This window comes from Rhopalosiphum maidis, chromosome 3 (assembly GCF_003676215.2).
Source record: "Rhopalosiphum maidis isolate BTI-1 chromosome 3, ASM367621v3, whole genome shotgun sequence".
In the NCBI taxonomy this organism is placed as follows: domain Eukaryota; kingdom Metazoa; phylum Arthropoda; class Insecta; order Hemiptera; family Aphididae; genus Rhopalosiphum; species Rhopalosiphum maidis.
The window spans coordinates 64732100-64876278 of record NC_040879.1 but is presented as its reverse complement, the minus strand read 5'-3'; positions in this window follow the sequence as shown (position 1 = coordinate 64876278).

The following is a 144179-nucleotide window of genomic DNA, read 5'->3' as shown; positions in this document are numbered from 1 at the left end:
TATATTATATTATTAAAAAATTAATTGAGTTATTCAGAATCAGCAGATAAAATCTTTAAAACTCAATAACTTCAAAATATCCATTATCTATTAATTAATGCTAAATTTAAAAAATTGGTCGAGCATATGTTTTTTTAGAAGTGTAGCATTGGAGATTTATTTTATTTTTATTAACTATTTTGCCATGACATATTTATGATATGATATTATATAAAAAATATTGGTTAAATAAATTAATGATAAAAAATGATGATTTATCTTTTAATAATTTAAACCCATAAAAATGTCTGCGTTCTTAAATTACCTTAGTATACACACATCTACCAATATCATAACCAATTTAGTATTTAATAGGTAACTATTATAATATAAACTACATGTTATTCATATTGAAATAGAAAAAAAATATTATAATTATTCAAGAAACATATTATTATACTTGCCATATATGCGTAGTATATTGTGTATATATATCTACATAATATACACTCATATTATGTCAATTCCAGTCAATTTTTTTTTAGTACACAAAATAATTTATGCTGAAGATTGAAAAATGTGTATAATTATAACCTATAATTTATAAGCCACAAGCATCATTATATTATTACATTGATATTCGATATTCATCAATAATGTACATGATATACATAATATAATAAAAAGGTATAGGTTTATATGTAATAATAGTTTCGTATTTTTCTATTAAAACCATTTCACCTCAATACTTCAGTATTTTAACAATCTAGTCAATTTTCTAAATACCTGATAAAAAATATTTTAAAACTTTTAAACAAAACATCAATGATTATTTTTATAATTTAAAAATGTATAATTATACTTGTATAAAAGAAGTAAATTATATAATTTCCAAAGTTTTCAACACACTATTAGTTAAAATATATTTGTTCGCAAAAGAAAGTACTGTACCGAGTATAATGGAAATGTATTAAAAAAGTATTTTACTTTATTTAACTGTTATTATTACGATGATATTTTTTACTATTTCGATTATTGTACTTAATTATATAAAATGTATATTAACTATCCTAACACTCATGTCATAGATACATCTGGTATTATATAAAAAACTAAATATTCATAAATAAGCATTATAATTTAAAACAAAACATAATATATGTGAACCCGATTATAAGCGCTAAACAACCCGTGAAAAATTACATTTAAATTGTTATGTAGAATATTAATTTACTATAAAAGTTTCGGTAATTTATAAATTATTGTCAAATATGTTAACAACAGCGTGCGATTTGCGGTCTTATAGTTTTGACTGTGTTTGTAATATTGATAGCATTTTGAAATTGTTTTGAACAAACATACACATTAATGGTAGTTGTTAATAGTTACGTTTTAACATTGGTAGTGAGAGGTTCAATGCCACGCTGGATATACGAGAGTTTCGTATTATTGACAGACAGTGCAATGACGTGAATCAAAATCTGTCTCAGAATACTATACATGTGTACAGTGTATTACATTATTATTGTAAACTCTTAAGGATATGATTTTTTCAATCATTGTGTATACTTACATAGAACCAGTAATTTATTTTTTTAAATACCCGTCATACAATCTGTATCAAAATAACACAATAAATATATGTGATAAGTAAATTAAAAAAATGCGTTGAAAAGAGTGAATGAACTCCTCGTTTATGGCATTTATAATATTATGTAAGTTAATTAATCATGATCGTAAAATACAGAGTCCATTTACACTGAACGAGTCTAAAAGTAACATCATGAGATGATAAATAAGATGAGCTTTTAATTAGAGTATTTAGATACGATTATATAAATCAGGAAATCTTTTAAAGATGAATTTGACTTCTCTATATTATACAGTATTTTAATTTTAGATATATTTGTAATGTTAAGTTTGATAAGTAAAGATACTAAATTTAAGTACTAAGAAATACGATTCTATAATAACGATTATTACGAATAAATGGAGGTTATTTTAATTTAAAAACTATAATCGTTGTTATTTATTTACTAAAGTTTTAATATTTTTAAGATACATTCTATTACTATAATAACTAGAATAAAAAATTTAACGTCGTTTTTTGAGAACGATCAGTTGAATGGTTGGATAACATATCCTCTCAATTTTGGTTTGAGATTTTAACTTCTAGAAAGTTACCCAAAGATATAGCTTTTGTATATAAGTGAATTAGTAGTAAATCATTCTATCCAGAATTCATGAAGAGTATACACTTTTAAATTATATCTTTTAATTAAAAAAACAATCGTATTTTTTACTACAGTAGAACTTCGATTATCCGAACGCCTATTAACCGGACGACAAAAAAGATTAACGGCTTAAAAATGTCTTTTTTTTTTCTTTTAAAAAATTATGTTATTGTATTAATAGCTTATTATTTTTCATTTGAATATTATAATATCAAAATTATTTGTTTATTGTTACACATTTAAAATTATATTACATATATGTTAATAATAAATACATACATCAATATATTCATACAATTATATAGTTTTTGATATGTCATATGTTAATCATCCGGATATTTTCTTATCCGAACCACTCTTGACATTAATTAGTCCGGATAATCGGAGTTATACTGTACTAGATTTTTCAGCTAGATTTAAGATGAACATATAATAATGTACCAATTATTTTTTTTTTTTTTTTTGTATTGAATCACATATTGAATTTAAAAGATTAGTAATGAATATTAATTCAATTATAATTATTTTAATATTATTTTGTAGTAAATCATAATTGTATTATACATGTGATTTAATTCTATATATATAAAATTGTATTAAACTATACTCATTATATCTTTCAAGTGTTATTAATATATATAATATAAATTAAACGGACTACATTTTACATAAATTTGATATTTTACTTGAAATTATCATTACGGATTATAGAATTATTAATATTGTCCTTAGTATCTAAATAAAGTATTATAACTTAAGGTATTATATATTTTTTTAATTTTAATGGGAATGCATCATTTTTATTTTTTTTTTATTTTTGTATTATTAATTTATTATGTTTAAGATGACGCCATACCTCCATGTGTTGTCTCTGTCTTACTAACGTACATCATAACAAATTTTCGTTCAGTAGAATACATTTTGTGACGTTAGCTTTAATATTAGAGTAAATTTACCTATTATAAAATTAAAGGTAAGAATATTATCTAGACAATGACATATGCTTTTAATGATATTATCATTTTATAGTGAGTTATGAACATTTAAAAGTTGTTATATTTTACATAGCTTCAATTCACTTTAAAATAATAATATCATTAAAAACATATGTCATTGTCTAGATAATATTCTTACCTTTAAATTTGATAATAGGAAATTTACTCTAATATTAAAGATAACGTCACAAAATGTATTCAACTATACGAAAATTTGTTACGATGTACGTTAGTAAGATAACGACAACACATGGAGGTATGGCGTCCTCTTAAGGGTGGTTCTCATTAAAAATAAAAATATATAAATGTGTAAAAATATGTATTATTTAAAATATGGAATGTATTATAGCTATACTTAAGAATAACAGTTATTTGTAGAACTTAATTATTAGAGAATTAAATTTAGGTGAGCATACTTGATAAATTCCCGTCTATATAATATAGTTATTTATTTATATAATATTATTGGCGCTGCTGATATATTCATTCTAATATTTTCAATCCCTATTTTTGATTAGTAGAATAAATATAAATACTAATTACACATAATTGGTATACAAATTCTGAAGTTATGATTTTATTTTTTTAAAACATATTTGACCATAACATTTTCTACAGATTTAAATTTTTGTAGTGTACATAAAACTCAGAAAGCTACGTTGTATAATATATTCGTATGTGATAATGTACGAACTTGACGATGGATATTGATTATTAATTATCCCCGAGACCACACGTACGATTTGAGACGAATTATTTGATAGTTTTTATTTCATAACATGTATACTAAAATCATATGATGTGCTCATACAGCGTCTATTTGTACACGCCGACACGCAGTTATTGTTTTTTGACGTTCACTAGACGCCCTTGCAGCGAGTGAAAACAATACGTTTAGTACTTGATGTTTGAGAATTACTCTCATTACTACAACAACAACAACAATAATCATAATAAAATAGGTTATTAATAATATTCTACTTAGACATACGACAAAAGTGCACTTTGTATATTGTATAGGTATAATATTTGAGAAATATATCTCTTGTGTCTTGCATTACTTTGCCGTACAAACTATATCGTACATTTAGATACGTGTATGAATATAATAATATTATGGTCGGTAAATTGAGTTATATTGTGTGCATAATAATATTATACCAAATACTCTTGTTGTGAATTATTTAGAATTTAAAAAAATAAAAATCCCTTGCAGTTATATTTGTCGAGGTTTTTGATGTCTGCGTTCGGGTAATTCAAGGTAAAGTTTGAGTTTAATATTCACAAGTATAATAATTGATAATAGTATTGAAATACGTTGAAAAATGGTCTAAATTATGTACTTATATTTGAATTTGATTTAAAAAAAAATGCATTACACGTTCAATACTTCAAATGGCATTTTTTTTTTTTTTGAATTTCAAACACTACCAAAGTTTTTATATTCACAAGAATCATTTTTATCCCAACCCAAACGGTTATGTTTTATATTTATAATTAGAATGAGTGGCACAGATATACTAAAAATAGACACACTTTTTCATACTGGAGCTCTTATATTAAACAAAATAACAATAATAATAATGTGGAAAATATAATTTTTTATATTATGGACTGTACCACATTTGCATAAAAAAAAAATAATAAATATATATTTTTCTGATAGAATAAATGGTACACAAATGTTTGAGTGAGTCACTCACATCTAATCTAATAGTACACTAATTATTTGTAACAAAAAATTTCAAAAAACAACAGTTGAGGGGGATAATTGAATAAATTATTTTTTTTTCTAGAAGAATACGTTATATGGAGCCACCTTTTCTGATTTGGGTGGTTTCCAGTTTACCCCTTATAATCCCAAATCATATAGAGCAATAGAAGAGGGGGCAGCGTTTTTTTTTCTCTGAGCGCAAAATGGCTTAACACAGCTTAATACTGCGTCTATATGCTATTACTTACATTTATAACGTTAATAGTTAGGTATAAATGTAAAGCATCCACCCAGTGAGTTGTATTAGGTGGATGTAGGATGCAGAGGAAAAGGACAAATGGCTTGACATTTTTTTCTATTCTATAGAACTAATTATAATCCCTTTACATTTATTACTTCAGTAGACATGCATAGATTTATAAAAAAAGTTGTTTTTAAACATAAATTCATCTTTTTAAACGATAAAATAGTAAAGTAATGCAAATATTATAAACTCAATCCTTGGATTTATACCTATTTCGTAGATTGAAAAAAAGTGTAATTTTGAATAACGCAATAAACATACATCATCTGTACAAATCAGAAAAAATATTTACCTAAAGTATCGATACTTAGATTATTAAAGAAAAAACAAATATAAGAAAAAAAAAAATAGAAAAATTTGATTTAATTACGAATTTGTCTTTGAAATGAATTGAAATATATCATTTATAACCAATTTACTGTAAATATTGATTTTAATATATATTTTATTTTTATTTAATATATAAAATAAAATTTGTGTATCTTACATTGAAAAATTGGTCAATATTTCTAAGTCTCAGCTAGCGTATACACAAATTGTACAATGAAAAAATACAAATCTGCAGAACCAAAGTACTAATATTAATGCATTAAAATATCTCAATACGGTCAAAAACAGTATTTTATTTTTTATGTTTTACATCTTATATATCGTACATGTATCGCATATTTACACAATATTGTAATATTTGTCACATGTTTTAATTTATTTTAATAATCATGTCTAGTTAATGGAAAATAATTTTCAAAGTTTCAAATTATTAATATGTTAATTTTAGGAACTCAATTTTCGAGAAGTTTCAAATATCGTGTATTATATATGATAATCGTAGCATTATAAGGGATAATAACACAAGCTAATATAATTTCACCCTGGTGGCGAAATTAGACTGTTCTTATGCATTTGGAGGGACTGACTAAGAAATTCCTTATTTTCAGGTAAGGTGTATGTAAATATCGTCTACCCTATGGTTGATCCTTTCTGTGTATCGTCAATATGATTTGTGCAATAATGAATACGGGCAAAAAAACTAACTCAGGAAAATGCTAAATTATTCACACAGATATAATGTATTCAAGTATTAAAATTGTATATTTTATACATTTTTTATCACGCGAGACGAAAGGAAAAAAAATAAATAGTAAATACGTATGTCTGAAATAACTCGGGTGCTTAAATTGGAGTTCAATTTCACTTAAAAACACGCGCGTATAATATACATATAAACACGATAAAGTGTCTCTCGTTGAGCATACGATCGTATAAACGAAACAAATCTACAATAACTTAATAAGCACGCGAATACGCGCTGCAGTTCTACACACGTCGTGTATGTTATGTTATCTCTGATGCCACGCACATTCGGATAGACATAAATTATCATTATGCACATCTAATCCAATATTATAACATGATTATATTACGAGTATGTGCGCCGTATTAATAGCTTAAGACACGCGCTCTAGAGGTGTATGGCTACAATAGTACGTTTCAGAAAAACAGCTTTTGATTTAAACATTCGGTGGTTTGATGTTGAAAAAAATGTCCGTTATTATTATAATAGTAGTATACTATAATATGAAATGTAAAAATGTGCAGTTGAGAGAAAATTCAACAAGAATTATTTGAATTTTTATTTAATTATTTGTAAACAGTTTCAAAAATTATTATAACTTGACTTGTTTTAAAATTTTGTTTTGTATGCATATTATAGTTCGTTGATGTTTAACAACTTTTAATTTTTAAACTGAAACGTAATTAGGTATTTTTTTTATTTTTATTTAAGTTAAAGGAAAATTAAGAGTTCTCAAAGTTACAATAAAAACAGTCGTTTAATATATTTATGATTTTTAGAAAACCGTAATATTTTATAAATATTAGTTTTAAAAAATCTATCTTGTTGAGGGAAGAGGAGGGAGGTGGTAAAAATACTATAAGGCTATGTTTAATTTTATATGGGTTACATTTATTATGCTAAGCACATTGTAAACCTGTGATTATTGTACACGAAATAAGTATTTTATTAATATATATATATATATATATTATATTATTGAATAGTCATGCGTTACTGTAATAATTTTGGTATACCTCCATAGTACGTCTAATTATTAATGAACACGTTGCATTGTGATCCATTAGATTAAACTTTCAAAGATTTGCTTTAACATTACATGTGTAGTTTACGTGGACAATGGGTACAACAATGGTGGTGACGATGTTAATTTCACCACATTAAGTATTTACATTTTAATAGTAATGTAATGTAATACTTTTTTCAGTGATAAATATATTTGTGGTTTGGTAATTGTATACAAGCATTAAAAATATATTTCACTTGTATACTATGATTAATTATATCAAAAATCGACCAAAAATGCTGGTATAAAGAAAAAAAAATGTCTGTCTGATGAATTGATATCATTAAATTATAATATTATAATTATGTTATTTATTGTTATTATTTTTTTTTTTATAACTAAATTATAAAGAATATTTCAATTTTAGTATAAAAAAAATATATTTTAACATTAAAATTATACAATTTTCATCCAGACTTTGAAAGCATAATTACACACCTAATCGTTTTTCGATATATTAACTACTCTGAATTTATATCTGTGCAAGAAAATTTCACACAAATCACAATATTATTTATTATTATTTATAAGAATTTTAAATTATTTAGAGTTTAAGAGTTTCAAGAGCCAATCTGAGGCACAAATATTTTCTATAATATTACAATGAGACTTAATGCAGAACACCATATTTTTTAAATAGTAATGGTAATAATTACGATCAGAATGTAAATACTGAATTATCACGATTATACTACACATATAAAACGAATCTAAAAATTATAAGTTCTTACTAATATTTTTGTATATTGAGTTGAATTTAAGAACGGTTTATCAATTTCAAGCAATTTTTACTGCCCCGTATAAATATAAAATAATTACAAACATGACTAGGCTTTGCTGTTTCTGTGAATAGTTAAAAAATTAAACTTATATTATCCAAGACTTAAAAATGATTAGGATTCCATCCCGCTATCTAAAAATTAAAAAAAATATTGACAAATTGCGGATTTCCTAACTTTACAACTGATGACGTTAAATCACTTTAACTAGAACATGAATCGAATATTAATCCATGATTTTCTAATTGGTAGTGAAGATCCATGCGATGTGCACCAATTAAATGCTTTGTTGACTCAACTATTTAACATAGGTATTATCATTGCCAAAGAATACCCAAATTATTCTAAGATACACCATATACAATAGTATACAATAGTATACAATAGTATACAATAGTATATCTATTAATCGATAGGTACCAAAGAACACAGAAACAATTTATATTATCAGCGTAACTTTTTTTCATAAAATATATTATGCGTTAATAATATAAGTCTATTAACCTCAGATGTTGAAGCAAAATTTAATATTAACATAACAAAAAATTAATCGCCATAATATTATTATATTGCCACTTATTATTAAATGCGAATTTTAAGATATCGGTATAATAGTAATATTGGGGTTAACGTTACCAAGAATTCTGATGTTTAATATACACATATAAATATATAAATTTATTGTAATGATAACGAGCTTAAAAAATGCACACATCTTGTTCATTTTATCCAAACTAACATCTAATGTAATCCCAACGTTTTCGAGTAGACACAATGCGTGGAATAATCTGTACAAATATTGTTTCATTTTACACACAGTTCATAAATGTTCTTGTATAAATGAGCATAATAAACATATTATAATACATCACGTGTACGTAGTGTACATAATAAACATTTGTTATGTGCACTTATTAAAAACTATATGTTTAAATTTCCATCAAAGTAACAACACAATATAACAAAAGTGATAAAAGTTTATAATTTTCGAAAGTATTATTATACTATTATAATCTAGTATAATGATTATTATGGGTTTTAAAATATTCAACAAATATAATAAGCTTACGTATTATAGTTTTAAATTCTAAGAAAAGAGATGAACATATTGATTTTACAATGATGTGTGTTTCTTTGGGGGAGCGAGGGATTATATAGATATATAGGTAATACCTATTAGGTATATACGATAAGTAATTGATAAAATGATTCAACTTTCAACATTGACGGTGGTTTTAGATTTAAAATTAGATCTAATTTGCATGTTGGTTAAATTTCCAGTGGTTCTTTTATAATTAGGGAAAATAAAATTATGGAAAACGAAACTTTTTAACCAAATATTTTTTTTTTTTGGTATAATTCAAAAAACGAATGATCGTAGATACTTAATATTTTCACCAAATGTTTATATTATCATTTTCATTATATGATATAACATTCAAAATTTTTAAATTTTTTTAAAATAATAATATGCAAGACGACGAATACTTAATTTTTTTTTAAATTGTCAATAAAAAAATATTCACTAGCTCAACATTTTTGAAAATGTAATAAAAGATTCCACATAAGTTTTTATTACATTTGTCTAAAAATATTAATAATAGATAGACAAAATGTTTTTTATATGAATTTTAATGTAATTTGTGAAATAAGTACTTAATAACAAAAAATTGCGAACTTTTTTGTAGTTAGAAATTCATAAAAACTTTCATTTTTTATCTAACATTTAAAAATCTAATGTAAGATTCTTCATAAGTAGCTTATACTGAAAACATAAAATCTAAAAATATATAAAACAATTATTTTTATATACTTTTAGTTCATATTTGGATGCAATTACGTATTTAAACGATAAATAACAATGTTATTTTTTTTTATTATTATTTAAAAACATCATTCGTGGGAAATTTTTACGTATATTATAGTATTATGAATTTTAATATACGCAATGAAATTTTTTATTTACTTTAAGATATTATGAATTGTATTTAGTATGAACCTTTTTATGGTATTTATAGAATTTTTTTTAAAATTGTTATTTATAGAAATTGATATAATGTATTATTATTATAATCAAATATTAATAATATAATAAAAGCAATATTTTTTGAAAATTTTCATCTACCTACGGTAATACTAAAAGTAAAATAAATAACTTTAAATAAATTTAAATCCAAAATAACAGAGCACAAGATATACTGGATGGAATAGGCTGACAGACTAACTTTATATTGATAACTAACTTTTGGAGTTTTCACTCAAAATCGGTTTTTTTTATATACGATCGTATAACGATGATTACAATAAAATAAATAATGATATATCATATTATCATAAAATTAAAATTTGCAAACCTATAATAGTGATCCAGTAAACATCCAATGCACCACAATACGGTACCCACTTACCTAACTTTTATTTTTATTTTTTATTGTAAATATATTTTGTAATCGTGTATTAAACTATCTATAATAACTAGTATATATGTTACGTGGATAATACATTGTTATGTGTAAAGCAGCACATATTTAACGCAGTTGGTAAACGAAGGTGGAATAACATACACTTTCGCGTACACCGAGAGTCCATTTAATTGCTCCGTGTAATGTTTCAGTCAATCGTTTCAAGGTTGTAATGACGGTTGTAATGGTTCACGGTTATATTCTTTGTTTCAAAGCATCCGCAGTAATAAGAATACGCGAGTTCGTATCATTATCGATTTTTTCTCTTGAATTCGAACAAAAACAGTGTACAACACAATATCGTCATACAGTATCACCTAACCCACTATTATATATACCCTCTATAATACCTAAACATATTATAATGCAATCGTGTAGTTCGGTATTATACATCCGGAATTTACTTTGTCGTTATCGGGACGTGTGGAACATAATATCGGAATATCGAAATTCTCGGTAATTTTGTACCACCTGACCTATATCGGGAGGAGGCCTGTATACTAAAAAATATATACATATATATGTCCCTGAATACATCCACTTGGGTACTTCGCCCATATAAACAGGAATAAGTGAATATTAAAACAACAGACGCAGCGAAACGATGCAGATATGTTTAAAATTCTGAGCACTTAACGGCATCTGTGTACCAAACTAACAACATAACAACAGAGTATTTTATAACCACTAATTTATAGACACGTTGGTACAATTTTGATTATGAACTTATATTGTAGTTATCTTATATGTAGTAAAATAGAACAAAAAGTATTGTAACTGAATAATAGAATGTTCACCTATATAGACCTATAAATGCGCATCGGTGTTTAGGAAACGTATTGCTAGCCATTTCTTCGCTTAAAATGATATATACATAAAGATAAATTGTATTAATGCAATGATCGATTTTACTATTGTAGTATTCTGTCAAGTCGCATGATTTCGTGCAGGAAAACTATGATGGTGTGATACCCACTAGACTAGTAATAATGTTAAAAGTTTTATAATATAAAGATGAAAACACATAAAATAGTATTGGATGAAGTGGTGAAACAGTTTTTCAGGGGAGATTGAGCTTGGGCGTGTGTGATGTTGGTACGAACATGTGCCAAATTTAAAAAAAAATTGTTGACAAGTTTAGACTTGCAATCTCACACACCATACCGGAGTCTGTTGAGTGGACCGTATATATATATAATGTGTATGCTGTAAAATATATTATAGAAGAACGGGTGCGCCACCGTGAAAACGGAAAATTTGAAAACTTTCGATCGTTCGATAGTTGTATAGGTAGTGCTATACGGACCACTCAAAGTTTTACTACTACCGTTATAAATTTAGTCTTTTTTTTTTTTTTGGCCGCAAATTATACTCATTTTTTCAGTTATATAATGGAATATACCGGTCCACTTTGACTCAACATCAACACCAATTGAGACACGAGCGTTTGCCCTGTTCCTCTGCGCCGAAAACCGTTTTATAATGGTTATAATTATCGCTTTATTACCACCGAATAACCGGCAAGTTATAATGAGTGGACGCGTCTCGTATATTGTTATATTGTATTAAATTCGTATATAGTTAACAGTATCCGTTTTATTCATAAACAAAGCGCGATTTCTGTGAGCAGAACGCGTACAACTGTTATAAGGACACACTCCACAGCACGCGCACACTCGTATATCATTACATTAAGTTTGGCGACGTCGCGCACACACATTTGCGGTACCTAAAACCTAAGTAAGCACTCTATTATACCGAAGAGAATAACACTTATTTAATCTCATACACGTACATTGCGTACGATAATAATAATATTCTATACATTAAATCGACGAAAAATGTACGTCTCGTTGATTCTTGCGTAGTAATCTGTACGACTGTATTATTATAATAATATATCATAGTCGTAGTATACACTACACGTAGACAGATATTTAATTTCGTTTTTCAAAATTACGAACGAGCTTACCCGTCTGATGATTGTATCGACATTCCACGGTGTAAATCAAAAATTTAGACCTGTAGTTTCCGCCTTTCTTCTAAAGATTACAGGTATACCTTATAATATAATAATATTGCTTATAGGTTTTAAACACCTGATTTTTAGATTACAATAATAATTTTGAAGTCGATCGCTCGTATTTACTTATATCGTTCAAACGGTAATCGAAGCATAGGGTGGAGAATAATAACATTATAGTACGTCGCGAAACACTGTATTTGCACACGCGCGAGAGTTCGCAGTGCGTATGTATGCGCGTAGGTATGCCAATAATAAATTCATTTAAGTCTTTGTCATGGCATGGCCACGATCTACATGCACCGATGCATTTACTAACTCTTGTACTGTTGAAGGGTATACGTATACATAGGGCGTAAGTGGCGATGTCGTAGCAATCGAACGTTTTCTCAGAACGGTTCCGTTTTCGTAATAATTGATCGTCGTCATTACAATTTTCTATTGTAATATTGTTACCGGCTCGATTTTTTTATTTATTTATTTTTTATTTTCTTGCATTTCTCGACGAGCGACTTGACCCGGTGACAAAACGTCGTCGGCGTTTCCCTACCCCCCCCCACCATCACTCATCGCAATCTCTTTTGCAGCTCTCTAGATGCGAGTGTGAGTACCGGGAGGGCGGCGATCACTCGTGCTTTATCGTCGTGGACGCAGCCGGCGTATATACCCTTCCAAAGATATTGTATATTATTATATAACGTATATATATATATATATATTATATGGCCTTTAACAGAATTCCGTGCGAGTACATCGAAAACGCATTAGACTACAATATAATATACAGTCGCGTATATTTTTCGTCATTGAAGACTACGCGTCTACTTTTCCATTTTCCTTTTTCAGTTTTTTTCTTCCTTTTTTTTTTTTCGTACTTTTTGTATAGCATATAATCGTGTGCGTGTGTATTTATTTTTCATATATATTATTATCATTTTTTATAATATTTTTGTGGCGCGTTTGTATATTGTAGTCTAATGCCCGTACCGGCTCGGACCGTATGCTTGCACGTGTGCCAGTTCAACAATATGGTCTAAAGTAATAATAATAATAAAAATAATAATAATAATACTATATTTTTCACGAATATTAAAAAAAAAGTTGTGGACGAGATATAAAAAAATATTCAAAAGATTATTTCGTATAAAATTATTTTGTTCAGCTTAAATACAAAATGTATGTAAAAAAACGTTAAATATACAGTGAAAATAAATTATGTGTATTTTATAAAATATTCCATCTCATTCGTATACTTAACATAAATATGTTATATATTAAAATACTTAAAATATTATTATATAATAATAAAATATATACATTTATTTTTTATTTTTTATTTTTAAGTAAGTATCTTATTTTAAAATATGTTTCTTAGATATGTCTATAGTAAATTTATGTTATTATTTATATTTTTAAAAATTGTAATATGAAATACTGTTTCTGAATTTAAGATAACTAAGATTACTCATTTTATATTTTACTGTCTCGAATAAATGTATATATTAGGTTATTAAATGTTACAACTTTAAAAATATGAAACTCCTTTTTAGTTTAGAATTCTTACCAGTGTATATATTATGAAATATTTTATATGAGAATATCATACGATGAAAGAAATTAAATATAGTAAGTAACCAATGGTTAAATGTATTCTATCGACGAATTCATTTTTAAGTTATGAAAAAAACAATCAATTATACATCTAAATGCTAAAACACAATTTTCTGTACCTGTTGCTAATTCTGAAAACCTAACCGAGGCGCGGTTTACAATTGAACATATAATTCTTTTAAGTTAACAGTATCATAAAATAACATGCAAGTATACAGAACACCTAAAATACGATGAAGCGTCTTACATAATTATAATCACATTTGTTTGTTAGATTACAGTTTTTATTATGATACTTCCATGATATTAACATATATAAAAATACGCTCATAAGGAATAGTCCATAATTACAAAAATGAATAGTTTACAATTCAATAATCTGTGTATAATATATATAATACCATATACCGATTAGCCATCAATAATTATTAGTAGCTATTACAAGCATTTTGATCGGTCCATAATATGTTAAGTAAACATAGCGTTTACATACAACAGTATAATTTATTATATATATTAATAATTCATGTACACTTCAACTGGATACAGTAAACATATTTCGGAATTAAACCTCAGACGATAATAATTATGTAATTATTAAATCATTACGATGATGAATTGTGAACTATACGTATTAATGATATTATATAAGTAAATATGAACACACGAACGAGTTTCTGTTACATAAAATGACCTCAGCACCAGCAACATATTTTGATTGTTAAAATTTGTTGGTTCTTTTTTGTATAATCTATCTTCATTTTTAACGAGTATACTATAGTACCATCATATACTTTTTCAATTTAGAAAACAAACTTACAGAACCTTAAAAAGTGCACAGTCGAGTTTTTACCATTATTATTACTATTATTACTATTATGATATTTTAAGGACAGTAATTCAACTTGTGTTTATACATCGTGTAAGAGTAAAAAAAATAAAATCTCTTTGACTGTCTGACATTTGATATTAATTCGTAGAAATTTCACAAAGTATTTGTATTCACTTATTTTCTCCTTTTTCGCAGTTCCATATAACTTTTCCGCGAATTTAAGTTGAATACATTCTATATTTCTCGATTATTATTTTCTCTTATTTTATTATTAAAACTGAGTTTTTTTTTTTACTTAGCAGTATATAGAAAATCGAATTAGTTAAATAACGTAAGAATTAAATTGTTATACGCTGAACGAAACGACAAACGGTGTTTGTTGAGTAGGTACATAAATATATAAAACATACAAACACTTCGTATTTTATAGAATCGTTTAAAATATTTAATTCGGTTTTTACTTGTTTTTGGAATTCATAGATTTAAATTATCATTGAAATGCACATAGAGTTTTTATTATATTATTCAATGTCATATATAATACACGTTTCTTGTTTAAATACAATTTATTATCATGATTATTTACTAGTAAAATTGCACCGCTTTACAGATTAGTCAAGTATTCAGTGTTTAATAAAAATAAAAATATTTAATTTACCCATTGTGGTCGGAATAAATTTCAAGTTGGACTTTTTTCAATCAAGTTAAATAACCACAAAACGCAACTAACTGTTAAAGTGCGAATGACACTGAATATTTTTCCTGATCCCTATAATTATTGACCGATATTAAAATCACAACATAAGTTACGAAGTATAATTGTTTTTATGATCTTAAATGTAGATTCTTATTAATCATAATGTCCACGAACATAATTTTAACTTTATAATTTTACTTCGGTACAAGATTAGCATAATATGCTGACAATTAGTTTATGTGTTTGTTGTAAAACAAACTATTTGCATACAGTCCAGTTATAGTAACACAAAAGTTCATTATTCGTAATACATATAAACTTAAATAATATGTAAAAGTATAAGAATTTAATATTTATTACTAATTGCATTGTGTATTTATGTTATTATTATAAGCCTTTTACATATAATGATTGCTCAAATATATATATATATATGTAAGTCAAAATTTACTTTAGCTATATATATATATATATATACACAAGGTGTAATAGATAGAAATTACTTTTGGAATAACTTTTGTTCTAATTCATATTTTCAATTTTTTTTTTATTTATCATTAAGAGGGCGTCACACCCGCATGTGTTGTCTCTGTCTTACAAATACGTAACATAGAAAATTGACATTCAATAGATCACGTTTAGCTTCGTTAGATTAAAAATTACAGTGAATTGACCTATTACGAAACTTGATGGCCAGAAAATTATCTGTGTTTGTATGTTGATTTTTTACAAAGTTTCAATTTTTTAGCAAGTTAGGCGTGTATAACATAGCGTAAATTAAAAATGCTCATAACTCATTCAAAAACTTAATAATGTAAAAAACCCACATTCAAACACAGATAATGATGTTACCATCACGTTTCATAATAGGTCGATTCACTCTAATTTTTAAACTAACGGAGCTAAACGATCTGCTGTGCATGCATTTACTATGTTACGTACTTGTAAGACAGAGACAACACATGCGGGTGTTAGGGGCTCTTAAGAGACCCTAGCGTTACATGCATAATTTAATTTCTTTTTATGTTTATTTCTTAGTACTGAAAATAAAAAAATTAAAATTTGACTGAATTTTTTTCGGATAAATTTAAAACAGCAAATTTGTGAATCTGATTATAAGAACAATTTGTATTATAAAATGATTCATCTAAGCCAAGTACTTAATTTTTTAGAATTTTTTTAAAATATCAATATTTTTTTATTAAATTAATTTGGAACATAATACATTTTTAAAAAATATGATTTTTGAGAATTTGCTGACATATATTTTTTAAATTATTTAGTCATAATATAATATTAACAATTTTTGTCATACGTTTAAGTAGCATATTTTTTTTTTTTTGTGAAGTCTACCTGTTAAACTCAGTATATAAATATATATATACTATAGTAAAAATATTTTAGCTATTATTATTTTAAAATATAAACATACATTTTTGTAATTTTAGTTATTTAATAAGAAAAGAATAAAATAGCTTATAATCGATAATAATAATTTTAAATAATAAATCATAAGTTTTAACATATAAAACACATTACCCTCATCAAAATAGCTAGTCGTCTATTGGAAGACACATATAAATGTATATAATAATTGTATAATATGATTAATACGAAATTCGCAAATAAAATAATAAACACATAATATAAAATGAATGCAATGTGAGTATACTGATTATTTTGATTAAAAATAATATAAATATGTTATTTCGTGTGACGTCTATGTATTGAATCAAGGAATGAAAAATTTATGATTTAATCTGTTTCGATTATCAAAAAAATACAATTTTGATTTTATTTTATATTTGATTAATTCTAATTTGATTCCTATCCAATAGACTACAAAATAGACTTATTAAAAGACAAGTACTTTAAGCGTATAATAGATTACTAGGAAATTAGAATTTATATTCGTTTTAAGAAAAGTCTATAGAAGTGTAAGACTCTTAATAGTTTATTAATACGATAATAATAGCCAATATAAGAAATCAATAATACAAATATTTCTATTATTGATATACTTTTACAGATTTTATATTATTTATTAGAATCTATTGTATTTTGGAACTCAGAACAACTTTAAAACACTGATAAATTGTTTTCATAAAAACATAAGTTTTAATTAAGTTCATGTTCTTAAAATAAAAATATATTACAGGTTTCGGTCCTAAAATGTTATGGCTTAAGTCTATGAATTCAATAGTTGATTTAGATATTTATTGACTAAATAGAATAAAGTGATTTCGGAATTTCAACTATGCCTGCATTTATTAAACAAAAATAATAATTAATATTGATAATTTTGCGTCTATGAAAGTATTAATACAGTCATTACAATAAAATTAATAATTAGAATATTCTATAGTCGACCATCAATTATTTAGTTATTTTATGATATTTTCATTTTTTTTCTTATCCAGTTAGTTAATTTTGAATTTTTTTATTTTTATAAATTGTATTTAACATCTAAACATACAACAGCTAGTCTTAAAAAATAATAAAAAAAAGTATTAACTAACAAATAATATTATTCATTGTATAATATACTATTTGCATATATTTTTTATATACTGGTATTATACTATGTTTTAGTGGATATTTGTGAGATGATTAAATTATTTTAAATAAACATCAATAGAAATTCAAAAATATTTTTGCCGGTTTGTGTTGTAATTTATTTTGTATCATAGTGGCAATAATAATAAAGCTGTTGTGCTTATTTTTCTGTTTATTATTTCTCGTTGGAATTTTTATTGCCTCCCATTTTTACTTAAGTATTCCTATTTTCAATGACACCGTTTTTTCTTCAGTTTACTTTTTCAAATGGGATTTAGTTTTCATTGGCAACATTAATTTAGTGAAAAAATGTATTTTTTTTATTAGATCTGCTAGAAAAATATGTTGAAATTTGTAACTGAAAACAGTATAATGTATATAAGATACGTAATTACCTTTATTTTTATTTATTTATTATTGTTGTCTTTTTATATTTAGTGGAGTGGAACGTTTGAACAATACACTAAGTTATCTATACAGGGTATAACTGTAAAAATAAATGTTCTTCATTATAAAAAATGTATTAATTATAAAAATCAGGTATATATATATATATATATATATATATATATTATTTCGTGTGAATATTAGACTTTTTAAACTCTCATAAGAAAAGTTTAAATTAATATTGTATTGTATATATTTGCGAAACTTTAAAACTTAATATAATCGTTATTTTTCTTGAAATCCAATATTTATATTTTAATGTATCCAATTATATTATTTAATTGTAAATTAGTGTTTTTATCTCCTTTAATAATAAATATTAATTTATCATAATATATGAAAATATATCAATCTGATTAAAATATTATTGAAGAATGTATTATTTGTGGCATAATAGTTTTGTAACGTTGAATTAAAAACCAAGAGAGGGGTGTTATAAAATTGTACGTTGTACATTTTCTTCGCACTGAAATTAAAAAAAAAACAAATTCTACAAACCCCAAACTAATATCATACAAATACTTATGTTTAACTATTACAAAAAGTGAGTGTCACAAGAATTCATTAATGAATTACAATCGGAAAGATAGTGTTTTCTGTATTCAGTTCGTTTAAAAGAAGGTACTTACTTATATACATATTTAACCTAACATATTTTTTGGGTAAGCACAAATGTGGGATTGGTAATCTAACATCTGTCAACCTAACATTGATAAATTGTGTACGAACTTTATTTTACAACTATAACCCATACACAAATATTGATTATAAGGCAGTTAAAGAGCGAATTTTTTAACAGAAAATCCAATAGTTTTTTAAAAAAATCTTTTATTTTTTAATGTATACAAATTCAATTCTAGTATTTTCAAATATCCTAGTTTTATTCAATTTAATAACTTATAGCGAATCCACTGTTAATTTGTATTGAAATCATTCGACTTTAATTTCATAATCTGTAGAAGCTATTCTTCTAAACATGTATAAACGTCAAGCATTGAACAAATGTTTTGTTTTTATCAGAACCGTTTACAATTTAAATTTCCTACAAATTGTATATAATATAACAAATTTTTGGAGGAATAACTACTTATTAATACTGTAATACTTTTATATATATATATATATAACTACTTTGTTGAAGCATCATGTGTTAGTTAGTTAAAAAGTCTTAACCGTAGTTTACTTACATAAGGATTTTATCGTTTACGCTAAACCGATCAATAGCCACATTTTTATAACTTACACATATATCAATATACAAGTAGGACGGGTAGGTATAATAAGTATATATATTATTACCGTGTGTTTATATGACAATTTTCTACATAAAAAGGCTTGTGATTACAATTATACACGAATAAGCAACAGCATTTCTCACGCGCGCTTGTGGTACACGGTACGAGTCAAAGGCGTGCCCTCTGGAAAAGCTGTTTCGTTAGAAAATAATAAATAAAAAATAGTTACATAAATATTATTATATTTGGGTTTATATGCAACTGTTTCACGTACATTATACATGCATGTTATACATGGTAAATAATATATTTATATATAACTAAAATAATTACTATTATTGTTCTCCTTGTTGTTTAAAATGTTAGTGGTGGCCAGTCGAATATATTAATTAATGTTTAAATTTTTAATTTGAGTCTAGTAAAACGTTACACATGTATATTGTTGTAATAATAATAACCTCTAGGAAACAAAAACATAAAAGATAACTTTTTGCCAGATTTGTACGTGTAGGCTCTTATAATAATAATTATTTAATTATATTAATAGAATAACTAAATATTATGTTATGAACTTCTTTATGTTTGAGTTTTAATTATATTTTAATTGACAAGTCAGAAGTATTAATGCCTACTTATACTTATTGTTTGTATTATTTTCTACTTAAAATCTGTTAATGCTAATATCATGCTAATTTTTTCCATATTTTTTTACCAAAAATTCCAAAATGTATCAGCATAAAAAAATATTCAAAATGGTATGAAAATACAATATAAAATATAATATTGAAAACTTGTTTAAAAAATATTCATAATAATACGATTAGTTAAATATTCGCAATACTTAATTTTATATGTATTCTTTGTTTGCTAAAAGGATTATTATAGTTTTAAATACATTTAAATATTAATCTAACAAGAATTTACGATTAAAAATATTTGTAGTCTACTACAGAAAGATAATAGATTATTATATCAATATCATGATAACATACAGGCATAGAGTATTTAATATAAAGTCTATATTATCGACATTTTTAAGAAATACGGACTGGGTGTCTACTGATATATTTAGAATCTTTGAAACACAAGTGTCACGAAGAACCATGTGTACTTATATTTATATATACTTTTACACTTTACAGAAGTACAAGGATTAGAATGGACCGTTTTTGAATGGTAGTGAAAAAAGGGAGCTGAAAAATATAAAAATAAATACATGGTTGGTAGCCATTTTAAATCCGGATCGATTACGACGGCCGATTTTCCGCTCGAAAGCAACGATATTAATATCGCTCCAAAAAATATATTACCCGGTCCACCGCGTCATTCAACGTTTGATATTATTATTACGGATGGGCACGAGTTTAAGTAAAGTATCGGCCATGTATTCGATGGAATCTTCAATATTGTAAGTATTTTGACAACGATGGATGTTCTTTGTATATATTTAAAACATATTCTAGATCATAACTTGAAGAATTCCTCGAGAAGTCTAAGTCTATACTCTATACCTTAGTCATATTAAAACACTTATTTATCTGTGTTGTTTGACTATTCCCCGATACTCATGGTTATGGGCATGAATAAATATTTTTTAAACGTCATATTTTACAAACATATGAAATAAACAGATACATTATAAAATAAATTGTATCATTTCAAAATCGGTAACTGAGGAATTCACAGTGGAAAGCTTTATCCGGAAAATAAATAAAAAAGTATATTATTGTATTGTTGTAGTACATCATTTTCCTGTCGATCATATATTCTTAAGGCATAATATAATAACAAAATCTTTACGCTTAGTAGGTACTACAATAGTAGTCAATACATGTCAGCGATAATTTATTTGACTTTGAAAATCTATCGGATTGGATTTGTGACAAGTTTAGAGATTTCAAAAGACTGCATGATTGTACATTTCCGATAAATAAAAACCAAAAACCATTGATTTATAATAAGTATTATAATATACATAGGTACACCTATTTAGTTTTTAAATAATAATAAAATAAATATAAATTCGATAGGAGTGGAGGAAATTGTATTACTATCCTGCTGAATTGATTTCATCTCTTGATACGTCTGCTCTGGATGTATAGCATATTATTTTTAATTGTTGTTTTTGTCGCTGTGTCTTTTGAATGGTTTAATATAACACCAAACAGATTTCTATACTCCTTTCTAACGTCTATGTATATATATATATATATGTATATATCGTATAATATAGGCGTTACAATAATTATGTATGCTGTGTATATTATACTTCCTGACAGTATTTTTTTTTCTTTTGCGAGCATTTTTGGAACGGCCAAAACTTAAATGCACTGCGCGCCAGTCCGTTCCGGTTGTACGGTGTAATTTATTGAATTCTGTGTACAGTCAGTGGCGGCGTTCTTTGAACGATATCCGCCGTCGTATATCAATCTTGGAGCACCCTCGTGCACACGACGCTCGCCAAAAAGTATATATTGCAGACAGCTCGATGAGATGAGTCATTCCTTCGCTTTGTCCCACATTGAGTGGATACGTATATACATACTTTGCATTTAAATGTACTGTACGCATAGCGTGATTTCCCCTTTTTAAAATATTGTTGATTTCGTTATGAAGAGCCGTCATCCGCTGCTCGTACAGTGCGTGTAATAATATTATTGTCGACTGTACATATCGTTTTTTTAAGTTATATATTTATATATACTTTAAAAAGATCTGATGCAGATCGGTTTTTTTTTCACTTTTACCAAATTTAAAGACATCTAGATTTTTTTATTGAAAAGCGGAAATAAAATGTTCGTCTTTCACAATTATAAAGTTTGAATTTATAGTGACCTCCACCGAAACTTATATTGATTCCGTACAAATTAATTTACTAATAGTGTATTAGAATCATTAGCAATTTTTACTTTATAAAGTAAGAAATTATGTTAAATTGTGAAATTAATTGAGTACATAATTTTTGATTAGACATAAAATAATGTTGTGCACTTTTATTAGCAAAAATAAAATCATCACTTTTTCATGTACAATATAACATTTATCTGGCGTGTATTAGAACATGAACATATTAGATTTTCTATTAAAGTTTAATGAATAAGAACTCAATGCATTTGACAAATTATAATTATAACAAATGTAATTTGGAGAATAGCAATTAAAAAAAAAAAAAAATTAAACTTTTTTATTAATATGAAATGTCACATCATAGTAAAAATATTATCGTTTGCAAATTAAAAAAAAGCTTAACTAGGTATGTAAATATAAAGCAGTATATTATTATTATTTTTTTAATATTATTTTATAAAATAAACGAGTATCACAATAATTATAATGTTGTTTTCGAATTATTGTATCCAAACTATTTGCCCAAATATTATACACATTGTTGAATAAAGATTACAGTGTGGATCGACAAAAGATTGAATAAACAACACTAGGAACGTACTGGGTAGCCAAGTCTGCAATTTTAAGACTTAAAGTTATCTTTTACCGTAAACTAATAAAATATATAATAAAATCAATTTTTTTATAAAAATACTATTTTATACAACAGTAATTTTTGACTTTTTATTTCTTTACACATGTTTGATAATACTAAAATACCGTATACAAATGTTAGTGTATAATAAAAATACGGCTGAGGTAATCAACCACTTACAGACTAAAAATCAGATAATTTGGGTACCTGGTATTTAGTCACTAGAATTTTAAATTTATAGTTTGTATTTTACACAATTAAGAACATCGCAATTGTTTTTTATTCAATTTTTAATATATAAAATAATTATATTATATTATAAATTACAAATTAAAAATTAAATTGTAATTCCGGTTTTAAAATGTTTGATATTATGTAACAAAATCTTGTAATGACTATAATTCAAATTAATTAAGCAAAGGAAAATCTATGTTTTTTAGAGTGCGGAGTGGATATAGATACTATGTTTACAAATCATCATAATTTTATAAGATGTATTTTTGTCTGTTTTAATTTTATTCTTAAAAGCAATGTTGAGCTAAATTATATGATACGAGTGACGGGGCCAATCCGCCCTTATTACAACATAATAAATTAATTACAGACGTTGCAGTATAATAATAATTAATAAGTAATATTTCACTTTAACTAAAATACATGGGCAATATCTAAGTATGAAAGGTAAATTGCCTTTTAACAACGCAAGACTATGCTTATGAGATAGGCATATATGCTATAGACAATACTTACTAGAATACGGTAAAAACAAAATGTATTTGTTTGGCTTTATATAAAAGTGACCTTACGACCCTGTTATAGAAATACACGATTGCGTGATTTACATTATTGCATTAGTAATATTATGATGCAAGAAATTTTATATGAGGTGTAATCCTACATAAAATATTAACTAAATCTTCATTACAAATGTTTTAAGTTTTTAACAAAATATTAAAAACTTCATTTTGATTTTATGATAAATGCTCATAAATTATTAAATAATTTGATTTTATCTTGATATTAGTTACCTATTAACTAACATATTTTGTTATATTTCATAGCGTCATATTATAATGATAAATATAAATTTTATCTAATATTTCACAGCGCTGTTGTACAAAATTATCATAGGCGCAATTCAGGGATGAGGGAATAGGGCTTGGGCGTGCTTAGCACCCCTTAATTGTTTATGTTAATTTAGATTTTAATAATAATAGGTACTCGTAACCATAAGATAACATGAAAAAAATGGAAGGGCTCCAGCACCCTCAGTTTTTTATTGAAATATGCCCCTATTGTATATAATTTATTTAGTCAGTTTTTTTACTGCACTGTTAAATTTTAACTAGAAAATAGCATGCACTAATAATATAGCATTCAAATTAAAGTAAAAAAATAAATAATAAAATGTATTTTTAGATATCTCAAAGGAGATTCAAATCAACTCACGACAGTATGTTGAAAACCACAAATCAGCGCTTCTCCATCCATACTTAGACGATGGTTGATTCTGTTCAACCCCACAAAAATAACGATATTTCAAGTAAACTGTTTGGATGATAAACGACAATTACGTATTTGTTATTGCAATAATAATGTGTTGTTTTTTTTTGTACATAAATAGTTTAAGTTCTTTGTAGTTTGATATACATTTTACTTATAATAGTTTCCATAAAATATTTATATTTAAAAAGTTTTCATATGGTTAATGTCACTTATATTCAATTTAGATCTCTCAAAAAACAACTGCAGTATAATTACAATTTATACTATTTATAAACTTCATTTGACAAAAATGATATATTAACATGCTAGAAAGTAACTAATACGTTTTTTTACGTATAAAATATTTATTTCCACAAGTGGTTTTTGAAGTTATACTGATACTCTTAAAAATAAATTACTAAATAAATAATTATACATAACAATTTAAAAAAAAAAACGCAATTCGCAATTTTATAAAGTGCAAACATTAATATTTAAATGAAAATTCAAGTCTCTTTTGTCATAAACTAGTTCAAATATTTATCCAGACTCCATTTTACAGGATTGCAAATTTAAAACATATTCTGTTGTGAAATATAAAAATGTACCTATTTTTACTTATAATAATGTATTATTATATTCATTCATCATTGTATTTTATTTTACCATTTTACTATTATGTCGCACTAGGTTTTTTTATTTTCTCAAGCCTCTTCAATAATAGTATGATTTTTGTTTTGGCTAAAATAGCAGTACCATCTATATGGGTTTGAATTATATTGTTTTTATTTAAAAAACGATTTGTACAACCAATTATGTGTATAAATAATATCAAATTCTCAATGTTTATTGATATTCTATTGCTAATAATGTCTTGGATTAGAACATAAAGTTGCCTGGGTCAAGTTGAAAATATGTAATCGCACTTAATTTACATGGCAACCCTGACAGCAGCCTATCCACTGTAGGTATCAATAATTTTGCGTCAATATAAAACGACACACTCTATTTTACAAGTATTAATATTGATAAAATAATAATAAATAATGTTTAAGAGGACGCCGAACCCACATGTGCTGTCTTCGTCTAACGTACACTCTAGCAAATAATATGCGTTCAGCAGAATCCATTTTATGCTGTTTGTTTTAATAGTATAGTACATTTACTTATTATTCAACATAAAAGTAAGAATATTATCTATGGGTTTGATGGATATTTTAATTTTAAACTGAGTTATAGGTATGTAAAATATTAAATCTTTATAACGCTCATAACTTACTATATAATAATTAAAATATCAATAAAAGCCTACGTTATGACCGTAGATAATATTCTTTACTTTAAGTTTGATAATTTGTTAATTATAGCAAACAGCGTAGATGGATTCTGCTCAACAAAAATGTTAAACAAAACTACAAAACAATGGTAGATCAAATCTGCAGTATTCAAAAACATCGTCTTAATAAGTAGGTTGGTATATTTAACAATTCATAAATTCATATGTTGAATAACTGCATAATTAGAGAGAAAAAGCGGGCTGCACGGTGAATCGCTCTACATGACTATTATTACTCGACCAAGGTAACAGGGAAATTACGGTCGTCCACTCCGTCAGTATTTATATCAATAATAATATAATAAAATATCAAATCTGAAGGGGGAGTGGGGTAGAATACTCACATCACACAAATGTATACGGAGTTTATTTCGGTGGCGTGGTTGTGCTAATAACAATTTCCCCAACACGACATGATATTATTTTTACCGCAGATGAGAGAGGTAAATTTCGTAGAAATTTATTTTCACGGAGAAAAACAATTCGAGGTAAGGGATCGTGATCTCTTAATCAACCACCGTCTGCGCACCAATAATGTAATGATAAATATATAAAACAAAATATTTAATTTAGGTGTATGGCTGCTGAACTCGAATATTAGCTGGCATCTGCTATTATACTATAACAATTTTATTATTACATACACGCGGATATCGGGGAGGGTGCTCAGCCTCCCCACAAAGTATTTAAATAGACTCCCTAAAAATCCAAGGAAATATGACACATACTTGTGTGTATAAAAAGGAGTACGGGGAGAGCGGATAATACAATTTACATTGGATTATTATAGCCCCCCCCCTAAAAATTCAACAAAATGTCCGCCTATGTAATACTCGCGTATTATAATACAATATTCTATTTTTTAACGAAAAAAAAAAATGCGTCCTGCGCGTGTGCGTTTCGTATACAATAATATCGTAATAGCTGCATGTACCGCGGTATCAGCATAATATATTAATATAATAATAATATTATAGTCCTTCGTAGTAAGTACGCGCGCATTATGTTTTAATATACCCGTGCGGCGAAGTCTGCGGGTGTACTAGTCCCGTGCGTGGCTTACACACGCCGCCGTCGAGTTCCGAAAATCGTGTGCGTGCGACGTGCGCGCGTGCTAGGATCTCGGCGTTCGCGGGGCGTGAGGGGAGGTGTACACGGGTGGGCAGACGCACGTCGGGTTTCCATTGAAGTCGGATAAATCGCGTGCGGCAGGTATAATAACAACAATATATATATATATATATATATAATATATACCAACATAATAATATAATGGTACACTGCGGCGTATACTTTCAGCGCGCGAACACAGTGTAGGTACGCGTAACGTTGTATAAATATTATAATAATATTACGCGCAGTATCGTATGCACGTTATGATATCATATATATGTATACACGCGCCGTGTATACGTATTTTGTTTGTTTGTAACACACGTGTTTATCCGCACAGCGGGTAGATAATATTAAATATATATATATATATACATAGATGCTGCAGAGTATTGTGTGTAGACGTGTTCTACTACCGTATTAACACGACACATGCACATAACCGTCGTGTAAAGTCTCACTTGTTGTATATTATGTATAATATAATATATATATACATAGAGATAGAGATAGTTAAAGAGAGAGAGAGGAGAGATAGAGAGTAGAGAGAGAGAGAGAGAGAGAGAGATGTTTTGCGATATTGTTCAAGCAATTTTATATTGTCTATATAATATATTATACTTTATTATTAGTGTTGTGCGTGTGTGGAAGTGTACATTTTATCGCACGTCTTCGTTCGCATGTATATTATGATATTATTATACTCGAGGCCCTATTATAATGGACAGATTTAGAGATGTATTAGGTACACGGATAAGAACGGCTCAAACATGAACACGTCTTGTTGATATTTATCGTATGATCGGTAATGATCGCAAATAATTGTATTCATATCATCATAATATATTATTATTAATTAACAATTTATAACCAATAATATATAATCCCTTATTACTATTAGGTGTTTACAATTCAAAAGGGCGTGTCACGATTATACTCTTTGTGTTTGGAGATTCTACCGATTCCAAGTAACATATTGGGTAATCTAAAAAATACAAATTCAAATATTCCAGTTTTTGAAAAATCTTCATTAAAAAATAATATAATATATCATATTGTTTAAGAATATAAAAAATAAAACAAAAGCTTTAATTGTAATATTATGTTTATGTATATTATGTACCAGTACATAATATGTACCAGTAGGCACCTATAGTCGGAATTGATGCAACATTACAATTTTGTATTTTTTTTTTTTACATTTAAATACACGAAAATATAAATAAATGAACAAATAACTTTGTAATATAATAAATAAAAATTTAATCCAACAGTTTTTTTACAATTGTTAATGATAATTAAACCAATATTGAATACGATTCATAAAATAAATTATTCTTTTTTTATTTCCTCAATATTAAAAAAATTTTAATGATTAAAAATCTTACTATTATGGAAAAATAGTTGCAGATTTGATAATTATGGAGATACCATAGAAATGACAAATGTAATGTATATTATAAAGCCATGCAATAAGCATTTATAGCAACAAATTATATTTTTCAACATATTATTGAAATTCTAATAAAAATTTTGGAACAAACTAAGTACTGATCCTTGTCCATATTATAGCTTTTAATAAGCAAGTAAAGAAAATAAATGAGTAGCTTTATTTATGTCATATAATCTTATAATAATATAATGGTAGTTTATTTTTTATTTTTATTTATTATGCATTAAAAATTAAAATATTATTTCACAATATAATATACGATACGACACGGAAATGATTGCAAACCTCCTTACGATTTATTAGAATTTACTATGATATAATAATTAGTATATAACAAAAACACAATAATAATGTATTCCTTTTTGTTTTGTCAAATAGAAAGATGTTACATTATGCTTTATTTAAATTTAAATGAAAAAAAAAAACGATTGCAAATCATAAAATATTACCTAAATATCTAAATTATGTGTATAAGCCATTCTAAGTTCAAAATTAAAAACATGCAGATATTTATGGAATAATAAAAATTATTAGGTTCTTAAATTATATTATAATTTTAACCTTAATAATCAAAGTATACAATACCTGTGTTACACGGATGTACGCGTATTTTCACGCTAATGCAGACGTCTAAAATCCTTTAGAACATTTTAGTTTAAGTTTTAATCATATATTTTTCTTTAACGCACGATTTGACGTATGCGACAAATGAGTTGGTGTACATACACAAATTTACCTAAGTATATATTATACTGTTCACACGTTTTTACTATCAGTAGAACGACGACAATATTATAAGCGAACATTATTGGTATCACTATTTACATTCACCAGCGTTCGTGGCGGCCAATACAACTTCCTATCCGAACGTGGTAGTTTGTGTAGAGACAAGTGGTATAGCCAATAAATTGTCATCGTGTGATGGTGAATTTATTTTACTATACAGGTATTTGTGAATAATATCGGAAAACAAGTGGATACGTAGTGAGGATAAATTTGAGAAGTATTGTGAATTCGGTCCATTATGTGAATTTCACGTTGTTGTTGGAATAATACTATATAGCGAGTGTACAAAGTATAGGATGTTTTATGCACCACGACGAGCAGTTACGGCCTCAGAATAAATATTAATTTAAAAAACGAAAAAGTGTCTATGGTAGATTGTATTATTATTATTATTATTTTTAATATTTGTCATCGACGTATTAAAATGCGCTAGTGAGTATTCGTCGAGTCAATAACGTGTTCGACTAGCTATTACTCATATTATACTTATAGAGAACGAGTCGTTTCGCCGACGAAAACGTTACGTTTCGCACGTCAATCACACTACACTGTTATATTTTATACTTTATCGGTTGATATAGTTTTTATAGTATGAACTATAAAAAATAAATAAAAATAAACTTCTAATCAATTAGAGTCTTCGTTTTGGGACATTAGGGAATAAATTATTTATAATATAACAATAATAATAATAATGATAATAATAAAAAAATAATTTTCAACATTCTGTATTCGCCGCATTTCACCATACTACTCGCCATCGCATTCGTTCAACTGGGTTCGTATTAATCGTATGCAAACTTTATAAGACATTATACATTATGATATTCTGTTTGTTTCTCAAAACAGAAATCGTCTGTCCAAGATATTATTTAATAATTAATAATAACAGATAAACTTAAATATTATAATACTATATAGTAGACACCTAATGTTGATGCCGCTTTATATGATATAAAATATTATAATAATATTTTATGTGGTTTTCCTTGCCCGAATGAAGCAGTTCTGAATTTGATCATAGGAGAGTTTAGATACAACCTTTATGATATAATGTATTATAATTTATGCATAAGCGTGAAGATAATATAACTATATTATGAATAAGTATAGTCTGTTAATCTTAGTTAACATGGATCCACAGGACGGTGAGGTAATAATAATGACTATAAGTAACAATGGAGAAAAGAGCACTCCTCTCTGTCAATTAAGAATTTTTAAACACACATTTTTTTCTTAAACATATTTGAATTTTGTTTGCAATAATACACGTTAGCGAGCTGGGGTGTATACACGTAGTTGTCACTATCGCTCATCATCACTTACAATACTAATAAGTAATAATTGAATATTATTACAATTATCACTATACAAACCTATATATATATATATATATAGTTATTGAAGCTATACATGTTTGATAATAAAATTATGATTGAATACACAAACTAAAATAACACAACACTATCAGACATCATATCGACAGATCTGTATCAGAAATAATTGATATTTATTGATATATAGTTACAGAAATTAGTTATTGACCGTACTGACTCCAATCGGATTCTGCATTTTACTAATTATAGATATCTATATAAGAGTATCCAGTGATTCACAGTTTGCTAAATACTCATCGCTATTTTTGTCATTTAATCATGTGTTAATTCAAACATTTTTTTTTTTTTTTGATGTTTAGATATATACCTACTTGAATCCATATTTTGTTATTTAACATCATATTGAAAAAAAGGGAGAGAATCTGTTTAAAAATTTGTAACGAAAATGGGTATTTTGTGTTTAAAAAAAGAATACATTTTTTGTACCGACCAATCACTCTCCTTAAAATAATCCTAAGTGTTTGAAAATGTATAGTGTAGCCCGTGTAATACGTAGCGTATCAAAGAATTCCAAAAACCATTATTTTAAAGGATTTAATGAAGGTGAACATACCTGGTGACCTGAATCACATTGAATATATTATAAAATGTGTTTGAACAAAAGTTAAGAACTCGAAAGTTTCGTTGTCGCTGTTCTTTTTTTGTCGGAGAAAACGACGTGATAGTGGCGTACTGCCGCACAAGTGTTGCGGTCACCACGTGTGACCCGGACGGTCGTAGCGAAGTCGTCTGCAATACCTCAAACATCAGAGTTATTCCCCAGCAGAGTAGACATTTCTGTTTTACAGGAAAACGCGGCGTTTATACGGGTTTATGGGGGGGAGAAGGGAACAGAGTGAGCAAAGTTTACAGTACTGGTGTAATATGTACTCTCTAAACGGCCACCGCGTTACCCATTAATTTGATTTATGAGTCAGCAGACACTGCTGCACCAACGGTATTGTTATTATTATACTAACGGCGGCTGTGCTCAAAATTGGTACTATATTTCAAATTTAGTACGCCGAAACTATTGGTGTTCAGTGCATGCATGAAACTTATTTAGTTACACTTCCACGAGCGCATGCGATTTATATAAGAATATCATCGTATATAATATTATTATTATTAGTGTAGTATAGCTATAGGTAGGTAGGTAAACGATTTTTATTAGTGGTCGGGAGGCCGCATAGCAGCTATATATCTTTCGGCAATAGATGACGTAGAGTATCATAATAATATGCCGGCTATTTATATTGTAAGTATGCAACACAAATACTCGCCTATATGTTATCTCCAGTCATTCGACCATCATGACGATCGCGATGATGTATAATGACTGTAAACCGTTAGTTGTTGTTTTATTCGATATACACAAATCTCTACATTATTATAAAGTACTAAAAATAGGCAAGGCCTGAGAAACAGAATATATACGATATTATGGGATATACGGATAAAATTTTATGTTTAGAATAGGCCGAGAAAAGCTTTAGAGTATAGCGTTTTCATTCTTGGAAATATCGTGGTGCTAAGGCGCAATACAAAAATAGGGGATGCCGTCTACAAACGACGTACTACACACAGTATAGGTACGATAACGTATTATACAACTCCAATTGACGTATAAGGTTCAAATATTGAGACCCCTATAGCTGTTTCAATATTCATCGAAACTGTCTGAGAATAAAATATAAATGTTTCACTCATAATCAATAAGTAAAAATATATGGTTTAAAGCGAAAAATATAGGGCCAAAAAAAAAAAAAAAAAAACTAAGTAAAAATTTGATTATCATCACTCTCCATACACACATCACAACATATTATATTATAAAATGATATAATATACATAAAAGAAAAAAAAAATGAAAAATGTATTACCCTAACACATATTTTATTATTATCATATTATCATAAACATATATCCCGGTAATACTTATCAATGTGTATTTTCGTTATTTGTAACAATTAATATATTATTTCAACAACTACAATATACTTTCATAAAATTTTCTTGTAATATTATATTAACAATAAATCATTTTAAATGTGTCAATGAACGAAAAATAAAAACATCTAATTATACAAATTATACTGTTAATTATTACACATTACGGAACAACAGACCGTTCTATTTTCTCTAAAACGTCGAATATTAAGATTCACCGTACAATTACGTTTATTAACTGCAAATTTAATTTATAAAAACAAAATAAAGTTGAATATTGAAATAATGAAAATATGCCTACTATATTATAGGTGGTTATTATTATTATTATAGGTGATAAACGATTACTCACAGATAACATATTGTGTATATGCATACAGATATCGAAAAAAGGTTGTAACTCCTAAATCTGTAGTGATAATAAATTATTACATTATTTTATATGAGTATACAACGTATTTAATATAATATTTAACGATTTAAGACAGTTATCATAATTTTATTAACATTTTAAAGTGATTTTAATCAAATGCTTGTTTTGATATTTGATCCTTACTGCAGATTCAGTGTTTTTAAACCTTCTAGATATATATTTAATACTTACCACACATAAATGTTATAATAACATATTATAATTAAGTAAGTAGGTACGTTTTATAAATCATGATAAATGTATACAATTTAAAGATGATTGTCGATAGCCTGTAATACGGCGAAATGGTTTTCTTAATATTCTATATTATGCGCTATAACCACATATAATAATATTTTCCATATCATTAATTTAATTTATATTCAATTGCCATGTTAATTCGATTTTTTTTTTATATAAACATATTTTCCTTTTTGAAATTGTTTCTATTTTATCAATTAGATTGTAATTTATACTTAATCGTTATTAAAATAACATATAGTATAATAAAAGTTAGACGTTTTTAGATCAATAAAACTCTAAACTTAAAAAAAAAACACAAAAAATTCTAAAATAAAAAACTATAAGCTCTTTTAAAAATCCTGATTACACCATTTTTAGACTTATTCATTGTTTGATATTCCGAATTTAATATACATATATTACAGAAGTCTAAATTTTTAATTTTAAGATCCGTTTGTAATTTATAAAAATAACACGAAACAATGTTTAAAAAAAATCTATTTTGTTGTAAACTGCAGTGTTGTTTATTTTTTGCCGTTTACCAGTTGTTTTACATTTTTTTTCTAAGTCATTAAAAGCTATTAGTAAGAATACATTTCCTTAAAGAAGTTTTTCAATACTTTTTACCCTTGAAATGTATCAACTAAATCAAATTTTCTATCAAACACCGTAATCAACTGTTAAACATTTAAGCGAATTTTTTTAACAAGAAAAAAAAAAGAATCCAATTAATCAAAAAAAAATATAACATTTGCGGTGTTTAAATCAAATACCACAGGATAATAATAAATATTGACATAAATAATAATTCAACTACGTGTTTTTAATGAACAAAACAATTGTTCTTGATTATCATATATTATGAGTAATAAAATAAATAAAAATATATACACTATAGAGGTCGTCGTGACAATAAATGTTTAAATGTTGATATGGAATTAAATTAAAAATAATAACAAATAATAAATAATAATAATTATGATTAAGGTCGACCATTTTCCGAAACAAAAAAAAAAAAAAAAAAACTCAGGCGTAAATCCAGCGGCTGCTGCTTCTGTTGGTACCGTACAAACGTCAGTCGTGCGCGATAGTAACAGCTTTCGCGACGAACGAACCGAATGATTAACAGTGGATTCTCTCCCGGATTTTGTTATAGATCTCTCGCAAATGATTTATTATTATTATTATTATTATTTTTTGTGCAACGTCGTGATAACGATAATCTATGCAATACATTATTATGTTCTTTATTCACTGGATATATTATGTAGGTACCTCTATACTATTATTACACGTACAATAATGTTATCATACAGGGTTATATTATGTTCAATTGTACCGGTACGCCCATTTGATCAGTCTAACAAGCTCACATATTTTATTCTACATTTTGACAGATATATATATAAAGTTTTTATTTTTAAAAAAAAAATTTCTATTATCTCTTATTATTCATTATTATTTTTTTTTTTATATAATTTTGAACTTCCACAATTATTAATATAATGTTTAGTGTTATATTAGTTATACCAAAGTATTTTAATGAAAATAAAACAATTTATGCGTGACTCTTAGCACCAAGTTATTTTACATTAAAATGCATACAAGTAAAAATAATTCAATTTACTTTTTTTGATAAATTTCAGTTATAGGTTATATAATATTATATGGTATAATAAAAATATGGCATACATAGTACTATCACTGTTACAATTATGCTTGTAAGGTAATTCAAACTCTATAAAATGTTTTTGCTCCGAATCACAAGTGTTTACTTAGGCAAGTGTATTATTGTGTATACATAGCACGTCGAATAGGTAATCCTGAACACTGAGTTATATAGGAACAATAGGAATTCACAAAATACGATGGGATATCATATGACAGTTACAGACGACCAGACAGCCATACTCCATTTAATTATATATCTAATGATAAAATTGCCGTAATATTATGTAAAGACGATTAGATGAAAATATGTGCCAAGTCGCCACAATATCGATGGACATTTTCAACACGAGCTGATGTCGACTCATTGTTATTAAATTATTTACAATAAATATAAATACGTGTTTACGAATACGATATCGAAACTCAGTATTTACAGCAGTATGTCGTGTCTTAATAATAATGTTGCAGTGAATTGCGTCCGCCATTTTGTGATAATCAAATTCTTCAAATTGTATTTTATTATGAACAACCGTCGTTGTTATTTTTCGCATACGAAATGGCTTATTTTGCATTCGCCCCGAACGGCGATTGTGCAAAATTTAATTTTAATAAATAATCTACTTATACCCACGTTTAATAAAATACACAAACGTTCCGTGAACCCTTGTGTGTTTTTCTTTTTTTTTTTTCGATATCTCTCTCATTCGCTGTCTTTCTCCTACTCTTGCATTCTCGTCGCGTATTTGAAATGACGAGCAAACAACGATATCGAGTGGAAGTTTTATAATAATAATAATAATATATTATGTACACAGAACTTTTGTTGAATAATAATATTGTTCGCGTCATGCAGCAGTTTTCTTAGTCAAAAATGCGTTGTTATTATATTATCACAAATCGACATCCATTTAAAATTGATACAATATTTTCGTACCGTTGATATAACTGGCAGTTTTATTGTTGCATCTTACAATTGGCGTATTAACATACCACGTGTTATACAAATATTTAAAAATTTGGTAGAAAAAAATAAAAGTAAAATCTTATTTAACGACCTCGGTAAAATGTGTATCTGGTTACTTCCGAATGACATAAATAGTTTTTTTTAATGCTAATCAATATACAATTAGTTTAGAATTTAGGTAAACAACTTAGATTGCTGTATGAATTATGTATGATTTGATAATGTATTATAAAAAAATTAACTCCATTTTTTACGAAAACAATTGCCAAGCCGATATTAGTGCTTTATTAGCATAGTTATTATAATAACGTGACCGTGTTTACGGCTCGCGATAAAAAATAGTGTTTGGCGCATGCGAGTTGATAGCAAAATATTTACGAGCGAAAACAACGTCCTGGGATATCGGGAAATGCCATGGGTCTCATTAATCATTTCTCGTACTTATGTAAGAAAAAAAAATTGTAAATTTAAAAACGCTAATACATGCAAACGCGAATATCGGTTATAGACGTAAAAAAAAAAATGCACAAAAAATACGAGCAATAAATTACGAGTGGCACGCAAAATTACGTAAGTGCCATCTCGAGCCAAAAACTTACGATGAGTGATTTATCCACCATTCTGGAAATCGATTAGTAGCCCACACGCGCTTGCTCATAATAGATTTATCACGTCATTTGCAATTTATTTAACCATTTGCGCTTTTTATAATCCAATCTATTATAGATTATATAAATAATACGACGTTACATAAAATTACACAATTTAAGAATAAAATCATTGTATTATAATATTAATAATATTAATACCGACATAGAATGTTATTTTTTATATAAATCGCCATCAAACGAATACGCTGTTTATAAATATTTTAACGTTTTAACCATAATTATCAAAATTTATATTTTTTATTAAGTTTTAGTAAATTACTTGCTCGTATAAACATTCAACACAATATCTACAGTTACAATAATAATATTCTACTGAACATTGGTAATGAAGATCCAAAATAATGTAACGTATAGACAAAGTGATTAAGTCAAAACAACTGAAACGTATATTTCCATCACCCGCCAATCAAAAATAAAACATTTCTTCCGAATTAAAATAAAATATAATTTTATTTAAATATTGAAAGGATACCATGTAAGCATACCTACGACGTATAATTATACACATATTTTTATCGGATATTAATCACAGAGTGAAATTCATAAAAGTCATATTTTGTATTAGAAATACAATTGGACTAAAGTACCAGCTATTACTGATGAAGAGCATAATACTTTACGGTTAATTCACGGAGTCTTCTGCATTATGAACCATCCGGTAGGTACTATGTGTGTGGACAAACGTTGGTGCCTGATAATCCTGCAGCTTAACAATACACTGCTCGACAAGACAGTGCTTCATTTACATGACAGGGACAGCTATATATATATATATATATAATGATTAATTTGGCTAAAATTCATAGTATGATTATATGATATGATATATTTTATTATCAAACACAGTCGAGCTCCAAAAATTTAACAAATTAAATATCTAATCAGAAAAAAAATACAATGACCTCTCAGTTAAGAAGAGAAAGAATATAATATTCACATTAAGTTTTTCTGCAGGATATTTGCTATTACTATTATAGCTTAGAACGATTGTTTTGTTTTAAACCACACGTCATACCAATGTCCATTAAGTTTTGTTATGAAAATGTTTGGATCAATATAATCATAACACTTTGTTTTTGACCGTTTAATAATATTTGCTACTGCAGGTTTGTACTTTTAGAAATTTATTTTTCATTTTAAAATTATTTTTTTTTGTTTTTCACGTTTCCGGTTTTTAATTGTTTTCATGACGTTGAAATTTCGTTTCGTGGCAGACAGCAATAATGATTAATTACAATCAACAGTACTCGTATACTCATCAGATGAGGATATTGTAAATACGGGACGTTATATAGTTGACTTAATAACGATTGTGGTAATTTATAATCTTGATAGTTGTAACTTTTAAATATGCTATTAATTATGTATCCATTCAATACGTTACTGAACGCGGAAGTCGTAATTAAAAACTATCGATATCCCCGATGTCAGTATCAACTTAATAAACTCTGTAAAACGTTTCTCTGTAATTTATAATATATAGTCCGGTAAAATTAAGGAAAAGTTGTCTAACTAATTCTCCAAAAGCTTATCTTAAGAACACTTAACAGACACTTATTACAAATACCAAAAGTCCTCTTGTCTGAAACTCTCCATCAAATCATAGGATCGTTTTTGCTTGTAACTCATGAATTATGCTGAAAATTATTCTGGCAAGCGCAAAACGTTTATTGTTTTTATCTTCGTTTCTTAATTATGATGATATTACATTTTTATTTTTATTTTCAAATAAATAGAACAAAAATCAATGAAAATCACTCAATTGTAATAGGTGTCAATAGGTGTCATGTATATACTCTTAAGTATATTACGCATTTGTTTGTACGTCAATATACATCTTGTCAAGAACGTAGAAATGTGAGATATGGTATCCCTATAAGTAACAGCAAATTGTCATAAAATTTAAAATTGTTTTCAACGTTTAAGTTTAATGTTAAATAAATTTCAAAAATATATTGTAAATTTAAATTAAATAACTATTTACTCTTACCTGGTACATCATTTTTATTTTATTTTACATTAAATAAGACAATTTTCATTTTGCGTACCAGATATGAAATTTTTGCATGTGATAATTCTAAAATGAGTAGGTATAGCCCGGTATAGGTTAGTAACTAGTTAAATAAATATTATGGAATTATTTTATGGAGAAATATCTTCTGTACGTATTATGTTTAATAGCGAACAAGTATTCATTAATGTATTTTAAATACCATTAAACTATTTGAACATAATACATTTTAGTATTATTATTATTATTAATAAACAAATCTACCAATTACCATATTGTATTATATTTCTTAAATGCATTTATGGATCATTTAATTTGTTTTTATTTATAAGAAGTTGAGGCTAAGTTTTTTCCAAATGCGTATTTCATCAAAACAGGAATAAAAATTAAATTTGTTTATGATGGAATAATATTTGTGTTTTTCGTTTTACACAGTTAGTGCAATTTTATGTAAATCTTGTGCTTACAATTATTTTAATGAGAATAAATTAAATATGAATAATGTGTTGAACGTGTTGGTAATCCGCAAGAATATTTTTCTTGTCACTTAGTTTTTATTTTTTGGTCTGAAAAATGTATTGCTTTATTATTTGTTTTCCAACGATAAATATTCAAATTTCAATTTATGTGTATTTTAGGACCGCTTTGAATATTCAAATATTATGTAAAAGGAAAACCGAGAATATTTTTTAACGTTAATGTTATAATGTTTTTAGCGCAATAACCACGTCTCGAGTCGAGTCGTAACTCATAATAGTAGTATACACTGCATCGACTAGGCGTATCTAACAAAAACAAAGGTAGCAGGTGCAGTATGAAAAGAATCGTTAATTCACATTATATGCGCGTAATATGTACAACAACTATTATACAAGTCGTCGTTATAGTCAGTATACACTTAATATCCGCGCTGCAGTATAAACGCACGGACTGTGGGTATAGATATTTTCTACACGTCGTCACTAGGTCAAAGGATTTTATACATTAAAGTGTCTGTATACTATAATACGAATGATGAAAAATATAAACTTTGAAAAGTTTTGTTAAAAATATATCCACCAAAATGTCGCCTATAGCGATCTCCATACGAAATCCAGATATTCTGTATTCAATATATACGGTACAAGAGATAGCAGAAAAAATCATTTGATCGTAGAATATATTGTTTTTAATATTTTAAGATTTTGAGATAAGACTACACTTAATCATTTGTTGGTAACTTTCTACGAAAGCACACACACTGTGTGAAATAAATATCTCCTCCATTACGGTTGGAGTAGGAATGCAACTACTACATACAGTTATGCACAGTGGCGTATATTAGGAGAGGGGGTAGGGGTTCAATCCCCCATCTTCCCCCTAAATGTATGATTGGTACGGATTGGCATTGATTTTGATTGTATAATTAATTGAAATTTAAGAATGGAAATTTTTTTTTAACGAACCCTTGAAATTAATTTCTATGTACGCCACTGGTTATGTAAACATTTAATTAAAATTAAAACAAAATATAATATCACATATATAACTATACTTAAATAATAAAAATGATTCAAATTATATTCTATAAACAAAACACCTTTAATTTAATTTAGTAACTATTTTTTACTATCAGTTATTACTTAGTATAATATAATAGAAGACATAATCAAATAATAGATTCCTTTAATACGCTATTTAATTTAACTTATCGTCTAAACATATTATGTTATTTATATATTATATATCATATTTTTTATTTATAATTACTTTTCATCAACGTCGTGTTTATTAAAAGAGTTTAGAAAAACAATATAATATTTTCCACTAAACTTCGCAAACTATAAAATGGATGTATTTGACTACGTTTTTTTTTTTTTTTTTGTTTTGTTTTTATTATTATTGAAAAGAGATAGAGAGATAACTTTTTTATGCATTCATTTTTTTCAAATGTCTTTGTAATTCTGTTGAAAAAAAATACTTTATTCAAAAATCGATCGTTATAAGTACTTAAGAAAAGTTTTTCTTTTTCAACTGCTCTAATACGTCTCCAGTGCATATATATCTCAAAAAGTTATGTCGGAAACAATTAATTTGACGAAAAAAAGTTGATTTATTTTTATTTTCAAGCGCTCTGTACATGTCGTTAAATAGGAATCTCGTGTGATCAGTTTCTAAATCATTGAGGCACTGTATTACTGTAAACTATAAATAAAACGCTTAATTGATATATTTAATGTAATGATGCACAAACTAACCGATGTAATACACTATATATTGTAATTGAATATCATAACGAATAACTGTAATTACGAGTAAATCACTATCTCATTATATTTGTCTTCACCGATTTAATTTTCTGGCTATAATTTAGAGTTAAAAATAGTAGTTTTTAGGCTGTGTATTATAGTTAAGTTTTTGTTGATTTAAAATCTACATCATGCATTTTGACATTGCCAACATGCAGTGCTTACAGGTTATTTTGCATCGGCAATGTTGTTTCCATATTCCTCTTGGATGTAATATTCTATCCACAACGTGTTATCTGAAAACTCTTATAATTAGTTTGCTTGGGCTCTTCTAATATACACAGTTCGCACATTGATAATATTTCGTTGACGGTATGATATATCGTTAACGATGCAGCGTGGTCGAGTCCTGGTATCTGCGCTTCCGTGCAGCTGGTTAGCTCACAGCGGGATGTATTATGGTATATAATAAACCTGAAAAAGCGTCTAACACATAAATAACAACACTATTAAATTAATAAATTTAAAAACGCAAAAACGTAACGTTTAATTAAAATTATTAAAAAATAAATTCAAATTCAACCGTCTATCGATATTATACGTGTCACGTTTTTTTTTTTTTTTTTTTGGTTCACACCTACTAAATTATGATTTTGTTTCATTTATCCTATAACAGCTAAGCCTATATTGATTAGTTGCGTAGTCTTATTATAGTGTGATGACTTGAGAAAATAATATGTGGTTAGTTGTATTTGTTTTATTATTTCGTGTTATACTACAGTATTATACAACCATATACCTACATATGTTGTCTATAGCAATTAATGTATGTTCGGTAGAATCGATTTTAAGAATAAAATCAGATTTATTACTTAGAGTGAAATTACTTATAATCAAACTCAGGTAAATAAGAAAAAAATACTGGAAATACGTTTGTTATTTAAAACTTTTTGAACGTTTTATCAATTAACTATATACGAGTAGTATTTAGACTTTAAATTGTTAAATATAATACGTTCCTACACAACAATTATAGCTTAAACATCAAAATTCCACAAGAAGCCATTATATAAACACTAATATTTTTTTTTACCTTTATGTTTTATAATTGTAAAATTTAATCACTAAATAGATTCTTCCCTTAAGTAAGATAGAATTACCATTCCAATGTACTTATTTATTGTATATAAACCATTACTTAACATGATTTTTATTATAATTAGGATAAAAACTTGATTTATTTTGTTTAGAATACTGTACAATTATTAATTTAGAAGTATGTTATGCGGGGGTATTACGAATACATAAGTTAAAAATTATCTAATTACTGACGTGTTTATAAAAGATGTATTTTAATTATAAAATCAAGAGACATATTTATCTAGATTTATTTTTAGATTCTGAGCGAAGCGACAAATATATTGGATTACAACGAAGTATATTTTTTAATCTGACCTTAAAATATTTCTGATAGTTTCTGGAAGCGAACTGTATCTATAAGTATTTAGCATCTACTTCGATATGTTAAAAGTAAATTCCCATAACTTATAAAAACAACCGGCAAAAGAAAACTTGTATTTAACAATATTGATTATGTTTTTGTTCCACATTACAAATATTATTATTTCCTATACACCATGAAATTTTCAACATTTTTAGATAAATAAATTGTGTGATATTATTTTTTTTATGAACCTATTTGTGTTGTACTACGGTAAGTTGGATATCAGTATTGATTTATAAGTTAATAACAACTTTTGTTATTATATGCAAATATAAAATAACATTATAAGAATATTATTATCATTATTATTTTTTTTTTATGTGAAAAATAGTTCAACCTATTATATTCAAAGAAGAATAATAAATTACGAACTGAAAAATAAATATCCTTAGAAATATTAGTTGATAGAGCTTCTTCGCTCAGAACCGCGTTTTGTATATTTATTTATTTATTATTGAATTAAATTTCAACACAGCCATTAAAGTGTCCTACTCAATGGTGAGGAACGCTCAACAATCGGCATCTACCATACACGTAGGTGTACACTGTAATTTCCAGGTCAAATATTTGACTACAGTTCTTATATTTTTTAGGTACCTATAAATTATAATCAAATAAAAACTGTCTATCGTTAAGTATATATGTAAACTGTAAAGTGTATGTCATTATTTTATGGGTATACGATAAAATCTACTATATCTACCTATATTGTATGATGTTGCTCGGTATATTTATTCTTCATAAGCCATAGCCGAGTGTAGTTGATGTATTTTGTTTCGTCATCAATTAATGTGTAACAGGATGATATAAATTATAGATTTAAGAGATATGATATGGTGTGGTAACGACTATAGATTATATGGTGTACACTCCATACGTGTATTTTAGAGACGTAGCACACTGTGTAGTACATAAATTATTTAGTTGTTAATACATCATTAAGCTGAATAATGCAATTTTTATCGTTTGAATAATATAAAACTATGTTTTTTATACCCGTATAAATGACCATCCACAGTGTATTAACATTGCATTATCATTGATAGAATAGATATCCAACAACATTACAACATTTACTATTATGGAATTGACCTAGAGTCAATATATATTTCTGTTAACATTTTTTTAGAATTTTTTTTTATCAGAACATAAACTAAAATATCAGAGTTACATAAAACTTAAAATTCGTATTAGATATGTCCACTGTAATTCAATCACCAAAAAACCAATTATCTACTCAACGTTTCTAAACGTGGTTTTCTGAAGTCTAGACGAATCTTTTTTTTTTTATTTATATTAAATACAAACTCATATTATTATATAATATCTAAAATATACTAAGTAGATCGAACGAACGCTATTATAATTTTGTATTACATATTCCGTCCGTAGCGTTGAACTGAATGAATAACTGTTGTGCCCATTTTTTATAATGTTAGCGTATAAACGGTTTTTGTTGTTAGTATTATTATTATTATTATTATTATTATTATAGTGATGTGCAAAAGGGTATTGGTGACGTATGCCATAGACTTTATATTATTGCAATGAAACGGAAATCTATTATATTAAAAAATATATTTGTTGACAACTTGAAAAACCCATTTTATCCCACAGATGGTGATTCCCGATAATGTATTTGTATATATAGTGCAAGTCATTTCAATATGTTGCTCTGGTACATTAATATTATTTATCTACATCAAGAATAACTATTAGAAATTAGAAAACATATTATAAATTAGAAACCGTATACTTTTAAAATATTTACTTCATCATTATTTTTTTCCAAGTGAAAATAAAAATATTAACTTTGAGTGTAAATTGACTGGAAATAAATATAACATTTTAAAAAGAATTTTTTTTATTTCTATAAGATTTTTATAATCTTTTAATTGATGTGAAACATCTAATGGCACGGTACGGTAGTGAGACCGACTGTTGCGTGGCGACGCCCCACTCGTGGCTCGTCGGTTCAATTCGCCGAAGCTCGGCAAAAATGAATAATAATAATAATAATTAAAATAATAATAATAATAATAATAATTTTCAACATTATTACAAAAAGAAAATTGTTGATGTTTCACATCTGCCAGGCGTCCCGCGACGGTTAAGTTTTGATTTTTTTTTTAGATAAAAAAGCAAATGTAATAAGTGCAGATACAAATGAACATTTTGAAGGAAGAAACCGGGGCCAACCAATAACAAAAGATATGTTTTCAAAATCATATTTCAAAAATATTAGTTGGGTAAAATAAAATATTGATATTGACAAACACTTTGTAGAATCCTATATTTACACCCTGTATGACTTCGCAAATGGTAAAAACTAAAAAATATTAATACAAGGCCATGTAACGCGCAAATTTTTGAAATAATAACAGCAATAAGGTAATTATTTAAAAAAATAAAATAAACTTTGTCAATTATTAATATTTTACGTTGAATAATATTAAAACGAAGCTCATCGTTTATTAACGCGTGTTTTTATTTTTTTTAAACAGAATAAAACAAACAAAATAAAAATCCATGGATACACCCGTCCAATATAATATTAAATATATATATATATATATATGGTATTTATAAATCATATAAAATAATAATAATGTCCTAAAATTGCGATTATATTATCATACCGGTGCACTTGGTTTAAACGTAGTGGAAGAATAATATTATCATATTGCACGGAAACTCCGGTTTACGGGACAGTTTGGCCGCGAAAAATGTGCCATGCGTCTAAACTCACGCTGAGTTTCCAGAGGGGGCCTAGACGCGATATTGTATTATGGACGACACGGGAATTAACCGCCCGTTGTCGCTCAGCCGGTGGTATTATAATATTTTACTTATACGTATACGTCTAGTAAAGAGCAGGAGTGACCAACTTTGCTTCATTTTATACATTTATACAAGAAACAATATGTCAACATATTTAATTATACAAACGATTAATTTTAATAAGATATGGTTAAAAAGTAATTTAAAAGTAAAATACGTATTGTTTTTTCGTCAAGTAAATCGTTATGATTCATAATATAACTATAATTTGTAACTGAAATTGAACAGTTTAATTTATTTTAATTATTTTTTTTTTATATTCGTGAGTTAAGAAAATATTTAAATGTATGTTTTTGCGTTTGTAAAAAAAAATAAAAAACTCATGAAATGAAGAAAGAGAGTTACGATCGTCTTAAACTCACGTCACAGCCCAACTTGTTAATCGCTACAGAGCTGCGGTGCTTAACTTATGTTGATCCACGACCCTCGAATTCATTTATTTCGGTTAGGCGATCCGGTTCCTACCAACATTATGTAAGTGTATAATATTTACTTATACTTAACGTCTAAAAAAATGTAATTCATATAAATTAAATCGTTGATTTTAGGTAATTTTAATATTTTTTTAATTTAATTAATACAAAATATACATATATATATATATATATATATACCAGGTATATTATACCTACTACCTAGTAAATTAATTTGTTAATTGGTGTTAAATAATTGGCGACCTTTAGGTTGTGCACCACTGATATTAGAGGTTAGTGTAAAATAATAATATAAGGACGACTCGCATCACCCACGGATCATCCCCATCACTGTTCCCTTGGCCGTCAAAATATACAGACGATATAAATTATAATAAACATAATAAAACCTTTGTCGTTTCTTATGACATACATTGTGTCATGTACATGTGCGGTGTATACGTCAAAATCGGCGTAACGGCGACGGGAAATAATAACGACTTACGTTATCTGTGCAGGGACTATATCTACTAAATACGTCTATCCTGCAGTATGTTCGCTATTTAAATAGACTAGTATATTGTAATGGCCTCTGTCCAGGTCTTTACGTAGCTTTTCCAATAGGTATGTCTGTTGAGTAATATATTTTTACGAGATGTCGGAAAACGGATGCATCGCTGTAGTTTACCGATATTGCCGAACTCTAACGCCCTGTTATCGAGATCTTTAAATTACCTTCTGAAATGATTATTAACCTTAAACACGGTAGATGAACGTATTATTTACTTGGTTTACGATACGTGACGTGATGTATCCATTAGTATCCGTTATTAGGTTTAAGTAAATTATAGTATATATATATATATATTGTTCATTTGTAGATGATGTAGTATATAATAATATACTCGTAATATTATATAAATTAAATGTCCTTCGGTCGATTGTTAAGACGCAATGACGACTTTTAAGAATAAAACATCACTATTAATCACTGATAGCATTATATTGTTATTATTATTGAGTATAGACCGTTTTTACAACATACGTAACGCAGAAAATGTTAAAATAGAACTTACTCTCAGTTTATATATAATGATGATATTACATTGTATTTATACTCAGTACTTTTCGACGAAGTATATTCTAGAAAAGTTTGTCTAATATCAATGCATTTTGTATGAAAATCGAATTGTATTTATTATTTTAACTATATAGGTAACATCAATAAAAAAAAAAAAATAAAAATAACAAAGATTGAACAAAATAATTCTTTAAAAACTCATTGTCTTATATAATAATTGTACATAAATTAGTATTATACAGTAGTGTTAATCTTATCGTTATCTATATAGTTCATTTAAATGATAATAGATCAATTATATTAGTTTAAAAAAGAACGGTCAATTTTGTATGACAATTATAAAACTATTAATCATACTATTGGATCAAATATAAAATAAATTTAATAATTTATAAGGCAACAATTTTATTTTTTTGATTGATTTTGGTTAATATTTAAATTATTAAGATTATATGGCTCACTGTTTTACAAACTAAGGCGTATAATAACTTAATAAATAGTTAGTAAATTTAATTCAATACCTATAATTTCTTTATATTATTATTACCTTTAAAACATAAGGTAATTATACATGTATCTTCGAATATATTATAAATATTTTAAATATGATAAAAATGTACCTAATAATGTAACACACAACAAATAATATCATTATTTTTGAATATATTAACTATTGATTTTTAACATTAGTATAAGTATTCAATACTTATTCTAGATCATAACTAGTTTATTAATTTAAATTTCCCTCTACAATAACATTGTTTATACTTAAAATAGTTAAAATTGTAATATTCAATTATATGTTCTTAATACTCACATAATATTAGTATATGTTCAATCCATATGTTAAATTATGTTAAGAATCAACCAATAGATGCATTAAACCACATTTCAATCCACTTACATGGACGTTAATGATTTAATTTTAAATAATCTATGACAGGAGTTGGGTAATTAGCTGGGTTAATGTCTAGTAAAATAAGTCCTTATGTTTTCATTGTTGAACTCAGTAGGACTATAGGAAAATATCGATCACATAGTTACATAAAATACTAGCCCATACAGTTATGTGATTTTAATAAATTGAGTAAGTTCATCTACACTGCACTTACAATTAATTCAATGATGAGGTTTTTGAAATTTAACTTTTCATGAAAAAGGGAAAATTACTATAATCATTAAATGCAATGCGTTTTATTAAATATAGTTAATATTTTAATTGTTAAACTATAATAATTTTAAATATTTTATACCTATTTTTGTAGTTTTATTAGACGTTATCAAAATTTTTACTTTTTAGTTTAAAATTTATCTAATATCAGATATGGCTTGTGATAACTACGTAAAATCATTGGAAACTGTTCGTAATGCATAAAACCATAATATTTTAGTCTTATTAAAATGATTTGTCTTATTTTTTTTTATTATTTGAATCACTTAAACACTCATAAAAGTTTTTCTACAAGATATGAGACGTATGATTTTTGAACAATATTTTGTTGAAGGCAAAAAAAAATTCAAGTTATCAAAAATTCGACTTATAGAGGTTCGAATTATCATGTATTGAAATGCAAGGGGTGCCAGGGGCCACATTGCATTCATTCGAGTTTTCGAAAATTTGAATTATAGAAGTTCGAGTTATCGAGGTTCCACTGTATTTTTAATATAACTTAAATAACTATTCACTTATAATAAAGTAGTTTAAATAGATACGAGATATTAAACTGTTAAGTAGTTTTGGCACTATATTTTTTTGGTAGAATCATAAAAATATATGTACCTACATAAATATAGGTGGAGTAATACGTGTTAATTATGGATTTACTATATTATTAAGATAGTAATCAAATACTATTATTGCCTTAGGTTATTAAGGCATATTTATTTATTTTATTTAAGTATAAAAATATTAGTTATTTATTATTAATTTAAGTATTTATTTTTTCATTATACCTATCCTCTATACAAACCAAAAGTAATATTAACTATAGTTTTTTAACTGCTTTGTAAGAATTTAACTCAACAATTGTAAAGTTATTTAAATTAGTATTATGCATACATTTATCTAGCTTTATATAGACATTGTCAGAAATTGAGTGAACCAAAATAGCATTTTTTGAAAAAAAATACTATCAGAATTCAAAAACATTAGAAAGTATAATATTTATGTTAATTTAATAAAATAAAAATGTTTTTACTGTAAAGAAATAAAATAAACATGATCAATATGCGTAACGATTTACAGCTATTTCTTAGATAGTATTTCAACAAAATATTTTAAGAATTTCTTGTTTTAAAAAATTATATGACAATTGAAGATGATTGTAATACTTTTCTGAATACGCAGATACTGAATTCGAGTATCGTACGGTAATCATTTTTACATCCCATCATGATATTACGGCATGGTCGGAATAATATATACTTAATACCTACATACAGCCTGCAGTGTGATCTTGGAGTGATAAATAATTTTAAGCAAGTACAGCACAGTGAGTAATACAATTTATATGTTAACGCTATAAATTTAGCTTTATGAGACTCCCTGTATATTAATATGATTAGGTAATTTATTATTTTATTTTTTAAATCCAACCGCACTTGAATACATAATATATCGTATCGTATTGGCTTAATGCCATATTATCGTTGTATGAATAATAATCTGAAAAAGTACTGTTGTACAATCACAGTTTTATGTATACTTTAATATCGTAAATGCATAAATAATCATATTTCACATAAATTTGTTAATTATGATGTATAGTGTATTAATAAATTGAGTTATTGTATTGGGAAGTATCCTATGAATATCAAACATGATATTTTTCCTAGTAAATAACGGTTTACATTGTTTTAGACTAAAATTAAAATAAATCATGAATATTATAAAATGAGGTTGTGATCAAAAATAATTTTTTTATTAAGTTGAAATTACTAACTTAAAGCATGTTAACTGTGAATAAATACCCGTTTAAATAATAAATTAATGTTTTGGTATTTAAAATTGTTTTTAAATCTATAACATTTACCACGCTTATATTATAATGTAAGTTATAGTAGGTACTGAAAGTACATTAAATACATGACAATTTTTCTAGGAAGCCCCCATCATGAATGTTTCAATTTTTGAGAGGTGTTATTTAATAGAGGTTTCACTGTAATAATTTCAAATAAATGCAATAATAGTTCTAAAAAACGTATTAATTTGACCTGACAACGTTATTTTAAATACTGAGAACTGAGAATATTGTCATTTTAAAGTTAATTGGAATATTTTTGTTTATGTTATGTTTGAAATTATAAAATTATATTTTCTTTAAAAGCTATATAAAAAGGAACAAAGTTGGTATTTCACGTTAAACGAGTAATGTGAGCATAACAGAAAAATAGGTACGTACTGAATATTTTCTAAAAATATGATTATCATCACAATTTTATATCACTCCATACAATGCATTTAAATATAAAAAGATATTATTATTTTATATTATTATCGAATGTCATTTGTTCACGCTATGTGTCATAATTTATGATTAATTATTCTGAACCTTGTCAAATATTTTTATTCTGATTGCACTTAATGGAGGTAAAATTCCAAATTCTGATCCTTGCTCAACTAAATTTGACAATAAATGCACATATATTATAGTTTTCAAAAATGTAAACATAACCTTATTTTGTTTGCTTTGTCCTAAGTGACTTTCATAAGATAAATCGTACGGACAGGTACATGTCAAACCACATATTCTTACTTGTGTCAAAATAATTAACTGAAACACAAAACCTTTCTATTTTCCCTCTTCCACACCACAGAATATGAGTTTTGCACATTTTGTTTGGCAAATATTATGTATTCATATGTTCCATATTTGTACGCTTTTAGTTTTTGCCATACGAAAAAATAACCAGAATGGTGGTGTAAAAATGTTTTCCTTGAAGGTTTTTCCTATCCATATGTGTTATGGTATTCTGGAAAATTGTAAATCAGAAAGCTGTTTTTTTTTCTGTAGTAGTACTGTAGCAATAGTTTTTAATATGCATTTTGAAAATTAATATATATTTTGTACAATCTATAAACTATAATAAATTTAAAACACTTTAATATTAGTTATACTTACATTTTAATCCCGATAATGATATTTTTGTATGCCTACTTCTTTTATAATAAATTCTGTTTTTTTTAGTTAAATGATAATTAGTTATATTATTGATATATAGTCATAAATACTTGCAATTTTTTTTATTAATTTAATATATTTATGTTTTTTCAATGATAAATGTTTTATATTATTATTTATGTACAAATAGTTAAAACGCAATAAACAGTGAAACCTCTCAATAGGGGACACTCTCGGTCACCGAAATTTAGTTTGCTATTCAGGGGAGGTTAATTTTTATACTTATAAAGGTAAAAGTTATGAAGAAAAAAATATGTACTATGTTAAATTTAATTAAAGTGTTTTTAAAATTGACAATTTAGTAAAATAAAATATAAATTAATATTATTGTTAACATTTTAAATATAATATAATATCAATACAACAACACTTTCCTTTTAAATAAATCAGAATTATTTTATATGAAATATTGGTAAATAAACAACTTATATTAAATTTTCATGCATCTCGAGGCAAAAAATTTTTTATCAACATTTAAAGAAAAAATATTGAAAATCCCAATTATCTATAAAAACAGCTAAAAAAAAAAAAAAATATTTAGAAAATGATTTCATATCTTAGAAATATTAACATAAATGTTTTGTGAAAATTTCAAATAGGTAATACCGTGTACATGGTTATTTGTTTTAAAGATATACTAAAAAAAAGAAAATAAATTTCGTCTAATATTGGTTTTGCATACAAATTCCCGTTATACTTGATTTTTTTTTAAACAGGTGTCGGCTGTTTGGAGGTTTTTACATTAAAGACTAATGAAAATCTCCCTGTCCCTAAGATATTGTCTGCTATTGGGAGGTGTCCACTATAGGGAGGATGTTTTATAAATTGTAGATATTTTCATTATTTTATTTTTATGCGTTACAGTATTTTATTATTACTTCCAAAACACTAATTTGTACTGTAAGTAAATATTAAAGAAGGTTTTCAATATTTTTTTTTGAGATACTACAGGAAATCAATTTCCATTAATATGATTAAATATTTAATAATTATTTACTTAATAAAGATTATTATAATAATTTCTCTAGTTTAATCATTTAGTTATTTGTTTAAGTGTTCAGCTGAAAAACTAAAATATAACATTTAAAACAAAATTGTAAATTTAAAAAATTATATATTTATTTATAATGTTTAGGTAATAGTATATAGTATACAAGTATTTATAAACTTAAATAGTTCAGAATTTTTTGTGTTTTTTCTTCTAATTTATCCTTCGTCATTAAATTATTAATCGTGACTTTCATAAAACCTTTAAAACCGATTTATTATTTCCGCCAAACTTTCAAGAATTTATCCCGCGCGAAAACGAAGTGTTAACGTAGTATAAATAATGCGTGTTTATTGACCGGAAATAAGTTCATTCGGCCGGAAAAAAAATTACGAAATCAAATTAATGTACGGAATTAAATTAATAAATATTATAAATATTGTGTATTTACTTTTGTTGTACTGTTAGTAACGGTGAGTTGGCGATTACGAATTCACATAAATTTCAAATGTCCGTGCAACGATTGGTTCAAAGAAGATTTAAAAAATATTGAACTTTTAGTTTTCTATTGAAATATTTTAAGTACTTGCGTCATTACATTTTTGTTCTAAAAAAAAAAAATTGTGAAAAATAAACATTGAAGAAGTTTCGTAAATTATTGTTATGGCAGGTTTGGGATAATGAGAAAACTCATCTCATCTTAACTACCATCTTTTTTTCAATTATCTATATTTATAGGTATTTGTTCTTTAAAATTATATAATTTAGAACTTCCATGTATTGTCATTGGCTTAGATAAATCTGTTTAGGATAAAATATTTATTATATAAAATTTAATATAATGTTATAATTTTTAAGTTTTATCAATTTTAATAATATTGTAGTATTATCATTAACACCAAAATTCAATGTCAATATTATATACATTCATCACATATTATTTGGTACAATACGATTGTATAATTTTAATTTAAAAACTAATAGTCACTACTACAATTCACACAAATTTCGTTTAATAAGTTATTGCCAAAATATTTTAATTCTTTAATTTTTACTATTATTACATTACAAAAGTTTGTATCTATTATATAAACTATTTTTTAATGCATATAATATATATTAAGCTAATCTAGTTTGTGAGATTTAATATTTTATGATATATGTATTGATTATTGTGTTTATTAGTATACACTGTTTTTTTTAACAAACATTTCAATAACTAATAACCTAGTTTAAAAATTTAAAAATCATAATAAGATAACCTTTCATATTTACCGTGATGGCCATATTATTACCTTCTACCTTTAAAAGTAGTTATTTTTACGATTTAAAAGACATTTTTATCTCATTTCATTTCATAGTTTTAAGATTTACCCTTTTTCCATATTATACTAAAATAATAATTGTGAATGATATTATAATTATTATTATTATTTTATATAAATTTATTATTAACAAACTTGAATAATAGGGGTTGTTATCGCTGAAATGATTTTGTATCAAAAAAAAAAAAAAAAAAATGGTAAACTTGCACTCTATATTTATATAATATTGTGTATACGTATATAGAATTTGTTTTGTAGGTATTAAGATAGCTACATTATTTCTAATGAAGTACTGTGGATTTTATATCTTATTGTTTTTTATTGAAAATTACTCGTTTATTAATAATTTATTCTTAGAAATCATTTTAGATTATTCTTCTTCGAAAAATAGTATTAAATGCTGTAATTGTCACAATATTTAATATTTCGAGTGTACTGATATAGGCTCTCCAGAGAAGCTTCAACATTTAGGGGTTAACTAGAACTGATGGAAATGTGTCGAATGTTCTTTGACCAATATTTCAGTTAAGAATGAATCTATAGCTAGCTTAAGTCTTGTTAAAGCGGATATAGCGTATATTTTATCAAAAATTAAAAATTTGTTTACTATACTTCGACAAACTTGGTAGAAAAATCAATAACATTATGTGTAGATAAAATTGATGATTTTAATTCCAAACTAGATAGTGTATTTGATAAAGTAAATGATGTATTGACGTTGAATACTGTTTAAGCGACATAGAACAAATATAAAAATATGATAAACAAATTAGAGCTATTTAAAAATACCTTTAATATATCCGAGCAAAGTGGCTTTTCTAAAAATATCAAAATATCTGGCATTCCATTTAGTGTAAACGAATCATTAAACGAAATAATTATCCATCTTTGAAAAAATATTATTTTTTATGATTTGATTTATCGAAGTTATATAGACTGAAAAATAATAAAGATAGCTAGGGAAAGATTATTATTCTTATTGTTTGTTTAATTAATAAAATAAAAAAAGATAAATTTTTATCTGAAATTAAAACTTTATATAAGTTAGATAATCAGGCCAAACACATTAATTCGAATTTCCCAGAAAAAAAAAATATTTATTAATGATCAATTATCAGTGGAAAACAAAAGGTTTTTCTGGTTATCAAAATTATTATCAAAGATGTATGATTTCAAATATATCTGGACTAACCCAATGAAATGAAAAAATGAAAGTTCACTTATTTTTTGAATCATCTCTGTCAATCAACTTATCAAATTTGATATTGAAAAAAATGTCGTTCAACTCTATGATGGTGTAGCAAAAAATTAATTTTTGATATTACAATTACTATATGTATATATATATACATATACCAGGGGAGCCACCAAAAAAAAAAGGTCATACATAAATATAAATATACCTAAATTCATGTTAAACAATTTTTTTTGTAAAAATGTTACGATAAGATGCGAGCCGTAAAAGTCTATGACGCGAGCCGCGGTTGGCCACCCCTGATTATATGTATATATATATATATTTTTTTTAAATTTAAATGGTTCATACCTTACAAAATATATATATGTAATGAAATTAAAGCTGTAAATTGTGTTGAAACAAAAAATATTAATTTTTTTAAATAAGGTTAAAATTGATGAAAAGGTGTTTTTTTTTTCAATGAATATAAGTAGTAATGTAATATTAAATGTAATTTAGATGAACTAGCTACTTTAATGAGTATTATTAATGGTAGATTCAATATTATTGTACTTGTGAAACTTAGTTAACTAATGATTGTTACTTTAGCTTATTTGGATATAAAAGTATCACTGTCTAGGCACTTTAAATAAATCAGATGGTATCACCAATTTTGTAAAAGATTGTTTTTATATTACGTGTATAAAGTATAATGTACTTGAATATTGTAACCCATTAGATATTACCATCTTATTAATTTAATAATATTAAGTACCTACCGGGTTACTGGAATATACAGATCATCAAATTGTAATATTGATTTGTTTTTAGATTCCATTGACATTATACTTAGTATGAATAACAACAGTAAGTTATATTATATATGTGGCGATATTAACTTTAATATTTTGTCAAATAATTCTTATATTCGTATAATAATATAATTATCTTGACATAATAAGTAAAAATGATTTTTTCTCTGGCATAAGTGGTATAACTAGAAGTCAGAATGGTTCTAATAGTATTATTGATCATATACTAAAAATATAGTCATTAATTTTATCTCAAGTTAGACTTTTTAATAATAAATAATTTTTTTCCAAAAAACCAATATGGTTTTCAGTCATATAAGTCAACAATTTACGCTTTAGCCCATGCAGGTAAATATATAAAGGGAAATTTAGATAATAATAATAAAGTAATGCGTATCTTTTTTGTTCTAAAAAAAAGCATTTGATTCGGTAAACCATAGTATTCTAATCAATATACTTGAATATGCTGGTGTTCGTATTAAAGCACTTGATCTATTTTCATAAATTTTAGTTGGAAGATATCAAGCTATCAGAGTTGATAATGTTTTTAGTAAATGTTTACCAATTAAATATGGAGTCCCTCAAGGTACAGTGTTAGGACCTCTACTTTTTATAGTCTATACAAATGGTTTATTTGGTTTAAATTTAAATGCTAAAATAATAAGTTTTGCTGATGATACCTTTGTTTTGGTTAGTATGGTACCTAAAATAATATAGTTAATATACTAGCTATACTCATCTTGGAAATTAGTAGTAACTGGTTTGAAAATAATTTACTCAATATTAAAAGATCAAAGTATATGTTTTTTTTTTTGAAATTTATATAAATAAAATTTTAATACACAATCCATTAGCGTGAAACTCCTAAAATTGTAATAGGTCCTTAGATTTTTGTAAATGTGATAAGTTTAAACACGTTGACTCAATTAAATTCTTTGGGGTAATTTTTGATAGAAATTTGAGATGGACTTCACGTATTAATTATGTAGTTAATACGGTACGAAAGTTGTTTTATAAATTTAAGTTGTTAAAAGATATTTTCGACACCAACACCTTGCGTAAAGTCTATTTAGCACTTGTACAATCTATTATTAGCTACGGCATAGTTGTTTGGGTAAATGCAAGTCTGTCTTAAATCCGCTTATTGAATTCACTGTTGAGATTTATACTAGTGAAATCGTATAATTTTCACATAGATCGCCTTTACAATACATTTAATGTAAAAAACCTCAATTGCTTATATATATTTATATATATTATATGTGAAATATATCCTTAATTATATTTTTAATTTAGATATTAAAAAAAATTTTACCCGTCACATAGCTATCAAACACTTTTAAAAAAATCAGTAAATCTGAATATTCCAGTAACCAATAAGGAATTTGGTAGAAAAATTGTTATTATTAATATATAATAATTAATAACTTATTGATATCGGTATTCGTATATGTATTATACTTTATATATTAATTTAATTTCATATAAAAATATTTAAAACGTCATCTTAAACTAAATCATATTATTATATTATAAACAAAAACTTGTAATTGTACTTTATTGCTATTATTATATTTATCTATATGAAATATTTTTTTTATTGTATAATGTAATAAGTTAATAATAATAAAAAATATTACGTGTGTGTATAATATTATAAATATTAAATTATAATATGTTAGTATTGTATCAAACTTGCTGCACTCACCACAAGCTATGATTTCAGCGTTATCAATTGTTTTATTTTTAGTTTTGTTAGCTTTATGTAAAATATTATTTTGACAATAAATTATTATTATCATTATTATTGCTAATAATCAATAATTATTTATTAATTATTATAATATAAATAGTTTAAAATTAAAATAAAACTAAAATTGTTATTTCCCAGTTTGTAAAAATAAAATAAATAAAACATGGTATGAAATCATGTCCCTCAATATATAGGACTGCGTTCATGTAATATATTGGTTTGTTCGAAATGATGCACTAAATATAGACTTCAAAATTCCAAAAATCTAAAACTACATCAAGGACCTATTGGTAAGCTTCTTCACATTTACACAAAGCAAGCGGCGAACAACATTTCGGGCTGAACATCCGTCTTAACAGACACAAACTAACGTGGTCGTCACCATGATGCCTTAAATTAGCTCAAGTTCTACTTATATTAAATAATTATTGTAAATAAAATTATTTTGTATAAGTACCTGTAAATATATAGTGTAATATAACTGTAAACGTAAAATGTGTTGTTGTAGTCTGTAAATATTTTAAGATTAAAAATTTTACTTATAACCAATGTTAAAAACTTTAATTCTATATTCCTAAGCTTAAGTTGATTAATTTCAAGAAAATTTAAAAAATAAAGATCTCGAGTTCAATGTTTTCATTTTCCTATTATATATTGATTTTTAAAAAAAACATTTTGTGGTGTTTACTTTTTTTTCATATTTAACCGACAGGAGCTAGGGATCCTCTGTTTAAACAATACTACTTTTCTGTTGCCATCAAATGTCGTGTTTACTTATGCCACTAGTTTATACACATGTAGTTATCAAATTATTGAAATGTGAATTTTATCAATGAGCTTAATATTATTCGATATTGTTTAAAATAGTTTAAATTTGAACTATTATATATGTAGAATATAACATCAGTATCTTTTCAACTTTTCATGTTTAATATAATTTATAATAAGATATTCGGGTTATTTATTGATCAAAATTAGTATATCTTTAAATATTATGATATGCAAGTGAAATCTGGTTAAAGGATTATATTTACATCCACCATAGTTAAATAAAAATTTGTTTATTTCGTTGAAAACTGTTCTAAAAAACCTCAACTCTCAAGAGACATTTAAAAAAAATCCATGATAAAACTTGATATTTTTAGAATTTTGCAAATTATTTATATGTAGAAAAGAGCTTATGAATAGTTAAGTATAAGGTCAAATCATAAAGTAATGTAAGAAAATAATTAAAAAAAAAACTGTATATGAACGGTTACTTAATAGCTAAACTTTTATAATTCACAACTGGTTTTAAAACCTACGTAGAACATTTAGTTTGGTTATTAAATCGCTGACCAAAACTGTATAATATGTAAAAACCGAGTTTTATAAATTAATACATTTGTTTTGATTTTTTAATTTCCGTGCTCTTATTGCAAAAAATTGTCTGTAAATGTTTATTATTTTTCAATTAATAAAATAAATATAATAATTTATAACTAAAATTGTTTTTATTATTATTCGTGTATTTTTTCATACCCGTGGTCACTATTTTTATTATTTTTTTATATAAATGTATTATTATAGTTGTGGTTTGAGATGATAAGTCTATATAATATTGAAAATTATTTTCAATCTGTGGCTTAAATATTATTTTTAATTTAAAAAACTGTTACTAAAACAGAATTTCTTGAAAACAAATTTAGAAAACTATTAGTATGAAATAATAATGGATGAAATGTATTTTTATTAATTAAATAATTGGCTTTTTTTCTTTTGTAACAAAACTTATTTTAATATTAACTAATGTCAGAGGATCATGTGTTTGAAAATATGAAATTTTGTTCACTGTTATAATATCTTGAGAAATGCTTTTCATTAAAAATGTTTAGCATTTAAAGTACATATTCTTTGAAATACTTTGCTATTATTTATTCAACTCAATATTCCATTAAAGAGAAATGGTATTTTGTAAACAAAAGTGCCTTACAACTAAAAAAATCCTACTAGAACAGCAAACAATTATTTTCTTTAAACTTACTTTGGTAAAATCGAAATTTTTATTGTGAGTATAAAATATGAAACTTATTAAAACATATATATCTAATTTTTACAGTAATTAAATAAATCAGTGACATATTTTTCGTATATGATTAATAATTGGTTAATATAATTAAATACTTAAATTATAATTGTTGTAGGTTTGATATTAATTAAATGTATTATAGGTAATCAACTATAATAACTACAATTAGACAGCCAGTTAGACTTACATTACAGTTGTTTTAAAATTTCATATTTTTTTAAATTATTATTCGCTGTAAACAATATTATGTTATATAACTCATTTAAAATTAATTTTAGGTATTAAATAAACCCTAACTGCAGTAAACGCATTGATTATACAGTATCGAAACAGTTGACTACATAAATATATTGGTCACTATTTGACGGCCCAAGAAGCCGTTGCAACTTATAAGTAGAATCAAGCTAATGCCATGTATAGTTGCGCTTTCAAAATATTCATTATCTTTAACGGTTTATAGTTTATACCGCTGGCATTGATTGTAATCTATAAAACAAAGTAACATAGATGTTGTATTAATATTACGACGTTGCTTGGAATCGGCACGTGACAAACTATTCCGGTTCATATTATTATTCCGCATTTACGTCTATAGTATAACAACAACGGCCATCACAGGGCCTTTGAAAAGGTCTGAATGCAATTCAGCGTAATATGTGTGTATTTTGCCTTGTGATTGCATATAGTCTCGCATAGCTAGGCGAACACAATAAACCGTATTAATACGTTATAATATGTAAACACCATTACACGATACATATGTGTGATGTGTCTATCTTTATTATATTACTACCGACCGATTTGTCAAACGTATAATGACCGGTGTTGCAATATAGTTACGAGGGCTTATACCTGAAAATATGGGCTTTGGACGTCAAATTCACCAATAAATCGATTTCAATATCTACCTATGATAGCATTATATATATTATTATAAGTACCTATCAAAATTCGGTACTTTGTTAATGGAGTTATGGTTCTATAACTATTTACTGAGACTTTACTACATTTCTAAAAAGAAACTAAGGGTTCTTAAAAACCTTAAATATCACTTAAAAATATAATAATAATAAATAATAATGATAATTTCAATCTAGCAAATAATATTGGATTTCAATGTGTTCACGGAACCTCAACCACTTTTGCGGAACTCTAAGATTCTGCGAAGCACAGTTCGAATACCATGACTGTAGTTGTAATGCAATGTAATTTTGACCAGTTTAAAAAAATAAAAAAGTAATTGTATGATAGATCAATAATATTGTAGATACAATGTCAGTTTACCCAAATACATTATATGTATACAATCGCGCTTTATCTTAATAGAACATTTTTCATCAAAAGTCTATAATTTCTACGGCTATGGTGAGTTAACTTATATTTAACATATTATTATAATATTGTGCGATTATTTTTTTTTTTATATATATATAAATATGTTAAATTCTTAAGCACGTTGCAGTTTAGTCAAAGAGTTTGAGCATGATCAAATCTTATACTAAAAACTTAGAGTTTCTAGGATTGTCTTTGGAAACGACAACAAAGATATGGAACTCAATAAGTTCAGTCATGATGAAACGAATCAAAAAAATTACTTAAAATACATTTCTGCTTTAAATACTTCAAGTTATTTAATTTTAACCATAACCTACGAAATCATTTATTTTATACAATACTATAAATAATTATCATTCATCATCATTCATCATCCAGTATATTGGCGCATTACAATATCATTTATATTAACGACAGTATTATTATTAATAGAATAGTGAGTACTATAAACTTATATAAACTGTGCTAAATATAAAGTGTCTGTCATTTTTACTGATGCTATACGTTCATTATTTAATTCGGAACAGTTCAAATAGTGTAAACTCCGTTGTTTTTAAATTTTAATTCTATAAAAAGGATTTTAAAATAGCTCATCTTATATCATTTTCCATTGATTGTATCGAATTTGAACGTTCTATATAGAATGTTTTGTAAAGAGAATAGTATTGTTATTTTCGAGGTGGTAATGATCATAATGCGTAGATGGCCACCGAGCGATGAATTCAAATTTTATCCCGATGATGAATAATATACAGAATACTGTAATAAGGTTGGTCAGTCACATATTGATCCCAAATGCGTATATAACAATATTATGCGAATCGTTATTATCAAATACAGTAGGGCGACGTTATCCGAGTCGAAGCGGCTTACTTATCCACGGCGAAATGAACGCGTACAATTTTAACACAAACACACATACACACATATATATATAAATATTCGTGCCTATCAATTCGGATCGCAGAGACCACGAGGATTTCGTCCATGACTAATAAATCAATGTCTTTTCGAGCGGCGTAACGTACGGACGGAACGAAATTACAATTAGCAGGGTATTTCCGAGGGTCGAAATTAAAAAAGTACATCCAAGTCCAAACGGTGACAGGCGTCTACACGCTCGGAATACCGTATCTGTGCGACTACACCCGCGAGTTCTCTGTCGTATCGTACTATGTATGACGCGTTTTTTCCATCGATAAATAAAATATTATGTTTGTTGGCGTGTCTGTATGCCTGATTATCTGAATGATATACTGCTGTGATGGGATTTAGCTGAATCAATGCGGCCAAAGTGCCTACAACCGTCTGGTCAGTCATAGTAACAATTTAATTACCAGCTGGACAACACATATTCCCACCTGTGATTTATATCGTATTGTAGTACACGTACAGCATAATATCATTGTTCTATGTGGCTTTATCGATGTTAAAAGGCTGAAAATAAGTTTGGTATAACACAATGCTGTTTATCATTTTCGTGGACCACTTTTGAATTTTTATGAAAATTTAATATTAATTATTCAAAATAATTATATCTAAAAGTAAATTAAAGAAAATAGTTCAATTTCAAAATTTAATACGGTTTGCATTTAACCCACACGTATGTGATTAATTTTCTTCGTGTCTATTTTTTCAGTACGGACAATAATTCCATTGTAGATAAAAACGACCTTTTGATATTTCTCCAGTGTCATTTCTTATACGTTTTCGCCATGGCATTTATCACATTCAAAGGCTGATTTTTCTTCAATTCGTTTCGGATTAACCCACAAACAACGAAGACAAAATGGATGCATATTTAACTTCAATTAGGTACGTGTCACAGAAAATAAAAATAAAATCTAGATACCACCTCAAAAATGAAATAAATACCGTTCATCTCACAAATATATGCCTGTAACTATAATTATTTCAGAGTACGATTGCGCAGACCAAACAAACGCAATAGTGTATATTATCAACATGATATTATAATATACGCGTATTTATCATCATATTTCGTATGTACCTATATACAACTTCGTTCGGTCGAGATATCTATTGTCGGAGGAGAGTCCGACAATAATCGACTTATAATTGATGACAATCTGCGGTGTGCGAATGGCATTTTTGAAAATATATTATACGATTCTAAGCTTTACATTTATATTATGTACGCTAAGACAAAGATGTGTGTACACCCAAAATGAAATATTTTCTTATGTGTCACCCACGTACGACTATCGCTTAAAATGAAAAAAGTACTTTTACTGAAAACAATGGTATATAAAAGCCGTTTTTTTTAAAATTGTATTTTAAATTTGAGCGGAGCGATGAATGTATTACCTAGTTTTATAATAATGTGTTTTTTTTTTTTCATTATTAATTTATTATTATCTCTAAATACATATTTAATAGTAGAACAATTCTTCGATCTTCAACTTTGATGATGATTTCTGATTTTAAATTGTATATAGATGATATTTTGGCAGGGTAGTAAAGAGTTCCAAATAATTTTTTATAGTAATCATGATATATAATATAAAAATAATAATAAGCTGGATAGTAGATACTCACTCTGCAGTAAAGTAGTTTTTGAGTGTACCCCATTATTGGTTAGATGACTGTAATACATTTTTTAAAATTGAATTCACTGGTAAATGATAATTATTATATATTATAAAAAAGAACCTTTCATTAAATATTCAAACCTGAGATATTAAATTTAAAACCAATATATTTTTTTTTTACTATAGCAAAATTTAAATTTATAATTTTTGTGATTTTAATGAAATTTGTAAAATTGATAACGACTTTTTTCATTAGTTTTTAATTGTGACGTGAACTATTTTTGAGAAACTTTGTACTAAATTATATTATAATATATCATATATAAAAATTAATTCTACTTAAATTACCTCTTATATATAGTAGAATAAATTAGTACTAGTTATGTGTAAAATATTCTTAGTAATATGGCTCGATAGCTTTTTTTTCTTGGAATAATTTTTTATACCTATCCACTTATATAGTATTAGATTAAATTGATTAGCTACATTAACCTACTTCGTGATGAGGTAGACACACTTAAAATCGTCTAAATATTATAGAACCTCGATTAGTCGAAATTAAAGGGAAATGCAATTTGTTTGACTAATCAAGGTTTTTGATGACTTACTAAAGTTTTTGAGTTATTATAAGGTTTTAGAAAAAAAAATTTTAAATGGATGTATGTTTATCATAGCTAATAGTTTTTAATTATTATAATATAGTTGTAGTATACTATACATATTGTCACGGTGTGTACTAATATTGTTATTATTTTTAATTTATGATAAAAAAAATATGATTAAATAATTAACAATTTTTACATTCGATATTACCATATTATTTTGTAACTAAAAATAAACCGAATAAGAAATACAATAATAAATAATAATATAATATATTCTATTTGGTTAAATTATTAGAACGAAACAAGCAGATTAGACAAATGATTATAAAAATGATCCGTCATTATCTGGTTATATTCAGAACTCATAATTTTCAAGTTATCTACAGTTTTTTTATTGAGGTTTTTGCAATGGAATGACATTTATTTTGATTTTTGACTTATCAAGGTTTTAGACTTATCGAAGTTCCACTGTGTTATATAATAGAACGAATTCATCGGGTTTTTATTTGACCAAACATACAACGTAATAATAAGAAAAATATTATATTATTTGTTTATAGATTTTTTTATTAAAAAATTGAATGTGAATCACATGTGTGATACGTTTAAAAGTCATCGTTATTAATACAAGCCATTAGGTACTCAGATAATGATTTTTATGTAATAAACAAAATTATAAATATACTACAGAGTTATAATTATTGTTCTTATGCAAATCATAAATATTTAGTATTTATACTACATATTCTTAGAAATACGTTGCTATATTTTCAACTCGATATTCTAGATATTCTAAAGAAGAGAAATGACATTTTGTAAACAAAAGTGTCTTACAACTAGAAAAATCCCAATATAACAGCAAACAAATATTATCTTTAAACTTAACTTTAATAAAATTGCATTTTTTACTGTTGGCGTTAAATATAAAACGAATTATAAAAAATAAATATTTTACAGTAATTAGGTAAATAATTAGTCTCCACTGCATTGAATATTCACATATTATAACATATTTTATTAATAGTGGTATGCTCTCGTAGTGAGGTTTACAATGAATTATATTTTAATGGAGTAGTATTTGGCCACGTCGTGTTGTAATAAGCTTAATTTAGTAATAAAATAGCAAAGAGCACTTTACCACTAACTGCTTACAATCTTCCATCATAAAAAATGAAGAAAACACTGACAATGCAAGTATTTTATTATGCTGTAACAAAATACAAACACTATTTTTTATAACTGAGTATTAAAAGGCAACGTTAAAGAAAATGTAGAGCATCCCGAGTTTGTTACTTCAATATTCTACGTATGCACAACAAACAACACATTCTATCAAAAGTTGTTCAGCGTAATATTATAATGCATAACTGTTTTGTGGAAGGTATAACCCTAAGCTAACATTAAATATTCTAATTATTGTATAAATAAAAACAGACACGAGTAAAACTTAAAAATAAACGGTCATACATCATATTAAACGATACTTGTGATAGAAATCGTATACATTTCGGTGATAGACAATAATTATTATCAAAATAGTTTTTATGCATACTATGTCGGTGTTTGCATTCAGAACGTGATGCGTAGTTATAGTAACGTGGTATTCGATTACCATGCATATAGAAGGGTCTGTAGGTACATCAATCAAACACACGCTCTACACGAGTGTCGTCGTAGTTCTCGCGCACATTGCGGTAGATACAGTGCATTTAGACCTTAACCACACGTCAGTGCATCCTTCTTCTCTTTCATAAGTGCATAATATCATGATACGAAGTCATAATATTTGGTGGTGTGTTATTATGTTACGGCACTAAATAATATACTGGGACTACTGATCAGCGAAATTATATTATAATAATTATAGCAATTATTATCAACATGTTATATTTATTACAAAACAACAATATATTATGTAGCATGATCACATTGTAAACATTGAAGTTGAAAGAAAGAAGAGAGTAAGAAAAAATTAGGGACTTGGTGTTGATAAGAACCAGAAATAACGTACAAAAAAGAATTGGTTGGAAAACCGATTTTATTTCATTTTTTTAGATCTGTTTATACCGTGCTTGTTCTTCAATATATTTTATGTTTAAGCACATAAATTGCCATAAATAATATTATGGTTAGAGCAGTGTTTTTTTTTAACTTTTTTACCGCGGTGGCCTGCAAAATTAATGTTCAATTTTTTAAAGACCCTCTAAATATATATTTCATATATCGCATGTCGGTGACACTAAAAAATTTAGTTAGTTGACAACTTCTAAGAGGACGCGACTACTGAGTTGAGAAATGCTGGATTAGAGCATATAAATATGTAATTTATTAAATCAAAAATATTTTTACGTATATTTGTAAAATAATATCATAATATACAGTGTGAGTAAGTTGAGTAATGTTCATAATTAAAAAAATATGAAAAGTAATTTAATTTACATAGATGCTATTCTAAATTTGTATGTAAGTACTAAATATACCCCGCTGGATGTTATTTAAATATAAACCAATATATAATATTTAATTTAACTAAATTGGGGAAAATATTTATCCAAATCAATTTAGATACTAAAAAACTATGTTGATAAAATTAGTAAATAATTGTTTATATACCTTTCGATAAAATAAAAATATAATATATGTATATAGTGTATACATTTTAGGTAATTTTGATTGTAAGTACCAGTAAATTTCCTACATAAATAATAATATTTTACAAAACATAATTCTAAAAATGTTGTAGAATTCTAAGGTTTTGCACCACCTGCATAATGATATAACATGTTTAAACGCTAGAAATTAAACAAAAAATAAAACCTCATGTACAACTTATAATTGGGGGATTATTTTCCAAAACTGCCTATTTTAATTTTCGACTAATATAATTATGAGTTTTACATGGCAATATACGTAAAAAAAAAAACACAATAAATCGAATGATGTGATTATTTTTTGACAAAATGTACTATTTCTTTGGTAAAACTTGATGTGAAAATTTATATTTTGTTAAAAACCGCCTACTTTTGTTATTAGTTTATTTTAAAGCAAACCATTTCCATTTATTGAAAAATGTACTATTTCTAACGTAATTAACATAAAGCTTAAAATCGTTTTTATATTACATGCCTATTTCACCATGTTATTGGTATAGGCAAAATATTTGCTTTTTATCAATACTCTCGATTTCCGTATTCAATACGAATTGCAAACAGTACATACAATGAATAAAATGTTACGTTAAAACCGAAATCGATCTCCCATCTGAGCGATTTCAAACATTTAAGTGTTGTGGTGGGACATGTGTAGATACTTTTGAGTTATCTATTCGCGCTTTCCCAGTCGGTTCACAGGACCCAATAGGATACCGCGTAACAATTCCTTTGAATTTTAGTAGCCTCGTGGTGATTTTTCTTAATCGCTATTCTCGTTACAATCAAAAACTGCGCTCGTCTGCAATAAAATAATATTACGCTACACGATGTCGGGTAACTTTTCACTGTATACGAGATTTTCTAGCTCTCATATTGGCCGTATCGTCTTCAACCGTCCCTCGTGTTTGATGCCACAAACACATTCCGTTTCGTATAATTCTCTCCTTGCAATCTGGTATCGTATTTCTCAACACTCAATTCAAGTTTCTGTTCAAAAACTTAAGCCACACGTCCTATCCCTTTTGGCGTCATAATTCAAACAGTACGCGCGTATCAGATTTTGGGTACTATATTTTGAAAGGTTTTCGAAAATACTATTCATCGCCTTTTACGATCCGGTTCCCAGAAAATTAAGAACAATTTCTATTTATATCCTCAAACGAATAATTTTTTTTTTTCAAAATATACTTGATTAAAATTTTAAAATAGAAACTGTCAACTATTTTTTCAGATTTGATAAATAAGTTAAGCTTTTTTTTTTAAAAAAAAAAACTGTGTAATCTATACATATTAAATTATTTCGAACATTATACAGTGTAATATTATTTTGCAGTTTATTTTCCACCTAATAGTTAAATGATATATTTTTATTGTATTTATTACCTACATTCAATATTTTAATAAATAATATAAAAAGCCTAATAAATAAATGATATTTCAAAATTGAGGATGATTATAGAAGAATTAAAGTCTATGTATACATAAAAAAATCTAAGCTTATCTAATTTAAAAATGTATGCGTATTATTTTTACTTCATAACTTGTAATATTAATTTAACTGCTTTATTTTAATAAATTATAAAAGCTATATGAACATAATATGTTATTATTATTTATTGACTGTTAAATTGTTTAAAACGTAAAATTATTTTTACACATAATAGTAATACAAAGTGAAAAAAAAATGATAACATTAAAGCGTGACTTTTAAATGGAATGCCAATCTAGATAGATATATATCTAAAATATTTTTCTATTTATACAAAGGACGATATCGACCTGTAAGACCAAGAAACATAATAATATACATGAATTATGAAGCGTTTATTCCAAAAAAAAAAAAAAATATTTATCTAGAAATATACGATGTTGTTGTTGTTATCATTATTATTATTATTTGTTACAGTATGTTTCACATTCCAAAGAAATATCATAATATTGTCATAATATTATCGTGACCGAATAGTTCGTGTGCGGGTGTCTTAAAATTCAAAAGTCGTTTATTTGCGAATCAAATCGATTATCCATGACTCTCTATATAAATATATATATATATATATATACAACGCACAGGGGACTTGGTCAGATTAAAAAAAAAAAAGAAAACTTAGCTCCCTTCTCCTCAAATGTTTTATTTTGTTTAGACGCGCGGATACTACAATATTGCCGTTGTTTATTGCGAAAAAGTCACGTCGAACTTTTCATTACTTCTTTTAGACTTCACTCGATTTCGCATTTCTCTTTTTTCTTCCTCCCTTATATTTTTTTCTTTTTTGATTCCACCGTTTTTCGACATTAGGGTGACTTTCAGACCTTTTTTGCCGTCTTTTTTCTCTTTCTTTCCGCTGAAACATCCCTCGTCGGCTATATGACGTCGCTCGTCAGTAAATCCGAGGGGGAAAACGACTATTCCGTAAAAATAAAAAAAAAAAATCCCATTTCATTTGAATTTGTTCCAGACACATTCCAATCTAATTATCCTTGGTTGTTCACTGTCCGCCAAAGAGTGGTTGTTTTTATTATATTTTATGAGTTTATAAAGGGAAACGGTGTTCTGGAAAAAAATCTGATGGTTTTTGTTCGTAAAAACGTCGAATGCCCCGTATAATATACGCGGATTCCTTCTCATGTATTATTTGTTTTTAATGAGGGGCACATGCGTTATATTTTCGAACCGTTTGTCACGCGCTGACAAGTCATTTGATTAACGATATTATTTATCACGAAAAAACATAATAATATCATAACGTTTGTACCGGGGACAAAAAATATAAAATATTCAAGTTTAATGCTTGTGGAAATAATGCATTTGTCATGCAACCTAACTCGCAATAATACGAATAAAAATATTATAATTCTACGAAAATGGTCACAATGTATACGTATACATTAAACACATATTTTATTTTATGTGATCGCGATACGGGTTTTAATGTGATCGACGGTCGTCCATTTGTATTTGAACATGTTCCAATCAAATTCGTTTTGGTTATTTTAGTTATTTATTTCATTATTTGGTTTAATTCGACGTTCATTGCACTAAATTTAGAACACAAAAGCCATTTAAACTGGGTGTATGCACATATGCATTAAAATATTTTTTTTTTTTAAATTAAATAAATACAAATTTTCATAAAAACTATGAGAGCAACTACAAGTGTTCATAATATTGCGGTATAACGTTGGCTATAGGTTTATACATCGAAATAATAATACTGACATTATGACTGAATTTTGATTAAAATTTAAGTTAGTTTGTTTTACCTAGAATACATGTTAGGAGAACGTAATATCAATATATATTTGTCATATACTAAATCTATATTGCATATTTAAAGATCAATAAACATAATATATTCATTATACTCTATCTGTAGAGAATTTTTTCAAAATAATATTGTATAAAAAAGAAGTAAAACACTGTGACATCTTCGTTCAACATACTCGTATTATGTAATAAAAATAAAAATACGTTATCTTAAAAATACCGTACTGCACAAACTTATTTTTGTAACTTTATTCAAACACTAATATTATAAACCTCTACCAATATCCTTATTTCGGTTAATATCATTTCAAAATATTTTCCGATAAGCGTTGGATAGCAAAGATGGTTATGGATAAATCAAACGGGTATCGCGTCCTTTTAAGTAAATTATTATTTACTATTAGGTATGATAAATGCAATTACAATTAAATCTTAATCCTCAACATATGTAATATTTAGTTGCAGAAAAATTGCATTTTCGTCATCGTCAACTAAAATAGTTATAAATAACAGAGACACAGAGTGACATTCTAACATAAATAATCAATTGTATATTATTATTAACAATGGCCCAAACTTAATATGGATTTTTATGAGTGGAAGTACCTTATTATTAGATGATTAGCCTTGCATTAATTTTTGTTTAAAACTATACAGTCGAACAATTGCCCTTCTATTATTTTCAAACTTTTTCTAAGAGTTTTATAAACTAACTTCTTTATGATTAAGCCGAGTTATCGTGAACGATTATTTTATAGATGTATTAATTTAATATTATGGTATGGAACAATTGCTCTGCAATATGCATATCATCAATATAACGGCTTTTATAATGCGCGCTTTGACTTCCCCGGTGTGTCTTCCTCTCCCCTTTCTATTATCTAAAGCAATAAGATTTTCAAGAGTAAAAAAAAAAAAAAAAAAACATACTTTTTCGCAATATGTTTTTAGAGACGATGCGCATTCAATGTGTCTACGTACCCGAATGCACACGTAATATGCTAAGCAACGCAAGTGCGTATTACACACTAAAATAATATTTTATCGCTACGGAAATACAAAGTAATTGTCACCAAATACTACGTATTCGACAATAAAACGCGCGGCCCTCCCTCGCGATAATATAATAAACGCTTTTGCACTGGACCGTATAATATTAAATGTATATATGCACCTACCCCACGCGAATTATATAGACAGAATTGTATTTGAATACATGACGTATAAATTCGGTATATGTACACACGAGCTCGTGTGTTGTGAAATTTTTCGAAGCGCACGCAACCCTGTAGGATACATGATGGTATATCGTGTCTTGTACAAACATTTGAATAAATCAATTCAGCCGGCGTATCAAGCACAGAGAACACAAATAAATAAAATAACTTGATTTTGGATAACATAAACGCACGGCGGGGAAGGAACAAACAGTTCGCTTGATCGTAATTGATTTCGGTGTTGTATACCGTCGAGAGCGCACTGCCGTGTCGTAATCACTATAGGTATTTTACTGCAATAGATAGCTAGGTATATCCAAATATTATAACTTTATTTAAGGTCTTAACTTTTCCACGTAAATCATCGTTCATCGCCTTGGGGGTATGTGGAATAACTCGAAAGCGCATAGGTATAGTGGGTTTTTTTTATGAGAAATATTCTTATGCTACCGTCTTGTGAGCTGTAAAATATTTATTTATTTTTTATGAAATTAAAATTGTATCGTATCCTAAATTGATATTATTCATATACTCCCTGCGAATATTTGTATTATGTAATTATTGTAATTAATACCTATGTTTATGGAATTCACTACAGTACAATCTAAGTTAATACTAGTATAAGTAGAAGTAAGTAATGAATATTATAGATGGTTCTAAAACCATTCATTTTATTATAGAAAACAAATATTAAATATGAAAAAGGTAGGTAAGTTTAGATACTGTTCTTCTACATTTAAGATGTCGAGTGGGACACTATTATGGGTGTGTTAAATTTCGTATCATTGTATACTAAAAACTATTCTCAGCGGAAACGGTCGGTCAGCCTGTATTATAAGTAAGTATATATTTCGTGAGATTTTAATTATTATATGATATAATATTATTTTATACTAATTGTTTAAATTTTGTTTTGAAGCTTGGCGGCTGTGATGAAATTGATGGTGTTGGATATTGACTGAGGGTGTCCTCTGTGGAGAATTTCAGCTAATGTTTTCGACAGGTTGTTACTTGTTCTTAAATTATAGTAAATTTGGCATTCAGTGAAAATGTGGTTGATGGAGACTTGGACACCACAGGCTGTACATGTTAGGGGTTAATTTTAATTTTATATTAAAGTAGATTAATATAATTTTTTCTTGTATAATGTTTTAAAAATTATTATAATAATATACATTTATACCATATTATATAAATGTATGTCACTATAAATGTAATTTTATCTTTCTGTAAATACTGTTAAACAAAAAATAAATAGATTCATAATATATATTATCTTAAAACAAATTAACAATTTTATGTGTCAGTAATATACCTATACGTAAAAGTTTTTAGTTTCCTCGAATATATTTTTTAATTATAAAAAAAGAATTAAAATTGTTATTTATCGTTTAAATAAGTAATTTTGTCTAAAGCGTGTTGTATATCTAAACAAAATACGTATTTTTTTTTTAGATTTGTACGTGTTTTATCAAAATAAAAAATTTAAATGCTTATACAAAAACACCGAGACTGTACATTTTTGATGTTTTGTAATTGAGAAATGAACAAAAAAAATGTACTTTGTATTAAATTTTTATACATTTTTTACGTATTAATACTTTTTTATTAACGTTAAAAAAAGAAAATCAAAAATTTTAATTGTCTATAAATATCTGAAAAAAGTAAGAATATTGAATTAATGCGAAATAAAGAAATGTATTAGTTAAAATCTAGTTCAGCCTGAAAACTCGTTTTTTCTTAATTTTTTGTTTGTTATTTCCAATTACAAAAGAAAATACTGAACATTTTTAATTTGGATATCTTTGACGTAAAAAACTAGATTCCTACTTACAATACACTATCTGAGAATTTTATAGAAAAAATTTCTTGTACAACTATACAAAAGAAAAACGCATCACTGTAAAATCAATACATTCATCTCTCCGCTTAGAACCTAAAATAAATTACGACGCATAAATAATATTACATTATATTATACTGTAATTCGTTATAATTTATATTACAATGTTATTATAAGTAAATGTCATCTTTAAATTCTATATAATAAATCTATTTTTTATATTTTGTATTCTGAATATTTTATAGAAGTTTCAATAGATTACTGCAATATAAAATGAGAGTGAGACCTCATTGGTGCATCAAGGGTAGAAGTAGCTGAGACCATTTTAAAGTATTCATATGGAAATAGTAGTAATATTTTATATGTTTGGTTGTTGAAGTATTGATTGTAGCTTAATATATTATTTAGTGTTGTATAATTCAGTCATGAGAACAAAAAAATTAAACTTAACATAAATAAATTAAAATTTTTAATTAACTCACATTTAGAACTTAATCGACAACTTATATATAATAGGATATTATAGCTTTAATAGTTTTTTTTCGTTTTATTATTTGTTCAAAGCACATGGCCTGTCTTAGAAATAGGTACTGAATAGAAAAATAGTATTAAATACGTATTATTTTCATGTTTATGCCTGCTAAATGTAATATTTACATAGTATGTATAATGTGGAACGCAAAATGTCAGTCATCGCTCAGTAAATTACATAAGAACATTTTTTACGTGTCTTTCGATTCAACGACAATAGCTACAAAGCCAGGATTATAAATTGGACTAGAAAAAAAAAATCATTGAAATTATAGTAGACGATATTATATCACTGATCTCGCGAGATAGTGTCAAAATTACGGAAATACATTTAAACCTCACTCAACAAATGTTTCAATACATAAATATTCCGTTACCAAAAAATGTCAAAAGATTAGAAAGAAGTTAGTTTGTGAGTTCCATTATACATATTAGGATCTGACATTTTTCAACGTTTAACAAAAGTCAAAAATCGATCATAAAATAATATAAATAAACTATAGTAATTTATTTTGTTTTGAATATTATTATTATTATTATGGTGAAATATTCCGATGTTAGACTTTCAATAAGGATTGTCAGTTTCGTCATGTTGAATACAGTCCGATGATTTGAAAACTTGGCAAAAATTTCAAATAAGAATTGAATTTACGTTTTGTATTTACATTTCCATTGGAAAAAATGGTCACCATCATTACGTACTCGTATATACTGACCTGTAGGTATTTGTATTATATCATTGATTATTGTATTCTATTTCTTATTGCGAATGGAACATGTCTCCATGGACTAGTATCTACAAAGAACTATTTTTCAGTATTTCGAAGGAAGAAAATACTGTTTCATAATAATAATAATAATAATACAGTTTAATGACGTGGCATTTCAAAAGCATACATTATTCCAAAACTCTATTTCTTTCCTATACAAGTGCATCGACCTTTATTTCTATGTACACCACACATAAATGACACAATCGATAATCATAATATTATCGTCGTCGATTGTGCAGTTAAATTTGTACAGATAATTGTGATAATTGTTCTATCAAAATGTGTAATAATAATATGGTAAATTTATAGGTACATACTCGTTCCGTAAAACTAAAATTGAAAAAATAAAACAAATAAATAAATAATTTTGTTAATGGTACAAATGAGATTATCATATTTGTGAATTTTTGTGAAAAAAACTCACTTTCAACAACTAACTAACCACGCGTTTTTATTGACTCACATTTTCAATAAATATTCATTTTTATATAAAAATACATAAGAACTCCCTGCAGGCAGTAATTAATAATGTCTATGTATATATTAATATAATTTATATAATTTTAATATTATATGAAACGTATAAAACTTCTATAATCAAAATCAAACGTCACGAAGTTTTTAATGAATTTGAGTTTGAAACAAAACAACGGAAACGATTATTCTTGTTATTTATTTTTAATACTGATACATTATTAATTGTTATTTTTATCGGGCGAATATCGCGATATTCGAATCTTAATTATACTGGTTTAAAATGTATATAGTTCCATTAAACGACTTATCTATTTAGCGATTACGCTTTCATGATTATTGCTTATAGTTTTTGTTTTTTATTATTATTATTTTAATTTTGTTACATTTTTTATGATCAAAATCTTGATTATTCTGTATTTCAGAATACATATATTGGTGACCGGAATACGTAGATATAATTGTATGTAAAGCTTGTTTTTTTTTTTTTAATATGTAATATTATTATTGGCATACGGCATGTTAATTACCTAATTTTGTTTTTTAAGATTACGGTTATTGTTATTTGAATACCAGATCTGAATCGTCATAATTCGTCCGATCGTGTGTTGGTGAGTACATCATGCACACATTCCGTCATATTATAATGTATACGTCCATGTTATAGTGGCGCGGTACGACAATATTTAATTTTCCCAATAATGTTTACATGATAATTTTTTGTCGGACGCAACCGTAAATAATTAACGTTAATTATCGACTAAATCATACCGTCGTACCTACATTAATCCACTGCTTTAAATACCGCTCTATATATGAAAATATTATTAAGCATTATTTACTGTTGGCCCGAATAAACGACAACTACATAGTCACACATAAGCAAATACTATTTGATGTGTATGAATGTTGTAAATTAAATTCGAATTGTATTGGTTTTCGATTACAAACGTTATTATAATTATATAAATTGTATCAAACGTATTAGGTAATGCATAATCGAAAACATCATTAATATGTGCGTTAATACGACCAAAATATTCAATTAATTGTATTTAATATATCAATTGTGTAATGTAGACTTAGAGCTTATAGTAAACACACGTGCACAATTAATACATGTCAATAATCTACACGTCTTGTATAGCTGTTTAATTTACAGTTGTATCCGATTTTGAATTAATGATTACGGTATTTTAAAATGAATACAACCGGTCGAGCTTGTGAGCTACAACACTACTTTAAGAACATTAAATCACGAAATCTAATACAAAGTATAAAAACGGACCACTTTTGTAACAATTACTCTATATAATCAAATTTTACAAAAAAACATATAAAATATTCTAAATGAATGATTTTATATATAAACAATATTAAATTAATTCATATACTCGTATTATCATTTGAGTTTTTGGAACCTTAAAAATGATAAAAAAAGAAAAAATAATAAAAAAAAGACGATATTACTATGTTAAAAAATTTCCAGTCTACTTACTTAGCTATTTTATTTAAGTACATGAACATTATGACAAGAATCGTTTTCCTTGTGATTTTTGGATATGCTTCTTTTAAGTAAATTATGGTTATTAATAATAATTTTTTGTTAAAACCAACAAGTGCGTAAAATGAGCGTGAATTACAATAGTAAGATTACAATACGGTAAAATTGTATATTTTAAGATTTTTAGTATCGTGCTATGTAATAATTTGAAAAAAAAAACAGTAATCAGATTATAATATAGACACAATGATAGGAAATAATTAAAAGCTTCTACAGGAACTGGGCCGTAATGCGCTCCATCGCTGTTTGTGAATACGTATTCTGACCATACCTATTACCAATCGATTTCGCCAAAAATATATATTCTCATGACATCGGATATACGAAAGCTACTATCTGTAAAAAATTAAAATGTATCGGTGTTAAATCGTTTAACAAAATATAGCAAATTACTTATTATTGAACGCCAATCATCTTATGGTACGATTAAGTGTTGAATATTGCATTCTATCGACATATTAGTTGTATACAATTGAGAAATTTTAATCTCTTTAACCTTCCATTTTAATTAGTTATTTTGGTTAAAATCATAAAAATTTTTTAGTTGTATAATTCAGTGGTCTTCAACCTTTTTGGACTCTCGGCCCACTTTTTAGGCCTACATTATTATACCTACTACTATAATTGAATGATTTACTTTTATTTATTTTTTAGCTATTAGCTCTAGGGTAAAAGGAAAATATATGTGCCATAATACAACAATAATCATATTATACAGTAATTTTAATATATAGAAAAGTATATAGCTAGGTGCGTCCAACAAAAAAAAAAAAAAAAACAATATGTATGAATATGTCAAATATAAAATTTATTTTTATTTTTTTTTCAACCGAATTTCAAGCTATTCGTTTACTTATGGCTACGCTAATAAACATAAATTACGAGTAAATATTGACATACCTAGAGAGACACTATAACAACCTTTTTAACTTGGCGAGGTATATGAGTGAAAAATTCTAGTGAACGCCGTTGTAAAGTATTTGAGTAAATAATACTAGTGCTTTTATACTTAATATATATTTCTTTTTAGAATACGCAATCGTATTAAATTATTTTATTTCTTATGTACTTTGGCTGCCATGACAGGACGTATGTTTCAACTTATAACTTATTTAAATAACTGTTTTCAAACATCATCAGTAAAAAAATTAAATATAATTTCATACATTGATGGTGTTATTTCAAATGTTAAAATGAGTTTTAAGTAATGTTTATTTATCCTTTACTTTATTTGTTTAAATAACAAAAATGCATAATTTTTACCCTATAAAATAGATAAAAATAACGCGAAAATTAGAGGTAAACCAAAAATGGTTTTTCATATTATATCATTGTAAATATGAGTTACCATAGAATATTTGTTTAATTTTCAAAGGAACACATTATTAATTATTTTATTGTCAGCAAAGTTATTGTAATTCATGTTATAAATTCATAATTTCACCAAATAGGTATATTTAATCAAATATTTTTCTAATTTTGTAACTTAAAATACATGGTTTAATTCAATTTAATTTAATTCTGACAGGAATGTACAACATTATCGATTAAGTAATTAAATACAATAAAAATATTATATATATATGCAATAGTATTATACGATGTTTATAACTTATATCATCTTCTCACAAAATTGCAATTAATTATTAATGTAATGATTGATATTCATTTTATTACTAAAAAAAAAAAAAAATCCTAACAATATCAAATGAAGTAATCAATATAATATTTTTTTTTTCATATTTTTCGTCACACAAAGTAGATATACAAGGACATTATAAGATTCAATGTTTTTATATATATATATAAAAGAAAATGGTATAATAAGAAAACGTTAAATGAAAAAGCGTCAGTGACAAAAATGAATAATGACATTAACAGATTATAGCAGGTCCTGCATTTAATATATTATTTTTGAAATAATATCTTGGTTAAAAATCTCTTATTTTAAATATTTTATAAAAAAACAACATTCATCAATTATAACCTACCTATAAATTATGGTTACTCGATAAAACAAATAAAGAATTTTCTCATATAATTAAATAACAGATTTTAGACTCGGAGCAATTGAAATCAATGGTATTACTCATTTAAAGAATATTATTTTATTAATGCAAGTGACTTATATTTTGAATAAAAGAACCACAGACATTTTACATAGTGATTTTTATATTAAAATTATGATTGAGTGCAATATAGACGGGATTTATTTTAATTCACTAAAATTATAAAAATACGATATTGAATAATTTGAAGAGATTAGTTTTATATTACTTTTATTTTGTATGAGTATGTATTTTTTTTTTTAATATTTTAACTAAATATATTTTTAACTAGATAATTTTAAGATTGTTGTATTAATATTGCTGCGTGTAGGACTTATTATAATAATGCAATAATATATTATTATGGTTCTCTAATAATTATAATTGTACTAATTATTTGGTTTATTAAATGTAATCTATCATGTAAATTTCTTTACTACAAAAAAAATATTTTCAGTAAGTAAAACGTTAAACTTTTGAGATGAAAACGTCATATATTATTTTTGTTATATTTATTAGATTTAAATAATTTTAACATACTCAATAGATAGTCAAATAAGTAATTCTAATACTATAGCAAATACAAAAACAAAATGTCTAATGGTATTAAAATATAATCGATAGTTTAACCTATTTGCAGAAATTAATATATCATGCTTTATAAATAAATATTAAAATAGGTAGGCACACAAAGATTTAAGACAGTTGAAACATTTTTATTTTAATGGATACATTAAAAAAAACAAAAATACAACAATAAAATAGTTGTCGTTGATTACTTGATTTTATATGAAAAAAATAAGTATATATAATAAATTATTCAGAAACTAATCTTTTCACAAATTTTAAACATGATAATTTGGATAGAAAATGCAGATAAATATTTGTTGTCATAATATGCACCCAATGATTTATTATTGTAAGGTTATGATGTTAATGATTTCGCATATTTCTTTTAGGTTGTCCAATAGCTTCCATTCTTATATAGAAATGAGTTTCGTGATAACAATATTATTCAAAATATCAAAATTTAATTTTATATATAATTGCATATTTTACCATCTTTTATTTATAGGTGCATTATTTGTGTTTTTTCTGTTTTTAAACGCATATTTAACGGTTTTCGATGTAAAATGTTGAAAAATACCGTAATATTATATTTTATTAACTAAATCTGATATAAGTTTGATTCTCTGTTTTTTACAAAGTATTTTACAAATTATCACTTATTTATTGTTGATAATTTAATATGAATATACGCAGTAAAGGTACCTACTCCAATATAATTTTCAATAACCGTCATCAATTGTCACAATCAAAAGTTATCTTAAAACTGTGAACCATTAGAATTTTATCAAATATTTTAACAGAACAATTAAATTTGTCTCTATATTATATTTATTACTTTTTTGTGCACATTTTTTTATTTTGAATGCATATTTTTCAAATTTGTCATGCTTATTTAACTGTTTTTTAGTGCATAAGTACATACATATTCATGCATTTTTTTAGTGCATAAACATCCCAACCCTACTTATTACCATAAAAAAAAAAAAAAACATTTCTGTGAATGTCAGAAATCATTGATGTTTGCCGATGAGGTAACTCTCGGTTTTACGTCATTACATTTCGTGATTCTGATTTAATCGATTATGAAATATCATGAACGATTTAGATTCTGATTTCAATTACGTTTAATATAAATTTCTACCAACATTAATATGCAATGCCTAATATATCATACTCAGTGATCAAATTGGAAGGGGGGGTAGGATAACGCAGCTCCTTTACTATGTAATTTATATTTTTAGAAGATCCTTTTTATAATAATTTATTTATTTTCATAAAGACAGATAGTACGTTTATTATTACAAAATATTTTTTTAATTTTTATTTCAGAAATTGTATACAAAATATTTAAATCCAATAGACCTATACAATTTATTGTTATTTTTCGATACTGTACCAGCTATGAAATTCAATCGAATTATGTATATCATAATGTTAACAAATATTAAGTTTAATTGCTCATAATAGTTAGTCGTTACCGAACAAAGGTATACTCGTAGTTTGTATATTGTAATTATTATTAAAATTATTAATTATTGCCTTATTGGTTTAAAGATTAAATTATGGTGAAAGGGGGTAGCTTATTGTTATTTTTTATATTGCCACTATTGAGTTTGCTTGAATTTATTGATTTTAAGGGATGTTAATTTTTAAGTTTAAGATTAATCTTATTTTTGAGCATATCAACTATATCAAAAAATATTTTAAATCTATCAGCCCTGACACAAAGATGATTTTATTGAACATTAATATTGTTCAAAAATCAATATTTATGAAAATAATATTATTTATTATTATTTTTATATTTGCAGAAATATATCTGTCGTGTAATTGATAAAAATGTATTGTTTATGCACTATTAAATTTTCTAGAAATTATATTATTATAATTATAATTATTTATCATTAATAAATAATTATTATAAATTAATATTATTTTTTTTTTTAATAACTCTATTCTTAACCAACCTATAAATAATGAAAAATCTGGTATCTACTATACACAGACCCAAGAAGAATAGCTAAAATTTGGTTATACATGTGAGGTTATTGAAATGTTAAAAGCTATTTTATGTATAATTTTATAATAAATCCCAGACATTAAAATGTATATAACCTTTATAATAATAGTATTATTTCGAAACACTTGATGGTAGGTATACTTGCATGAATAGTAAGTTAATTAATAAGTTACTAAATATAAATGTAAACCTTTTATTATGTTATACCGAAATATTCTGTATATTACACTATATAGAACCTCTTAATTTCATAAATATATTTTGTTGTATTTAAATTATATTTACTAGACACTGTTTAATAAAAAAAATAATAGTTCTTTACGTGAAATTATATGTATAAAAATGTATTCCACGGGTACTTAATCGATAAAAATTTCGTCATTTATTGTAAATAACATATTACGTAAATTACATGTAAATCTATAATCTAACACCGGTCTCGGGTTTCACCAATTATGAACAATTCATTATTTTAAACGATTACAACAGATGTTTTTAGTAGCAATTATTTATATTTGTGTACTATATTATAATGTAATACGTATACATAAAATTATTGCTAATAAAATATGCTAAGACATATTCTATGTTGAATATTAGTATCGCTTGACATCTATTATTTAATTTTACAATATAACACATCAACAACACAATATACAGTGACTTGATGATGATTTTAGTTATATTATAATAATGATAATGATTCATATAAGCCAAGCAAAGAATCAGTCATATACATTTCAAGAATAGTTTTAAAAAATGTTTGAAGCAATTTATTTATACTAAATGTATTGTATATACACATACCAAGGAGTATAATATGATCATATATAATTAAATCAATGTCAATTGACGTGTGAAAGACATAATAGGATAAAGATAGATAAGTCCTTGAAGAAGATCGTGACAAGATTTAAATTGAAATAAAAATATATTAGTTTCCAAATGGATTGATGAGCTTTTATTATTTTAAAGTGAATTAAATATTGTTTAGTCCCACTTTTATTTCTGAATGTAGCTACCTACCTACATTCAAGACTTTTTTTACGGCGTCATGAGAGAAAATGATTCACACGAAATGACTAAACGGATATAATGTAAACTATTCTTCAAACATATATTTACTCATCTAGGCAATTATGATGAATAACATACATGATGTTTTTCGTTAAGATGATTTTCCATGAAACAATTACTAAGCAATAATGTGCGCAAGTTAATGCATTATGTCAAGTCTGGATATTTTGTATTATATAAGTATAATAGTTTAATATTTGAATCAAGAAAAATACGATGATTCACATAATCTACCGGACGTTTATTATAACATCGTCAGTAGCCACAAATAGTTTATGTAAAAAAACAAAGTTTACTATTACTCTACATTTTTGAAAAGAGCTCCAAAAATAAATGTTATGATTATTTATATATTAATATACATGATTATTTAAAAAAAAAAACACGATCATACATAATTTTTCTTCGATAATTTAGTTATTGAAAAATTTAAATTTTTGAAATTTTTAAATAAACTTTTAATTTTTAAAATTTCCAATAACAAAATTATTATTATTATTATTAAGCAAATTAAATCAAAAAATTTAAATAAAAAAATCATTGTGATAACCGATCTTAATTCTCGATATTATAAAAAAAGAATATATTGTTTAGCCATTTTAAAAATAATGTTTAAGTTCATACACAACGCATACCTAATATTTAATCCGTATAATTATTGTAATTAAAAATATTTCTATACGAAATTCTTTATTTTAGTTATATCATACTTTTCATATTCATATTGTTTTATCATATATGATGTGTATTGGTTGTCACTGCGTCCATAACATATTCGACGAATTTTAGAAATAAACGTAAATATACTTTGAATTTGTTTTTAAAGAGAAGTTATAATAATATGTTGACATTGCGTAGGTATATATTATTCCTTTTAAATATAAAGTATTTTTCCTAAGTTGTGAATCATATATAGTTCATGATACGTCTGTTTTAGACGTGCAATGTTCACATGTAGATGCATGTAACCTCTTTCGACGTGAACAACAAAAGCACACTATCCATCCTGCAAACACAGTATTCAACCTCATCTCCCCTAAACGTATACTTGAACTTATATGAAGACAATACGGTTGGCATTACATGATCAATGTCTGAGTTATTAGTGTTGTGTGAGATGTAGCATTGAATTGTGCAAGCGACGTGATTTACACAACACTTATAAACCTTGTCTCCATCCTATTTACTTGCAATATGACATTTTTACTTTAATCAAATAATCATAATATACTAGTAATAAGTTATTATATCAATAAAAAATATTATATTAATTTTAAAATATTATATTAAACGTATAATTATGATGGTTTTATAATGATATTCACACAAAAATCTTAAAGTATTATTTTCAATAACATCTAATTGATATGGATTATATGTATACAATTATGAGATTAAAATAGATGTACCTAGTTAAAAATTTAAAATATTATGACAAAAAAAACTAGTTTTAAACATAATTTTTGCTCTGCAATATATGTTAAATTGTGTTGTCATTGAGTAAAACATTGTAATGTATATATTAAATGTGAATTCAATAATAAATCATTGGATACGAAAAACGGTTCTGAGCGATTGCGGTATGTTAAGCTATATAATTTATTAAATTATGTGACATATTTATACTGCTATTGAAATAATTTATTTGAATATCAATAATACAGTAGGTTCATTTAGTTTTAGCCAAAAATTTGTATTTTAAAATATATTGTGTATATCAAATATAAAAATATACGTTAAGAGTTTTAAAAATCCAAGAATAATATTATGTATAAATTATAACAAAATAACGAAAATCGTTATTCTACGTTTCAATATACGATTTCGTTCAAGTTTGAAATTAAAAATCTTATAAAAATAAAATCGTGCCCATGTGCCATTAATATTTTTAAATATAATTAACAGTATAATTAACTAAAACGTATAAGAATCCGTGAATTAAATTTTCGAGTTTATAGAAAAATTACATTGCTATTGAAATTTGTAGGAAAAATTTAAAAAAATTAATATTTCAAACATATAAAATACTTCAAAAAGATACAAAATATTTTGAATAACATAAGATGTATAGTCAATAATAATACAAACATTTGTAGAAGCATAAAAAAATTAAGTACTTTTATTCGTTTTTGAATTACACAAAAAAATAATATCGATTTTGTTGAATACTGGTTTTTCATTTTTCCTTAATTTTTTTTCAGTTATTTTGAAAAGTACTTGGTAGATAATTTTGACCTTTTCCTATCCAAAAGTAGCGATTTGAACAGTTTTTATACTAGAAACTCCCCACAAAATTGAAAATCAAAATATAATTATTGCCTCATAAGGTTTTGACAAACAAAACAGAACTCACATAATAATAGTAAAATGAATAAGTACATTCATTGCTTCGCTAACAGTTTCAAATTAAATTGGTGCCATTACCTGCCAATATTGACTATAGTTATTATATAATTTATTATAAGATTATTTTATCAGTGATGTATTGTATGAGTTTCGTATTCAAAACGTTTATGACGTCTTAATATTTATACATTTATACTTTAGCATAGTGTTAATTTTTTACCTCAAGGCAAACAAATCTTAGATGTGCCATTGGGTACTGTAAGTATTGTTTGAAGTCTGAAACGTGAAACATTGAATTTTTTTTAATAAGAATATTTATGATAGTTATTTATTAATTAACAATAATATAGTCCGTATGTTGTAGTTTTAATTATATAATATTTCCTTATAAGCTTTTGGTAAATTATACATTTACAAATGGAATGAAAAATATTCGTAAAAATAAAACTTATTCAAAAAGGAAAAACAAAGTTTATTAAAATACTAAAATATTTCAAAATTCAAAAATCGTATATTTCATGAAATTCCCGAACACTATCTATAACTCTAATACACTATAGGTGTTTAAAATGTTTAAATTTTAAACAAAAGTGAAAAACTATTAAATTATTTGTACATTTTCAAAAACTATGTTTGAACTGTGACACTATTTTTTCTATATTAGACTGTCTTTTGCTGGAAAAATGTTTGTCCATTACACGTTAATTATTGTATTTTTCAATTACACAGGATTCAATATGAATCCAAATTATACATATATATATATATATATGGGTATAATATTCCTTTCACGTGATATCGTCATATAGATATAAAAATTTAAGTCACCATATATCGATAAACGTGTACCATATTTGAGCTATATTTGAGATATATATATTTTACTTTGTTTTTTCTATATATACGTGCGCAAAAACTATATGAATACGGCATTCAATTTCAGTGTATTATTTACTACACTGATCTCTAATGGTAAATAATCAAATTCTCACCTTAGCACTACACCTCTAATACTATATAGGTCGATACTCACACAATGTAATGTAGGTAGTACCACGGTATCAGGATTATATCTCAAAAAATCTTTTTTTTAGCCTACTTTATCGTCGGTCGGCAAAGCTTAACAGATAATTCATTTTTTTTTTTTTTTTTTTTTAGCACTAGCTTGCTATCTCTTGCTGCTTTGAAACAAAATTTCGTTGGAAAGCCAACCACTGCACTTGTCACCACTGACAAACCGAAAAGAATTAGGACACTGAGGTGGTATTCCAGCTAAGCTGTACAACTACCTTTTATATACATATACACATTATATGTGTATATTGTATATGTACACTACACACTCATAAAGTAAATATATATATATAAACACATACATAAAAAGAAGAATCTCGTGACAGTCGAAAAAAATAACTTTTTTCAAGCCATTTGCTCAGCGATGAGTGGTGTGTCAAAATTTCTCTTCTTCGAAAACCATAAAGACGTTTATCCATCAGTGGGAAGAACAAAATATGTGCGTGAGTTATAAGTTATAATATTGTATATTATCGTTAGAAATTAAATCTACAAGCACAATATAATATAACAAGAAAATAACTTATAGTAGTTATACAATATTAAATTAACAAACAAAATGATAAATATTACACAGATATACTTATTTTCTTATTCAATTTTATTGTTTTTGAAAAAAAAAATACTAAATACCTATATTTATATATAACAATTATAATTTTTAACTTTTTTTTTATTTATAACTTAGTTATTTTATTTTTAAATTGCTTAGTATATTTTATACAATATTGATGAGCTTAATTTTGTACATTAAAGAAATAGTATTTAATTATTTATTATTTACATTTTTTAAAAAAAAGGATAAAATATTAAAGAGCGCCACAAATAATCTATGATACACAACTAAATTGATTAAATTATTGTACTTTTATAATAAATACTCTTATGAATATAATAATAACATTTTTTTTTCTTCACATAGATTTTAGTTACTTTTTATTATATTTCAGTAGTTTATTCCCACTTAAAGAAATACTGTGCAAACTAAAAAAATAAGTTCATGGATATAAAATAAAGTTCTAAATAAAACAATTTTTTGTTTATGATATTATGCTTTGTGTGAATGATTGGAGCTTTAATGGATAATAGACAAATTTATACAATTATCATACAATTATTGACTATATACATGTTTCCATAGTGCAATTAATGATAATGCATAAATACTCAAGACGGTTTTTTAAATTTGATACCGAATTGAGCCTTGTTAAAAAATAATAGTATAACGAATTATTTAAAAAGTATATTTTTATTTTTATCTTAATGAAAATTTGTAATACCATTGTTTAAAAAGTTTCGCGAACACTTTTCAAATTATGAACCGATATGATGACACAATATGCTGGGTTAAAGTTTATATTATTATTTTTAATAGCACTTTATAATACAGTCTTATGTTACAAAAGTTAATTAAAAATTAAAATACGACGAAGGTAAAGGAAGTCCGTATGAATGAAAATAATGCTTCGTTAGTCACCCCAACTCCCAAAATAACTGCTCTTCTATGTCACCTCTGTTGTCCTGTGCACGATTGCAACACGGAATTTATAAGATAAAGGTAATTTATTTATGTGCCTATACATCTATACTACAATTTGATAATTAAAAAAATAATAAGAATAATAAATTGAGAATCAAAATACAGGTGATTCAATACGTGGTAACTGATAAGTAATGACAATATTTTTATTTGTATAATATTTTAATAGTTTAATTCTAATGATTTTGAATTAAACCTATGATTAAAACTGTATGCAATGTCGCCGAATGGACCATAAATAATTACCGCTATTTCTAGAATTATCTGAGAGATATTTAGAGATATACGGCCATATAGAGGTGTCAATATGTGACATAACACTTGATGGGGCCAAGGAAAACTACTGTTATACAGAGGTGACCGTGTGTAAGAGATGACGGTTAACAGAAGTTTCACTGTATAATAAAAATGTAAGAATAGGGATCAAGTTGTCGAGAGAGTTGAAACATATTAGATATCTACAGTAAAACTAAAGATTCAAAAATGTATCGAAAATGACAGAAACTCTGGAAAACATTAAGCAAAAATACATATTCAGCTGTAAATTTTCTTACGTTACTTGCAGAAAAACTGATTTAGTATTCTTTTTCCAGCTAACGTAGAATAGTTTAATCTTTCAAATGAAACAAAATGGTTACGATGAAATACAAACATTAGCATAATAATGTAACCATCGTTGAAATGTTTTCAGTTATTACGGGATACAAATTAAAATAAATAACCTTAATGTGGTCCACAACATTATTTTATAATATTTACCAATATCAAATAACTTAAATTTATATACTATTTGAATGTACCCAATTCAAATATTTTGATATTGTATAGAATTTTTCGAATTTGGATTCGTCGATGTATTTAGTTTATTTTTTTTTCTCATTCATAACCAACATAATATAATCTATTATTATACTATAATATATTAAATAGATTAATGTATTTTAACTTCAATGAGTCGTCACGTTCGTACCGGATGTTTGGTGTTCCTAAATACATTAACTTCGATGTCAACGAATCACAAAACTAAAGTAGGTATACTTTGAAATCGTCGAGTGCCAATACAAATACCTTACGTCATCATTATTTATCAAACATTAAATGTATGTACCTGGAAAAAATTTTAAACAAGTGATCATGATTATTATATATATTCCAACATCGTCAAAATACATCATTTTTAAATATGTTTTAAATATTTCCATTGCCACATACTCGTATTTAAATCGTATAGTATAGTAGGTATGTGTAGTATATAAATCAATTTTTTTTCCAATTACTCTATCGAGTACGCACTTGCTTAAGCCTGCGCGAGCGCGCGCGCGCGCGCGTGTGTGTGTGTGTTTATGTGCGTAATATAATTATTTTATTTCATAAGACATTGGGGAATAAAACCCACGCGTCTTGTGACGGCCACGTCTTGATTAGTTAGTGAATCTTAGCACGGGACTTGGAGGACCATCGTGATATTGGATGAAATAGATAGGGTTATGTTATTATGTGAAAAATGTCCAATGAAATATTGAATAATAAAAAAAAATAATGACTATTGAGTTATGTAACGTAAAGTTTTTAAAATTCAAAAGAATTGAATATATTTTTTATGGATAGGAAACAAATATACTATACAGAATACAGGCCACATTGGTCACTATTTTCGGTTCAATAAACTCGTAATAATACTGCCTTCGTGTAAGAATTATTTTTAATATTTTTAAAGAACCGATACATAATTCCATTTAAAGTAAAAAATAATGTCAACTGCCAATTTTCATATTTTAAGTGGTCATAAAAATATAATGGTCATGATTTATACAAAATTATTATTTAATAATATAATTTTAAATACTCATACTGTGTAAAGAAAATAAAATCTAAAACTATACAAGTCAACCTCATACTTGTTACTCATATGTCGTAATATCTCATTTCCTCGGAATGGTATTTTTTTTTTACTACTGTGCACATAATTATATTATTGCACATGGTTTGAGAAATTTATATTAAATGGAATAGGTTACGGTTAAGTCCACTCATAATGTAACTTTACACCGGAGTTCCAACTCATGGATTTTGTTTCATTCTATTTCTATGGAACGCAAACAAATCGTTCAGTCTCGAATCGAAGTATGCTTTATACTTCAATGAAAATCAATTCCTGTGACGTGCGTTGTCTAAATTTTGACCACGAAAACCGTTTTACAAGCCCACAAAATAATATTAAATCTATGTTAGTATAATGCATGATGGGATGAATTCTTTAAACAGTGAACACATTATTTCGAACAGAATAAACATTTTTTCGAGCTGTTATTTTAAAACAGTTTAAGATACATATGATGCGATTCTACACTATAATTTTTCCACCCTTGCAAACTTTTGACTTAAATACAACATATTACTTTTTAGTTTTTTTTTTTTTTTAACTCATGACAAAATTATGTAAAATAATATTTTAGGAATTAACATATTAAATAGAAAAGTAACTTTAATTGTTTTATTTGTATGCCTGATCTAGTACATATTAAATTATGCAAAGTAAAAGTCCTCGCTACTTTAATCTTTATAATGTTATCCAAAATGTAAATATATTTAAATATAAAATGTAACTATAATATTTTATATTTATAAGTCAATATTCTTAAAAGAATTGTTTTTTAGAAAATTATCTGAATAATTGTAGGTACCTAGCCTTTCAATAATCTAAAGTTAATATCAGTTTTTCTATAATTATCATAAAATTGAACCCTATGGTGACATTTTTTAATATTTAAAGGAGAGGTAGGTATATCATTCATTATTTATTAAAAATATATTTATTTTGAAATTAATGGTTATTATTATCGATGTTTAAAGATTTACCCCATGTAAATAGTATTCATTAATTATCTTTAATTAATTAATATTTAATTTACTTATTTACAATATTGTTACAATAATAATATATAATGTAATCTATTACGTACATCTATTATAATATGAAATAGTGTAATGCGTGCATGCACATCTCGAGGGACAAACGTAGACTCAAATTATACGTTCACAGTACATTTACTTTCATATTTTTTTCAACATTTTTTCATGTGGCGTTGTAGCAATGATTATCTGAGCTTACTACTCGACTACGATTTTAAACTAATTTCATGGTGTATAAACGCTATCGTTTGATAAAACAACAACTATACGCGTCTTCTGGCTTCTGTATCGTGCACATTAACATTTAGAGTGTATATATTATGGATATGACATGAATATATATTTGTGTGCGTGTGTGTGTGTGTAATAGAGAGAGCGAGAGAGAGAGAGAGAGAGAGAGAGAGAGTATTTTAAAAATCTACTTGAAAATCGTTGAAAAGCTACCATGCTTTTTAAAAGTTAAAATATAAAAACAAAACAAAAGACTTATTAATATTTTTAAGTTTCAGATGTAAATTTTGCAGTTGTTGTTTTCGTACATATTTACTGGGGCGCCCGTCAGAGACAGACCAATTATTTATTCGTACGGGCCTTACCATAATTAATTATACGCACAAACTTCGATGATTTAATTATTTTAGGTTTGATGATTCCTGTATAAAATAAAAGTAAACAAACGGTACTATACTAAATGTTTTTGGAATAATAAACACTACGGTACATAATATACCTTGCCAGGATAGAGATGTTATTCGAACTTTGTGTTTTAGTCATGTACTTTTGTTATCTCAAAAACAATGGGAACGTGTTGGAAAAATGTTCACTTCAAATGTTCTTACTAAAAGTTCTGTAATATTCTTCGGTATGAAAAAATTCTAATAAGTGTCTTAAGACAGTGAGTGCTGTACAATATTATTTCATTACTGTGTATTAAATACATAGAGAGTAGCTGCATTACATATAACATGGCGTAAGTTTCTTGTTAGACACCAATAATGAAAAAAGTAGGTATATTATAATAACTGAGCTGCGACAATTATATTAAGAGTATTTTACCTGGGCAAGTTCATATAGTCATTTTATTCTCCTTTTTACGTTAAAGCGTTACTCGATTTTACTTGTTTTAAATATAAAATAGTATATAGTATAAGTATAATATTAACAAAAAACATCATAAAAAACGCAAAATGTCGTAGATATTTCGCATACTAGAATTGTCCAAAATAATAACAATACAGGAGAAAAAATTAATAAAATGTTCATATTGAAACATTTGAGAATTTTCGGAATTTCAAAACGAAAATCGTTAAGAAGTTACGCCGATATGAGAATAAACAAACTGTAAAGGATGGCTCGCACCTGCCTACCATAAGACATATGCGTAATCGTATACCTACTGTGTTTGGCTAAACGATTATAAAACGTATTTAAAAATGAAATAAAAAATTGTTTTACACTGTTATTTAAAGCATAGTGTCTATAGAATATATAAAATTTATATATATATATATATAGAGAGAGAGAGAGAGAAGGATAATGTTAATATAAAAATAAAATTTTTACCGATAAAACGTACAATGTAATTTTCATTTTTCTCTGTTGAATATATCTTAGCTATGTTGAAATTTTAATTATTATTCATGTGCCTATTTCTCCCTTTGTTTTTCACACTATCAGAATGTTTAATAGAAAAAATTGATAAATAACAATTATAAAATATTTTTTGCCTATAAATTATATAGAAAATATTGTCAATAAATAATCTTTGAAAAAAAATATATAAACAAACCACTCTTTATTTATTATTGAACTCAATTTCAAAATCGTTTAATAGGGGTTATAAGAAAAATGATTATAACATTAAAATAATTTATTTGTACATTATAATTACAGTCTCAAATTAAAAACAAATTCAAGATAATAAACAACTGTTTAGTAAATATACTTTGATGCCAGCGTAAACTAAAACACAACGCTCCTAAATTGCTCATAAAGGTATAATATGCTACTTTGGGAAAATAAGTGTTTCCAAAGCCTTTAAAAAAAATCAAAAAAAAAAAAAAATCACATAGCTATACATCATAATTTAGTGTAAATCTGCAGGATAGGTTTAAGAAAAAAAATAAACTAAACTTTCAATAATCCTTTCAATATAACATTTAATCGATTAGAGCTGTTTCAATGAAGGCTTCAAACATATTTTTATGAATTTCATAACTTTGGAAATTTTGTTCTATAAATAATATAAAACGTGCGAATTTCATTTTACCAAGCAATATGGTACGATCGTACAGTCGTTCGCAAATTACTTTCCCACCATATTATGTGCTATGTTGATTTTCGCATTAACATTGTATCATGTCACATGAAAACGGGACCCATGACTTTTAGCCAAATTATAATATTATTATTATGATGTAAAGTTTAATTCCCGGCCGGTAGACAACAATTTGTGGCATTTGTAAACGTTACACAAATGTATACACTTTTTCTCGCGAGTCGGCAATTAAATGCGCATTTCAAATGAACGTTTTATCACATACGGTGAGCAAGAACGGTTTTTCTCCCGAGTGGGTACTCGTGTGAAGTCATGCGTAAGCGGTTAAACCATAGTTCCGACAACCACCGTGTTTTTATCATCAGGAAACCGTTTGTCTGCAGTATTCAAATCTATTGCACATGCACCGACCCTGTTCAAATACTGCCGATGGAAATAATTACATTTTTCCATTATATAATGCGATCCGTAAAAATATTTCATGCATTCAAATTTTGTCTGATAATAGTTATTTGTAGAGCGCGGATTTGTATGCATTAAAAACCATCCAAATAAGCACTAAAAAATCTTAAATATGCATAAATAAATGTGTAAAATGTTAAAATATGCATGAAAAATAAAAACATGCATAAAACAATTGGCAAAAAAAAAATGTATTTTTGAACATTTAATTAATACAATACATTTAAAAAAAAATGTATTTATTTATTTAAAATTTATCTTGGTTTACTTATTTTATTTCCCTGATTAATGAAATAATATGGTTATATTTGGGAAAACCGATTATACCTACAACTTACAAGTATACCTGTTAATTTATTTTGATACTTATCAAAACTATAAAAATAGTAGGCACAGGATTTTCCAATTTTCTGGTTTTTATTATACTCAATATATTAAAGCAAAATTTTCCAAAAGCCTGAAACCTATATTTAAGAATTTTTAGCATAAAACAAATAATAATATAATGAATCACAAACATAAACACAGAACTGAACATACTACTCAAGGTACGCAAAATACGAAATCTAATATAGCCAAAAATTGTGATGTATATAAATATTTAAATAATTTAAAATAGTATTTTTTTTTTTCCATTTTTCTTTTATTGCGTGTAATGTATATACAAACGTAATGCTAATGTACTTAGTGGTCAAAGCAAAAATGTTATGATTTCAAGACTAATAAAAAAAAAATGAACCACATACAGAACGTTCCAAAAATAATATATTAATTTTTAAAATTTTTAAATTCTTATTTGTCCGATATATCATTAAAACGGTAAGTGGACATTTTCTCCCGGCTATTTTCGGCATTGTATAAACATTTCCCCTCATAAGTATTTTGATGCGGACATTTTCCACTCATATTTTTACTAATTTATACCTATTATTTGTTTATAATTATAAAATAAAAATGCATTTAAAATATGATATTATTGTAATATTTATATATTATTATTGTCGTTATATTGTATAATACTATCAACAATTTAATTTTTAAAATTATCGTAGATAGAAAAAAAATAATTCCAGAATAATTTTTTTAGCAATTAAATAATTATTTAAAATAGCTATTTTGTTTCATAACCACATACATATAGGCTCATGTATATAATTTATTATTTTTAAAAGAAATATAAAACATATAAACACTAAAAATCACTTATTATGTTAATTTTGATTACCGTGTTAAGTATAATAAAATATTTATTTCCGTGCGTTTTACTCGAATTAGAAAAATACTCGAAGTTTTTCATATACCTGTATGCCCATATCGATGTGTTTGTACAAGCAAAGGGTTATTGACAACTAATCCATAATAAAGTAACTTTACTTTTTAATATCGTATAATAAAAGCTATACAGAAATTAAAAATAATAATATACATAAACATAAATATTTTGAATTTGGACCAATCAAATTTTTGGTGCTTGTAGTGAAAATAAAAATAAAGTTAAATTGGCGAAAATAAATGTTATTTTGGAATTACAATAGGCGGGCTACCTTTAAATTTCAATGGAAACTTTAAAAATAAATTTTTAGATTTATAAGTTTTTATTACATATCTATATATATATGTATATAATCGTTCTTAAAATCTATATAAATAAATATTAGGTAAACTAAAATATTTTTGCTTCATCTATACATTATTTAACGATTTAAAATCTGTAAGAATAATATTAATATTTAACGTTTAGTTTTATTTCATACGTTCAATTTACAAATCAATACATTCGTCGGCTTTTGTATAATAATAATTTGATGTGCATGTATTTTGTTGGCGTGTTATTGTCAATTTAAAATAATGATGACATAGCACATCCGCAAAGGATTTCCACAAATGTAGTACTTAATGTAGTCCATTAGGTTAATTGATTACTCGTGATAAGAACATTTATTATGAATATCCATTAAGAATATTAATGAATTATTTATAACAATGTTTGATGAAAAAGGAGGGATAAAAAATTAAAAGGTAGGATTTACGTTAAATTTTGAGATTATGCAAATAAGTATGATTGTAAAATCTTTTTTAATAGTTTTTATTTATGTTTTATATATATATTATTCAACTTTAAATGGAAAGTTTATAAAATTACTGTTTATAATAAATAAATTTGTATTAAATTGAAACTTTTTGATTCAGCAAGGAAACAAAATTGTTTCCAAAAACATTGAGATAATATTTATCTATTTAATTTTGCATAACTTTATAATATGAAAATAACGTAAAAACTACTTTTTTGATGAGATGCATTTGAAACTGAAATTTTTACGTTTCTTAATAATTTGAAATAGTTAATTTTTAGAATTAGCTTATGTAATGCATTTAAAAGTTTAATAATTTTACTAATTTCCATTTAATATTCAAATTGTATGTACGTTTTAAAGCTTATGTGAAAGTATGGTAAATCTTATAAGTTTATGGGTTCGTATAAACTATATAAGACTATATGAGGTTTAAAACGGAGTTAATTTAAATAGTAATAACTTTTGATACCTACTTTAAATCTTTAAATAGGTTCAGCTTAGTCTATTCATTATTATGTATATTTTACACATTTTGTGTTATAATAATTTTTTTTTTTTTTTGGTTTTATTTAGTTTGATCGATTGGGTCATTCTATAGTATCTTGTTTAAAAGTTCCAGACTTGGGTAATAACAATTTTTTAAGTATTTACCTAATACCTATATGCTGTTCACATTCCAACAATATTAAAGAAGCGAATTGAAATTTGAGCATAATAATAAAATGTATATCGTAATAAGACAGTGTTATATAGTTTTGAATTAATTTTAATCAAATGTATTTTAGGTGTATTTTGAGTAAAAGCTATAGGTAATCTCATGCATTGTATTGTATTGTACTCTAAAGTTCAATTCAAAGCCATTTTTATCGAACGCGAAAACAGTAATTAAATGTATAATAACTATACTCTTTTTAAATGTATGGTTTTAGATGATTAGTGCTTACTCTGGTTCGCTTTACGTATATTCTGTCCTGGCCTACCATAGTTTATTTCGTTTAAAATTAAAAATTAAAATAAAATTTTGTTTTTATTTACTATTTAATATTTATGCAAAGTACGAACAACTCATATTATACTGTTGCAGGAAAACATTTAACAATATTTTAACCTTATAACAGCGCTGGCTCTTTTAAAAAGTGTTGAATTCGCTGCATAAAAACTTTTTACTCTCAGACCGAGTTCACAATTTATTAATAAAAAAAAGTATTACGCAATTAGATACAAATTATTATCTCAGACATTCTACGGAATAATTTATGCAAATTTAATTTGAAAATTTGGAAACGTAATAGTGATTGTAACTATTTTAAAAGCCAATATTGGACCGCCATTGTACCCGGAACGAACACTGTACTTTGTCATTAACAAACTTATTCACAAAAGGCGAATCGTCAGATAGCCGATTGGGGATTAGATCATATTGATCAGTTGTGAAACCTTACCGTTGTCATTATTATTAGATGTATAATAGCAGGTGGCCAATTTGCAAACGAGCATTACCAACATTCTTAGACTTTCCTCACGGCTTTTGTGGTAATAATTTGTCAATGACCGGGCTGCCTTGTCTTAGGGTACCAAATTCCAAAATAAATCTTACTGACGTACAATACGATTGCGTTAGTAGTCATTGCATGTTGGAGAATTTATAAATTCCCACAAGTCTTTGACGTCGTAAAAATACGATATTCGTTAAAACAAATATATATAGTTATAGATAAAAGCACCAGCAGAGTTAATATTTATTCTAGTTCTTTGTTTTTTAAATTTGAATCATATAGCTATTGTGATATTATTTCCAACCCACGAGGTTTTGTGTAACTAGAATAAAACAATATTCTACATTTTTTTCGATTTTTTTTTAACTTCGCATAAAGAAATTTAGTAAATCATGGTTTTATATTGTGTTTACCAAATCGATTTAAAAGACAATTGCAATATAAAAATATTAAATTATATTGAATCAGTTAACTTTACTGTGCAAGTTATCTGTAAATTATCGAAAATAATTTATTTATTATTTGGAGATTTATAAATCGAATATTGAACCAACCAAATACTTCCAACACGGCAAAATAAATTATCATAATACGGGACACAAATAACCCAGACCTAAGCGACATAACAACACCAATTCCGTTTAATATTTGTTACTGTGATATTGTTTTTTTATTCGATTTGCAGCTTGTTTAAACAACTAATTTAGGTCTTAAACATAATAACGCTAATAATATTGATAATGAGCACGACGAGTACAAACCACGCCCGTCCGTACCATATAATATATTGTATGAATATAATTGTATTACACAGTTATACGTCGGAGGTTGTTGTAAAATCTCAACAATAATATTATTATTTCTCCACAACGTCACGGGGGTTATATTGTATATTTAGTGTTTGCAAGTGAGTGAGAGAAAGAGAGTGAAAGAGAGAGTTTGTTAGGGCGTTAAACCATTTCGCCAGTGGCGTGTGTTAATTATAGTTGGATACTTGAGTTGAGATGACATCCACGGCGTCGGCGACGAAGATGACGAGTGGTTTGCTGCCGTCGACGGTTGTAAGATATATATATATATATATATGCGTATAACACACAATGGAAAGGAAATAAAAATTATATTCACGGCCCATATAATATATACACTGTACGATATATGTATATGTAGTGTATATGGTGTGCGTGTGAAAAAAATATGAAGTTGTACATATTTTTAATATTAATATATATATATATATATATATATTTTATACACTAAAATGTCAGTGTATTTGTACAGTTAGTGTGTGTGCATTTCCCGTCCGATTCGCTCATTATACAAGCGCACATCACACTATGTTTTTTTCCGCCCCGTGGCGCGTTAAAAACAAGTTCGGTAAACTTTTTCTATTCGTCTTCATCATTTCGGTTTTATATTATATATGTATACGATTTATTTTCTGCTTTCCTCCCTCCACGTTTTACCCCCGCGGGCACCCGACTACTCCTCTTATTTCTCTGACGCTATTTATGTCATTTTTAAAACTTGAAACAAAAGTTGATGCACGTCTTATATATATCCCACACGATTGTCATCCCACGGTTCTGCAGTGTACTTCCGGCGAAACAATACTGGCGTATTATTTATACACAGTTAATGTGTGCGCCCACATTCACCCAATTTTACTTAGACGCACACGTGTGTGGACAATTGGACAACAGACACGGTAATATCGTGCATTGTACGCGATATTATGTAAAATAATGCATCATGTATATATTATAATATATGGATGATAATGCACGCGCAGTGATGGAATAATAGTAATTATTATTTTCACAGTCTTTTATGAAAGGCGAACTCGAAATCGAGACAACATAATAAAATATACAAACTTTCGTTATACCATTATACATAATAATGCACCTATTTTATAATATTTATGAATATTTTTATACAATATATATGTACGTAGAGCATATATACGTCATAAACAGCAACTATATTACATAGCATTTATATATATATACCCTGCCCGTCTACGGGCTTCAGTTAATGAGGGAGGAAAAAATGCTCGTGAATAAAAAGTGCTCAAAGAAAATATATTGTATGCTTCATAATTTTCATGTTAAATATATATTATAATGAGGGGTGATTATTATAATAATTATGCTCGCGCGCTCGTGTACAGAAAATGACCCGTCCGCGGCAAACGTTTGCGCTCTACTGATCCCGAAAGCGGCTCGTTAGAATTATTTATATATATTATTATTATTATTATATATATATATAACCTGGTTAACCTGTATTATTATATTATTTCTGGTGATAATGTAACGCTTTCAAAAATAATAACTATTATGTATAATTTTATAAATTGTAATATATTAATATAATATGCGTCAATTTAACTTCAACACATGTGTCACGGGCCGTGAATAAACCGTGATAATAACATAATGAAATCACTGCATCGACATTTATTTTCATTTATGTGTGATAATAATTATTCCACTTTATGCGTGCGTATCATATGGCGTGTAATTTTATGCCGTCGAACCTTCAAAAACAATACCTAATAATTTTATAATGATAGGTAATAATAATAAAGAAAAACTTTCAAACGTGCGCCCGTATATATTGTTGTTGTTGTTGTTGTTATTATTATTATAATAGTATTATAAATTATAACATTAAAATAAGTTGTGTTACTGTTAGGTACCACTTACCGTTTATTGCGCGCACAAATCAACGGTTTTTTTTTTTTTGTCAGCTGATCGTAACGGTATTTTATAAGCTGTTGGATAGTTTGAATATAGGGACACCAATAAATGTTTGTGTAATAAAAAATAATAACCTTAAAAAACACGATTATTGGCATTTTGTAAAGCGAACATTTTTCAATTTATTTGAAACTAATTGGACCATTCTAATACAATTTTATTGATATTGAGTGATATAATGTAAATAAAAACTTTTAAAAATGCGTATAAAAATTACACTCATTTGCCGAGTTAAGTGATATTGGGGGAAAGAGGGAGCATCGTTTCGAAGAGCAGTGTGGGTATGCGGAGGCACTACGAATACAAAAACTGGTGTTAATAATGTTTTATAAAAATATAAATCAACGTTCCAACGTAGTTAATATATTTTTTTTTTACCCAACATAATAATATGTTATTAAGTAATATATTATACACTTCAAAATAATAGACGATTATATTTTTATTTAATTGCATAACATTTATTTCCGGTTTGCATAATACATTTGTAATCAGGGGTGTCCCTAAAAAGTTTTCAGGGGAGAGGGCGAACGTATTTCTTAAATCAATAATTATTATTGGCGTATTTATCAGAAGTTCGATGGAATTTGGTCAATTTTACTTTCTGGTGAGAAACTACATTATAAATAAGATTACGTAAAAAAGTATTATTTCATACATTTACCTTCAAAGTTTAATCTTTATTTACATTTCAACTAAAAAATTATAACGACAATCAATAAATAAAAAATAATAAACATAGATATCCGGTTATAAAATCCTTAACCATTTGAAGAGTGGATTTAATTTGGTATCGATTACCAGAGGGTGAATTGTTTTTATAAAAATATTGGTGTTTTGCTTAAAGTAAAGACGCATTTAACGTGTTAGATATTTGTGTTCCAATAGTAAAGACATCATTATAATATTATTGTTATGAAATATATTGTGACAAAGGAAATTAAATTTTTTGCTGGATAGAACAACAGATTCAGTCTTTTCCGATGTGAAAATCAATAACGTACCTAATATTATATTATATATATCACAGTGTAGACAAAAACAATACACATCATAATTATTACCATAAATTAATTTTTATTTTATTATAAAGTGAAAACTGTAAATTATATTATTCTCTTTGACTTTCATAGCCAATAGATGGCACTACACATTTCATTATCACGTACATACCTATTGATAATATCAATACAGTTTTCATAAACATTCGTTAAAAACAAAGATAACAGAAAAACGTCAATTGTCGTCTTTACTTTACGAGGCATAATAAGAAAAAACGTCAAATAATAATTATCAAATAATCTTTTTAAATTAAAATGACAGTCGTTGTATATGAGTCGTTTTAGTAGATAAGTAGTTGTAAGAGTTATCATAGTTTGGTTCACTATTTAGTAGTACACAATAATTGTTGACATTTATTTGTAAGCCATAAAGTATAAGCATATTATTTGGAATACTTTTTTAACGTTTATTTGCATTTTAAATTTTGTCATACGATTCACACAATTTTTAAATGAACAACAAATTAACGCAGTCAACATTTAAACCAAGATTGTGTTGTAAATTAAACAGTAACGCAGTAACGCATCTAAGTATCTACTACTTTACAATATTTAGTTATAATGATAATTTATTAATAAGTGATAACAAGTCAAGTAACAAAACTCCACGATTTTCGAATATTGATTCAATTGACAATACTTAGTATATCGATAATTTATATTCATATTCTATAACCGATACCACATAAGTATTACTTTATTACTTACTTACTAAATTACTTTACTTTATGTAATCTTAACCGGCCCTTCTTCGCCAAAATTAGTAGCAATAACAGATACCATGAACAATTATTTCAATTTAATACTACTAAAACAACATACTTGATTTAATAATTTCTAACTGTAAAAATCTGGTCAAAATACTCTTTTCCACTTTTCAGTATAAATCCAATCCATCCACCACTTCATATATCTGGTTCCTCCTATTCGTCATCTTAAATTTTCACTAATCAATCTAATGAATTTAACTTAAATAAAGCTAACTAGGATTAAATGCTTACTTATGTACAGCTGACTGGGATAACGATACTTTTGAATTTCCCATGATTATCTCTAATTTTTACTTGAATCTTACCATTACTATCAATGTACATGTTCCAATATGGTCTGGTCGAATATCACTTTTCTCCAAACGGTAAACAGTAAGTTCAAATCATTAATCTATCGAAAGAAAAGACTTCATAAACAATTCAAAATAACTATAAATCACAGTATATACAACGAATTTTCTCAATTACAAAATATGTGTAAAATGGAATCAAAAAAAATGCAATTCACTTTAAATTCAAAAATTCAGGCAGATATCTCTTCAGACACGAAATCATTTTTAGCGATAGATAAGAAACTAAAAGTAGATAACAGTATACTCACTATTATGAAACTGGATGATAAAATTGGAATTGGGAGTCATGTGGTGTCTGATCGTTTCAAAGAGTATTTTAGTTCCATATACTCGACCGAATATTTAAATTTTAATGATAATATAGATAACACAAATAATCACTCAGATATTATAAGCATACCTCTAATTCTATTTACCCGTAGTGAAATATTTGAAAGCCTCTAGGTTCCTTAGATCTAAACCCGTGTTTTGGACCTAATGGAATTCCAAACATATTACGTTCCTATAAATATTTTCTCTGTATTCTCCTATTCGAATTATATATAAAATCTCATTGCGTTTAGGTATACTCTTTGATCAATGAAAAAATAGTTTCATTACACCAGTAAAGTTTAAAAACTAACATTACCAATTATAGACCAATAGCTAAATAATCTTCATTGGCTAAATTGCTAGAAAAACTAATTATGCCGTATTTATCTTTGTCTCTCAATAATTTGTTAAACTCTAACCAGCATGTATTTAAGAAAGTTAAATCTGTATAAATAAAATATAATCTGATTTTACAATACTCTAATTAACTCAATGAAATTGGTTAAACAAACTGACGTGATTTACACAAATTTTAATAATGCTTTTGATACTATCAATCACTCTATTCTAATAGACAAACTTAGCACACGGTATATCAAACCAATTTTTATCTTGATTTTCTTGTTATCTAACGAACAGATTCCATCAAGAAAAAATAAATGTTTTTCTATTTAGTCCCTTTCCCGCTCTCTCCGGGGTACCTTAAAACTGACACCTCTCACCAATATTATTTGTTGTTTTCACCATGGATATAAATTCTTGCTTCAATTTCTGTGATCATCAATTATTTAACGATGATCTAAAGTTATATGCTAACTTTAATTCATTTGACGACTCTATTAAAATACAGAATGCTATTAATAGTCTTAGCGTTTGATTCAATAAAAATGGCCTAAGATCAAACTCATCGAAACTTGTCCTCATATCATTTTACCGCTCTTAAATAAAATTTGATTATGAGTACTTTATTCAACTTTATTTTTTATATTCGATACTGTACACTGTACACGTATAACCAATCGATAACGACTGACAATACCGAACGTAGGGATAATAAAACAAATGAAAAATACAATAATAAACGCGTTTAGGTTTAATTACTCGTCATTATCTGTCAATAATATTCGGAATTCAGAATGTTCGAATTATCTATAGTTTTTGTTTCGAGTAATCAAGATTTTTACATTGTAATGGAATTTATTTTGATTTATCAAGGTTTGACTTATTTAGATTCCACTGTATTATGGAAATGTCAATTTTTTAAAAATTATATACTGCTGTAGTGCAATTACTTTACAGTTTACACTAGATAATCATTAATTTGATATAAAAACCGTGTTTAAAACCTTTGACAAAATTTGTCGAATTTTTCTAATAAGGTGGTTGATCTCAAAACTATTATTTATTTTTATTTTTTTATTGAATATGAACGCGTTTCATCATACTGAAATCGTATTAATTTTAAGATCATCAAAAACCTGCAGTGCATGAGGTAGCGAATAATCAACGGAAAGTAACCAAGTGAAGGTTATACATTTTAAAAATAAACAATAAAGATACAATTCTAATGTTAGTTGTATACGTATTGTCCGTGTGTTAAATGCAAGTTACGATGTACAATATTGGTGAAAAGTGAATGGCTGCAGTGGCATATTACGATGCGATTACACGCTGTGATGGCACCGGCCGGGGACGTCGTTGCGGATAAGGTGATGGCTGGAAAAAAAAATCGCGTGACCGCAAATGGTTGCGGCGTCGTCGGGACTAGGTATATATATTATTATTATATGTACGGAAACAGACACACCACACCTCCGTTTTGTGCAAACATAAAAACGCCTATATAGACAGTTTCTCCCCGAGTCATTCGGCGGTGGTAACCGCGTACATAAAAATTATATTTTATAACATAATAGCGTAAACAGAATGCAGCACGTGTGTGCGTGCTCGTATAAAAAGTTAAAACGAAAATAGAATAAAAAAAAAAAAAAAAAACGAATTAACGAAAATTAGAGAAAGTGATGTCAGCTCTACGCCACACCCGTTAGTTGTTGAAAAAAAATATGTATATAATCCAGTAGTGGTCGCGAACAAAGTGACACATAGCGCATGGTTTTCGTCTAAATATATATATAAATATATATTATACGCATACACATTAAACGAGTAGAGAAGTAGCTGTATGTCGGCTATATATCATATAGGTAAATATGTGCGACCGCGTGTGAGGTCGTTCAGAGCTATTATCGCGGCTAAGACGTGAGTGAGTGTGTGTTACGCTTGATGGAAAGGGGTATGAAGTGGTTGCTGCTGTACTTTTTTTAGCTAAAGCCCGCCGTACGGGTTTTAGAGAGAAGATCTCCTAACTTACATGGCTTATGCCTACAGTAGGTTAGGTATAGTGTTTTTTTTTTTTTTTTTTTTTATAGCAATGTTTGTTACGGAATGAGTTAATTTTTTTTTTTGCAACGAATAATTAATAAACAATTGGAAATATCAAAAATGTACGTGATATTGCCGATTTTCGTTCCATTTGTTGTGTACTATTATACAGTATATCGCAATACACACGTATATTTTATGAATTCCCATGACGGAAAAATATTAATTTAGAAATAATCTTAGTCGAAAAAACCTGTTTTTCCACAGTGTGAACTATCATTACTGTTGACTGTAGGGTTTTAAATTTTCATGAAATATTTCATTTCAATGAAAAATAAAATATAAATTATTATATTTTAAAGTTTATAATCTCGTCAACTTGCAAGTGAACACTTTTAAAAGTTGGTTTATTGTATGAAATAAAGAAAATATGTATAATAAATTAATAACTAATAAAGATCCAATTAATAATACAAATGATAAATTCTATGGCTCGAAAGTTGTATTTACTTTTTTTTTTGGACTATTTAATTTATTGCTTAGTGTGCTAAAAAAATTTTTCCAGACACTAAGAAAAAAAATATCAAAAATTTATAGTGCATATTTTTGCATATTCACTATCAATATTTTCTGCGTATAATCAATATATTATTTCTAACCATCTATAGCCGAACACGTTTAAAAGAAGAAAAAATATTTTTATTCGATATTTAATTGAAATATTTCAAAAAGAGTGAAATGTTCAAGTGAAATATTTCAAATTTAGAACCCTACTGTTGAGTAAAAGAGATAATGTAATTAATCATTATGATAGGTACTATCCGCCTCGTTGTACAGTTGATGGTTTTGAATAACACACACAAACGAAACTACATTGTGGTGTAATCGTAGACTGCAAGTCATGTATGCTACGTAAATAAAAATAATTTTTTTTTTTTATTTACATGCCTTACGTTCAACGCGCCTCTTCTCCGTCCCGCTTACGCACGTGAACAACTCGCGGTCAACGCGATTCGTAACCACGGAGGTGGAATAACGGAGAATTCGCGACGATCGATTTTCGTGTGGTTGAAATGTCTAAAGAATAGGAGACCGCGTGATTATAATGTTATTATCGCCGGGACGTTCTCGGCAGGCCGTATAACGAGTGGTGAGATACGCGGCGCAGAAAAAGGGGCCGAAAAAAATAATGCGCAGTTTAATCTCTTTCGCATTAGACGGTTGGAAGGGGTTGAAAAAACCTCGCGTTTAATGGTCTGCAAACAATACCACGCGCGCCTATAAAATGTACGATATCGACGACACCGCGGTCGTCCGGAAACTTTAGTATAATATACCTATGTGTGTCGTGTACGCGATAAGAAAGAGTATGAGACGTTCGCGTACACTTCTATAATGAAATATATATATATATATATATATTACCTTTTGTGAAGACTCGTATCGGTGGAGGATCGTTTTATAAGACGTAGGTGCGAGGTGGTGAGAGGTATACAAAACGTACACATACCTATTATATTGCACTTTTAAACTATTTTTAATTCAAATATCATTACCTAAAATACAATAAGTACTCGAGAACCTTGTTTGTTAGTTTCAAAAGTTCTGAAATAAATTAACAATCCAAATTATAACATTATGTAACACTAAGTCACCGACTACCTCACTGAAACTTCTTTATCTAACATATTATATCGTATGTCGTCTGTTAGATTCGTATACTATCCATCTATCTCAAAATTTAATTTGACCAATTTAATGAGCAAGTAACTGTTATTTTTTATTAAGATTATATTTAGATCAGCTAAACTGCAAAAATCTCATAATCTACGTGAAAACCGTTCCGTGTAAAAAAAAAAACCACCAGGGATTTAGTAAAATTTTGAAAATCAAACTTAACCTTAAAGAATTTGAAATTATTTGAGTCATAGTATTTTCACTTTTTCTTTTACCGTAAAAAATGACATGAACAAATCCTAACGCTATGGTACGGTGTTATCTTTTATAAATTTGTTTTCTTAACTGAAGATAGGTTAAGTTGTTCTTACATAAAGAATTTTTCTATAAACTGTGACGTGGCGATTATGCAATAATCAATATAGTATTGGGGTGGCGGGATAACTTATAATTTTTACTTTGAATAGTTAACATATATGTACGTATATTTCTTTCAAAATTGCATGTGTACAATATCCCTTAAAAATTGAGTGTGCAGCTAGTAAATATATATATATTATTATTTATTAGTGCAATTTAATAATATTCCTATTAAAAATATTGACACATCTTATTCGAGGTAGTGAATAATGTTATGTCTAATACTCTAATAAATTTATGAATAATGAAGATTAATTCAATCATTACGAATGCAATTACTAAATAATAAAGATTCATTTATTAATGCAAGTTTAACAATAAAAGTTACGCCCCGTCCATTGCCATACATCATTACCTGTACTATTATATTATATTACTATGTTTTCATCACTCTCCCTTTAGAAAACATTTTATCTAATACCTAGCGAATCGCATACGCCATCACCTCCAATAAACACGGACGCACGAGCGTTTAAATAATGCTTTACAATTACGGACTTTAGTTACTTTCGTTACACACTGTGGCCAATTCCACACATTTTTTTTATTACTAATAAAAATCCCATGAACGCCACCCTTAACGTTCATCCATCCCTGCCATTTTTAGACTACGGGGTAGACACACCGTAGCTTAAGACGTGCATTATTATTATCGTTTTTGTTGTTTTCTACACGCTAGCTCTATGTTGCGTGTTTAGAAAGTTTAATATAGGCGGTCACTGATGGTTTCGTCCCCCCACACGTGGCACGAAGCCGAATATCGATGAAGAGCATACAAGACGAATAAAAGCATCGCACTAAATGTAAAAAATACTTAATATAGTTAAATTAAATAAATAGCTGGAATAAAAATTTCTATACATTTAATCTACATCAAAACATAATTTTTGTTTTTTTTTTAAAACAAAGAACAAAATCATTTTTATTAACAAAATAAAAGTGCTTAATAATATAAATTACAAATTATTATTATTTTTTTTATATAAAAGAATTATTTATAACTTTTAGGGCCAGTTTATCAAAATAGTTTAAACTAAATTTTTCTTAAAGTCGGCTTGATACCAAAACATGTATTATTATTTCTTAATAGTAGTTTGTATAAATATAGTTATTAATTCGTATGTTACATGCTGCTAGTGTAGTCATTTAAACCAACTAAATGTCTAAACATTTTGAACCACATTTTAGATTGTAATAAAATATTTTAAATCACATTAGTTTCTAAGTAAAACAAATGTATTGATTTTGCACTGAAATTTGTATTTTTAATTTATTTATTTATCTGTTTGTTTTTTTAAATTATATTTTTGTATCTGACACTTTTTAAAGTAAAAAAAAATGCTTCGATTTTAAACTTCAAGGGTGGTTTTTTGTAGCAAAAGGATCTAGTTGATACTTATGGGGCCAAGAAATAAAATAAATGAATTCCTCTTGCTCTCCTAAATAATCCTGAAAAACTAAAAAAAAAAATTAACAAAATATTGGAATATTTACGTAACAACAATTGTTCACAAGATCTGCGATAAAATTGCACAAAATTTAAATACAAGGTCTAAATTTATATTAATTTATTATTTTTATATGAGTATTTGTTGTAAAAACTATAACGAATTGAATACACGTCTTAGTAATACGTAAAATAATGTTTTTAATAAGATATTTCTAATTTTGTTATAATAAATTCAAAATGTTTTATTGATAGAAACTTGAAACTTTTAATGATGGTGTTATATTTAATTATTTACTATACACAATATATTTTTTTAAATATTCAGATTTTTAATTTTTAAATCTGTACACAAATTATAATTTATAAATATAAATATATGCTATTATTTTCCGAAAAAAATTTACGGAACTTACTTATTTAAAATCTATTTTTATTGTTTACAATAATTTATCATTTCCTAAATTAAAATTGAGCATCAATAACGGAGACAATCTTATCGAAACCACTAATCACGGATTCAACTTTTGGCTTTTAATATTTAATAAACAATTTTACCACAATCGTCATTTAATTGGCCAATACTTAATTTTATAAAGTACGCAGTGTAAATTACTCACGCGATGTTTTAATAAAACAGTTAATTAAAATACATGATTGAGAACACTTGTGTATAGTTTGTAGTATATTTTTCTATTGTTCTATGTTAATTATCATTTTTTGGATTTAGTTTTATTATTTTTTTGTTTTTAATGTAAGAATGCTATCTTCAACTAATGTATTTGCATTCTTGTCTGAAATTGATTTTTTTTTTTTAATTCATACTAAAATATTGAACGCGAAATTGCATGCGGGTTGCAGGTAGCTATTATTTATTTATCGATATACTATACAAAATATTAAAATAACTAGTATATACTACATAGTTATTTTATAAATAATAGTGAACTAATATATTATATTGTAACTTTCAGTTTAATACTGAAGTTATAGAGTATTAGACTTTAGGTACTTACTACAAAAACAACAGTACTATTACGTAATCTATCAATAGATACTATTACCATGTTTAATATTTTGTATGTCTTCAAGTAAAATATTCCAACAATAAAATATAATATATTGTACATTTATTATTATATGATTATAAACGATATTGGAAATATACGTATGCACATACCTCAAATCTATTTAACTTAGTAATATCTATGTTATATCTAAACTATTTCTTATTAAATTTTTTGTAATGTAAAATAATGAACCTTTATTTCTCGAAGTCCTTCTCTATTAAAAGTCGATGCATAGCTCGGCAATCGACACCCGTTGAGTATATTGTAACAAAAAAGATCCAATTTTATGCATGCACGTGAAAACAGATACAGTGCTTATCTAAACCTTTTAATAAATAACAAGAAAAAACTTTTAAAAAAATGTCACCTACTCTCCGATTGACTTATAAATTTACCGAATTCAAAACACATACCCTATAAAAAGAAATCAAACTAATGGAGTATCCGACTTTTGTTTGTTGACTTGTTCAATAAAAATACATAAAAGAAAAATAATAACATATAATATGACTATTTTTCATTTGTTCTAAAATGTTATCTTTGCCAATCACTCGGAAATAATTTCTCAAATAATATTGAGTTTTAAACATTGACAAGTCCGCCATTTAAACACCCAACTAATTTAAACGAATGATATCCCGCAAATATTTAATGGTGATTAATGTTAAGATAAGATATTAATATACTAATCAAACGAATACGCTTTAAATTTATATCACGTAAAAGTCGTCACTTTATAGTTTATATGCGTTTATTATTTAGTATGGATTTTAGTTAAGCACTGTCCTACCGCATGACTTAATCGTCTAGGACAGTGCTTCTCAGAGTTTTTTGTCATGGGGAAAATTTTTGGGGCATTGCATTTAATGTGAAACTATCAAGGCCTCCTTAATCAAAATCATTTATATATTTCACGGCCCACCAGTCATATAGCCATGGCCCCCAGTTTGAGAAGCACTGGTTTAGGGTATACAGAAGAATATATAATATTATGATTTTAATCTACATTTGGCTTCAATATGTATATTTAATTTTTAATTATTACGCGTTCACTACATATAGTACTTAACCGTACACAAACGTTTGTAATTTTATAAGCACGTTAATATCTCCACAAGTGTTCGACTGTAAAATATAGACTAAATGCATTGAGTATAACGTCTACTTGAAAACGGGATCCTATTTTACAGTAAAAAGACAGGAGAAAATCTGAGTTCTTAAGTGTTTCTACAGTGTATATTTTGGTCAATAAGCACAATAAATATTCTGAAAAATAACATATTTTACATTACTAGTGTACGTATTTGATCAATTTAATCATTTCTGTTCCCGTGATAATAGTAAAAACCAATTTGGTATTAACTATTGGGTTATTATGGTAATTAGGAAATTTTTCAAATTGCACTTACATAAAATATAGTATTAAAGATTATAAATAAATGAAAAAACACAGAGTAGGTATATGATTTTAAATGTATACAGAAGTGCATATGCATCATATTATCCTATAACTAATGTTTTGTGCTGCATAAATAAAAAAAAATGTCTAGCTTAAACGTGATATTGATTACAGAGCATGACAAAAACTTTTTATAATATGAATTATAGCCATATATTGTAACAGAAAATATAGAATAAATAATTTTTGATATTCCACTTAATTTGTATTCGATTCGCCTAAAGTTTTAATGCAGATTTATTGTATAAGGTAGTAATAAAAAGCACAATAATAAAAATGAGAATTTATAAAATATTCTTCAAACAGGAATAATATGTATTTTTTTTTTTTTTTTAAACATAAAGCAACATATTGCAATGAGTAAGGTTATATTATTGTTTAATGTAACGGCGATTATTCAGATCAACTAAAAATTGATGTTTATTGTATGCTTCCATGTCAAACGAAACATACGTATTTGTGATGCATATTATTACACACACATTACCAATGTGCATGATTTAAGCACTGGTCGTCGTCGCTCGTGCACTTAATAAAGCTCACAAAGTCGGTCTGACTGATTAATTGGAAAGCGTTCAAAGAAGTTTGTTACGGTTAATGGGGTATGAGACGAACACGCACGACGCTTCGTTTGATTTATCGACTCCGGTATAATTGGGTCTCGGAACATATAGTCAAGTCAAGTACGACGACTACGACCGTCCATGACCATGTGATACATATTATACACTATACAGGGCCCCTTGCTAATGTTCACCACAACATTTTAGATTCTGCGTACGAAGCGTACACACATTGTGTTAGCTTAAGTGTCACGTTTTGTTTATCGTATTTCAGTAGAAACGCTGTGGGCCGTTGATAAAAAAAAAAAATATAAATATAGAGAAAGTGGCGTATACTACCCATTTTTTTCTTTATATTCTTTATTTTAATAACGTGTTATTAAAAAAAAAAAAAAAAACAGTCAGGATATTAAGATGATGTCGGCGCACGTTTGGATTATCTCTCTGGTCCATACACAACATAGACAAAACGCATTTACACAAAATCATTTTTTTTTATATTTTTGAATTATCGTAGAGCAAGTTCCTTCATTAAGAAAAAGGACAGAGAATGATATTTTTGAAGGTATAGCATAATCGATTTGTCCAAAATGAGAATAATCATAGTAATATATTTATTAGGTAAGTACCTATTTAAAAGGCTGGACTTCTGATTTTTGTTTTCGAAGGAATCGGTTTTGAATATTATCTAAACATTGGATTTGATAATTTAAATTTGGCGACCAAACAATAGTGTTGTATTCCAATTTTGATCCAATATTATTATGTATACGATGCATACCAAATTAATATCTGAGCAATAATGATAATAATATACCTCGGTTGAATGATAAAAATTTTAGTTCAGTGGTAGTATATATTTTTTAAATTTACCTTTGTAGTTATTTAACTGGATTTTTTATAGTAACAATTAAAAAAATGCATTTTTTATACTTATTTATTACGTATAATTTTATTCATCGTTGAGTTTTATAATAATGTCGGTTTTTGTATTTAAAAATACAGTTTTCTATTCTTATTACCTATTATATTTTTCATTTTAAACGAAATTGCACCTTTTTTAGCAACATCTACTAATAAACTTCAAGCAGGGCTCTATTTTCCTTGGTTCTAAAAGATAGTCCTATTTTATTTCCATAACACGATTCGTGCATAAAAAATAAACCTGTACACTAAACAAATGAAATAATGTTTTAACAGCTTATTACTGGCACCAAATATCTAAAATATTTTTTGAGCGTCTATTATTATTAACGATTTGCATAAAAAATTCACATAGATTACATGTAGGCATAACCTCTTATCCCAACAGAGTATATACGAATAAATTATAAAAAGTATTACTTTTTCATTTTTAAGTACCAAGTCTACCAATCAGATGACAGACTTTTAAATCAAGCATATCATTTTAAGTAAATTGTATACGTTTTTCCTCTTAATATAATATAATTATTTATTAATTCATTCACAAAAATTGGAAGTTGAAAATTAAAGAAAATTCAATGAATCAACTTAAATGTTTTATTTATAAACTATTATTAGCATATCGATGTATGCCTCTTATTTAAAATCAATTGAAGGGAATACCTATGGACATTATAAGAAGCAAAAAAAATAAATGTATGTGAAAAGAGAATATTAAAAATTAGAAAACAATATTCAAATTTCAGTTAACCATTATTTAAATATGAAATTCAAAAAGTTATGTAGTGTGAAATTGGAATAAAAAGAAAATAGTAAGGAGCACCAGGTTATTATAGTATAATAATATGTATACTATTGATATGCTATTGTATACTATTATTTGATATAGACTATAGAATGTTAATGAGTGTTTGATTAATGGTCCAAAAATATTACTCTGGAATTGGCCATGAATACAATAAAATAGGAAACTGTTTTCACAAATATTTATCAATGCCTAATTAATAATAGGATATTACTGGAGCACGCAAAAATTTAATTCAAAATATATATTAAAACGTTCTGAAATATGCACTAAGTATTAACATACAATTAATAATAATACATATAATGACTGAGTTATATTTTTTTTTTTATTTTTTTTATAAATAGACACATACATAAGTATATTATATACCTGTTGATATCTCAACCATTATCAATTTTACTTATGTACAGTACATCATAATTATTCTCCTTTTACTGGATTAAATGGACTTGAATTCTCATAAAAATATATTCGTAACAAATCTACAATCTTACAATTTCCGCAAATAAACTCACAATTAATTATGATAAAAATTGTTGATACCACTTGTGATTATGTATTTAAAATCGATGAAACAATTTAAAATTGTACAGAATAATTACCTCGTCGATATTATGTAACAATAACACAGTAATTATTTGTTTAATATATTTTATTTTATTCGAATTATTATACTTCGTACATCAAAGCATTGTAACGACGATAGTATTATAGTGTTCGAATTTATAGGTATTTAATATATACAGTATACACGCATTTGATAGTTGTAAATTCGTTTGATTTCATGTGAGGTGATTCTGAATTACTATAAGTATAGGTTGATTTCACAAATGGAATTAAACATTTGTATCACATTTGGTCTGGTAGTGTTCATTATGATATGTGACGTCGTTATCGGGTTCAAATCAACCTCATGCTTGCGCATACTGTTAATTTGTTATTACATGGTCTATAAATAATGGCAATGGCTGCAGTGGCTTAATATACATAGAACCACACTATTATATGACACCGGTTAATAATATAAGTCATATTATTATTGGACACTCGTCATATAAAGTATAACAAACCATTAATTGTTAACAATGTATGAATTGAAGTGACACGAAGTCTGTCACTGGCACAACCAGAGGATATATACGGAATTTAGATAGAAACTGACGATGGATTGAATTTAGAAAAAGTAAGTTAGTTGGCTCTTAGTGACACGTCGAAACGGACCTGTTGATGCTGTACGATATTTGAAATACGAAATGGATAAAGAGTTTTTACTACTTTCAAGTTACTTCTGGGATGATAATGATTACGAAATATTCAGTGAATAAATCAGAGAAATACGATATTTTAAAATTACTTTAATTTAACTACTTATAATAGACAAGTAGACAACGAAAAGATATTTTGAAAAAAAAAATATAATATATTTTTCAAATTAATGACTCATAAAAATCCGTCGCCGCGATGAATCGTAGTTTATATGGCCGATGTACGCACTTGCGAGTTAAGTTGCCTGCTCAAACCACACCGAATTGTGTTCTATCTGTAATTATTGGCGGTTGTCTACTCACGAACTCTTTCTCTCTCTCTCTCTCTCTTACCCTGTTCCCTGTATTCCTCGTCGTCCTTATTTTTTAGTCAGAGACGCTGAGGAAATAATAATGTGTAACTTTCTGATTTTCGGATCAAAGTTTTTTGCGCGAGGACATTGATTTCGCAGATTCACAGAGAGGTCGACCAACGTATTTTAACAAATCCGGCCACACTTCTTTCTCCACAAGTTATTGTATAATAATATAATAGGTTAGGTTAAAATAGATATATACAATTATTTTGAATTACTCATGCTCAATCACTTTTTATAAGCATTTGAAGTTCAAGTTTTTTAAATCTAATAAAATCACGATAATTTTCTAACTTTTTCACAGTTTAAAATGTATCTATAAATGTGTAATTTATATAGCCAATATGCTCGGAAATTTATAAATAGTTTCTCATAAGTAATTCATCCTGGATCGAAAAATTCTAAAACCGAGTCCATGAATACCGATTTTAGTTATTTTGTCGTAATTTACAAAAAAAAAATAGTCTTGTCAACTTAAATGTTTTATATACATTATAAATAATTTATAAAGTTTTTATTTTTACACACTATGACATTTTCAAATTTAATGTTTTTGACAGAAATTAATATAACCTTCTGCTATGAACAGTAAAATAAATTAGTAATTACCATAATAACGATATCAAAAAATATAATATGAAATATAGGTACTTGGTAATATTATAAACTAATAAACTACAACCGCTCACAATAGTTTTTATGTATGAGCACCTACAATGATAGGTAAGTATATCGTATATCATTAAATTTAATTTGAATATACCTATTACAGTGCATCACACGACACCTACAGTACAGCAGAATATAATAGCTAATTGTCTATATTTGTTTTCATATTTTGATTACTGAAAACTCAAAAAAAGTTGTTTTCATAAAATCTGTACACTAAACTATCGTCAAAAATTAAGTTAAGTTTATATTTAATAATATCAATCTGCGAATGTAAGAAAAAATAATTTTCAAACTAAAATATAAAAATATGACTGTGTGTAGTCTCAAAGTAGTGTATATTGTTTTTAAATGATATAATGGTTAGCAATATTATTATGTATTTTGTGGTGAGCGTTGAAGTGAAAGAAAAATGAACAGTGTGACTATAATAACTATAATATAATTCAAAATAAAATAAAATAAAATAAAAAAACAAATAATTAAATTAAAAACGTGAATAAGATAATATTATAATGGATGGTGATATGGAAGACTACGTATAGAAACTTGAGAGTCGTAGCGTGTAAGATAAAAGAGAGGGAGAAATGAAAAAAATAAAATAAAATACTGGCCGTCCCCTGTAATATCCGCAGGAGGATGAAGACTGGTGCGGAAAAGAAGATTTATGGTACATTTTAATTAAGGGGTTGCTGTATAGCACTACCGTATTTTCACAAGGTGAGGGAGGTCGAAAATAGCATCATTAAGGTATGATAAGGTGTTTCGATAAGAATTTTTGATGACACATTTGGAATCTTCGTTAAGTTAATGACGATTTTTCCCTCGGTTAAATGCACTAAGGATCGATACAGATGAAACAGTTTTGTGAGCATATAAGAAATTATTATGACACAACTTTAATATGATATAATTACATTATCATTTCTTTTAGTAAAATAATTTAATTCTTAAAAATGTATAATATTATATGAACATATTAACCAATATAAAGCATGTTGACAGGTAAATAAAATGTGAGGGGTAAGCAATTGAAAGTTTTAATCTTTATGGTATAGACACATTGTACGAGTATATTGTGGACAGTTCAATTAAATAAGTATATTTTGATTCTAAGTTTTTATTTTTTTAATTCAATTACCTACGACTTTAACTTTTCCGCCCGTCACTGAATGATCTAATACGCTTTATTTATCACTCTATCCAGTTCAGATAAATACCTATAAATGGTTTTTATTTTCTAACAAAAATCTTTAGTAAGGCTTTATTAATATCGTATGACTCGTACGACTTAAATATTCCTAGGCATTTGTTTGAAAAACGTTACCAATTTAAAATTCAATCGTTTTTGCGTGATTATTCTTATGCAAGTGAATATTATAATACCGCATTCGTAATATTTGCATAGGATTATTGTCTTTCAAATAATAATATCCATATAAAATTTTGTTTTCACGGAAATCCGTTTTCCCGCCCAACACGAAATTATTAACGTGATGACGAATAATATAAATATGATTTGGTAATAATACATTGAAATACACTATGACTGTGTCGGAACTACGTAACGCTTGTCGTACAACAGTCAATGAAACACAACATATTATTATATCTTATATTGTTTTGGTGTTATAGTTGAAAAAAAATATTGAATAACGCCAAATCTACGGACTACAATAATCTTGCACGAGTATCTAACAACTATATACTAACAATTATGACAACAAAATCACTTTAATAAATCCGTGATTTTTTTTTTTTTTGATTTTTCCACATTATTTTTATCATAATATTATGTTACGAGTATATATATATATCGTAATATTTTGATGATTTTCATCAAAAGATTACTATATTTGCACATATTATCAAATATGTATGTACGCTGTATCTACACGTGTCATTTTGAATATAGTGACATGACATGTAAAACCGGTAACAAATGAAGCAAATTGGAAACGGACTGATTAACGTATAATATAAATGCATATTAAAATTAATATTATCTATATCTTATATTCTATCACTATGACTGAACACGCACGCGATTTGACTTTTTAAAAAACACAGTTTTGTTTGAAAACTGAAACGTCTGTGTAATTTTTATTGTTTTTTTTTTTTTTTTTTTGAGTGTATGAGTGCGTTGAAAAATTCGGAATATTTGCCTCTTATATAATATTACGTATTAAATATGATTTACATATTTTACAATTTATTTTTCCATAAAAATAATCGATACACTCATATGATTGGTGAAGCTGAACTGCTGAAGAGGTCGTGAAGGTAATGAATTAGTTAAACTGACACGCCCGAATTTATCATATTATTATACCATGCCATACACTTGCAAATTGCAATGGTGACAGTGTAACACGTATCTAATTATTATGGCCATACATTTTTTACTTATTGTACATTTTAAGTCGATTTATACAGTCTTTATTATTATATATTATACCAAGAAAATAGATTTAATATTTTAAACTTAATTACTTTAACTTTCATAACCACTAGAATAATGATTTACGACCCTTAGTCTCTAAAACCATCAAATTTGCCGAACGTATACGTAGTGAATAATATTATATATTGTATATTCAATATTTTTTTATCAAATTCAATTAATAATATCGACATAAACAATAACAATAAATAGAATTTTGATAAATATGAACCGCATGAAATAAATGAAAAAAAACTTCTTATTTTAAATACAAAATTTTATATAAATGTAACCAACTCTGAAAAACCCGTTGTTTATTCTCTGTCTTAAAATTAAACACATATTTAGTAATGAATTAAAATTTATCAATCAGTACACTATAAAAAAGCTACGAAAGTGGATTCAGATCACCTAGTATAAATACAAGATCAGAAAACTAAAATAATAAAAACAATAAGAACTTCAATTTTTTACTTTAAAATAATCGTTATTCTTATCTGATATCCAATATAAAAATATAATTTAAATTAAAATAACAATTGATTAAAGGCATTTAAACTCAACTACCGATAAATATTAAAAGTTAATAATACGAGGCAATAATAAACACTCGCTCTCGATATATTTTCTAACAGAATTTTTAGATACATAAACTAAATTAATAGAATTTATTTGAAAAGACAATTTTTACTGCAAATCTCCTTAAAAAAATCTTAAAATATAACTTTCATAAATAAATTGGGGTGCATTTGTACTCCGTCACGAGTACCTTTTTTAGTTTAAACACCGTGAGAGAAAAAAACAGGTAAAATTGAACTCATGTAAACTCCATCAGAAAATAAAAGTAGGTGATAATATAAAATTAATAGCGCTAATATATAATTATAAAAAAAAAAAAAATAATGTTTTTAATAATAGTGTCGTCCACACTAAAAATTAGTTAAGTACGTGTAAATGTATATTAACTAAAAATTATACAAAACTTAAAATAGTTAGTTAAAATATAAAAATCATTAACTTCACAGTTGGTATATTAAGCTTTAAATTATGTATAGATTAAATTAACTATTACTTATTAGTATTACTTAGAAACTATATTAAGAAAATAATTGAATAATTATAATAAATTATATTTAAAAATTAATAATTACATTCGATACAATAAGTATTATATAAAATGATAATTTTTATGATAATAATTCGTCCACATTAAATAATAATTAGATATGAAAAATATGCTAAAACATATAATATTAAGCTTAAAAATAAAAATAATAATTGTCTAAACCAATCACTAATCAGTGATATAAATTGTAATGTACATATATTACGTCAGATAATCATAATAAATAATCGTATCGTGATAACCATAAAATATGTAGGTATGTCAAATTGTCAATGTTATGTTATAATATTTTGAAATGAAACTAAATTGATGTGATATAATTTTGAAGATATTTTAAGTCTAGAATATTTATCCATTATTATACCTAACTATTTATAGCGTTCTCTGACACTATTTTTTTTTCTTAGTTTATTTGGTTGAGAATTTAAGATATATTGTTCAGTTGTATGTTTCAACTTTAGCAATTTCAACGTATGTCACCTTAACAAATGTCAATGTATTCAATGTGGAAAGGCCTTAAAGCTGAAAGAGTATCCATATTATAACCATTGCCGGTAAAAAAATAAAATTGATGGAGTTTACGTTAGATCATTTCATTACCTTTAAATCTAAGCGATATTTTGGTGAGTTGTGGAGTATAAAATCGCCCATAAAATTGAAATAAATAAATATCTAGAAGAAAACGATTTAAGTAAAAAAAGGTCACAAATACACAACCTAGAACTGTAAAAATATAACTGCTAATCATTTTTTTTCGAGCTTGTATTGGACAATGATTAATACATTTTTTGTGTAAATGTATAAATATCTTATACACAAAATAAAATTAAAAATAAGATATCATTGCCCAGTGATTATTTTAATATAAATATTGTTTTTTTTATTCTTAAACAGTGGTCTTATTATAATTGAAAATGCTTTTTTTTTAAATAACATCAGTCACTGGATTGAGAAAATGCGTGATGTGGTGATTTTCATTGCAGTTCGACCCACGTGTTTTCAATATGTTCAATATTCTGTAATTTTTATTCACTGCTCCAACATGCCCTGAATTTAATACATTTTTATTTTATAAATCAATTATTTTAATATTATGATTATTATATTTTTTTTTTCACTATAAAAGGTTGTAGTAAGACATTTAAGTATACCCTTTAATCGTAATTTATCTATTATACTTATATAGTAATATATATTGTTCCGTTTCAAAAGATAAATAGACCAAATAGGTTCCCTTTCCCTTATGTGCAGATACTGCTAAATAATTTTCATAGACACATTTGACGATCCTTGCGGGTTTATGCTTCGCAGTGGTCTCGTCAGATTTGGTTTTTTTTTCGAAAAATCGTGTTTATGTTCCGCACAGCATGGTTTAAGTCACTACGCCGAAACCTCTTCAGCATATCGTCTTTGATAAGTTCCTTTCAATTTAGCTAGCAAATACTTTGTAGGCTATTTGAAATGGTGTTAAATACAAACAATATTTGTCTTTGTTAATTAAAGTAAAATCAAAATCCACTACAAAAAAACATATCTGAGAACTAAAATAGGTATATGTAAGCACTAATTATAATAATGATAGGTACCATTGCTTTTTGAATTTGTTTGTTGTGTTTGTTTTTTTTTTTTTGTATATGAATTATTATTTTGGTATAATTGTGTCTGGATATGCTGATATGCCTATCTCTATCAGTTCCCAAAATATTAACTCTACTTTTTTGAAACTGGTCTCTCCTAACGTGGATTGCCAATTACTGTATGCACAAATATAGTTACAGGTGCATTGTTAGGTATAGATTTAGATCTGAAAGTGGTACAATTATCCTGGAGTTTGCTTCCAATAAACGATTATTGAAAAAATTCGCGATCACAGTGTTATTAATTAGCAACTGTGAATATGCCATTAGTTTCACTCTTAGTCATGGTTGTGAAACAACATATTTCCTAATACATAATATAGTTTTTAATATTGGTTGCAATTTGGTAGTCCATTGCATGTATACCACCGTAAATCCAATTGACTGGCCGTATATTGAAGCTAACACATTTTCTAATGAATTTTCAATCCATGATTTATTTATTTTTCTACTTACCATAGTACCATCAAAACTGATTTTCTAAGATTAAAAATAATAAAATCTTAATTGCATGGTCTCTAATTATATTTATTTAGAATAGAAATTACCACATACATTTAGAAATAATGTGAATGAATTATTATAAATATTTATAACCATCTTGCATAACAAGTAATTATTTACATTTCTTAAGTGCCAAATCAAATTTAACTTAAAATTCCAGATTAAACTGTATTATATCCTATGTCTTAATCAACCGTATGATAAAAATCAAATACTACTGATAAGATTAATTTATTTTACATTATTATTAATAATAATAAAAATTATTAATTAAATACATAATATAGTCATAAGTATTGATACATAGATATAACAATGTAGACTTAGTGTCTACTAAGTTAAAGTATATATGCCTTTATATACTTATTTATGCCTTCAAATTTCAATAAAAAATAAATTAAATAAACTCAGCATATTGTGTCTGCGTTAGCAGCGATAGGGTACATCCAATACGCCACTGGAACTGCAAAAAATTTATTTTAAATTTCTCCACAGTCAATTTATCAATCCTAGAGAGAGCTTTATTTATTAATAAATATTGTTTGTTAATAAAATTACATTTTATATTCTAATATTTTAACGTTATTTTTAATATAATATAATACCTAAGTTAACATTTTTTTCCTATGTACTTCTATTATTATATAATTATCCAACATGCGTTAATTATTATGTGCGAATATAATAATTATATACGTTATATATTAAGTTAGTAATTACCTATAAATAGGCAGTTAAACTAGTAAAAAAAAAACAAAAACATATAAAATAATTTAGTCGTAACTATATAAATAAAAAGAGGGTATTCTACATTAGCTTCTAGGTTTCCAATACGGTCTGTGTCAACGAATATATTTATTCGAAATTTCAATGTTTTATTTGATGAATATAATACTGGATAGCGTTTCAATTTTATTCAAATATAAACGACCTTTTTTTTATTATAAAACATAAAATTACTTGGAATAAAATGCCCACTACACAACTAACTATTATACTTAATAGGAACAAATCCTTTTCCTTTAATACTATTTGATTAATTATTTCGTGTTCCTTAATTTTTTAGATATAAAATAATGATAAAATAAATTATAATTAGTGTATAACTATCATTAATTTTATTTTATTTTTTTACATATTCAAATAAATGAACACTCATAACCACTTATTATACCTGTGCACTGCTATAATAAGCTATGTTTAAATAAATAACAATGTGCATAATATATATAAAAACTATTATCTGTAAATTAGCCAATACAATGACTACCTATTTGTATTATTATGATCCACCTCTTAGAAAGTTTATGTTTCAAAAATAATAACATTGAACACTTTTGTTTAATAAATTATAAAAAAGTTTGTTCGACTTAATAATTTTTTCAACCAAAACACAAATTCAATTTTATAAAGAAGTATTATCAGCAATGTTACAACCTGGCTTCAAATTTAATGTTTAAGACTGTAAGTGGTGTTATGGCTCCAATTATTTTCGATACCCTTAACTATTGACGAGTTCTTGTATCCGATGCTATTTATGTATACCTAGTCTCTTTCAACGAACGTAGTGCTTATGGTTATGGAAACTAATCTAGGCGGAATTCATATGATTTCTCTTTTTGTGGAATATAACCACAGCTCTGAATTAATAAACTGGTTTAAATATAATATTATTGTTATCGCCCAACGCACTCGTAATAAACAGAAACAATCACGTTATGAAAAAATGGTGTACAAAAAGTATTTAAAAATACTAGGGGGCTATATGAGCAGGGGCTGTATCAATTTAATATAATAATGAACTGTTATTTTTAATTGTTGATTATGTTTACCTATTTAATATTTTGGGTTTCCACCCCCCGCCCCCATTTTAAAATCCTGGCTATGCCACTGTAAAAGTATATGTATTTATGCAGTGGCTTATTATGAACAACAAGAATCAGCTTTACAAGCACACTGGCTATAATAAAATATTTTTAATATTTTTAAATAAAACATAGGAATGTGAAATCAATCGATCCAAGACAACAAAACGAGTATCACGTACAAAGCTTAAAAATATATCTGTCCAGAAACACAAAATAAATATGACGCATCGAATAAGCTAACCTGAAAAGGCTACGATTCAGTGTTTCTGGTTGAATGAGTAAGTATTTAATTATGTGTGTGTATGTGTAACGTTTATCAACAGTATACATTCTTTAACGCATACCAATACTTTACGATAACTTTCCAGTGGTTATTATATACTATAACATACACAGCTATATATATATATATATATAAATAAAGCTGTTTAGTATATATATATATATATATATATATATATATATATATATATATATTAATAAATGGTAAAAACGATAATTTTTACTTTAAATAGGTTAGAAACGTTATCTCATTTACTAACAGTTTTTGAATTTCGTTCGCCTTCGTTAAACGAAAGCAATAAAAATAAAACATATACACATATACACACGTTTGTGTACTAGTTTAAATTCGGAACGCAGTTCGTCTAACGAATACAAACTTGACTAAATTTTAATTGCAATGAAACATTATCAAGTTATTGAATTAGAGCGTAACATACGTCATCCGGATCTGTACGTTGTCTGTCGCTTCAAATTCGCTTGGTCCAGCGAACATCATCAATTATTAAGTTCATTTACATATAGGGTTGAGTCATTCGTTGTACTCGACGTGTACTTCGTATAAACAAAATTGGATTAAGTTAACGCCGCTGGTTTTCAAGAACTCTCTGACCATAACCGACAACAACGCCGCTAAAATAATATATATATATAATGATTATTGTATTCGACGAGGTCAAGGCAAAGCTTAGGTCTTTCCATTTCCCAACAACAATAATTATTTTCATCCCTTTATTAACTCACCAAACCGAAAGATTCAATTGTAATTATTTCTGTCATATACATGATGTTAAAATAATGAAATGTTTGTTTTCATTATGTGCTGAACCATATCAGTTCTTAAAAACATTGTATACCTGATTTTAGTTATATTGTAACATTATAATTTTATTTGCATTCAAAATCATTGAACCGAATTACAAGTTGAGTAAAGTTTACAAATTACTTTAAAACATATTTGAAATTTTTTTTTATTAGTTTCACTTGATTTATCTATATATTAATATGCTATAGTTACTGTAATTATTATTTGTATAATTGATACATACAACTTTCAATCAATTATTATATAATGTATTCAATATTCATAAAATATAAAGAGTACTCAAACATATGTATTTGTGTATATTGTTTAGCTACAATAATATTATACTTGGAAATTGGTTACATATTCAGTGTTGATCAATTAAATACCCTGAAAACTATAATAAATTTCACTTGTGCTTATCGCATAAAAATTATGTAACTAACAACTGTCATACAAATAAAAAGTATTTTTTTTTTTAGTTTAGTTTAATGAATATTACAATCAACTGGGATAATATTATGTAAACATTGTCATTTATAAATGACTTTATTTCATTAATATTATTTTTTTTCAATTTCATTTTATCGAATTTCTTCTGATTTTGTACCGAAAAATTTAACAAGAAGGTCACTCAGCGTTGTCAATATTTTACCCTCTCCATTGTTGCAGTATGTCAGATTATTTACACAACTTTTCACCGATACCCACCAATCATTACTTTTGAAAATGAATATTTGTACTAAATTAGTTTGAATAATTATTCTAAATACATTATAGGTTATAGTGTTTGGTGTTGATATTTTTTCAGACTTAAAATACGAATATAATATATTATTGTAAAAATTCCATACGTTTTGTTTCTAACACAAGATGATATTTTTACTTGTGGACACGATAGAACTCTCTTTGATTTCAGTATATACGTGTGTGTCGATTCACCAGATGACGACGACGACGACGACGGTCGAGGGTTTTCTGTAAACCCTACTTAAATGACCTTACAGATAATGGCATACGGTCCGCTCAGATATCCACCGACCAGTCAATAACAATTGATCTATTTTCAGTTCCACCGATACTAAAGTTTGTGTGTGTTGCGTTGGATTTTCCCCTTGTTTTAGGATAGCCTGCAATATGCGTACGCTGAAATACGATAATTAAACGACACCCAAACCCCTCCTATGTACACGCATAGGGTCGATTCATCCCCCCATATACATATTATACACAGTCCCACAATACTAATGGGATGGGAGTTCGTATTCACGTATCTACACACCCTACGCTATCACACTACGGCGTTTGAAACGACGACGATGACCGGTTACTATATTATCCTCATATAATAATTCACCAAACGTGACGTTTCCACCAATGACCGTTTTACACTGGATAATTATATATAATGTACACACACACAGGCGCACGTACTGGTACTATGGTATAATATATATATATATATATATATATATATATGCATACAGAGTATACCTGAGAGTGCAAAATTATCTCTGCATTTACAATAAGCATGCAATATATTATATAATATATTGTAATGGGTGACGCTCATATTTCTCCTGAACGTCCACGCGCACAAGTGCAACTGCAGCACAGGTTCAAATATAAATAATTCGGCTTTGCTTTAATAATCTGTGGGATATATGTATAGTATTAAATCAAAAACCATACCATAAACATGTACCACCGTGCATTTACTCTTCATAGGGGTCACACTCGTTGCCGATCTCCAATCATATATTTGTTTATCCATTATACTGAGTGTTTACGATATAATGTACTCGTCCAGATAAACCACTTGAAATTTCTAGATTATTATTAATAATAGTAATAATAATAATAATTTACTTTTTTAACTGCAGACGGCAGTAGCCAGTAAGTGATTGTGAACAATATTAATATTATATATAGATTATACAAAGAAAGTGTTATGAGAAAGTGGATAGAAGGCATCGTTTGTGTTATTTCAATACAAATAATTCTAAATAAAAAATAATTTGTGATAGGTTGAGAAAAAGATGTTTATGCAATCATATAATAAATTATGTAAATATATTGGTATTTGTTATGATTTAAATTTATATGAGTTTAAAGAAATACGTTTAACTGAAACCGTAGATATACAGAAGGTATAATTGTAAAATATTATTTTTTAAGTTTTACCAACTCTCATTTATCTCAAAAAAGATTATCGCATTAAATTTTGAAAGACTATATCTTTACAAATATTTTATAAAACATCAAAAATCACAGTAAAAATGATTATAATAGACCTTTAATATTTAAAATTAAATTAAAACCTATCTATTATAAAAATAAAATAAAATAAATCTGAAAGTTTTTTTCTGATCTTTTAATTTTTGTTTTTGCGAAACATGTGATTATAATCACATAGCATTGTGATCTATTCTTAAATATTATATTATACAAATATAATATTTTTATTATCGTTAGTACGGAGTCTCTTTTACATAAATTATTTAATGAAAACAGTATTATTTAATAATATTTAGGCTTATTGTAATTGCATTCAAATTATAATGAAATATTGTTAAAGATCATATCATTTTCTTTAACATGTTTGTTTTATAGAAAATATAAAAAGTGTCTTTAAATTATAGTCTATAAAGTTTTATAAAATTAAATTATATATTTTGTGAGTGCAATACATTTATTATAATTTTCTATACACCATATTTAATATATTAATAAATAAGTGATATACATAGAGAGGTTTTTATTTTTTATTACTGTTACAGTTAAATGTTTTTTATTTTATATAAATAAAACTAGAACCAGATAACGTTTGATTTATAATAAAACAAACAACTATTGTGATTTCCCATAAACATGAATTAATTATTTTAAACTATTGATTCTAAACAATAAATTTTAAATATAGTTTATATAATATAATAAATAATAGCTTAAGTATAATAATCTTCAAAAATATGCAATTATCATAGTAAATAAAGGCAATCTAACGAATGTTTTATAGTTTTTGGTCTAGTCGTATATTTTCCCTCATACACAGCTTCCCTCATTCTCAAAATATTAAAATTTATTTATGCTAATAATTAGCATGCAATTAACGTTGATTTGCACGTCTATTTTCTTAATTTGAACGTTTTAATTATTGTTACAGGAAAAATTTTATAAAAGCATTTTTTAATTTTTATGGAAGGCTGAGTAAATGATCAAAAACGGGAAACGGATTTATTGAACTGGGAGTGTATATCAGAATTGGTCGTAAAAATGTGTACTAATTACATGCAAATATTGGCACAAGAATAAGTTCTGATATAAACGTCATATTTACGTATTGTGGTGCTGGAGAAACTTTTTTCAGCATTTCATTGTAATTTTTTTAGAAAATTTAAAAACGTACAAATTTCGAAAATAGTTGCGTTAATTATTATTCGTATAAGAAAATTGAAATATTTGTAAAGCGAGGTCAAGTACGCGATACTTATCGTTGATAGTAAATTATACAAGTCAAATAATATAAAAACAAGGGTAAATATAAAATAAAGATAACTAAAAAAATATTAATTTTAATGATAGACATCAGAATAATAATCACTTTAAATACTTATGTATAGAATACATAAATCAGTTTAAAATTTAAAAAAATAATAACAATTTATTCAAAACTTAGTATCCAACATATGTATAATATTGTTCATCATTATATACCCAATAACTATTAAGGTATAACTTAATTATAATTATAGGCGAATCTACGGGTCAGGCCAGTTAGGCTATGGCCTGACCTAATACAGACGAAAAATTTGTATACATATTTTTTATGCATTACAAATAATATATTTATACATGTAAACATGTACGTTTGTACGTTTTATATAATAATATAAAATATCATATATAGTATACAGGTACTATATTTATATAGGTACAAATGATGATTATAATATAACATAATGAAGTGATTTTTTTTAAATGACTAATAGGATATTTATTTAAAATTAAAAACTTTATTTTTCGCATATAAAATTTGTGAAATTTATCGTATAAATATTTCGTACCTACTACACGATTATTTTACCGCTCGCACCTATTAGAACTTAGAAGTGTACGAATATGTGGATTTGATACAAATTCTTAAATTAAAAAAAATGTACATACTACACAATATGAACATAATAATAACATTTATTTTTAACATTGATTATAGAAATATGGAGTCGTATAGTCTCATTATAGTCGTATTCAATGTAGTCGAATAATCGGTTTTATTCATTATTGTTTAATTTAGACATTTGACGTTTATTTTTATAATATAGCAAATATTATTAGGTAGTTAATTTTACGTAACAAGTCGTCAGTCGGTAATGTTTGTTATGTGGTGATAACCCGTAGAAAATGATTGTCAATTATACGTACTTATATATTTTCATATTATTTCTTTTACTATAAATTCATATTTTTATCATTGGCCTGCGATAGCGGTTATTTACAAGATTCTTGCGTTCAACATTATACAAAATTATATAGAGGTAATTATTAATTAGAATATTTATTTTTAATAGATAGAGGATAGCCAAATATTTTAATTATTATTTAAAATATAATACCATATTATTGTTATACACATTAATACATCACCAAATTATTCATTTATTATTAACCCCCGTTAGTCACATCGCTGTTTAAAAGACCGGGCATTTATAATTTTTCAAATTACCCATTTAAGTAATTTACATTATTTCGTGTACTTTAATACCTTCATTGTCAAAGAAGTCTAGCTATCGTTTAATCCTGTTCAAAACAATTATCTATTGTTTGTTGAATTTATATGTATTTTTAAGGTCACAAACCTGTTAAAAAGACCGTTTGTGACAACTCGGATAATAATTAATTTTGTTCAATATTATTTTCGTCAATGATTATTTTTTTAGATATAAAAAAAATGATCAAAATCGTTTCTTGAGTTTCTTCTTAATCTTATCAATAGCTATAGTTTATCAATTTTATCGCTTTTCTGTTCATATAGTTTCATTGAAAAATTCAATATTTTCGTCATTTTTATTTTATATTCCACACGTGATACAGGACAATCGTGTAAATTATTAGAATTTAAAAGAAAACAATTTGGAATAATTTTAAAACTACGTATACAGAGATATAATCTTTCATTAAAAAAAATTCATATATAATATATATTTTTTTAAACATTGTATAGCCATGGAAATTTTAATAATAATAATTTAAGTAGTAGAAAATAAATTATAATTTGTGTATATCTTCAAAAAATGTATTAATTATTAAAATTTTTATTTATTATTAAGTATTTAAATTGTAAAGAAATATTCATTTTATTATATACACCAAATATATCACCAAATCATCATATAATATTATTATATATTCATTGTATAAACATTAAACAAAATAGCTATAAAAAGTTGTCAATAGAATTTTTTTTATATTTTTCATTTGGCCTGCCCCAATAAAAGTATCTAGTTTAGCCTATGATTATAATATAATATCGTTTTCATGAAACTATTTTACAATCATGCGCAACGGCGAGTGTAAAACACGTAAATATAAAACACAATTAAATTATTATACATTTCAATGATAGTTCAAATAGTTATAAAAAAAAAAAGAAAAATTATGTTTAATTTTGAATTAGGCAATAAAATTGACATTTAATAACAATTATATAAAACATACAATTATATGATCAATATATTATTTTAAATTTAAATTTTAAAAAAAAGTACATAAATTGTCGAAATTTAAGTTTATTTAAAAAAATTGTATTTGACTGTAAACCTTAATACTATTTATTTACAATAGACATAGTCCATACGAAGTTACGACAATATGACACTATGAAACTATTGAATATTTGTTTATATGATAGTTAACTCATGATTTATAAACTATCACAACACGTAGATGTGATAAAATATTGAGTTATTTTATAAATTATTTTATTCTTTTTTTTATTAATTTTGAGTTTGTTTCGTGGTATTACTAAGTTAAAATCATATTAAATACATCTGTACAATTTTAATATATTATAATTTTTATAATTTGAAATAATATATGTGCTTATATTACTATATTATAAACTATAATGTATGCTAATAGTTGGTGCATTATAAATTGTCGTGAAGAAATAATTAATATTTTACCTAGTGAATTCGAGTAAATTACACTGCGTACATAGGGTTCTTCTGGCGCATACAATAGAATCATAATCTAAGTCTGTAATAATAATATACGCATTTATTTGTCGCATACTATTATTTATTTTTCTCAAAAATGAATTATTCACTTTATTCGGTTAAATGAAACTCGAGAAACTTATACACAACAGCCCGATGGACCGTGCGTATATATATAATACATAATTCTCATTAAAGGGGTGAAATCTGCATTACAAAAAAAAAAAAAAATAATAAAAATAAAAACCGCACACACAGCCAAGCGCAAGTAGACGGCGGAACTCGAATACGGACGTAGTAAATGAAACATTGTGTTATGAAGTCAAATAAAAGGTTTTCGCATTGTGTTCTGCGGGTACGGTAGTCCAAAAATATGTCAAGTCCACGTGTATATACAATGGGTTGGCGCGGAAGAGGATGTGTGTGTGTGTGGCACTGTGCAGGCTCGCGTTTGTGGGTATATGCGCGTGCAGACGACCCCATTGAAATTCCAAAAATATATAAAAGCGACTTTCGAGCCGGACAGTTTTCGAAATGCGCGCCTGCATAATATTAAATAAATATATAAGTGTGCGCTCACGCGCGCTCGTATGTGTGTGTGTGTGTGTGTGTGTATGTGTGTGTATCTGCGCATATTAATTAATATGCTAATGCGAATATGAGCGTTTATTGTGTATATGATATGTGTGCGCATTGTAGTGGACGTCCTTTCCTGAAAAATTGGTCGGTTTTCACGTGTGCATATATATATATATATATATATTATATAAATACAATATATACATATATATATATGAATTTATAAAGTATCGCTATACCACCTTTCGTCGGTTTTTACCCGTTAGTTGTGAATCGTCGCAGAAAAGAGTTGCTCTTCGCCCACTATTTTACGTACTTGTACTCGTATGTAATATAATATATTATTAATTCGTGTATTGTGCACTAGATTTTATTCGCCACTGCCGCGGGCCGATTTTGTTGGACCGGAAATAGCCTAAGAGCGGTGCTGTGCGTGTATGCACGGGACGGAGGGGACTCGATACACTCGTGGTAGGTGTAACGCGGATTTAATGTCGTTTCCGGACTTCTCATACATATATTTCCCGTCCCCTGACGCCTCTTCCGGCAACTTTAGCTACTGTGGTGACTTCTACCCTAGTTGGGCTGCTGAAACATAAACAGCAGCAGCAGCAGCATTAGTGCTATCGAGCCCTAATCATTATGTTGCTACTCTACAAGCGACCCTTTCTGACTGTGTTACCATCTGATGTCCCAGTCCGTTCTTTCTTCCCCAATTATTCAACCACAAATTTAAGGCGCAGATGACACGTAAAGGTCTGAAAAAAATATAATTCAATAAATTGTTGCTGGTTATTAGCTTTTATAACGCGGGCGATGCTTATTTTTACAGTGGACTTATAACTCGATGACCACTAGGGAAGATAATATTATGACGTTCCATATAATATAATATTACATTAACATTAATAATAATGTATACTCGCGAGAATTGTAATCAATTTATACACCCCTTTTTAACCCTCATTTTAGCCACCATATCACTAAATAGACGAGTAGTGATGACTGTGCGTTTTTCATTCTCGCCGTGGAGGTGAGTACCAAAAATTTCATTTGCCGATACAATATTATGCATGTGGGTATTGCCGTAAAATCTATATAGTACATAAAAATATAAAGTATTTCATCTGTTTGTAAAAAAAAATGATAGTCACGACAGTTATAATGTTAAGTGCATTAATTGTATATCGTGAGAATAATATTGAAGAAATAAAATAGATTTTTATAACAATAGGTACGTTATTATTATGTTGTAGATTGTGATTAGTTTCATAACCTTTGATTTATATAATAAAACAAATGCTCAATATTTATGAAATGATTATTGTTATTTAAAACGAATATAAAACTATTGCAAAATTACTAAAAAATAAATGTCCGAAATTCTAAATACTAATAAATATATTTATCTAAATGATTATGATAATTGTTATAATTATGCACAAGCGTATTAAATTTTGGAAACGCTGATGAAAATCGAACTAATTGTTTTGCATGCTTTTGTCACTATGTATTAGTATAGTAAATACGTTCAAAATTAATTAGTTATATCAATTAACAGTATTACATGTTAAATCTAAGCGGGTATACCCATGCTGTACAGATACGGAAAACTGAATATAGAATAAATATATTTCCATTGATGACAAAGTAGCTAATAAAGTATATACAGTGAAATGAATAACTCGAGTATAATTTATTGCTAGTATAATAAATGCATTATTTGACATCTCACGCGCGTGATGCAATACAATTATTACAAGATATAAATAACAATAATATTTAACACGAAAAATGTACATCATCATAAAGCATATGAAATATGAATTGATAACACTATAACGACATGTAAACCGTCTGAACTTATAGCCACTAATGAAATCGAAAGAAATACAAACAGTGGGTTGGGCCCGGTAGCATCATAATATACGTTCGTATTTTACACGATGTTATTGTAGCAGGTTAAAAAGTCCAGGTTTTCCCATCCACTAAACGCCGTCAACATATGCATATATCCGTGTAAGGGACCTTATACATATTGCAAATAAATTAGATTTTATATTTCATATTCGTACATATAAGACTTGCCCATGGAAAGAGCAAATGTTTTTGGTGCAGATAGCGGTGTGAAGTAAAGGTATCGCGACGATACTCAAAAAGTCTAAATAATAGGTATATCGTGTGATCCCGAAATGTGTACCCGGTGCTACACAAATGCTGAAATACAAAAAAGCCGTTATGATAAATGTGATATTCAGTGTCTATTTTATTATATTCCATAAGGATGAAAGCTAAAAGCTCGACGTGTCGATTATCTCGCGAGTGGTCGGTCACCTAAGGTCTGTGGATATAGCTTAACAAAAAAAAAAAACCAGCTGTGATGACGAGGGTCAAAACACCTGATGTTACCTCCGCCGTCACATCCTCTCAATGAGAGGTGAACCTCAACAGCAAATCTACTTTCACCCACGCGACATAGAAAAAAAAATTACAAATAATTGTTTTAAAAATAAATTTATAGCATCTAGTCATCGATTATAGCTCATGGTGTTTTCTAAAAATAACTTTACCAACAAAGACCTGACTGTGGAACACGGTGTGATGCATAAAAAAAGATACATTTTCAGAGCTCACCAGACGTATCGTATGATATATTCGGTCTTGTTAAAAAATGTATTTACTAAAATAATAATTAAGAACATTCGTTGCAAATAGTTTGCTGTTTTCAAGTATTTCGTTTTAAAGAAAAAAAAGGCTATCAAAATGTTAAATGATTATCCTTCGATGTCAATTGTTATATTTTAAAACTGTTGGCACTAAAATATTTATAATATATTGATACATTGTACATTTAAAACATAAAACATAACAAAACGTGTCACAAGTATATTATAGTTCAATTTTCAAGTTAATCAAAAAAAAATGAATTTAATAAATTTTATACGTATTTGTATTTGCATTAATATTCTTTTTTTTATTGGTATGAATATCTTATCGTGTCTCCGTTGATCATTTTTGTTTAAATATACATCATTATTTATCTCAACGTTTTATACTACGCTTTTATTATATAGGATTCTAAACATTTAAACGAAAGCACACAATTAACAAATTACAATAATAATAAAAAAAAAATGAATAAATCATTTTAAAAGCGTTTTTATAGTGTGAAATTTTGTTTAATGAAAAAATGCAATCCTTTTAGCAATTAACACAACAAGAGTACAAGATATAATGTTTTAATATTTCTCTGTATACTATGTGCAATTTCTCAACTCTTTTGTCACTTATTATAATTTTAATTCACTTTTTTAAAATCTGAGGTATGTTTCTACTTATATTAAAAGATTCATTTTAAAAACGATTGGCATATTCATAAAAAATATTAATTTAATGTATAATTTTTAATTAAATAAGTTACTAGTATTCAATCACTTATGATTTATGATTTAATTATCACATTTTTTTATTTAAACAAAGTATATTTACAATATATATTATTATTGTATACAATAAGTAAATTTGATAGTATTTGATAACAGAAACATGAATAACGTAAAGAGGGAGGCTCACCAGTGTGAAAACACTGGAAACCCGCAGACTTTAGGATGTGTGGAATTTTCTTTAAACATTTTTAACTGTAATATAAACTGTTTCGATTTTTAGTTCTTACTTCTTTGTATAACGATATGTTTATGATGTATCTACTACAGTGCAGATGTTATTTAACGAAGTGAGATTAACTGGAAGGCTTGGATGGTACATATTTGGGAAGGCTTGGCACATCCCCTATGATATTTGGATATCATAATAAAGTGGATATAGAAGGAACTTTTTTAAATAAAAGACTAAGCCGGTGTGCCATACTCGGTAAAAAACATGCGATACGTCTAAGAATACTCTAGAGCAGTGTTTTTCAACCTGTGCGTCGCGGCTCCCAAAGGCGTCGCCGGTCATTATTAAGGGAGCCGCGTTCGCAATAGAAACTAAAAATACAATTTCCGCGCACCAATACATATTACATTTTGGGTGTGTGAGACAGATCGGCCGTCGATAACCGTGTTTGCGATATCGAGTAATAGCATATTTCGATTACTATTTACATTTATTTGATGATATAATGCAACAAAAACAAGCACAGCCGTCCCATTAAAAATAAAGTTAGATTAAAATTATTATAAATAATTTAAATTTGTTTATTTTAAATATTCGTATGGGAGCCGTACATTTTATTTCAAAATCAAAAGGAGCCGTGGACCCGAAAAGGTTGACAACCACTGCTCTAGAGCATAAATTTTTGTTCTCAAACGATGAGGCAATTTTTTCAATCATTTGGATAATCTAGTGAGTCAGGTAGTCCAAATGAATCCAAATTGTGTATTTTGTATACGTTATCACTTTCATAAATAATTTACCTAATAATAATAATATAGCATTTAAAAAAATACAACTTTTTTTTTATTAATAAGTAATAGATTAATATAATTGTATATAATTTTGTAAGTGGCAACAAACAAAATTTTCTTCCTCTATTTACGTTTATTTTATAAAGACCTTAGTTGTACTAATATTTTATGATTTTCGATCAGAAAAGATTTTCTCTTTAAAACGCTTTTCTAATGCTTAATATAACAATTAAATATTTTTTTTCCTAGATACTGGACCTCACTTGTATTTTTAACTTACTCATAACTAGTATTCAACTTCCTTTAAATACAGAACACCAAAGGTTTTGTTAAATTGCGTTCTAGAAAATTAAGTTAGAATTTAATGAGGTGTTTCTTAAATAAGTGTGTTAGGTCATATTTTATTAATAATCTACAGTAACAACATTTGTTATTAGCAAATATATGGCACGATAATTTTGTATGCAGACGATACTTACTTATTTATATTCTTCTTTAGACAGATTTACTATAAAAAATTATAAAGATTGGCGTATTACTTGTTGATTTACTTTACAAAAATTTATTATCATGTTTATAATGGAAAAGTTCTCGATTAGTAATAATATAATAATATTATGATCGTATCCCGTTTCGCCACTGACCCATTTCACTACATAATTCTCAAATTATTTTTGTATTAAACATAGTTATGAATCTTGTGATCTATAAACTGATAAATAGATACAGTGAAATATGTATTATTTGAAATGATCTTAAATTTTAATCCTATACTATCTGAATTCTAAAAATTGATGATAACATGAAACTTTTCCAATGTAGAAAACAAGGTAAAAAAAATTGACTGCAATAAATACATTAAGTTCGAACAAAGAATTTGCCGTCTTAAGGAAAAAGTGACAAACGAGTAGAGACCCTCCACAGATGAAATGAATTGATTATTTGGACAATGTTAGTTATTTATTTAAGCACAACGAATAATTTTAACTAGTTCAAAAAAACTTTTTATTTTATATGATTTATTATGCAATTTTGGTTTTTTTTTTATTCATGACTATAAGAGATACTTAATAATGACGTATGTAATTGTACATATATAAGTAATACATTAATATAATTAATTGGTATGTAATTTGTAACTTACAAGTTATATTAAGTTACTTAAAAATTAATTTCGGCTAAATGGAACAGAAAAAAATAATAAATTCGGTGAAATGGGAGCTTATTATATGTATTAATATTATTATTATTATAATTATTATTATTCATCATTTATTATAAAAAATTTCGGAGGGGGTTTTTGAAAAAATGTTCATAAATATCATACTATTCATACTGTATTTATTTTAGATACATATTATTTACTTGTTACGAATTTCCCGTCGTAATATATCAGTAGCGACAATAATATTGTCTACACTACATTTGCGGTACCGGTATTGATTAATTATTTATAGCATATTTACTGCATCATACAAAATAATGATGATTTTATTGTATACGTTAATTCAAAAACCGCAGGAAAATTTTAAATCACTAATAATTTATTTTAATTTATTTATTAGTTACATATTTGTAGGTCAGGTAATTTATTTTTTGTTCCTGATATTTCGGGGGGGGGGGGGTAACACCAACAAATTCCCTCTGCATTCACGCTGTCCTACACGTATTATAACATATAATATTTCAATAAATTACATTAATAAAAATATTGGCCAAAGATTCATTAAATATTTAGGACCTACTATTTTTAATTTATCGCAGTTAAATATTAAAAAAAAATATATAATGTCTAATCTTAAAACTAATCACAAAATAATTGTTTTTAATTGACTTCTCAATCTCAAAGAACTATAATTCTAGCTATTAAGACTCCTATCTCTTTATAATTTTACTATTAATTTACCCACTTTATGAATATTGTAATTATCTTTTCTATTTGTACTGTATGTATATTATGTTTAAGAATCCGTAATAAGTTTCGCTCAAATATAAGAATATAACAATAAAATAAAAATAAAAATATCAAAAAATGTATATTATATGTTTTTATTTTATATTTTTTAGCACCATAATGGTCGTGACTATTAGCATTTAATTAGCTATAAAGGTTAATTTAATAGGCCAAATACCCGCATGTCTGACAATAAATTTGAAAAAAATTAATTCACATTTTAATTTAGTACCTATATTGAAGAAACGATTATTAGAGTAAAGGCCTAAAAAAAAATATGTCAAGAATTCGACAGTGTAATATTAGTTGTCTAAAGTACTTTATTACAAGCCACCAAGACTATTTAAGACTATCAATGAAACCGTTTAAGCTGTTTAAAGCTCTAGACAAATAGACATGATTTATGAGCTATGTAGAAAGACCATCATCCTTTATTGGTATAAATTAATTTAATAAAAATGTAATCCAGCAAATAAAACTAACATATTCTCCTCGAATTACGTTCAACATCATTATTAAACGTTTGCGCAGTTGTTATATGCTTAAACTACAATGCATTTCATCAACTTTTGTCATAGATCACTTTAATTGAAAAAAAAAAATTGATTAAACAGATATTTTTTCAAAAGAATTATATTAGAGGATTAAATAAACATGTTTAGAATAGTAACTCATAAAATAAAAAAGTAACAGTATTTATATTAAGTGATAATCTTTTCCAAAGTAAAACATGGTTAAATAAATGTATTTTATTAGTAAAAAATGAAGTTAGCAATCAAAATTCAAAACTTTCAAGTCACTAATATACTATATATTGTACTGATTATATTATAATCATTCAACATTTGTAAGTTTCCCATCCCTTAATTGTTCCTTAAAAATAAGTTAGCCATATTTTACAGAGTCGCTTCTCTTTTTTACTTAGCAGAAAAAGAAACGCTTACTTAAAAATTACATATAAATATGTTCTAAATTTTAAATAATTGAATAATAGTAATTCTTTTGGATACTTAAATTAAAGTTATATTAATGACAAAATCAATTCTTAAAGTTGTTTGTTAGTGTTCAATAAACTATAATGATAATTGAATACGCGAGGCTGTGCACTCGGAGCACGGGACTAACGCGACTAACTTAAACGGTACTGTCCAAGAAGACCGGGCTGGTACCCGTGCTATTAATTTGATAACAATTTAAAATAGTACAATAGTGATATAATATTATTACATGGTGCACCGAACACACTGAAAAAAAAACATTTAATTTAATAATAGTAATACTTTTAGACACTTAAATTATTGTCACATTAATGACAAAATCAATTCTTATAGTTGTTTGTTAGCGTTTAATAAACTATGGTGATAATTGTATGTTTATTGTAAATAAACGTATATGTGTGTACTTAACGTCAATTAATATTTCATCTAAATTAGTAAAAATCTTATAAACGGTGCACTGTGCAATAAATTTTTGAATCGATATTACCAGAGATCATTTTTAAATATTTACCCACCCATGCCTTATATTAAAAACGCATTATCCATTAACCTTAAAACGTACAAATAGATAACCACTATGATGTATGGCATGTATGCCTATATAGTATATTTCTATTCAATTTCATCAAAGAGTAAACGTATACGATTTTTTGTGTAAAAAAACTTCCTAATGTAGATTGTAGGGCACTTGTTTTTGTTCTTTAATTATTTTGTTGTTAAATATTTAAGGTAATTAGATTTTTAATATTTTATACATAATTATATCTGTATCTAAATTTAAACTAAACAAAAAGTTTCTTTCCTCTTTACTGTATTTTATACACGCCGTTTATTGTTTTTGTCTTTGATCAAAGCTTTATCTATTAATTTTTGTCGATTGGAAAATCTACGAGTCTCGCCATCAAATTATATATTCAAATACCAATAATATTGTGCACTTGATTGACACCCTATATTCTCTAAACTAATCAGGAGGAAGTTTACAAGTTGATGTTCTTAATGTTCTCGATTTACAAAAGATATAATAGTTGGATGATCCATATGACACAGACACACATATCGTGTTTGTAACAATATCATGAAACAAAAAAATCCTAAGTAAGTCACGTTATATCTCAGTGATATAATAATCTATGCGGATAACGGTATACTTATATAATTTATTCAATACATGTAAGTCATTACAATATAAATAATACCTTGAGCAAGCACTGTCGAGATATCAAATAAAAATTACGATTCCGATACAAAACATCTTATATAGTTAAATATCTAAATATCAGGTAGAATAACTTTATCAAACAATATCGGATTTAATCAAGTTTTACCTGTGTATAAGTAAGCATAATTATAGTAATAATTTTTAATAGTACTATTTATTAATAATTACATCATATTATATTTTTATGGTATGTATGTCTGAGCCAGATCGTTATTTGGCTATTTCAACACAAGTCATTCGAAGCAATTATAATATCGTGATCGTTAAAATCTTTTGTTTTATTAACGTATACCTACTTAACATATTTTTTTCTTTTTTTTTTCTGATAAAATGATGTGCATCTTCTATAAATTTTAGGGATCCGTTGGTTTTTTTTTAATCAAAATAAACATAATATTCGGTGTGTATCGAGCAATATATTTTCGCCAATATTTGATTGATAATTGTTGGAAAAACATTTTCTACGGAAATAATGCATGGTGCAACAAAATAGTTTTAAAAAATATTAAATTTCGTGTAAAAAAATAAAACACCTATTTACGGATAGGAAATATTGAGAAGTATGTATCTTTATCCACGTAGTTATTTATCACAAAAATCTTGTTTGTGCCTATGGATTTTGGCTGCATAACAGGGCGTAAGTATATTAGAAGTTGCAATCATTTTTACACGTTAATAGCTGCTTATGTACACGAGTATACACTTTGGATTTCAAAAAGGATGATAGTAAATGTAATTTTTAGGTTGGGGGAGTGTCACAAATAAATATGATGCTGCAATGGAACGCCTTGAATATAGATACATAAAAACCGATCAGCCTCAAGCAGTATATAATTTTTATAATATTAAATAATAGAATTAATATAATATAACGATTCGGTGCGAGGTATTTTTATTGAACATTTTACACGTGTGTAGTTTTAATATCAAATAGTCAAATAACAACGATGGGATAATAATTCTAAAAAAAAATACAAGAATTGTGTAGCTTAATTACGAGTACTGTTTATTACGTCTAATTAATATTTTTAATTATTTTTTTTTTTTTTTAAAAACTTTAAAACAAATATTTGTAATCTATAAGAAAAAATACAATAAGTTATTTATATGTTACCGCGTATGTCCGCAATTGGTGAGTGCTGACAGTCACCGGTTAATGTCATCATACAACAAAGTCATAGGTGAATGTTAGCATATTGATTAAATTTGTACTGTTTGTAAACAGTTACTAACGAATGTCGACATTTATATAATGATATTGGTGAATGTTGGTGATGCCGATATTATTTAATCTGATCTTATCTAAAATTCTAGTACCTACCTATACAAGATGTAATTTAAAAATGAAAGTGTACCACAAAAAAAGTGCGGTTGTAGAAATATTTGCATTTTATGCAGTTCAAAATGCCATGACAGTTTGTCATGTTGCAATAAGTAGAACGATTTTCGCCGTTGTTTTAAAATAATAATTCTTGTATGGCAAAATAATCATAATTTAAATTAATAACACAGTATAATATTGTTCAATAATAATAATCATAATTAATAAAAGTAATTGTTAATATTTATAACTAAACACATCATTTTTATTTTATATTATTGTCTATACTCTATATAGTACTATACTATATTATGTGCGAATACGTAACCCTCGTCAACATTAACCTAAATCGTGTGATGTATGTCAACATTGACCAAAATTCTAACGTAAACGTCACCATCCACTAGTAACCTGTCTATATTATTTTAATTCTTCAACCTTCACCAATTTAGTAGGTGTATGTTGACATTCACTAGGTGATTGTCAGCACTCACCAATTGTGGACATTCACAGTAACATAGATATAATACAATATTTTACAATCTTTTCACATCTTGAGTGAAGAGAGTGTCCCGTAACGCTATTTCAGGATTTAGATTTAAGTAAACAATTACCTGTGATTAGACATACTTTGTTATGATTACACAATAGAAAATGGAAATATTTAAAATCAATAGAAAATGGTTTATTGAAATTAAAATTTGAACTATTAAGTTAATGCTGAACGTTGTAGTTATACATGAAGAAAACGTGTCTACTTATATGGTACGATATGTCATTGTAATGTAAGTACTTTATATTGTATAGACAATGCAAAAGGTCGTCAGTGTGTGTTATTGTCATTCGTGTAACATAATACATAAGTGATGGACACTTCATACAAAAACTAATTTTAATAGTTTGATTTAGACGTGACGAATTGTACGAACGATTTTAATTCATAAACAATTTTGATATGTATCAGTATAAAGTGTAAGATAAATTTTTATTTTTATACATTTTTGCATAAAGAGTACATTAAACTTGAATTCATAAATCATAGTATAATTAAATTGTACTACCGATTTTCTTTTCTATAGATTTTCTGATTAGGTTAGATTGTTATACTTACCAAATAGGAATACATTCTAAGACACCTACTAAATATTTACAAGTAAAAATAAATTATTAATGTAAATTTCAGTTTTAAATGTAATATCTATACCCTTTATAGTGATTTGTTCTGCATTTAATCATTCTAATTTAAATTTGTTAGTTTAATTTTTTCAAAGCTGAAAAATATAATGAAATACAATTTTTAAACGATAAAGCAAGACGCAAGTAAGTAAAACCATACGGTTTTAAATTTTTAAATTTATTTGTATTGAATAGTGAAACAAATTTATACAATTCGCATGGAATAGATAACTATATATATTTATTTAAATACTCCAAAAATTATATAAATTAATCGAGTTTAATTGAACCAATATATTATTATCATCTCCATTTCAAATTATTTTATAAGAAAATAATCAATTTCGTCAACCCTTTATCTCATTATTCATACTAAATCAACAGTCTTCATTTTCCCCTTTAAAGAAACATGTTATATTTAATTAAACCTTTCAAATAAAATAATATAATTAAACTAATGTATGTCACAAATCAAATTAAATTATATTATAATAAATATAAATATATTCCATTGATGACTTAACGCATAATAATAATTTTCAATTGATAATGAAATACCTACATACATATGGAAATACACATCTGGAGAAAAGGTTCCCACATTTTAACAAATTAAAAAGCAATCTGTTTTATCATATAACTTAGTATGATTTAAAATAAGACATTTTTATTATAATTTTGTATTTATTTGATAGTTCATTGTTATTTCATTTTCAAATACAAGCTTTCAGTAAATTGTATTTATAAAATACTTTAAAGATGTTACAGATTGTTTATTTTTTTTGCTCATGATTTATATTTTGTAGATTCTTCATTGTACATACTAAAGGATAATACACTTAATTTATGACTCTATGAGACATGCAAATATTTATATTAATGATAATTAATATTTTACGTTAATATTCGTATTTTTACGTATTTTAGAATAAAACCGTACTCTTCTTGTAATTCATAAAATACATAACTAATTACAAAATTTTTTTTTTTTTTTACTTATTTTACTAAAAAATAAACCGTAATTATTTTATCAGCTTTTTATTTTTTATTCCTGGATATATTCCGTACATTCTATAAGCGTTTTCAATACCATTATATATCAATAAATCATGATGTGAAAAACATAAATTTCTAAATATTTTCTAACTACAGTTAGAATGTATCTGTATTGTTGGTTTTTTTTTTCGGTAACGTTTTACTACTAAATAATATATATTTAAATGATTTATGATAATAAATATTTTTATTTAAAATTTTGTTCTAAAAGGAATAATTTAATAAAATTATAAAAATACTGCGATAAGACTTGTAGAAAAACTTAAAAGATCTATCATTGCCTTAAGATACTTAGATTTGAGGTTTACATGCCATAGTTACAAGTATAATATAGTAAATTATATATTAGCATCTGCTGAGTTCGAATCTATTTTGTAAGTTGGCGGGGATATCAGGATAAAAGGATAAAAAGAATATATGACAAATGTGTATAATACCAAGAATTGACACAGTCGAACTTGGTTAACTCGAAGTCGAAGTTAAAAGTTCGAGTTAAGCAAATCTGACCATGTTTTAAGATAATTTATTGTAAAATTGTAAAATAGGCATTACTTATAAATTATATCATATGTTTATTACTGACTATTGAAAAAAAAATATTTTATTTTACTCTTATTTATTACGTAAATTGGTATTTTCTACAAAAAACTATACGATTAACTTCACCACAAAATATTTTTCAAATACCTATTAGGAAGAAATAGAGTAATAAAATAACGATTGAATAAAATCATCTTAAAATTTATTGCATCGAAAAAATGAAAGAATTGCGTGTAATATATGTTTTTAAGTAATTTTTATTTTTTAGCCAAATGTTGATCATCGTCCAATCGGTATAGTACAAATATTATTTAAATACATTAATTGTTACTTAAAATAATATACTAGTAATAATTATTATTATAAAAATGTTGGTATATAAAGCGTTGAGTACGAGGTGACAGATTCTTAACTTTTCTAATTTGAATGATATATTGCTTTTACTCATCTATGTTCTTTTCTTTGATATTGTTGATAAATTGGTTTTCAGTACAGTTTTTATCCTAAATTTGTTTCTACTTAACCGTGTTAACCCTTCTTTGATTAAAACTGTACATCTATTTTTAGGTATTGTTATTTTGATTTATGCAATTCGCCAATTCATATCATGTAACGTAAATAAAGAAGTGTAATTATACGTATCTAAATAAATACGTTGACGCCATTGTTTATGGTCGTGAGTTATACTGTATTATAAATGTCAGATAAAATGATATAAGTAGGTACACCTAGACGAGTACCTATATTAAGCTAAATTTTAGGTATTATTTAGACAATCAATAATACTATTCTTCCGCATATTTAGCGTATTTTCATTATATTTTTTTCAAGTGTAGTAATTGAAGAAAACGTATAAACAATTCTAATTTTATATTTTTATTTAATCTTCACTTTTTTTTTAAAAATTCTATTATTGTTATTTTAATTAATTTAAACTAATTTATTTTATGTTAATATTATCTATTATTTTTTTTATTATTATTCAATTGTATCATTTTGTGTTAGTCAACGTGTTTCGTACAATCCATAGTCCTTTTTCAACTGAAATCAAATATATTTTTCAAAATTTGTTACAATTACTGTAATTGGATAAAGTTTAGTAACTTAAATATTGTTAAAACTTTAGGTATGTTGATCTCAAATTGACAGAAGTGGCAAGGTTCTTGAGTTGTGTGTATCCTACACGACTTGGATGTTAAATATATATTTGATTAGATGACATAATATTTTATTAAGTATGGAAGTTAATGCACATACAATTTGATACTTAGTATGTATATTGTATAAGCTGTCGTGTATTTCACCCATAGATAATGAAACAAGTTCTCTGTAAGGAGGTATCTGTATTAAGAGATCTCTCATCGAATTTACTATATTAAACATCCGTATTTGTGTGCGCCTGGTATGTGACAGTGATGTTCGTACCAGGGAAGGAAAGTAGATTGCGCAAATAAAAATATTCATTCACATAAGCATAAAGTTTCTTAATTGCGTGCTAAAATCATTATTTAGGTTTAATTAAGTACTTGTTTTATCAACCGCCAGATGCAATGTGTTAACAGTTTTTCTGCGGCAGAACTATATTTTGTAGAATAAAAGTTAAATATTTTATAATCAGTAAATATTATCATATTTGATAAAAATAATAACATAATGTAAAATATAGAAAAATACATGTAGCCATACAGATATTCGAGTG